Source organism: Lissotriton helveticus, chromosome 2_1 (assembly GCF_964261635.1).
Source record: "Lissotriton helveticus chromosome 2_1, aLisHel1.1, whole genome shotgun sequence".
Taxonomy (NCBI): domain Eukaryota; kingdom Metazoa; phylum Chordata; class Amphibia; order Caudata; family Salamandridae; genus Lissotriton; species Lissotriton helveticus.
In genome coordinates, this window is record NC_136059.1 from 920,117,639 (window position 1) to 920,261,817 (window position 144,179).

A 144,179-nucleotide genomic window follows, 5' to 3' on the forward strand; every position below is an offset into this window, starting at 1 on the left:
TGATTGATATCAAATATTATAAGAATACATATACATATACATTACAAAAATATGTATTCTTTTTCTTATTTAAAAAGACATTTCATATCAAATCCTTCTCTATACAATTGTAACCACAAAGACAAAATGAAGTTAAGGCCAATTGAGTGCAAACAAGAGATAAACACAAATGATTCTATGCAAACAAGAGATAAGCACAATTCAATTGCTATTTCAATAATCAGATACTAATATATAGATGTACAATTATTAGTTAACAGTTGTCACACTTGTAAGCTGAACATATCATGAAGAAAAAAACACTGGTTACTAAACATTATTGTCACCAACACGTTTCAGGTTTGAGCCTGAGGTGTTCTGACCAGTGGTATACTACAATAGAAAAAGAATTCATTTAAAAAAACATACCATGATACGACTGCTAAGGCACTAACTGAATAAACATATATAGTTTAAGTTATATTCCCAACCCCCCATATAATCGAGGTAAAGGTCAGATATTGTAGATCTATGAATGTCAGATGACCATTTCATACGTTTTCATGTTCAAATAATGAAGACCTTAAATAGAAAGAATATTCACGTCCCTTGCATCCATATAATCAGGTAAGCATCCATTTAGGATAGATGTTAGTGAGAATTCTGGGAACTCATGCACAATGATATGAGACACTAACTTAATCTCTTTTTGGCAATCTTTATAGATGAAAACACGTCCTTGTTTTTACGACGAGCCCTTGGACTGCAGTACTCTGTGTTAACAGAAGATGTAAGAACATCCAGCATATAGATATTAATTCCAGTTATAACTGAGATCTCTTAGGTAAGAAGATATGGGCACCTTGGGTATCCATGAAAAAAGAAAATAAGTCAGATATTTAACCTAGTGTTATTCTAAAGGTGGAGTGAATAGTGAGCCTGTGCGATACGATTGGCCTCACTACAATATCTGACCTTTTTTGCTAAACTAATATAGTCCTTCATTCTTACCTTAAGATAGAGACAATTACATCAGCATTTGGAATTTTTTTGTAATTAGTTCATGAGGCTCCAGGTAAATAGACGTGAGACCTATTGGACAAAATAGGGTCCTTATATAATAAGATGGAGTATGGATGTTGTAACAGTTTGTATGGGGTTTACTAGTATGAATGAGAAGTTTGCATCTTTTTGACTGGGCTGTCAACCTAATTTTTATAGATACCTCGATTATATGGTTGGGAATATAACTTAAACTATATATGTTTATTCAGTTAGTGCCTTAGCAGTCGTATCATGGTATGTTTTTTTTAATGAATTCTTTTTCTATTGTATTATATCACTGGTCAGAACACCTTGAGGAAGGCTAAAACCCGAAACACGTTGGTGACAATAATGTTTAGTAACCAGTGTTTTTCTCTCCATGATATGTTCAGTTTACAAGTGTGACAACTGTTAACTAATAATTGTACATCTATATATTAGTATCTGATAAATGAAATAGCAAATTCAGTTGTGCTTATCTCTTGTTTGCATAGAATCAGTTGTGCTTATCTCTTGTTTGCACTCAATTGGCCTTAACTTAATTTTGTCTTTGTTGTTACAATTGTATAGAAAAGGATTTGATAAGAAATGTCTTTTTAAATAAGAAAAAGAAAAAAATATTTTCGTAATGTATATGTATATGTATTCCTATAATATTTGACGTCAATCACCAGAAACAAAAAAGAGCAAAAGAAATAAAAAAAAATATATTTTTACATAAGATAAGCATGAAGTTTGTTATTGTTCACATATCTTTGGTATGACAGCTGCACAATGAAATAGCTAGCACTGTGCCTGGTGCAAATATATTTTTTCAAATAAATTGTTGTCCTTGTTAGGGTAATATCCTTATTACAGGGGGCCCCTTGTTTTTTCAGATAAATTTACCCCACCTGTTCAAGCGCTACCAATACTGGCGCTAAGGGGGCCAGACGGTTAGCAAGTATTTTAGCAAATAATGTAGTATCCACATTGAGCAATAAAAGTGAATGATAAGATCCACACTCTTCCAAAGGCTTGCCTGGTTTAGGGATGGCAATGATAATCACCACTCTCATCGTTGGTGGCATTGTGCCTGACACACACATGTAATCAAAAAGCACCGAGAGGTGCGGGCGTAATAAATCCAAAAAGGCTTTATAAAAACCGATTGTTAGGCCATCCGCTCCTGGAGCACTGGTAGCTTTCATTTCCGACAAGGCCAATATTATTTCATCCTTTTCTATAGGTCTCATGAGTAATGGTGAGAAATGGTAATTTGATTTGCTGAAGATAGTAAAGGATTTCTTCCTCTGCACTGGAAGACTGGGATGTGTATAATTCTGCGTAAAATTGTTTGAACCTATCTGCAATGGCCGCCTCTTCAAATACCATCACGTCCTCCGCTGATCGAATCTGAGTGTCTGGCGTTTTGCCACGTTTATCTTTCAGCATTTGTGCTAGTACTGAACCAGGCCTGTCCCCCTCCCCGTAGACCTGCGCTGTCGCGTATTTGCCTAGATGCTTAATTTCACTGTTGGCTGCTTCCTGATATTCTCCCAGCAAATCTTTGATCTCTCGCATTATTTTCTCATCATCACACTCCAATTGGCATTTTTCCAAGGCTCCTAGCTTCCTTCCAGATCAGTCAGCCTCTGCCGGATAAAGCGGAGAACCCCATAGTATTTGGCCATGGAACACGACAAATATGAACTTTGAAAGCCTCCCACACGGTCTGAAAACTATTTTTATTAATGGTGAAAAAAGTTTCCATAGCTTCAGCTAATTCTTCTTTAAATATAGGGTTGAACAATGAATAAGGGTGAAACCGCCAAGTGAATGGCGGAATAGTGTTCCTTGGCGTGGTGAGAACCAGCAGAAGAGGTGAGTGATCAGATAGATTGCATGGTAATATCAAACACTCCCGAGTGCACTCCATGAGTGACTAAGAGGCCAACCAATAATCTATACGCTTGTGTAAGTTATGATAAGCGGAGTAGTATGTGTAACCACCCCTGTCCTGGTATCGTGTTCGCCATACATCGCAAAGGTCCCTGCCCACCATATCACACGCCAGTGCTCTGGCCACTGCAGAGGGTCGCCTCATCGGACTCCCTGACCTATCTAAATTAGGGTTTCTGACCAGATAGAAATCCCCACCCCAAAGAAACTGTGGGTCTGGGTACCTCCTGACAGCGCCTGCAAGCATTTTGTAAACTTCCGGGCAATCATAGTAGGGGCGGGAGACATTCACTATAAGTAGGTCAAATCCCTTTCCATGACATCTAGAGATCACGAAGCGGCCGTCCCTGTCTGAATCTAATTGAACCAGTGTGTAAGCTAGGATTAACCCAGGTCAGCCGCCCTCGGGCATGTGTGGTGAAACCTGAGACATTGCTATTATCCAACAGGCCTCTACAGCGTAGTAATGCGCTATTCAGTGGGAGGTGCATCTCCTGAATTAGGGCTACATCTACGTTCTGCATATTCAGATAGTTCAACACCTTGCGTAATTTACGGTGATCATTAAGCCCCCGAACATTCCACGTGAGGGCGCTGAGGGAGTCTAGTATCTTTGGCACATTAACATCACTGGGTCCCACCATCGAGTGCATTAGAGCCCATAATGTATCCTGACCTATCTAGCAAATATTTGATAAGTACACCATGCAGAGACCAACATAAACAAACCAAAACAACAATACTGTGGCCTCGTCCCGCCCTCTCCCCGCCCATGTCAGCCTGCCCCAAACACAGCCGCAAATCATCCCCAAAGCCCCCCCAATCAACCTCCCTCCACCCGCTCAAAACAAATTTCACGCTCCCTACTGTGATGCACCCATGGGCAGTTGTTGCTCGCGTTTCCAAGGAGAACAGTAAAACATTTAACAGCCCCACCCCTGTGCTTCGTCAGCAGATAAGAATACAGCCTCACAACCCAACCAGTCAAGGCTTCAGCAAGTATATGGATCAAAACTTGGCAGCTCACCCTCCAGTTCCGGGGCCTAATACCTCAAGGATCAATGTCAATCCCCCACACATAGCCGCCCCACCCAACCTTCTCCCCAGTCAACTTTGAACTGCATTGTCCGATATCTACCCGTCTAAAGTCTGAGATGAATCTCATGTTGAACCAATAATACCCCCCTATTTTCAGTTGTGGATAGGTTGATGCAGTACGATGTAGGCAGTACTCGATCCACCCATAGGGCAACCTCCTCCCCCCTATTCTCAATCCCAAAAACCATACTTATCAGCTAGCTGCAGCACTCCATTGTCAGTCTTGTTCCTCCAGGGAGCCCCCTGCTGCTTCATCAAGCAGATGCCATTCCGAGCTGTGGCGATGTTCCTTGGACCAATCCTTTAGATCCTTCTGTAAGGACTTTGGGTCTGTAAAGATGTGAGAACGACCCTGCCTATTGACTCGAAGTTTTGCAGGGTACAACATGGTGTAATCTATGCCCAGATCTCGCAGCTGCTTTTTCATGGGGACAAACTGTTGGCGTGCTTCCTATATACGGATAGTGAAGTCCGGAAATAAGGATATCTCGGAACCTTCATAGGCTAACAATAGCTTTTCCTGCACCATCCTCAAGGCTGTGTCCCTGTTTCGGTAGTAAAGCGGTTTTGCGATGATCGGACGTGGTGGTGCCCCCAGGGGTGGGTGAGGCCCCAGGGAACGATGCGCTCTCTCCACCACAAACATAGCGGAGAAGACCCCCTCTCCCAGTAGCTTGACCAACAGTCCCTCAATAAACTGCTCCATGTTACCAGTCGGGGTGAACTCCGGAAGGCCAGTGATTCTTCTGTTACATTGATGAGAATGGGCTTCCAAGTCCTCTGTTTTATCTTGAAGTACACACAGGACTTTCCCAAGTTGCTTGTGTTCATTATCAAGCGTGGTGTGCGCTTAATCCACCTCCGTGATCCTCCGCTCTGACATGTCCAACCGTTCAGCATGTTTGTCTAAACGCTCAACCACCCTGTCAATCCTGTAGGAGAGAGCATCCATTTTCATATCAAGGGAGGTGATACCACTTTGCAAGCTTTTCTCCATGGTCAGAAGCATGCACCTAGTACATGCAGTCAAACAGTGCCCGGAACTCAGCTTGCACCCTGGGCATGCCTCGGCAAGCTGGGACTCGCAAGAGCAGCGATCACGGCAAGTCTCCCAGGTGTCAGAGGCACCCCTCACGCTTCCAACGTCACAGCAGCACATCCCTGAGCTAAGTCCGTCACTCTGCTAAACTCTAGTACGGGGATCCAAGCCCAGCAAGTCGGACGTCGCTAGGGCTCTGTATCTTCACTATAGTCACAACAGGGCAACAGGAACCCCCCGCCCCAACATATCCAACATCCCGCAAATAACACACAGACACAAGTGTTAAGATTGGGAAAAGTTGCTGCAGGTTTATTATTACATACAACATTATGTAATCACGGTGGGATATCTTACGGACGATCCAAGGGCAGGCCGCATTCCCGCCACCTGCCCGCCTGATGAGCCAATCAGCACAGTGGCAAACCACCCAACTGCTGCACCATTATGGTAATCACACTGCCAGGGGCGTATCTAGGCAAACCCCCGGTTGCACAGGCCCACAACCGCCCGAAGGACTACTGGAGCGCCGACACGGGTTCCTGGACCTCCCATGTGGTTTTAGGTTAGGCTCTGGCACCCCTATGTGCCTGCTGAAGTACAGTGTTGCACCTCTCTGCTTCCGGATCGCCCTGTACCTCCGCCTGCAACGAAAAAGGAACACATTAAAGCTCCCTCAGGAGCCCCCCCCCTAGCTGACACACTGGGTTAGAGGTAGGGAGGGAAAAGAGTGTCCCCGAAGTAGTACGCGCGATGTCCGGAGCGGCAAAGAGGCCTAAGCAATGGCGAGGGGGAGAGATATACCCCCTCTCCCTGCCTGCCGCCCCGGACGCGCGTCACCGACCCGCCCACCTCCAGCCGGGCAACGCCTGCCCTGGGGAGGAGTGGCTGACCACAGTAAGGGGCGGGGGCAGCCCTCTGAGACTAAGGGCCCGCCCTCCTGATGGCCAACGGGTGGCCTCGGGCAGGCACATAGTCACATCAGGGCAACAGGAACCCCCCGCCCCAACATATCCAACATCCCGCAAATAACACACAGACACAAGTGTTAAGATTGGGAAAAGTTGCTGCAGGTTTATTATTAGATACAACATTATGTAATCACGGTGGGATATCTTACGGGCGATCCAAGGGCAGGCCGCATTCTCACCACCTGCCCGCCTGATGAGCCAATCAGCACAGTGGCGAACCACCCAACTGCTGCACCATTATGGTAATCACACTACTCACGCCCCTTGCTGGGCGTATCTAGGTAAACCCCCGGTTGCACAGGCCCACAACCACCCGAAGGACTACTGGGGCGCCAACACGGGTTCCTGGACCTCCCATGAGGTTCTAGGTTAGGCTCTGGCACCCCTATGTGCCCGCTGAAGTACAGTGTTGCACCTCTCTGCTTCCGGATCGCCCTGTAACTCCGCCACAGCCCGGCCGGTGGCCACCGCCGCCGTCCGGGCCCCCCAACACTTCGCTTCTTAGGGAACCTGCAACCCTTGCTCTGCAGAGCTTCTCGTCAGTCCCGTAGGAACAAGACCAAAACGACAGGTGAGCGGTGGACCCTTTCCACCTCATAGGGACCTTAGATCCTGACATGAACATTACATGCCTGATGAAACCCTGGCCCCTCTGCCACTAATCTGCAGATACCCCCAGGTCCTTATTCCTTTATAACATTAGTGTAACCATCCCCGGTTCGTGCGGTCATATTACCAGGTAAATGACCAGTGATGAGGAGGGGCCCCTACTGCTGAAGGTGCTTCGTATCAAACAATAGGCGTTCCAGCACATGCCACTGAAACTAAACCACCCTTTCACACAAAGCGTCAGCAGGCTACACCCAGCTAAGTTACAACTACTGCTGTAATGCCATCCTCTGCATAACATCGAGAAAGTGTGCTTACGTTGAAAGCTTGTGCTGCTATACTCAAAAGAGCACAGGGGCATTGAAGGGATCAATGCATATTATACTATATAACTAGGGCGATGTCCCTTCATATGCTAATACAGGATTGAAAAGGTATTAACAGCAGGCATCACCTGCCCTCTTGGGTTTTAGTCTGGAAGCAGCTTAGGCCATGCTACTTCTAAGATAGCTTGTCTGTAAGGTTGACTTACGACCACCACCAAGGGATTGCTGGGACTGAAACCAAGTGCCCCCTTAAGATCCTGACCTGCATCATGACACGCCTGCTGAAACCAATGCCCCTCTGACACTAATCAGCATATACCCCCGGGTACAAATCCCACTACAGCAATAGTGTAGACTATCCCAGGTTCGTGAGGTCATACCCCTAGGTAAAAGACCAGGTGATGAGGGGGCCTCCCCTGCTGATATCGCTCCCTAATCTATAGAATAGGAGAACCAGCGCATGCCACTGAGACCCACCACACACCTTCACACAAAGCATCAGCAGACTACACCCGGTAAAGTACAACTTCTGCCGAAGCGCAGTTGCAGCAGCAACTGTAAACTGTGCTTTGTTTATGCTTGTGAAACTATACTCAAGAAAAGTACAGAGGGATATTTCAGTGCGCCATGCATAAATTTAGTATATAACTTGCGTGGGGGGCTTACATTAGATATACAGGATTGAAAAGGTAAAACAGCTGGCAGCACATGCCCCCTAGTTTAGCCTAGAAGCTGCTTAGCCCATGTTACCTCAAGGATAGCTTGTCTATAAGGTTGACTTACGACCCCCGCCATAAGGGATTTATTAAACTGAACCAAGGTGCCCCCATAATTGGCGACATCAAACCTCAGGCCAACTTCTCACCTTGGGAGGGGCACAAAGGAATCTAAAGATTACTCAGGTTCATTCACGAGGCTGTTCCAACGCAAGCCAGGGGAGCCCAACCACACTAACCTTGATCGAGAAGCCGTGTGTCTAATTCCTGATAGGAGCCCATTGTGCAAAGCCACCACCCATAATAGTGAAAGCGAGCAAAGGGGTGTTAGGATACCAGATAGATCATTCTGAGTTTTCTTAACAGCTGTTAAATCACTTCATGAGCAATTTTATATTGAGAATCTTCTAGGGACCCACTTCTTTAGGTATTATTGGCAGTCCAGGCTCAGGCTGTGGTTGCAACAGTTGCTCCACTTGTACGTGAAATGAGTGTAACACTACGGGCTGTAGACCCTACACTCTACTGAGAGGCAGCAGGTGCTCCCAAACTGATGGCTCAGCAGATGGGCTGCCAGCCAGATTCCAGAGCCTTGGATAAACAGACAGACCACAGCAGTATTATGGAAGAGCGAATTGACTATTGTTATGTGACCTTTTCTTCTCATAGGTTAAGTTAACAACAGTGCAGGTCCTGGGATTGTTCAAATAACAAGACTAACTACACCTCTTGGTTAAGTCCCCAGGAGATTGATATGCGCATGGGGTTATTATGATCCTATTAGCTTAGGGCTAGACCTAGAATTTGCTAATTATCCTAATTTTGGCACATCCTAGACGGACTTCCATACAGTCAAACCTTGCCATGACAGTACAGTCAGATAATACCCAAAAGTGAGGGCCCCTCCCAATTGAGCGCCTCAGGAGTAAGCCCAGCAGCAAATCTGTAATATGTATGATATTAAGGTGCCAATATATATTTCCACACAGCCATTAAAGAGTCACATAACGCGGCTCAGGGCTCCCCATAGCACACTTAGACGTGTAATTCTAGGGAGTGCCTGCTCTACTGTATTAGAACAGACCCAAAAGACACCAAATACATAAAAGTGACTGAAAATTAACACCTTTGGCACACTGATTCCACACTGTTGTGGTCTACGTACATTCTGTTCTGACAGTCGCTGCACTATCTTGTTTTGAGATAATGTTGGATGGAGTCCAGTAAACGCTCCAAATGGCCTTACAAATGCGAGAGAGCTGGTGTCCATTCACATACATGTCCACTGAGCGCACAACTACGCACCTCTCCTGCACCGAGCAGTCATTCAAGTCTGCTGTGCACACATGACCCATTGCTCGGCACCTCTCCTGCGGGTGACCAGCGCTCATTCACATGTACGCTGCGCACACCTCAAACAGTGTCTGTTCCATCCAACTCCTCTGCATGGCCACTCATTTACATGCCCCTCATTTACATGCCCTCCGACCACAGCATGCAGGGTTTGGTGCGTCGCACATCCCCTACAAACATGCACTCAGTCACATGTATACATATATCCTGCAGTGGACGGCTTGCTCTAGTAAAGGCCCCCTAAAGATGGGCACTCAATCCCATATATATTTTAGCCACAACCTACCGAATCTGTACGCTGGTGGCCTGAAGTACTACACATCTCCTGTACACCAGCAATCGGTTATGTGTACATATTGTCCACACTATGCAGTAGCATTTTCTTGGCTGGTGTATCGCATATGTCCTAGAACTGGATACTCGGTCACCTGTACATACTGATCACCTCATGCATAGTAGGCTTACTGTTTGTCTGGAATAACCCAAATCTCTAACATGGGCACACAGTTACACGTACACATTAGTCACCTCATACATTTCTAGCTTGCTGCTTGCCTGATGTATCACACTTCTTGCACAGGGGCACCCAGTCACACATACACATTAGCGGCCTTATGCAGAGTACACTAGCTGATGGCCTGGTGTACCGCGCACCTTAAATGCAGGTACTCAAACCCGTAAACATGCTGAGTATATCATCTTAACTTATATGCAGGTACCCAGGATATGTACCTACTGTATATATCATGCAGTGTCGGCTTGCTGCTAACCTGGTTGCCTCACACGCACTGAAGCACTTCCAATTCAGGTGTACACAATCCCCAATGGCAGAACATAGCTTGTGTAAATTGAAACGCTTCCGCTCACCTCCATTCCTAAGCAACTGTAGACATTTCTTTCTAATATTGAATTATTAGCCCAGAGGCAATGTATTGCAACTGATTCTCTGTAATGCGCTCTGACACCTATGGGCAAAGTCTGTGCTATATAAAACACTTTTGAATAGACGAAGCTACCGCTCCTGCCCCGCAGCATGATGGAAGCATTAACCATGGCTTGTATTAATTGAAAATGGTTCTTCTATGCGGCGCTCTGACACCTAGAGCAATGTTCGCGCCAGAGCTTGGTACGATTGTGTAACATGCACACACCACTCTTCTCTTGAAAGACAGCTTTGTAATCTGTGCACTTGAAAATTTCTCCTCCTGTGCCATTACTGTTCCTATTGTGAAGCGCTCTGCCGCCTACATGAACACATTGCGGGGGCAGAAGGCGCACTGGAGTTGCTACAAGTCCTACCACACTGTATCAATCGCATCCTACAGCACTGTAATAATCGCATACTGCATTACTGTATACTTAAAAGCATCTTGCCTGCTGGGTGGCATAGCCCTATACACCCGTCGACGCAGCAGGGCAGAAAGATCCCGGGAATGTTTCCCGGTCACAGGCAGAGAAAAGAGGCTGACAATTAAGGAAGACAGAAATGAAATAGTAAGCCTACAAGGGCCTCCATGGCTAACGGCAGCCAATCAGCAGGGAGGTGGAAACAACCCGATGACCTCGCTCCTGTCTCGAATATTTTATTGCGCACGTTGTAGTATTAAATACTGACCCGCACTAGACTGAACCGGGGCCGCCCTATTGGAAATAACCGAAGCTACCGGGAATCAGTAGGGCAAATGGGCATACTAACAAACTACGATCTCGCATACAAATGGCAACGTTTTCCCGCTGCAAGCGGGAGGATATTGACCGATATGCCACCCGCCAGAAAATGGATGAACGCATAAACCTATTACTTGACTGCTAACAAGAGCGCCTAGTCCATACACGTTTCTGGCGCGGGGCCCTGTCTATCTGCAGCCAGGAGACTGAACTTACGTTGCTCGGGGCTTCTGCCGGATCTAATGCAGTAACATAAAACGATGTGGACTGGCAGAGAGCCGGGGTCTGATGTACTGAGAACACCGCAAACCTATCGCACCTGAAGCTAAAGGCGCCGCAGGGAAAGTGTGACCGAATTCTACCTTGCGGCTGGAAAACTGCGTGGGAATACCCGGGGCACGGGGAGTTGGACCTGTTCAATTATGGTGACCATGTTAACGATATCTAGCGCGTTGCCTCCCTGGGGCTCGAACCCAGGTCCCATGTGAGCCAAGTCACCGCCCATCGCCATAACGTATTTGCTCAGACCGTCCGGTAGCGCATGGCGACTCAGCGCTCTAACCCCCGCCCAGCAAACTTCGCTACTCAAGGCAGGGGCCCGGCCCGCGTCGCCTCTGCGCCCTCCGGGCCTGCACGTGAACGCGGCATGCTCAGGCCCCACATGACCGGGTGGGCACTGCCCAATCACCTTACCTCCCCGTGCCTAAGCGGCCCTAGACCCCCATCTTGTCCTCGGCGGCCCAAGCCTCTGCGAAGGGGAGTAGAGCCACGGCCTGGGGACAGATAGAACTCCCTGCGCAAGAAAAACAACGCAGCCGAGCGCCCCGGACCCGGCGGTATGCACTAGTGGCTGAGGCATGCCTCCGCCCGCAACCCGGTGTTCAGACATGCACCCTCCGAGGCAGGAAAAAGTATGCGCTCAAAACAACGTAGGGCTTATCGGCCGCAAGTCACTCCCTTCCCTCCTGCCTCTCTGTACTACCTGAAGTGGAGCCTGGCCAAGTACTGAGGCCCTCCGGAATCTGCCCCCCCGTTAAGCATTCTAAGGCCAGCAATGCTGTGCAGAGCCTACCCGAAGGTGCTTCCAGGGGGAGGGGGGGTGCACGGGCGACTCCCCCACCATGACGTGTGTGCAATGGTTTATGTCGAGGACCCCTGGGGAGGGGCGGCCTTGAGGGAAGGGGGGGCGGGGGGTGAAGATAACCCAGGCCTCGGACGCGGGGAACAAGGACTTGGCACAGTTCTGTCTGAAGAAGGAATACATGAATCGTGTCCGTAGACGCTCCGAGTTAGCAGAACCATAAATAGACCCGCCACAAACTGCGGTACTGGTATGTAGCGGTCGCTAGACTTAGTATAAACATTGTACCATACAAGACATAAAAGCTCCTCATGTGCCGACACAAACTCGTCCCCCACTGGTGTTTTAGTAGATGCAACGAATAACTAACACCAGAGCAGGGTACCAAGAAACTCTTTGTCAGGAGGCCAGGAACCTCGGCGTGTGGCTGGACAGAGACCTGGCTTTTGGTCCCCAGGTTAGCCGGGTGACGGGGATGTGCTTCGGTGTCCTAAGAGCCTTAAGGAAATTCTTAGATCTGTTCCCATTTCTGCTCGAAGGACGCTGGTGCACGCCCTGGTCACCTCGCGACTTGACTATGGGAATCTGCTTTATCTGGGGGCCACGAAAAAGGTCATGGGCCGCCTTCAAGTCCTTCAAAACGCCGCGGCACGGCTTGTACTCAGGCTCCCCAGGAGATCACCCTCCATCCCTGCTCTTCAAGCCCTCCACTGGCTTCCTATGGAGAAGAGGGTCGAGTTTAAAGCCCTCTCCACATGCCATCGTATTTTGAGCGGTAAAGCCCCTGAACCGCTTCAGAATCTGGTGACCCACTACGAGCCTACTCGTAAGTTACGGTCTTCTCAGACCGGACTGTTGATGGTACCCAGGGTAAGGAAGGCCCGTATGGGAGGGAGATCTTTTAGATTTCTCGCTCCCAGATGCTGGAATGTTCTGCCTCCAGAACTACGTCTTGAACCATCTGAAACCCTGTTTAGGAAAAAGCTCAAAACTCACCTTTTCAGCAGGTAGCCTTTAATGGGAGGGAGGGCGGTCACTTCTCACTTACTACAGCGCGGGAACACGCCAGTGGCGTCACCAGGCGCTTTACAAATGCCCAAATAAATAAATAATTAAAAAGCTTCACCCCACGACGCGATCTAGCCACACACAGCCCCGGATACATACCTCACAAACAATAACTGATGTAGGCAGGAGGGGTGGTGGACCACCGGGGCGAGCGCGCAAGGAGGCAGGCCGAATCGGTCTGCAAGATAAGGAGATGCATAAATAACATAGAAGCACACAACATCGCACAAAACGTCTCACGCTGGTGCTGAGCTCCTGCGAAGGCCAGGAAAATGGATGACCAACACACGCGCCAAAATTGCTGACAAGAAAGCAAATGATGCACTTCCATGTTCGATTGAGCGCTACAATGTTATTGTTGAAAAGCCAGGTCGCAAGGAAAGCACATAACTAAACCCGCCGCAACTACAAGGCACAAGGCCGACACGTGAGAGGGGCCCGGTAAGCAAGTAGACTAGGGAATTAAAACATACACCGCTGTAGGAACAACATTGTGAAATTAAATTAAAACATCGTGACCCCAATGTACCACACCGATACTGCACAGGGAACGGGGGCGGCCCCTCGGCGTGGCTGCCGTGGTATAGATGCCGGCACATGCACCCTTGCCATGCGAGACTTTGAGCGCCACATGCCCGATGTTGAGACATAGCTTGCTCCCACTAACGGCTCCGGGCGGGGTTGCCGCAGCCCGGCCCACCGAAAGACAAGAGCACCGTTCCCCACCCTGAGACCGGACCCTGGCTGCTGCCCCATATGCATCCCCCGACGGGCCCCTGCCGGCCCACACGAACTGCAGCCCAAAGAGCGCAATAGCCAGAGAGGGGGGGGCAGACGCCACAGACTGGTGAGACCTCAAGGGAGGGGTGGCCCCACCGAAGGCCGCTCGTGACCGGGGCAGAATCGGGAACCCCACCAAGACCACTCACCCGTGTCCGCGATCCACCCCCAGGCCGCCCGGGGGGGGGCACGCAGACGCGGCATGAAGGAACGAGTACAAGACCACGTTAGGCCGGGGCCAAGGAGACAAAGGGGAGCTAGCGCACCCGGCACCGCGCTCTACCCCAAGCGGCGCCCGGGGGCGATACAGGCACTACGTGGCAGTGCCGGAAACAATAGCACCCACGATCAGCCAGTGTCTAACTCGGCCTGTGAGCAGACATTATCGCCACCATTCAGGCATCTGCACACAGGACCGGGGCTAGGACTTACCCGGCACCGACCACGCCGAGGCCCGCGACCGTCGACACAGCCCACAGGTCCGCACACTTGAGAAGGGGTACCCGCAGGGTATCCGGACGCGGTGCAGGGGGAAGGGACCGTGTCTGCACCCCCCTCCACCAAAAGGGAGGGGACGCCCTGGGCACACACTGAAACGACACGCGGCCCAAGGCAGCCGCAGGCTGGGCCCCTCGCTGTACCCCTTCAGTAGTGAGCGCGGCAAGGATAACAGACCCACAGGCCTGACCCCACATCAGCCCACCCGGCCAGTGCTAACGGCTGGAAGAAAACCGGTATGTCATATACCCCCCACCTCCACAGCAGCCCGTCGCTAAGCGGGAAGCCTAGCCCTGCTCAGACCTCCGAAGGGAGGGAGTAGGCGGAAGGGGGGTACCGCCCGTAGGCCTCAGCCCGTAGGCCACACTCACCGGAAAAGAGTAAAAGAGTGTCCCCGAAGTAGTACGCACGACGTCCGGAGCGGCAAAGAGGCCTAAGCAATGGCGAGGGGGAGAGATATACCCCCTCTCCCTGCCTGCCACCCCGGACGCGCGTCACTGACCTGCCCACCTCCAGCCGGGCAACGCCTGCCCTGGGGAGGAGTGGCTGACCACAGTAAGGGGCGGGGGCAGCCCTCTGAGACTAAGGGCCCGCCCTCCTGATGGCCACCGGGTGGCCTCGGGCAGGCACATTCCCGATCATCGGAGAACCGGAGTGCGACCCCCAGAATCCTGATGTGTTCCGGTGTGCAAGCCTCAACAGAATGATAACTAGAGAGTGCTAAGCTTTCGGATAAATGCCGGCTATTATGATGATGTCACGGAGCTGAGGGCTCAAGCGGCCATCTTGGTCGCGAGCAAGCTCCACCCCCCTAATGTATCAACACTTATGACATGTCCAGGGAAGCCCTCAGTGCCAGATACCCCTTCTAACCTGATGTCATCCTTGACATGGTTGAAAAACTGTGAGCAGAGCTTAATTAACCTAGAGCCCACTCCCGGGCTATCCCTGTTTATGTCGCAATACAGGACATACTCCTTTTCATGGCCAGTGAATCTCTCCAGAGGATCAGCCATCTTGACAGTGCTAGTATCTCATAGGTAAGCCAGACTTGAAAGCTTGTATTAGATACTGAGATGAATCAGCTGAAGAGTGCACCAGTTTATCACCATGACACAAACACTGGAGGAAAGAGAAATGGGTAGGAAGGGAATGTTATGCCTTAGTCTACTTTCAAGCTGTGGTAAGTGTCATTGACTTCGTCCATGTGGCTCTTCAGCGATCTCACTACAAAGCACACCTTTTCCACAACAAACACTGATGGCACTCCATTGATGTGCAAGCTGTCCGTAATACCAGGAGATGCTTCACTGATTACATGAGTACTCTTCCTTTCCTGGATGTAGACAATACAATTGCATCTTCTGGCAGTCGCCTCTTTGAAATTGCATGGTTTCTGGCACCTTTGGTGACATGAGGGTCATTGGCAAGTAACAACACCTCACAGTGGGGCATCATGTGCATCTCTAATATTATCAACTATCACTATAATTCAGTATACACACAAATTCTCTTACATATACTGCATGTTTTTAGGCATTATGTACATTAAACGCCCCTTTGTAAAACAAAGCCCATTTATTATTTTGCAGATGATGCTAGGTTTTCTTTTTCATCCCCTCTCCCCATACCGTATAGACATCCAACCCCACTACCCCCACATAGGCACATAAGGGAACACAAAAAAAACAAGCCATTATTAAACACACTTTTGGGATGTTTTAATTGTGATTTAAATGTCTTGACCATAAGTCTCAGAGTTTGTGTGAAAGATTCTTGTAGCCTATTGCATATTGCGCAACAACTCTATGCAACAGAGCTTATATATAGCCCTTGGCCCAGATCTACGCCCACATCCAGGTATTTGGGGTCAGGTACAGAATAGAGGTCAACGTTTTCAGGTGCAGGATCAGATAGTTAACTCACTTTTTTTTTTACAGCTAGTTTGGTTCCTATATTTACATGCAAGCTGTCTGTAATACCAGGTGCTGCTTCACGGATGTAATGTATACTCTTCCTTTCCTGGATGTGGACAATACAACTGCATCTTCTGGCAGTCACCTCGTTGAAGTTGCATGGTTGCTGGGAATTTCAGTGACATGAAGCTCATGGAAAAATACCAACTCCTCACATTGGGGCAACATGTGCATCTTTAATATTGTCAGTAATTACTTTACTGCAGTGTACACACACATTCCCTCACATATACTGGATGTTTTTAGGCATTATGTACATTGAACGCCCGTTTGTAAAACAAAACCCATTTATTCTTTTGCAGATGATGCTGGGTAATCTTTTTCATCCCCTCTCCTCATACCGTACAGACATCCAACCACACTACCCCAACATAGGGCACATAAGAGAACACGAAAAAACACAAGCCAGTAATAAACACACCTTTGGGATGTTTTAATTGTGATTTAAATGTCTTGACCATATGTCTCAGAGTTTGTGTGCAAGATTATTGTAGCCTATTGCATATTGCGCAACATCGCTGCGCAACAGAGCTTATATATAGCCTTGTTCCAGATCTACGCCCACATCCAGGTATGTGGGGTTAGGTATAGAATAGAGGTCAAAGTCTTCAGCTGCAGGATCAGATAGTTAACTCACTTTTCTTTTAACAGCTAGTTTGTTTTCTATATTTACGTGGTTGGATAGTCTTGTGTCAATGATGAGTGGGGGAATCTTACATACAATTTTAGTTCACATAAAGTCATAAACAACCTTCTTAAGCTCTATTGAAAATGAATTAATCTGTCAATTTTCTCTAATAACTTTTACAACACTTACAAACATAATCTCACATAGTACAGTCATGTTTTGGGGCAAGCATACTTCCTTACACAACCAATCCCTGTTATTACCTTAGTACTCATATTAATTGCTTTTATTTTTCCATGCAAGCAGAGTAACCCTGGGCGTAGTTCGAGTAGTCGCGCTACGCGTACCTACGCGAAGTGCACTTTGCCCTACGCAAGCTATGCAAACTGCGTAGTGCGGTAGGGAAAATGCTGTTCGCACTGATTGCACAGTGCCGGATGCTTGTCCGCACTGTTTAATCATTGCAAACGGCATCTTGCGCAGTGCAAGCAGCTGTTTTCTGCCGCTCGAGTAGATTTGTACTCGAGCAGCAGTTTTCTCAAGGTGGACTGGTAGTTTCTCATTGCGAGCGGTCGCGAGCATACGCGACCACTCGCAATGAGAATCTCTCCAGGAGGTTTAATTTGCACGCTCGCAATTGGCAACTTGATGCTGTTGATCGCGAACAAGAAAAAAGTCTCGCCGGGATGTCACTTTTCTCGCTCCTGGTCTCCTACTTGACGTTGAGGACCACGGGCCAGCAAAAAATGCCCCCTACGATACGTGTTTTTGCACTGTGCTACTTGCAATTTGTGTACCATGTAGTTGCGCATAGTCCTACACCCAGGGTTAAAGCATTGGTCATCTTGATGTATGCAGAGGTATTGCTCAATGTAAGGTATGGGGACTTCCACCCTTTGGGTTGAACCCACTGATGTCAGAGTGGAGATATCCACTCTACTCATCACAACACTGTCCTCTTCCTCTATGTTTTTCCTTGTTGCAAAACAATAAAAATGTTTTTTTTTTAAAACACTGTCCTCTTCCATCCTACTGCTCTTTGCATTAAACTAACCTTCAACATGGCTTGATGAGAAGCTCCTGATTCATCTTTCGTGAGGTGGTGATCCAAAATAATTTACCACTTTATGGGGTCAAGAACTCCAGCTGAGTAATGGAGTGTGGCCCCAGGTCTGGCATGAAATTGCAATGACCTGCAGTTCAGTGGGTGCCACACCTGGAACTGGAAGTGTTTGTGGTAAGCACTGGGAGGACCTTTATCACTGGGCATAGAACAAGGCTCAGGACATTCTGAGCTTGTCCTCAGAGCCACATTCTCCTCTGAATGGCACCACTGTATCAGAGGATCTTGAGAGCAACCTCACTGACTCTCCTTGCTCAGCTGGAAGAGTTTGAGCAGCAGAGAGATGGTAAGTGTATTATTGTAATATTCCCTTAAGTGCAAATCGAGAGTTGTGCTCTGTCATGCATTAAGCTTGAGTTTGATGGTAACATCCCATGTTGCTTTTACCCTGTGTTTATTGTGTGTTTTGAAAGTGCTGAAAGCTTACAATTCCTAACATGCATGTATCATTGTAATTTTGCTCATATTCACTAATCATCAGATCTTGACATAATTGTTTTAATGTTAAATATTTGTGATGGCTTAACAGATAAAACCAAACTTCCACATTTGGTATCCGTTACATTTCCATTTTGTCACAAATAACATATGTGATGCTAACATTGTGCACCTTTAACTTTTTTTCCAGCCACCATATATTTTTATTAAAAAATACTATCACAATTGGCCCATTCTGTATATACTTAGGCAGATATGTTCCTCAAAAAACCTACCACCATCTGGGCCTGCACCCAGCCATTCATTAAGACCTGAGGACTCCATTTGATCCACCTACAACTGCACCCCTGTGCAGGAATCATTGCATCCTCTCAGTACCCACATAGAAGAACTCCAGGAGCCGTGGAGGTTCACTTCTATTCCAGATAAACCACAGCCCTCTTGTGCACCTAACTTTGTTTCCCCAGAATAGGTGACCTTAGCTGCTCCCAAGGAGGTACTGAGGCCAATTAGAGAGTTTCAGGGAACAATCTGTTGGATATCCGGGACTTAGTTGGAGAGGTATGGATACTCCGAGAGATGGTCAATGAAAAGCTCTGAGCTCTATGTGGCCACATTATCTCCTTGATAGTAGTCTTACATTGTGTTTTACTCCCCAACCAGTCCCATCTCCTGTAGTCCCATATCACAGCTTGTTAATAATACCTGTCTCTCCCTCATACCGCTGTGTTCAATTCTTCAAGTGGGGTGTCTACATCAAAGGAGGACGTCACCATTGTTGTGGTGGAGACTGAGAGTGAAAATTGCCAGATACTTTTGCCTCCAAGCCAGGAACCTGATTCAGACACATCCTCTAACTTAGGGGAATGATTCTATTATCATTTCTGACAATGGACTCATTATCTGAACAACAGTAGACATTCAGACAATCATTTCCCCCCCTTTGGGTTGTGTACAGACTGATTCCCTTGACATTTCCTGAGGAGTTTTTATCATTTGCCTCCCTCCAAGTTACCACTTCCCCTCTTCTTCAAGAGTCCATTTTATTTACTTTTGAACCTTCCCAAGGGCAGTGTTAAGTTTCATTTAAAAAAATATGTGTACGCTGAATACTTTATGTTTCATTCTGCATAACAATGTACTTATAATTTAAACTTTAATGTCTTGCTTGCTGTTTAAAAAGTTGCAGATAAATGCATTACATCTCAGGCAAAAGGAATGTTTAGATAGTTAGAAGAGGCTTTAATTTTCACAATGAAATGTTTAAATGCATTACATTTTCAAGGTAAACTAAAAACCAAACAGACATAACACTTTCCTTTGTATCAAATTCAACGTCAAACATTTAACACAGATGAATATTAGATTATGGTTTGTAATAAAAAAAGGCCATACATTTTTAATTTAAAAGCGGTTTGACAGTGACTGTGTAATGGATTAAGTTGGTAATTTACAGAAAAAAACTGTTATGTAGGTGGGTTTCCCCTACTACTTCACCTATGCAATACTGGGGGTGAAAAAGAATGACACTGGGCTTATGTTGTCTGTGATTGAGTTGGTGATGTTACAAAATGAGGACTTAAAGGTGGTGCAGGTTGTTGTAGCAGAGGTATGATGCTGGCTAGTGATATGTCCCTTTTGTGTTTAGGAGCCTCTGCAGAATCTCTTTATGCATTGGCAGTGAAGAGTGACATTGGCATTTCTGGCTTATTACCTTCTTCATCTTCATAATCAAGGCATATGGTGTTGCACACTCTTCCCAAAAGTTTCTCAGATGTTCTTAGTGCATCTTTCCTATGTCTTGGTAACATTTCAGACCAGAATGCTAGGCATGAGGTTGCCTGTCAGTTATCAGAAGGAGTTCTTCGGGAGTCAGCTATGTCACAGAAAATGGTCCCCATTGCATAAATATTCTCTCACATATTAGACTACTGTTGGTAAAACCAATCTTGCCAAAGAGCAGCATTAGGTGATGCCAATCTCCATCCCCATCCCCACATGTATGGCCATCTGACACAGCCAGCTGGTTGACCAGCACAGAGAGGCTAAGCAACGGGTTGGTTGAGAGGGGAAATTGATGAAAGAGGGATACCTTTTCCTCAACGGTGGTGTTCCCTCCTTCACATGAATCAGAGGAGACTGAAGATGCTTCTTCATGGGAAGGGTGTGTAGGAGACTGTAAAGCTGTACCAGTTAGTTGAGTGCTGTGTGGGTGTGAGTGTTGTGTAGGTGGAACACGAATCCAAGGCTGCTTAGCTAATGCCTTGGGACAGGCAATCCTGAAAAGTAATTTAGGAGGTGCACTGCTGCTAAGCCGTGAAGTGGTCTTCTTGAACATGTTCTGTTAGGGGGCAACAATGTCTTCCTGATCTTCCTCCTCTTCTTGTTGTTGAACAGTGCCAGCTTCTGAGATTGTTGTTTAGAGGAGGATTGGAATATCTACACCTCTATCCTCCTCTTGTAGATGGTTCAACATAATCAACCTATACAATGGCCCCACTACCTGGAAGAAAATGATGTCAGCCGCTGAAGTGTATCAATTCCAGATTGAGCCACATTTTCCACACAATACTTTAGTAAACCTTGATCTGAAAATTAAGTATAAAGATAGTACATTATGAGTATAAAATACATATGAAATTAAGGGTTGCCCTATGGATGGATTTGTTATACCTCTAAACATGTTGTGGAAAACTTGCCAGCCACCAATTATGCTTTTTCAAGCTCAAACCCCTGTTTCAGGGATGGAGACTTGAGTCTACACTTGAGAGGAACTTTACACTCAGAAATGGTGAATAGCCCAAAATATTTTATATATATATATATTCACTCAAAAAACTATAAGTTTTAGTGGTGTTATAGTTAGCTGGACATTTTACTCATACAAAACCATTGAAATTGCCCCTATATAGTTAGTTGTACTAACTATATTTCGCGCACCCGCAATCCACTGCTGATGATGTCACATATTAGATCATTCATGACATGGTCAGTGACATCACTGATGACATCTCAAATGACATCACTGATGACATCACTGATGACATCATCCAGTGAATGTGGTTTGCTTCGTTATTTAAATATGCATTATATAAAGAGCAAATTGCATTGAAGAATAAGTGGATATATATAAATAAATATTTGGATGGAGGATTTAGTAGCAGTGTAATTGACTGTTTACTTGACCAATTTATAATGTCTCACTAAATATAGTGGATAGTGACTAACTGTGTGAATATCTGTATCACTTTGTCAGTTATTGTGTAAACTGATTCTACAGTTGGTTACTAGCTATGTGAAAGTCTATATTAGTTATTGATTAGTTAACTGAGTATTTGTATGGGAGTGTGAAAGTGTGTGTGGTTCGGTGGGGGGGGGGATTACTGTCCAAAGATGTGTGAATAGTTGATTCAGTAGATATATGAAGTTAAAACTACATGTTCTAACAGTTGTTTGGGTGAGTGAATATCTTTATGGGTGTGGTGATGAGCAAATATATTTCTCAATGGTACAGGTCCAACAAACTAGAAAAATAAAAGGCAGTGTATGTGTCAGTTGTTGTATATAAATAAGTATACATAAGACACAATGATTGTGTGAGTGACTGTATGGATAACTGTATACTTGTAATAATGATTTTATAATTCACTAAGTATGACTTACTATCTAAATGAATAGAAGAAGTGGTGTTTGTATAAGTGTTTTGCTAAGTAAATATGTAAGTATGATCCATTGTTTGCATAAGTGAGTAGGATGACTTCATATGTGAATAGGATGCGTGCTGTTGTTTAATGTCGATATAGATGTATAAGTATTTTTGATAGTGTTCTATTGTTCATTGACAGCAGGTATGAGTGAATCCATAGGTAGGTGATTAGATGTGTGTATACATCTATGAATCACTGAGTGGATTTTTAGATACTTGTATTGCTGTGACAATGGATTTAAATATGATACTCTGTATTTTACAAAGAATGATGAAAAATTGTAATAGTGTATGAAAAGGTGTATGTGATTGTCACGTGGATGATGTCATCAGTGATGTCATTTGAGATGTCATCAATGATGTCACTGACCATGTCATGAACGATTTAATATGTGACATCATCAGCAGTGGATTGCGGTTGCGCGAAATATAGTTAGTACAACTAACTATATAGGAGCAATTTCAATGGTTTTGTATGAGTAAAATGTCCAGCTAACTATAACACCACTAAAACTTATAGTTTTTTGAGTGAATTTCAAAGGTTTTTTAAAAGCTAATTCCTAACTATATAACTCCTGAAACCTATGGTTTTTTAAGTGAATTTCAAAGGTTTTTTAAATGCTAATTCCTAACTATATAAGGCCTGAAACCTATGGTTTTTTCAGTGAATTTGCAAGGTTTTTTAAATGCTAATTCCTAACTATATAAGGCCTGAAACCTATGGTTTTTTCAGTGAATTTCAAAGGTTTTTTAAATGCTAATTCTATTAGCGGATAACGTTTTTATATATTAAAACGTTTTTTAAATCTCAAATGCCTGCTTTGCTAACAGAGTTTTTAAGCACAGGCTCTTTTGTCTCTGGTGGCCATCTTGGGAGACTGCATATCAGAATTATTTTAATGAAATATAAGAGGATTTGAGAAGTCACTCAAAATGTGCCCTAATTTTCCTTTCTTCAGCACTAATCATAATTTCTATGGCAAAATGAACCCCCTCATTTTGTTCCTTTGCAAATTAAATGTTTTAAGTGTTAACACTTTATTCCAATCAAGATGACTTCAGGTGTGCCATACTTTTGTCATAAGTAAGACTGTTAGCGCTCTAGTTGTTCTTTAGAACACTCTGGGACATTCTGTCATTGGGCTATAGTTGGGCTACATCTGGCTGATATTTGGGCTACATTTGTTTTTTTTTTACTCTGGTGTCCATCTTTGGGCTACATTGGGCTACATTGGGCTACATTGGGCTACATTTGGGCTCTAACATATATATAGCCCAATGTAGCCCAATATATATTTTTTCAAAGTTAATTTTCGTAAAAACCACTGGAGCACATATCTTGAGACATAGCAAAGGCACATCGGGCTACCAGTCCCTACAATTTTGCCAAGTTTGGTGGAAAACCATTCAGCCGTTCGGGGTAAAAGTGAGTCCAACCGCCCTATTGAAATTAACATGGGGAAAACACGTTTTGGGACCCCCCTTTTATCTCGACCCCCGCTTGATGAATCCCCCCCAAACTTTCAGGGAAGGACCGGAGCGCCGCGAGGCAAAGTTAAGGAAAATTTCAGGAAGATTCCTCAACCGGCGCCAAAGTTATTCCCAATAGAATGTTGTGATTTCCCTATGGAAAACAATCCTAACTATATATACCTACTGGCTATCGCCAGTAGGTAATATATATACATATATATATATATATATATATATATATATATATATATATATATATATATATATATATATATATATATATATATATATATATATATATATATTACCTACTGGCGGTCGCCAGTAGGTATATATAGTTAGGATTTTTTCTCTATGGGTTTTTTGAAAATTCTATGTCTAATAACTTTGGCGTTTGTGGACGGAATTGGCTGAAATTTTCAGGAAAATGGCACATTTTGTTTCTGAGCAGCCCTTGAAAATTTGGGGGGGGTTCGTCCAGTGGGGGCCAAGAAAAAAGGGGGGTCCCAAAACGTGTTTTTAACATTGAGTTTTCCATAGGGCGGTTGGCCTCACTTTTAGCCCGAACGGCTGAATGGATTTGCACGAAACTTGGCAAAATTGTAGGGACTGGTAGCCCGATGTGCCTTTTGTAGGTCTCAATATATGTGCTCCAGTGGATTTTGAGAAATTAACGTTTAAAAAAAGATATATATCTGTAAGCGCGGACCAGGCAGCGCTCTGGTTCGCGGACTTTTCGCGCAACGGAGCTTTGTGAAGCGAAGCTGATTGGTTCTCCGGCGTCTGTCAACATTCCAAACAGTCCGTAGCGGCCGCCATCTTGTCTCTCGGTAGGATCGAGAGACAAGAGGAGGTCAAAACAAAGGGGGAAATAACTATAAGGGGGCATAGTAGATCCTCGCTGACCCCCTAGGTTTGATGTGGAGGTTTTAAAAGGGCCCCGCGGGGCAAAAAAAAAAAATAAAAATAATAATTGAACGGCTGAATGGATTTGCACGAAACTTGGCAAAATATTAGGGACTGGTAGCCCGATGTGCCTTTGCTAGGTCTCAATATATGTGCTCCAGTGGATTTTGAGAAATTAACGTTCAAAAAAAGATATATATCTGTAACAGCGCTCCGCTTCGCGTAACGGAGGTTTGCGAAGCTGATTGGTCATTCTGTCACTGGGCTATAGTTGGGCTACATCTGGCTGATATTTGGGCTACATTTGTTTTTTTGTGTGTCTGGCGGCCATCTTTGGGCTACATTGGGCTACATTGGGCTTCATTGGGCTACATTCGGCTAATTAGCAAATAGCTCATCGCAAACTAGGAATGGTAAAGAATCGCTATTTATTCCTTAAAGTTCGCTATTTAGGAAATGCAAATAACTTTGATGATACATATGGCGGTTCATCTCTAACAAGATAAGAAGCATAGGGATACATTTATGATGACTGGCGCATCACCAGGGATGTGTTAGTCATTCTGTGCCGCTGTTCCGTCACCTATGGTGTGCTGCATTTACAATGCGGCGCATCATGGGGCAAAAACAGCACAGATGCGTGATGTATCTGTGCCGTAAAGGTGGCGCATTGCTGGAGTTGTATCGCAAGTGTGATGAAGCTCCAGCAAGGGTCGGGGGTGCCCCTGTCGCAGGGTTTCTGTTCTCACACAGAACTGTGGACAGAGGATTGGAACCTCGGCGAATGCATTGCTGGAGTTGTATCGCAAGTGTGATGAAGCTCCAGCAAGGGTCGGGGGTGCCCCTGTCGCAGGGTTTCTGTTCTCACACAGAACTGTGGACAGAGGATTGGAACCTCGGCGAATTAGGGTGTCCCAAAACTCACGTTAGTAATCAAAAACTATTTAGCAAGCTAGGTACAGTGTCACATTGGATATAACAAACTCTCAATGTTTAGACAATCCAGAATATGAACTTATAGTACCTCAGGATACGTGGAACTCATGAACAGTCGGTCGTTATAGATTTCTTAGAAACCAGAACATGGAGTTAAGAAGAACAGATGTGTATTTGAAATGTTTATTTACTAATGCCGTCTTCTCAGGCGTAGTACCTTAGATAATAAAAGTACACATATTATCAGTAGCAAAATTACCAGCATAGTTACTAGTACATAAAAAGTGAATGGTGATAGTATGTTAACATGCTGTAAATGAATAAGAGTTAGCAACACTTATAAGCAGCCGCGGGCCGTGGAGGGAGTTACGGTGAGGCAGGGAGGCGGGGAGGGGGAGAAGCAGGGTGGAGAATACAAGTACACATATTATCAGTAGCAAAATTACCAGCATAGTTACTAGTACATAAAAAGCGAATGGTGACAGTATGTTAACATGCTGTAAATGAATAAGAGTTAGCAACACTTATAAGCAGCCGCGGGCCGTGGAGGGAGTTACGGTGGGGCAGGGAGGCGGGGAGGGGGAGGGGCAAGGTAGAGAGGGCTCCACCCTGCTTCTCCCCCTCCCCGCCTCCCTGCCCCATCGTAACTCCCTCCACGGCCCGCGGCTGCTTATATCTCACCCTCCCTAATACACATATTATATTATTTGCTAAGAAGGTCTCTTTGTGTTGGTTTAGGGCGTGCCCATACTTTAGTGTCTTAGATTTGAAGGAATCACATCAGCATACACCAGCTCTCTCTTCATGTGAACCGCATCAACTGTTGTGTATGTGTGTTCGGCAAAGCAATATAAAACCCGCCTCATGCCCAGAATTGGCAGAAGTTGCACTTATGTTATGAGTATGAAGTCGTGGAGATCAGACCTCATAACAATTCTGTATCGTGTTGTTCTTGAAACTTTAGCACTCGCTGTACAGATATAGTTTAACAAGTAAAGCAGATAGTAGACCAATAACATATTATTCTCATGTAAACCACGATGAACTACTAGGTGGAAAGCTAAAGCAACAACTAAGTGTCGTGTGCAGAAGTTGCAAAAAAGGAAAAATGGCGTTTAAACCGGTAATGAGCCCATGCTAACTTAACACGGTGTAAAGATATCCAGGACCTAGATGACACCTCCTCATGATCCGGAAACGAACTGAATAAGATAATAGAAGTGCCATCTCATGAGAGCAGATTGCAAGTTTATATGTGGACGGTCCGCAAGGTAAAGCATTAAAAACTAGGAAAATTCAATGCTAAAGAAAAATAAAACAGCCAAGTACTTTATCGAGTCTTAAGCCAATAGGCAAGGTAAATAATAAAAACTTGACAAATAAGTCAATGAATTGTCAATGAAATGCTAGTACTCAGCATATCAAACATGAAAAAGGTCTATGACATAACTGTGTATGCAAAATAAGCTGCAACAGCCTCCAATAGGAAGTCACCGTCTTCATCCGAAAACAGTTCAGCCATCCAATTTAAAAGCGGAAAAGAACATACGTGCTCTCCCAGCACCGGATCCTCTATCACCATCAGAGGACAGCTCGGTGGGTTTTCAAGAAAGCTCTGTTCCAAGAAAGACTGTGCTGCCGCCAGTAAATTCCAGGGACCAAGTAGTCCATGCATCAATGCCACAGCCATAATCCTTTCGCCAGGACAAACCAACTCGTGAGTAATGATAGGAGTCATCAGCTGATTAAAGTCGACGTCAGGAGAAACCGGTCCGCAGAGACACAAATCAATGGCCCAATCGAAATCACAGGTCAGGCAGTGAAATACAGGCTGGACACAGGTGAAGTAGGAGAACCGAAAAGATAATCCATATGCCGTGCTTAATATCGCCAACGGCATTGTGCCATAATATTCTAGCATGCGATTGCGGAACAGTGTCAGCAGCTGCAGGGTCGGAGGTTGCATAGGAGGGACATCCATATTTAAAAATGTAAAAAAGCACAAGAGCGTCCGCTGGTAATGCAAGTAAAAATGCCAATCCACGAACCAGAGTGCAGAAAATACAATGAAAAGAAGCAGGGATGACTCCAAAGATTTTCTCAAATGAAGTCACGAGACCACTGGTAACAACTTTAAAAAAGTGTGCCAGGGATTTTGTGGAGGATGCGTTAAAGATAGTCGGAAACATGTTGCTGAAATTGAAAGGCAAACCTGTGTACGGGTGTTCGCTATGTGAAGTACGAAAGTTTCACGGGCCGAACTCAAGGCCACCTCTCTCTGAGACAAAAGAGCTCTTATTCTTGCCATGCCGTTGAAACGTGTCCCAAGGTTGGTATTTGTGGCCAGATTGAAAACTCCCTATGTTCATGTGTGGGAGGAAATAGAACATTTCTGCAGCAAATAACCCGTTCACTTACTGTTACGATAAAAGGAATACTTTTAATTAACTCAGAACAATCTTCATTATTGAGCATCAAATAACTACCATTTTCCAACAACTTGAACGTGGGGATGATAGCAGGAACTGGCGTGCCTTGCAACACGCAAGCCATATTTGGTCGGTGTTTGTTGCATGAATCGTGTAACTGTATGTGCCTACACATTAGTGAATGATCTGGCGTCTCAGTGCATTCCTCTCCATTCAGATAAACTTCTTGATCATCTTTGAAACATCTGTATGTGTATGGAAGCGACCAGACCTCATGAAGAAAAGCACTACCTAAAGGTTCATAACGACCTATTGGTATATATTTCATACAATTTGAAAACTTATATAAAGCAAAAGGCAGCGTTATTAAACCGTGGATAAGGCATGTTGCCAAAAAACCCGCAATCCTCTGCTGATGATGTCACTGAGCATGTCATGAATGATGTAATATGTGACATCATCAGCAGTGGATTATGGGTAATGGTATCTCTAGTTTACTCCCCTATAGCTGTCTTTCTTTTAACATGAGTGTGTGTTTCCTTCCCTTATACTTACTGTTTTTGGTTCGCTTCCAGTTCGCGTACCAGCGAGCGAACTAGGAAGCGAACTAAGAGAAATAGAGGTTGGCACAGTTCCAAATATTGTACCAATTTTTTAATAACGGGGAGGTAGTTCTGAAAAGAACTTTTTTTTTTATTTTTCTGAACATTTTTTTACTGTTTTTGAATTTTTCGGAACAGTTTTATATTTTTTTGGGTTTTTCTTGGAGGGGGCAATGAAAACGATTCATTGTAAAGGGCTCAGCAGGAGCAACAAAACAAAAAAAAGAAGTATTTATTATTTTGGGCGTTTCGGACAAACTTGCATATGATAGTCAATAGCTCTGTTGATCAGAGTGATGCTTTTTTCTCCGTAGGAAATGAATCCATCGCAAAATGCGCAGGTGTGTTTTACATCACCAAATCTCATTTGTATATTTGGCACCATCTCCCTGCCCTCTGGTCCCGTTACTTCCGGTACAACAGATCTTCTGGCCATAATAGGGAGATTATCTAGGTCGTTCCGAAACTGTGCAGCACTGTAGTTGTTAGGATGCCACCTAGTCATATGGCGATGCATTGTGTAGTTTCCGAAACTGTATTTTTTGTCGGTCCCTCTGGACAGTCTATCTTCACATATAAGGCAAGTTACGTATCTTGCATTTACTTTTTTCTGACCTTTGGGAATTTTAAAAAATTGCCAAATGAAGTTTTCTTTCCGGTGAGACGTCTTGGGCTGCTCAGGCAAAAACTGCCTCTCTTCGTGCTCGTCCTCCTGTTCCTCTTCTTCTTCTTCTTGTTGAATTACAACTTGAGCAGGTGGTCCACTCTTCCTTGGATGTGGTGGAGGTGGTGGGGAAGCACCAGCTGAAGCTACTAAAGAAGCCATTGCTCAGTGATCACAAAGGGTCTTTCTCTCACAATGATGAAAGTCAGAGTGAGGAAAGAAGGAGGGATTTTCATCATTTGGGAAAAACAAGAGTTCTCAACCAATCAAAAGTGTTCATTTTAGATTATATGACCTAGTCTTACATCATTAGGAAACCAAAAGTGAAATGAACCAATGAAAAGTGTTATTACCAAGTCACATGACTTGCTGTGTTTACGTTAAGCGCTTTGCAGGGCCTCCCGGTTTGCTTCCAGAAACCTGCGCTTTGCGACTCGCTTCGCGTACCAGTTCGCTAACGTAGCACGTCATATGACGTATCACGCGACAACGTGAAACGTCATGCGGACGGGAGGCGTCACGATGTTGTTTTCTAATGCGGCACTTGCGGTAAAGAAACGTTTACCGGCTCGCGGTCTATTTCGCGGCATCAAGGTCAGCTAACGGGAAGCTTCCCGATTCGCGAAGCGGGAACGAAGAAAAAAAAATATTTAAAAAAAAAATTATTCATAAACATATAAAATATATTTTTGGATTTAAAGAAGAATACATTTTACAGCTACAGATATTAGCTGTTAAAAAACCAATGAAATTCACAGAAAAAACCATAGGTTATAGACCATATATAGTTAGGAATTAGCATTTACAAAACCTTGAAAATTCACTGAAAAAACCATAGGTTATAGACCATATATAGTTAGGAATTAGCATTTAGAAAACCTTATTTTACTCACACAAAACCATTGAAATTCCATATATAGTTAGTTGCACTAACTATATATCGTGCACCCGCAATCCACTGCTGATGATGTCACATATTACATCATTCATGACATGGTCAGTGACATCACTGATGACATCACTGATGACATCTCAAATGACATCACTGATGACAACATCCAGTGACTGTATGTTTCTGTAATGTTAAAATATGTCTTAGATATTGAAGAATGAGTGGATGTATAAGTGTCTGGATGAAGGATTTAGTAGGTGCGTGACTGACTGTATGAGTGAGTGATTAAATGTGTCTCACTGAATGCATGGGTTAGTGACTAAACTGTCTTAATTTGTGCATCATTATGTCTGTTGTGATGTAAACTGCTGCATGTGTTGATCATTAGCTATACAAGAGGCTATATGTGTTATTAATTGGTTGCCCAAGTATTTCTATGGGAGATTGAGTTTGTGTGGGGGTGGCTGGGAGGTGTGTGACTCTGTGCATAGATGTGTGAGCAGTTGATTCACTAGGTGTATGAGTTCAAGAGTGCATGTGGAAAAAGCTACATGGGCGGTTGACTGTGTGCATGAGTGTATTGATGAGTGAATGGATATCTCAATGCTACATGTCATAGTAAGTACATATGTAAAACACAGTACATGTGAGAGTTGGCATATATAAATAACTGTGCATGAGAGCCACTGAATGTGTGAGTGGCTGTATGGATCATTGTGAACTTGTATCAGGGATTGTATAAGAGAGTAAATATGTGTTAGTATATGTTTGAATAAGTAAGGTGTGTATAACTGTATAGTTGAGGAAATGGAGGTGAGATTGTTTCTTTGCATGACTGACTAGGTGTGTGAGTAACTCCATGGATGAGTGACAGTGTGTGAGTGTCTGTATACACTGAGTGTATCTAAGGTTATATTAGAGTCTGAAGAGGTTTATCGTATTAGCACAAGAATGATGTCAAATGAGATGTCATCAGTGATGTCATCAGTGATGTCATTTGAGATGTCATCAGTGATGTCATCAGTGATGTCACTGACCATGTCATGAATGATGTAATATGTGACATCATCAGCAGTGGATTGCGGGTGCGCGATATATAGTTAGTGCAACTAACTATATATGGAATTTCAATGGTTTTGTGTGAGTAAAATAAGGTTTTCTAAATGCTAATTCCTAACTATATATGGTCTATAACCTATGGTTTTTTCAGTGAATTTTCAAGGTTTTGTAAATGCTAATTCCTAACTATATATGGTCTATAACCTATGGTTTTTTCTGTGAATATATATATATATATCCAACAAAACGTTGTCACCAAATATCAAAAGACAACAAGCTGAGGCCCAAGTGCATTCAAGGTGAGGTTTTAATATGCAATATCACCCAACGCGTTTCGCAGCCGCAGCCGCTTGATAACGGCTGCGGCTGCGAAACACGTTTTGTTGGATTTATTGGGGTAAGGCAAACCCCGCTGCAGCCCGCCATCAAAAAGTGGCGCGGGCTCAATTCGCCATTTCTTCTGGAATATATATATATATTCACTAAAAAAGCATTCAATCAGCGATGTTATAGTTAGTTGGACATTTAACTCAAACGAAACCAGAGTAATTCACCAGTTATAGTTAGTTGAGCTAACTATAACTCGCGCGCCCGCAATGCCCTGCTGATGACGTCACATATTTCATCACTCATGACATGGTCAGTGACATCACTCATGCATCACTGATAACATCTCAAATGACATCACTGATGACATCATCCTTGTGATAGAGTGGCAGACCTCCTCTCACGCTAATATAACCTTTGATACACACTCAATAATAGAAACTAACATTTTCAAAACAATGGACATACCAATACCACTTACAACACACCTATTCAGTAATTTCAAGATCTACACACACATCCACTCATTCTCTAACAGTCCAATAAGTCAATCAAACATGTACTCACTCATCATATGTACTCATACACCTATACATCCTGTTACACACCGACCCTCATCCATAGAGTTACTCACCCATATAGTCACACATGCAAACAAAGTATCAAAGATCCATTTACTTGCATATACAGTTATAAACACACCTCCACACTTACTTCTACAGAAACTTACACATACTTACTCTCTTAAGCAATCACCTATAGAAACACATACTAATTTATATAGGAACTCTTCCAATCTCTCACTCTCACATATACTGACTTATATACACCAATACTCACATATACGAGTTTAAAACATACGTAGTTACTCATAAAGACACTATTGAGACAGTCATTCATTCACTAACACACCCACACACACACACACTCATCCACCCATACAGTCCTGCACACATGCTGTCTTCAACACATACAAACAGTGAGTCACTCATTCATGCATCAATGCACTATGTAATACCCCCACTGACCCATACAGACACTCATACTGATACTCAAAAAGACAACTAATACCCTATATAGACACTCATGTAGCTACTCACCAACCCATGAAGCCACTTATACAGAAAGTGAGAGACTGCATATTTAAACATTATTCACTAACCCATGTATTCACTAAGATACACTTAATCAGTCAGTTCTACAATCAATTTTACAAACAAAATCCATCCATTTAGACACATATACACCTATTTACTATTTCATCGACCTTGAGATGTGCATATATAAAACATATTTAATATTCAGAAAAACACACATTCACTGGATGATGTCATCAGTGATGTCATGTGAGATGTCATCAGTGATGTCATGATTCATGTCACTGACCATGTCATGAGTGATATAATATGTGACGTCATCAGCAGTGCATTGCGGGCGTACTAGTTATAGTTAGCTGAACTAACTAGAACGGAGGAATTTCACTGGTTTTGTACGAGTGAAATGTCCAACTAACTATAATGCCCCTGAAACCTATTTTTTTTTCAGTGAATATATATATATATATATATATACATATATATGTTTGTGGTGTGTGTATGTTACCTACTGGTGGTCACCAGTAGGTAGTTATAGTTAGGACCTAGTTATCATAGGAAAATTGCAACATTCTATTCCCAATAACTTTGAAGCCGATTGATGAATCTTCGCAAAATTTTCAAAACGTATGGCCCGCTCCGGTGCGCTCCTATCTTTTGGGGTGATTCAGCAAGCAGGGGTTGAGATAATAGGGTGTCTCAAACGTGTTTTCCCCATGCAATTTCCCATTGAAATCTTTAGCCGCGGCTACAGCCCGAACTGATGAACTGAATTACACCAAATTTGGCAAAAGGGTAGCCATTGGTTCAGAAAGAACTCTTTTTGTTAAATGGTGTAAATCTGTTCAGTAGTTCCTGAGACATTTGAAAAAGAAAAAATATGATATCTGGGTGGAGCCTAACCACACATATGTGTGATCTGATTGGCTGTCAGCACTTCATCCTGGAATTGCTGGCAGCCATCTTGGGACCAATATACATGATAGTACCCCATTGAAATGCATTGTAGTGAATCGAACATTTTGAGGGTTACCAAAAGGAGAACTATAAAGGGTGATAACAGACTTTAATTACATTAGAATTCATTTGTTGAATTTCAGGAATTGTGGTGTGTTCTAAGGTGATTTTACCCTGTGAAAAACCTTCTGCTGGGATACCATGAATCATGTTTGAGAGAAAACTATTTTCACAAGCTTGTCCCAGAGTTTTGGAAGGTGCTCCAGAAGCTAAAATGAGAGAATATTTTCTGTAAATTCACATTATTTTTTTCGGTCATGTGAGAATTAAGTCTGACATTCTCAGTAAACAGGTACATCCAAAAAAGGCAGAGACTGTCAGTTGAGTCCTTTGTGTTCTACTGCAGCTTCCCAGAGTGTTCTAAAGAACAACTAGAGCACTAACAGTCATTCTTATGACAAACCTATGCCACACCTGAAGCCATCTTGATTGAAATAAACTGGTAACTCTTAAAACATTTAATTTAAAAAGGAACAAAATGAGGGGGTTCGTTTTGTCATAGAAATTATGGTTAGTGCTGTACAAAGAAAAATTAGGACTTTTAAGTGAGATCTCAAATATCTTCCTGTTGTATTTCAGCAGGAGCAGCCTGTCAGTTGATGCCTTTGTTTTCTACTGCAGATTCCCAGAATGTTCTAAAGAACAACTAGAGAGCTAACAGTCTTACTTATGGCAAAATTATGGCACACCTGAAGCCATCTTGATTGCAATAAACTGGTAACACTTAAAAAATTTAATTTAAAAACGAACAAAATGAGAGGGCTCATTTTGCCATAGAAATTATGGTTAGTGCTGCAGAAAGAAAATGTAGGGCATGTTTTAAGTGAGATCTCAAATCCTCTTCTATTTCATTAGAAAATTCTGACATGCAGACTGAAACGATCACTTTGAGTACCGGCAGAAGACTTCCAGTTAACACCCTGGTGAGCAGTAGCTTTACTACAGTGATCTAATGAACAACTAGAGTGCTAACATTCTGAATTTATGGCAAATGTGTGACACATCTGAATGACTTCTTGATGGAATCAAAGTAAAAAACTGAAAGCATTTCCTACTGAGAAGACTTCAGTAAATGAGGAAATTAGGAAACGTCATAACAAATAAGTCTCCCAAGATGGCCACCAGAGAAATAAGAGCCCAAATGTAGCACAAATATCACCCAGATGTAGCCCACATATAGCCCAATGACAGAAGTGTGCAAAACACTTTTTATTTTTAGTTTTTCTGCAGTTTTATATAGTGCAGACTGGTCAGGTTTTGGATCGCTACATCTTACTTGGACCCTTTATTGTGAATTTTGCACAAAGTCAATGAGATTGATCTTGTGAAACATTGAACTTTACGATTCTGTCAACCTGAAGTTGCTCTGAACCGGGCTTTGTAGCACCCATTTTTACCCACTGGTTTTAAATAATTCTCACCGTATTTTATTAGGAAAGAGGATTTACTGTTTTTATGTACCCTTTTATGATCTATGTTTCTAAATCAGTTCGAATAAAGTTTAATGAATTCTATGGCAGCATGGAGGCAAGGATTATGCATATCGTTCCTCACTTCATTTGCAAAGCAGTTCAAAGAAAACATAACACAACAATCATTAAACAAAAGACGACACAATCCATGAACCATTAGGAGGGTAGTCTCCAAGGCAACTATAGTCCAATCATATCACAGTCCATCGTATATAATATTGTGACGTCCCTTCCGCTTCCTCTTTCTACACTGCTCATCAGTTAAATGTATTCCTTATATTCTTGGCCTAATTTGACGTTGCTGCTGTTTGCATGGTGGTTTCTTGTGCACGTTATTAGCATTATTGCCATGGTATTGTTTCATATTCCCTGTACAGCAGGCTCTTGCCTGAGCGCGTTCTCTCCCTCGCAGTTTCTACCGCTCTATGCGCGGTGAGATCCTGCCAGGCACATCTGGTCTGAGTTAAGCAGCTCCGTCGAGCACTCCCTCTGGTTTTTACGCGCGTTTGGGAATCCGGTCACTCCATTAGTGTCTGCTTGATTCCCGAGCAACCCTCGCCTAATCTTGACACCGCTAAGCCGTAATTTTCCCACACGACTTGCTGACAGCCTTTTCCAAGATTTTTATAGGATGGGGCAGGAGAGATATAGGCCTAAAATTAGCTGGGTTTGTTGGATCCAGAGCGGGTTTCTTAAGCAGGGGGGTTACCACTGCCTGCTTCCATACCTCTGGGACCACTCCTTCCTCCAAGGATTGGCAGCAGATCAGTCGCATCCAAGGGAATACTTCTGGTCCATACTCTTTCCAAATCCTATGAGGAAGGGGGTCTAGAGGGGACCCGGAAGATACACTTAGACCAAGGCTATTAAAAATCTCTTCAGTGAGAGGTTGAAAACACTCAATAGCTGTTTCTACCCGCGGTTCCTCCTCTACTATCTGCGATAATGCATCCTGGTTGCTGGCATTACCCAGATCAAGCCCCCCAACAACTTTGGCAATCTTTTCAGCAAAGAAGATGGCAATTTCGTCACATAGTTTTTGTGATGCAACTACCCTATTGCACGTGCAAGTGGGCTGGAGAGGTCTCTTATGATATTGAAAAGAGCTTTTGTACTGTTAGATGCGTGTAATATAGAGCTGGCATGGAAGAGAGCTTTTGACTTGGCAATGGTCCCCTTGTATTGAGCCTGCGCTAGTTTCAGCAATTTCCTATCAGGTTCTAGGTAGGATCGTCGCTACCTCCTCTCTGCCTGTAGGCAATCGTTTTGCAGCAGTTTCAGCAGAAGGTTTCCTTCTAGTCTTTATCCTTTTCATGGGGACATGCCTGTCTAGAATATTAGTAATATGATTACAATAGGTTTGGTAGTTCTTACCCACTGAGTCACCTGGAACAAAAAGCGTATGATTGGGGACAATTGGGTCTGTTTTATCTTTTGACAATTTAGCCCAATCTCTTCCCCTTTGGTAGGTCACTGGACAATTGTTATTATTCATGTAGTTGGGTATAGTAATCCTGAAATGGATTAATGAATGGTCAGTCTAGCTTTGGGGCAATATACCAATCACCTCCGTCTCGGTCTGGTTTGCGAACACAAGATCCAGCACATGTCCTCCTGAATGGGTTGGTTCCTGTATTAGCTGGTTTAGACCAAAGTTCTTACATGTATGTCGGAGGTCTCTCAGATGGCTCCCTAGAGTCCCATTATCCCATAAGTTAAAGTTTCCTAGAAACATCATTCTGGAATGGGTCAAGGCTAGGGCAGCGATGGTGTCGAGCAATGCCTGATACTGGGTGTCTAGGCCCGGAGGTCTATAGCAGACCATACTTGTTAATAACCTTCTTTTTATTTCTTGCAGAGTAAAGCCCAATAGTTCAATCCCTGCAACCTCATCAATCTGTAGGGGGCAAAGTTCAATTTCTCCTTAAATATTACCCCTACCCCCGCCTCTTCCTGAGGCACTAGGTTTATGAAATATCTTATAGCCTCCTGGGCAGGCAAAACCCAGCTCAATGGAGGAGTCAATACTAGTCCAGGTCTCTGTTATAAATAGAACATCAAGATCTATGTCTTCTAACAAACTTGACACTTCTTGATGGTGTTTTACCAAGGATCTGCTATTGATAAGGCCGCACATTAGAGCAGCACTGACCTGTGGCAGATCTATTTGATGCTCCCCCCACTCCCAGCATACCAATGCTGAGCAGTAGTTCCTTAGTATATCTTATCCTGGCATTTTTCAAATGGGCAGCATTGCTGGCGCAAGCGCGGCCGGCGTGCGGACGGGGGCAGACGGGCTTGCCTCTGGCGCGCCTGAAGCGGGCACGGGCTGCGCGCTTGCATTGCCCCTCCTAAATAGGAAGGCAATTGCAAGCCAGCCAGCCACTAGAGCGCTGACCAAGATGGAGCTAAGGTGGTGTAGTTTTCCCTGATTCCCGCTGAAATAGCGGAGTGAAGTGAGGAATATTTTTTATATTGCGGGTAAGTGACCAATCTCTTGCTTTCCCAGGAATTAAAAAAACTATTTGGTGTCAGTTTAAAAATCGAGATAGACCCCCCGTTTTATTTATTTTCCTTTATCTCGCAACAGCAGCAGCAGTTTTAAAACCATGATACGAACAATTTAGATAAAAGCTTCTCACACACAGAGCCAGCGCGTAGCGCTTCTGAAGCAAAGTCTAGGTTTTTCAAGGACTATGTGTGTGAGTAACTCTATGGATGAGTGGCGGTGTGTACCAGGATGTATTGGTGTATGAGTACATATGATGAGTGAGTACATGTATGAGTGGCTGTATTGGGACTGTTGGTGAATGAGTGGATGTGTGTGTAGATCTTGGAATTACTGAATAGGTGTGTTGTAACTGCTATTGGTATGTCCAATGTTTTGAAAATGTTAGTTTGTATTTTTGAGTGTGTGTATCCAAGGGTATATTAGGGTGAGAGGAGGTCTGTCACTCTATCACAAGGATGATGTAATCAATGATGTCATCAGTGATGTCATATGAGATGTCATCAATGATGTCATGAGTGATGTCACTGACCATGTCATGAGTGATGTATTATGTGACACTGAACTAACTATAACGGGGGAATTTCTATGGTTTTGTTCGAGTGAAATGTCCAACTAATTATAACGCCCCTGAAACCTATGGTTTGTTCAGTGTATTATATATATATATATATATATATATATTCACTGAAAAAACCATAGGTTATAGACCATATATAGTTAGGAATTAGCATTTACAAAACCTTGAAAATTCACTGAAAAAACCATAGGTTATACACCATATATAGTTAGGAATTAGCATTTAAAAAACCTTATTTTACTCACACAAAACCATTGAAATTCCATATATAGTTAGTTGTACTAACTATATATCGCGCACCCGCAATCCACTGCTGATCATGTCACATATTACATCATTCATGACATGGTCAGTGACATCACTGATGACATCACTGATGACATCTCAAATGACATCACTGATGACATCACTGATGACATCTCAAATGACATCACTGATGACATCACTGATGACAACATCCAGTGACTGTATGTTTCTGTAAAGTTAAAATATGTCTTACATATTGAAGAATGAGTGGATGTATAAGTGTCTGAACAAAGGATTTAGTAGGTGCATGACTGACTGTATGAGTGAGTGATTAAATGTGTCTCACTGAGTGCATGGGTTAGTGACTAAACTGTCTTAATTTGTGCATCATTATGTCTGTTGTTCTGTAAACTGCTGCATGTGTTGATCAGTAGCTATATGATTAACTATATGGGTCATTAATTGGTTGCCCAAGTAATTGTATGGGAGACTGAGAGTGTTTATGGGTGGCTGGGAGGTGTATGACTCTCTGCATAGATGTGTGAGCAGTTGATTCACTAGGTGTATGGGTTCAAAAGTGCATGTGGAAACATCTGTATGGGCGGTTGACTGTGTGCATGAGTGTATTGGTGAGTGAATGGATATCTCAGTGCTACATGTCAAAGTAAGTACATATGTAAAACACAGTACATGTGAGAGTTGACATATATAAATAACTGTGCATAAGAGCCAGTGAATGTGTGAGTGGCTGTATGGATCATTGTGAACTTGTATCCAGGATTGTATAAGTGAGTAAATATGTGTTAGTATATGTTTCAATAAGTAAGGTGTGTATAACTGTATAGTTGAGGAAATGGAGGTGTGATTGATTCTTTGCATGACTGACTAGGTGTGTGAGTAACTCCATGGATGAGTGACAGTCTGTGAGTGTCTGTTTTCACTGAGTGTATATAAGGTTATATTAGAGTCTGAAGAGGTTCATCGTATTATCACATGAATGATGTCATCAGTGATGTGATCAGTAATGTCAAATGAGATGTCATCAGTGATGTCATCAGTGATGTCATTTGAGATGTCATCAGTGATGTTATTTGAGATGTCATCAGTGATGTCATCAGTGATGTCATCAGTGATGTCATTTGAGATGTCATCAGTGATGTCATCAGTGATGTCATTTGAGATGTCATCAGTGATGTCATCAGTGATGTCACTGACCATGTCATGAATGATGTAATATGTGACATGATCAGCAGTGGATTGCGGGTGCGCGATATATAGTTAGTACAACTAACTATATATGGAATTTCAATGGTTTTGTGTGAGTAAAATAAGGTTTTTTAAATGCTAATTCCTAACTATATATGGTGTATAACCTATGGTTTTTTCAGTGAATTTTCAAGGTTTTGTAAATGCTAATTCCTAACTATATATGGTCTATAACCTATGGTTTTTTCAGTGAATTTCATTGGTTTTTTAAAAGCTAATATCTATAGCTGTAAAATGTATTCTTCTTTAAATCCAAAAATATATTTTATATGTTTATTAATAATTTTTTTTAAATATTTTTTTTGTTTCGCTCCCGGTCCGCGAACCGGGAAGCTTCCCGTTAGCTCAATTTAAAGCCGCGAACCGGTAAGAAATCAACATAGTGACGGTATCGCGTTGCCGCGTAATGCGTCTTATGACGTACTGCGTTAGCGCACCCGGAAGTGCCCCGGGGCGCGGACCGAGGCGCAAAACGCAGCTCCCCGGAAGCGATCCGCGGCGCGTCGCGAAAACGCGACGTATCGCGTTGCCGCGTAATGCGTCTTGTGACGTACCGCGTTAGCGCACCCGGAAGTGCACCGGGGCGCGGACCGAGGCGCGAAGCGCAGCGACCCGGAAGCTATCCGGGGCGCGGACCGGAGCGCGTAACGTAAGCATAACAGGTCATGTGACTTGTTAATAACACTTTTCATTGGTTCATTTCACTTTTGGTTTCATAATGATGTAAGGCTAGGTCAGGTGACCTAAAAATAACACTTTTCATTGGTTGAGAAGTATTGTTTTTCCCAAATGATGAAAACCCCTCCTTCTTTCCTCACTCTGACTTTCATCATTGTGAGAGGAAGACCTTTACTACTATATGAGAAATGGCTTCATTGGTAGCTTCAGCTGGTGGACCCCCACCACCACCTCCACCTCCTCATGGGAAGAGAGGACCACCTCCCCAGGTCATTACCAACACTGAGGAGGAAGATGAAGAAATGGGAGAAGAACCACAGTTCTTAGAAGAGGTGCCCCGGGTTTCCAGAAAGAAAGCCAGTTTCATCTGGCAGTTTTATTCGATCCCTCGTGGCCAAAAAAAAGTCAATGCGAGGTATGTCACCTGCCGCATATGCAAAGAACAATTATCAAGAGGGACGGACAAGAAATATAGCTACGGAAATCACACAATGCACAGGCACATGACAAGGAAGCATCCACTAAATTACAGCCGGGCGGAAATAAGGGATATGCAGGACAATCCAAGACCAACTCCTGTGGCCAGACCAAGATTACCAATTGCATTAACACCAGAAGAGGCACGGGAAACTGTGCCAAATATACAAGAAAATTTTGGCCACATGATACACTCTTGTATGCACTGTCGTGCGTTGTTAGCGTTGTTAGCGTGTGGCAACATGAGCATCAATGCTATAAACCTGGCGTATGAACACCATGATTGCCCTAACCGCCCCCAGTAATTTTTTTTTTGCTCCTGTTGAGCCCTTTTCAACGCCTGTTTTTTGTTGTTTCCCCCCCCCAAAAAAAACCAAAAAAAATATAAAATCGTTCAAAAAATACAAAAAAACCCAAAAAATAATAAAAAAAATATATATATATATAAAACAACAAAAATATAAAAAAAAAAGTTCTTTTCAGAACTACCTTCCCTTTCAAAAAAATTGCTAGAATGTTTAGCACTCTGGCAAGCTCTATTTCTTTTGGTTCGCTCCCGGGTTAGCTTCCCGGTACGCGGACCGGGAGCTAACCCAAAAAAAAAAAAAAAAAAAAAAAAGAGTAAGTATAAGGAAAGTAAACAGAGAGTGATGTTAAAAGAAAGACAGCTATAGGGAGTAAAGAAGAGATACTGTTTAATAGATCTATTTACCGAAGAAAAGACGGAAGAGGGTATAATTGTGAAAAACAAAATAGATAACGAAGTGAAAGAAAAAAAAAGAGAGTATAACATTAACAAAGAAGAATTTCTTGGAGAATGTGAGTGAATGTTCAAAATAAGATTAAAACATGAGGAATAACAGAGAGAAAAAATAGAAAACAGAAAACAAAAAATAACAGAAAAAGACTAATTGAAACAGCAAAGAAATGTAAGTAACATAGAGCCATATCATCAACATAGGCAATAAAAGTTTTGCAGCTTTTATTGGCAGAAATGTGTCGCTAAAGCTGCTTTTAGCGGCAGAAAACTGCCGCTAAAACCACTTTTGCACCAGTTTTCTGCCAATAAAAAGAGCAATAATTTTATTGGCTGTATTCATAATATGCCCCTTAGTGTGCTTCAACTACACAGAGAAAGCATTATGAACAAGTAGTGATAGAGTGATCAGTCAAAGACACTAAGAGTAATAGAGACGGAGTGAGTGAACAAGAGTGAGGAACTATGAGAAGAGAGGGACTGAGAAAAAGAGTGGAAGGAGTTGAGTAAGTAGGTAATAGAGAAAGGAATGAGGGAAGTAGCAAAGGCAGGAAACTGAGGGTTAAAGAAATGAAGCAGTGGAACTAATAGTAGGTGAATGTGATAGAAATGTAACGAAAAGAGTACAAAGCATTTACCTTATAATTGTCGTTAAATTACTCACTTTTTGTTTTTATACTTTCAATCTGTGAAAGAGAGAACAAACATTTCAAAAATATTAAAACATGTATTTAAAAATTACAAAAGACAAGGGAAAAGATTGAAGGACAAACAGTTTTTCAACAACTTTGACACTTACAGAAGCTTCTGCTTCTCCAGGCCCCCTACACAGTCCTAAAGATATACATTTTAAACTAACAGTATCTTGATGCAGATGAAGTGAGGCCTATCTTAAAACATGGTGCATCTTTTGCATTGCTGTTGTCTCAGAAAAGTGTCGCAAGACACTAAAATTTTAAATAATTGCTTCAGGATGCCAATAAGATGTGTCCTATCCAGAGGTTTGTTTGAGGTGAGGCCTACTCAGGGTTGCAGATGAAATTTCGAGTTGTTGAAGAGAATAGAGGACATAATACATGTAAAGGTCTACCAATGAAGTGAGTCATGTCCACTGCACTCTTGAACAAAGTCCAAACCTCCTATGTTTCCCTGGACAGACCTAAACTTGATCTGCACAATGTGATTCGTAATGATAGGAAACACAGGTGATGTAATTGAAATACGTGCAATTTATTTTGCTCATTTCACAATCACATCACTTGTGTTTCCTTTGCTTAGGTATCTCATTGTGCAGATGTAGTCTAGCATATGAAAGAATACGCAGAAGTGCAGCACTGCATGCAACAACTTTGACACTTACAGAAGCCTCACCTTCTCCATGCCTCCTACACAGTTCTACATATACATCATAAATGCAAACAGTACAGAATTAATTATACATGTTAAATGGTTTATTTTTGCTGTTCTCAGAATGTATCAAAATTCACTAAAAACAGTGACTTGAAGGTATTCATCATATAACAGCGGGGAAAAAAAAACACAATCAAAATGATTGTGTTTAAAAAACCCATACAACATAAGAAATCAGAATTCAGAACTCCTTAAAGTTAACTTACTTTCCATGACGTCAAAGGATGTCCTATGAACAGCTTACACTCTTTTGTGCTGTTATTACTTTCAGCCCGCCACTTTCTGAAAGAAAATCTCCATCGTTTTTAAAAACATGTTACATGCAATAAATGACTTCTTGCTCTCTACCACAAGTTTCCACAAGGCCAAATCTTGTCAGACCCATTTATAACTCTTGGATTTCTTGTAAGCCAATCCCGTCATTTGGCATTTCCGCAACTTTCAGAATTAAAATGTTGAAGATCATTTTCACAATCCTGGAATAGTAATATCTTCCCCTTCTTGCTCAGTCATGTTCTACATTTCCTATGACACTGATACTGCTTACTATGAAGCAGACTTACACTAACTCTATGACTACTACAATTATTTAATTCTCTACATCACTTTCAATCACAAAGCAATGTAAAACAGTAGACAGCGTTGCAGACTTACATTCCCTCTACTCTATGTTTTGATTGGCTGCTTCAATTAGCTTATAAAAAGAAATAGTTTTTCTGAACTCATTCAAAGTGCATTTATTTCTCCATGACGTCCAGTCTTATGGTTAGAACTTATGTCTCTGAACTACACTTATCCTCAAGGCCAAATTGTGTAGGAGACATTAGAACTTCTTGAAATTCCACAGAGCACATCCCAAGATTATTTCCCTAAAATTTTGGTTTTAAAAACACCAGGTAAGAGTTTTTAAGGTCATACGGCAATTTTTTTTTGAAAATTAAAACAGAATCGTTGCAGAATGACCAGCCATTTCTAGACTTTAAATAAGCTGTGTAATGTCCTGATGTTATTGAAGGGCCGTCATGATATATAATTGCTGCAGTTACAAAAGTCCTTCCTGATATTGACAACTGCGAAGCTACAGAATTTTTAATTAAAGTTGTCAATTTTGTTCCATCAGGCCTACATCGTTGGAACATTAAAATTACATACTGGCCATATGTTCGTATAAATAATGTGGACATCATTTCAGATTTACATTGGCTACACTCCATGTTGTGATCAGCTGCTTTTACTAGCTTATTAAAGGAGACTGATTTACTGTCTGGCAAAGTTAAATATATAAATCTTTCTGAGTCTACACTAGTAGTACTTGATACCATACAGTTCTCGCAGTCATGCTGCCATTGATAAGAAAGCCCAAACAGCTGATCTACATCTACACCTTCAGCATGCAATACATCAAGCATATACATTAAAAACTCCTGACAATCTTGCTGAATATTTTGAGAGAATTGTGTTTGGCCTGAACATCTGTCTAACAGATTTCGAATTTCAGACACACTTTCTATGTTTCTTCTATCAGTGCTACATTTCTCTAACACAGAATTTAACAAACTGCAAAATCTTTGATCAGAATTGACCACAATCTCTTCTTTTACATTTTCTAGAGAAAACAAAACATTAACCACTACATTAGCATAGCAGTTGACACCAGAACTGTTTTCAAATTGAAAACCAACAACATCTTCAACAGAATCCTTTTTGTTTCTGCTTGTAATTTTAGGTTTATCGACTTTTCGTCTTTTTGCTACAACCTCCCCAGTATTGGTCACATTTCTTCGTTTCCGGCCTACCACACGTTTCTCAAACAAAGGATACTGAGGCAAATGTGACGCATACTCTCTTCTTAACCTATTGTATTCCTTAACACAATCTAGATCCGCACAAATGTTTGTGACATCACACTCAATCAAGTACAATCCCGATAAAGTTCTAACTCGTGACAATGCCACGTATGCCATACCCTCCTTGAACACAGAACTGCCAATATTCACCAATGCACAGTCTACACTTAAACCTTGCGATTTATGGATTGTCACCGCATATGCCAAGCAAACAGGAAACTGCTTACGGCGAACATATAAGTCTTTTACAAGCAAAAATGTAGCAGAGCAACGACCAATTAGCTGTACTTCCTCAATGCCATCAAATTTAATTTTTAAAAATTCAATTCCATCTCTATTTCTGTATTTTACAAAATCAACAACATTACCCATTGATCCATTTACCAGACCTCTTTCAACATGTAAATTCCTTCTTAAAATTATACGGCAGTTCAAGCACACATTCAGAGTCTTTTCAAAACCTGCAGTTTTAGATATACTCTTCTCTAATGAATCCAATTTTGTTTTCAGATTCTCAGACAAAATAATTGTTGATCCCATATGCTCTACTCTGTCAATAGCTTCCAGTTTCACAATCTCTTGCTTTTCTAAATGCAACATTTTGTTGTTGAATTTGGCACATTCTGCAAGAGTTGGCATCAAACATATTCCAGATTTCTTATCAGTAATTTTCTGAAAAATATTCTCAGGCACAACATCTTGTTCTGGATATAAATTTGACAGTAATCGTGCATGTAAAGCTTCTTTCCCATGCTCGGTCACTTTTCCAATTCTAACATCTTGTAGAATAGTCTTGTAAACTTCATCCTTCGCCTGACGCATATTTTCATGCAGTTCAGCATAATTGAAGTTTAACCATATATTGACGTTGCCAATGCTGCCTAGGCACTTCCTGGTATCTTCATGCGTGAGCATTTTGAACACAGGTTGCCCTTTCACTGGTGTCAGCTGCAGAAGATCTCCGAAAACAATGATGTGTTTGCCACCAAATAACACATCATACTCTGTTTTGAGAACTTCTTGCATCCTCAAATGCACAAAGGCAAGCATGACATTGGAAACCATGCTTACTTCGTCAATGATAAGAAGTTTCATTTTCCTCAAGATTCTTGAAACTTCAAAACAAGCATCTCCAGATAGCTTGTGATATTGTAATTTGTTGTCATGCTCCACTGGCAGCATCAGTAAACGATGTAAAGTAATCCCTTTAATGTTATGTGCTGCCAGTCCAGTTGGAGCGGTGACAACACAAGACAGCGATGACTCTGTCCTTTCCTGCAAATAGCATGAAATTGCTTTAATGAGGAAACTTTTTCCAGTTCCCGCTTCTCCACTCACGTACAGTCGGACAGGCTTCAACGACGTACATGAGCACTCTTTCTTGTCATGACTTAATCCATGATCAATTTGCATGGTAACTTCGTCATATATTTTCCTCTGCTCAACATTGAGTTGTCTTTCCAACTCTTCTAAGTTAACCGCATCCTCCTGAGCATGTGCCATGGCTCTTTCCACTTCATTCATGGCAGTGGCAGCTTCATTTTCGATAACAGGTCCTCCTAGTGGATCCTGACTCAATGAAGCAGAACTCTGACTGTCCTGAGAACTGTCTCTGGCAATCTCGGCTGCAATCGTTGCTTCCTGCTCAATTTCCGCATTCAACATTTCTACATATTTGGGAAAAGCAGGACATTCTATGGTCTCCTTGGCGGCATTGAAAGAGTCTTCGCAACAGAGGAAATCTCCAAGCAGTTCCTCTTCTGCACGCCAAGGCTTGAAAAGTTGCAAAAGTGCTAAATAGAAAAACTCCTTTTTTTCAGGAGATTCGCCACTCAATTTTCGATGGTTTACCAAGTGGCATTTTCTTTGCTTGACCAGACATCCCTCACTTCCTATTACAGCATACACTCCTTTCTCAGTATCTTCTTTGATGTTCCTCTTGAATATGTAATTTTGAAGAACCTCATACAGACAAACATTGTCGAGGTGACTGCTTCTATTTGGATAATATGTATCCAACATGTTGGTCTTCAAAATGTCGGTACTGTTTGGCTCCTTTTCCGCCAAATACTCAATTTCCCGCACAGGTTTCAGAACTCGATTACGCGTTGCAGCAAGACCAAGACTCGCCCAAACGATACTCCTGGACTTGGCATAGAGACTTGCTGAAGACAACCGGTCAGAGCATTCGTAAGCTCCAATTTCTCGATGCGACAACATCTTCAGACTGAAACTGTACAACTTCTTGCTGAGGCTCTTTTCATGGGAAATGTCCTCCCACATATCCTTCAATTCTGTCTTCTCTTTTTTGGTGATGTAAGACGTCACATACCGAGCCACAGCCATACAGTTATCAGCCACAAACTGTATATCCATGTTAGCATTCCACATGGACAAAATCACCAGGTTGTAGTCGTTGATGTACTTGGACTCTTCGTTCCTCTTCAAATTGTATGTGTTTTTAGGTGATTTCTTCATGACATTATGTCGCAGCGAAGACATCAAACTGTTTACTCTTCCTTTAGAAATCACCGGTCGTGGAAAGCCGAAACGACATTTGGTGTAGAACTTGTCCTTGTTTCGGAATTTACGACGGCAGTACTTTCCACATCGATGGCTTTGGAAACGCAGAACTTTTTCTCTTAGGCTTTTCTTCTCCTTTGCGTTTGGAACAGCACACGTAGAATACTGTTGGATGAAACTCATCACTGAGTCTTCTGGATCCGTTCCAAATTTAGGTGCATCCTTGATCCACAGCAACATATGTATATGAGGAGCACCTCTTGCTTGGTACTCCTTTCTCCAGAAGAAATCCAACACCTCTCCAAGAGGTGGATTCTTCTTATTCATGATGAAAGACATCATAGCTTCAAATCTATGATTGAAGTACCTACATACATTGACTGGATCCAAAGAGCACAGTTCTCCGGGTGTCTTGAATTCGATGTTATCTACGTTAGCATTTGCCTCTCGTAGAAATTCAAGTAAGTCTTCCCAGCCATACTCGGCACAGCTCAGAGTGAGGAACCATGTGGGAGTACCTAAGTTCCTCAGCATACATTTTAAATCACCATGACGACGGTACCAGTACTCATTAGTACCACGCTGACACGCCATGAGATTAATCAGGTGAGAATCCAAAATACTGTCTTGGACATTGACTTTATCCATAAAGTCACTTGCCGAGATGTTTTGCATGTGTATACCACTTTTCAAGATGTGGTTCACTGCATATGACAGTCCAGACAGATCGCTTTCAAACAGGAGATGAAACAAATAGGGAATGCATTGTCGAAACCTAGCATCTCCTGCATACAATCGCAAAGTCCGGTATTCAGAAGCAGGAATTTGATGAGGTCGCTCATCATATCTTCCTCCCTGACCTGTTGGAAAAAGCTGTGGGAAACACCGAGCTTCCAAACTTTCCTCCCAAACACTAATGGGACTCCCTTTGGCTTGTTTCATTTGAAACAACTCAATAGCATTCCCCATGACTTCTTTGGAATGCAAAGGATGAACACTATAATGTTCATATATTTCTTCACTAGTAGAGGGTTCTACTTTCTCAATTTGACCAGCACACAAATCGCTATCCTCTTCCTCACTTACTTCCTCTTCTGCAACATATACATTCTTATAGTATTTATTATTTTTTTTCAAATACAATGTTGCCTTTTTAACTTTCCTAACATCTACTAAATCTTGCCATATTTTCTTATTCTTTGTCGGAACCCCATTAACTAAGATAAACAGAGGTTCCTCTTCCACTTTTTCTACTCCAATTGTGTTAATGTTTTTCTTCAAATCTAGAGGCAAATAAACAACTCTTCCCTTTAATCCTCTCTGTAAATCTGATGGAGGCAATTTCCCTGTCTTTGGCTCCATTCTTACAATAGCCTGAAAGGGATGGATACTTTGAATCAAAATAGATTCATAAGTATTTAAATCCTTCAATTCAGAAGGAATCTCAACCAATTCCAGATTATTATGAACTGCTCTAGCAGGCATCTGGTTTTGATTTAATTTGCAACAACAATAAGTACACACACGTTGATCAAATCCCAAATCAAAACAATTTTCTACCATCAAGTATGTTGCAAAATCCTTCCATTCACTATTATTTTCCCTTTCACTTTTTGCATATAAATCCACTAACTTAGTCTGATTCTTATAATAAGTGCGTCGACAACACACACAAGTGAAATTAGGCCTCTCACTTGATTTCACCTGAAACGTCGCAATTTCCCTCTGGAAATTATCTGTACTGGAAACCTGTACACTATCTTCCACATTACCCTCTTCTTCTGGGTCAATTTCAACATTCTCCTCTTTACTTCCAAAGTAACAAAACTCAATTTCTTCACATATGTTCTTCACATCTATTTCAGAACCATGCAAAAGAGCAGCGCATAATTGTTTAAGCATAATTGCTGGACTCTTAGCATAATACAACATTCTAACTAATTTCCTCACTTTATTATGATGCACTGCTAGCATCCTGAAATGATGAAAAACACTCTGGCATACTCTCCTGGAAAGACAAGCCAGTGAATGACCATGCAAACCTGTCACTTCTCTCACTCTGCAAGGATCTAATTCTTGCAACAACTTCATTTTCTGCTTCAAACTTTTCTTATTAAATGACCGTACAAAATCACAAAGCAAATTGATGGAATCCTGTCGCACACTGCAAATACTACTACACTTCCAGGTGTACACAGGACCCTTAGCACGTCTTCCTAAAACCTCATTACCTAACACCTCTTCTGCCTCTGTTGTCACAAGTTTTTCTTTTTCAACTGGACAACCATCTTTCACTTCATAAGCACGACCACTGGTGTCAACTGCATGCACCAAATCATTATCCTGGAAATAACTCTCCTCATTAAAAAATGCCTCACAGCTTGAACTATGCATCCATTCTCCAGAAAAAACTTCACAAAAATTACTACGATTAACTATTCTCTTCCATCTACTATTTCTTTTGAAACCATAAATTGCCTTGTTTAGCTTCCTAATCCTATTGATTATCAAAATAAATAACTTACGTTTAATTTCAAATGCCTGATCAATAACTTTCTCAACTTTTTTTTTTCTCTTATAAAAAAACAGTTTCTGTTGACCTTTCTTAATATTTTTTAACAAATTGCCAATTATCCTGTTGCGGAACATTCGTTTACGAATGTCCCTAAACTGTTGTTTCCTTCTACTATCATGCACAGAGTTATCTCTTGCTCTAGCAGTAGCATTTTTGATTGGCCTTTCCTTTCCATTTGATTTGCTTATCTTTTTATGGACTGAAACATTTTCTGTAGTAATATTTTTTTTACTACACATATTTCTTATGAAATATTTTGTGCTCTTACCCGGTGCTTTCTTCGTGACTTGACAAATCTTTTTGTTAGAGGACTGCTGCTTATTTTGTTTCACCTGCTGTCTTTGACGTTTTGCAGCCTTTCTCTGTCTTTCTATTGTTGGCATGGTGAAATCTTGAAATGATCTGCAGTTGAATCTGTGGTAAAATATAATAAAAAATGTTATTAACCATTATTACCAAACAGTAAATCAATAACAATGATCAAAAACTTAACACACTACTTGACATTTTAAATAGAAGATTTTTTAGTCCTTGGCAAATTTACAATACAGAAATAGCAGAAAAGAAATGACATTTATATTTATGTTACCTGTGCTATTTTATATGTGAATCTGATCTAATTTTATGAGCATATTTTAATATTTTATTGAAGACACTACAAATAACCTGTTTTTGAAGGTGTCTTTATTTTTAAATTAAACGGTTTACATTTTTACTTTTTATTAATTATACATTTTAAAAATAAATGTTCATATTTCCATAGGCTCAAGCAGGTCAGCTTCCCACCCTATGTCATATAATTCGGACAAATCTGCATCCTCATCACGCTCTTCTTCATCCTCAGGATTTAAATCATCCAATGGATCAACATCCACTGATGTTTCAATTACAAGTTCAATGATGAGGTCAAAATCAACTGATTGCAGATTGTCACTCATGTTGATGTTGTCTTTATCTTTAAAGAAAGATAACAACAATGAGATGTTGCAGAGTAAGAGACAAATCTCAGAGATTATAATAGTAAAATTGTTTAACAAGAGTAATATTTTGCAGCTATTATTTAGCCATGTCCAGCAATGCTGATCAGGTGAAGACTATGTCTAATTTTTCAGTGAACAGGACTCATCTCTTCTTAACCTTGGATAAGCCTCACCGACTCTGTGTGTCCTGCACATACTTAAATGTAAAGGGGCAGATTTATGTTAAATGGCACATCCCCAGGCATGCACCAGTTAACGTGCACCGCTGCTCTGCCACCCATGGTGTGCCGTATTTACAATCAGATAGGAGAAAACTGCGTCAAAACCCTGCGCCTGCTTTAAGCAGGCATAGGTCTTGACGCAACATTGTGGAGATGGGGCACCCCTGAGCCTTGCTTGAGCTGCATCGCACTTGCGATACAACTCCAGCAATCACTACCTTTACATCACAGATACATCACGCATCTGTGCCATTTTTGCCCCATGATGCCCGCATTGTAAATGCAGCACACCATGGGTGGCGGAACAGCGGCACAGGATGACTGACACATCCCTGGTGATGCACCAGTCATCATAAATCTATCCCTAATCTTCTTATCTTGTTACAGATGAACCGCCATATGTACCATCAAACTATTTTGCATTTCCTAAATAGCGAATTTTAAGGCATAAATAGCAATTCTTTACCATTCCTAATTTGCAATGAGCAAATTGCTAATTGCAAGTTACCCATTCATTTCCATGGGCTAGGAGCCTCATAGGAATGAAGGTTTAATTTGCGATTAGCAATTTGCTCATCACAAATTAGGAATTTTTCCAAGGGTGCAGGGGTGTCTCAAGAACACCCTGCTGCACCCCTGAAAAAGAAATTTGGGGGCATATGGCACACATACATGCCCTAAGGGCATGTGTTGGCGTCATATGGGACCTTTTGTTTTTTTGAAAAAAAGCTTTTTGAAAAGAATTCACAAATTACCACCAATTTACCACAATAGTTTCCAAATCCTTAATGTCATTTTTTACATATTTTTTGTTTGATACATTGCATTTAAGTAATCGCAAAATTTGCAAATCCTTCAGTGCAATCGCAAAATAAGGAATAGCAAATTTTGCTATTCCTTATTTTGCATCAAACTTGTTTGATACATACCATTTGTCTAATTAGCATTCGCAAAGGCCGAAATTCGCAGAATTTTGATCTTTGCAAATGCTAATTAGCTTGATACATATGGCCCCAAGTGAGGCCTGTCTTGCAACATGGTGCATCTTTTGCATCACTGCTGCATCGGTTTCATGTGGTACGTTTTTTTTACACCATGACATATCTGCCTAAAAGCATCAATTTGTAATTTTGTCGCCTCATAGCAAATCTTTTGCAGCGCCGCTGCATCATAAAAGTGACGCACAGTGGCGCAAAAGAGGCATACACCTATCATAAATCTGTCCCTAGCATTTTAAATGATTAATCCAGGATGACGATAAGGTGTGGCCTATCCAGAGGTTTGTTTAAGGTGAGGCCTACTCAGGATTGCAGATTAAAGTTACGCTTGATGAAGAATACAGAAGAGATAATACATGTAAAGGCCTACCAATGAAGTAAGTGATTTGCACTTTATTTCGCCAGTCATCATAAATGTATCCCTAAGCTTCTTATCTTGTTACAGATGAACCACCATATGTACCATCAAACTATTTTGCATTTCCTAAATAGCGAATTTTAAGGAATAAATAGCAATTCTTTACCATTCCTAATTTGCAATGAGCAATTTGCTAATTGCAAATTACCCATTCATTTCCATGGGCTAGGAGGCTCATAGGAATGAAGGTGCAATTTGCGATTAGCAATTAGCTCATCACAAAATAGGAATTTTTCCAAGGGTGCAGGGGTGTCTCAAGAACACCCTGCTGCACCCCCTAAAAAAGAAATTTGGGGGCATATGGCGCACATACATGCCCTAAGGGCATGTATGGGCGTCATATGGCACCTTTTGTTTTTTGGAAAAAAAGCTTTTTGAAAAGAATTCACAAATTACCACCAACTAGAAGTTGGTGGTAGTTTCCAAATCCTTAATGTCATTTTTTTACATATTTTTTGTTTGATACATTGCATTTAAGTAATCGCAAAATTTGCAAATCCTTCAGTGCAATCGCAAAATAAGGAATAGCAAATTTTACTATTCCTTATTTTGCATCAAACTTGTTTGATACATACCATTTGTCTAATTAGCATTCGCAAAGGCCGAAATTCGCAGAATTTTGATCTTTGCGAATGCTAATTAGCTTGATACATATGGCCCCAAGTGAGGCCTGTCTTGCAACATGGTGCATCTTTTGCATCACTGCTGCATCGGTTTCATGTGGTACGTTTTTTTTACACCAAGACATATCTGCCTAAAAGCATCAATTTGTAATTTTGTCGCCTCATAGCAAATCTTTTGCACCGCTGCTGCATCATAAAAGTGACGCACAGTGGCGCAAAAGAGGCATACACCTATCATAAATCTGTCCCTAGCATTTTAAATGATTAATCCAGGATGACGATAAGATGTGGCCTATCCAGAGGTTTGTTTAAGGTGAGGCCTACTCAGGATTGCAGATTAAAGTTACGCTTGATGAAGAATACAGAAGAGATAATACATGTAAAGGCCTACCAATGAAGTAAGTGATTTGCACTTTATTTCGCCAGTCATCATAAATGTATCCCTAAGCTTCTTATCTTGTTACAGATGAACCACCATATGTACCATCAAACTATTTTGCATTTCCTAAATAGCGAATTTTAAGGAATAAATAGCAATTCTTTACCATTCCTAATTTGCAATGAGCAATTTGCTAATTGCAAATTACCCATTCATTTCCATGGGCTAGGAGGCTCATAGGAATGAAGGTGCAATTTGCGATTAGCAATTAGCTCATCACAAAATAGGAATTTTTCCAAGGGTGCAGGGGTGTCTCAAGAACACCCTGCTGCACCCCCTGAAAAAGAAATTTGGGGGCATATGGCGCACATACATGCCCTAAGGGCATGTATGGGCGTCATATGGCACCTTTTGTTTTTTTGAAAAAAAGCTTTTTGAAAAGAATTCACAAATTACCACCAACTAGAAGTTGGCGGTAGGTTCCAAATCCTTAATGTCATTTTTTTACATATTTTTTGTTTGATACATTGCATTTAAGTAATCGCAAAATTTGCAAATCCTTCAGTGCAATCGCAAAATAAGGAATAGCAAATTTTGCTATTCCTTATTTTGCATCAAACTTGTTTGATACATACCATTTGTCTAATTAGCATTCGCAAAGGCCGAAATTTGCAGAATTTTGATCTTTGCGAATGCTAATTAGCTTGATACATATGGCCCCAAGTGAGGCCTGTCTTGCAACATGGTGCATCTTTTGCATCACTGCTGCATCGGTTTCATGTGGTACGTTTTTTTTACACCATGACATATCTGCCTAAAAGCATCAATTTGTAATTTTGTCGCCTCATAGCAAATCTTTTGCACCGCCGCTGCATCATAAAAGTGACGCACAGTGGCGCAAAAGAGGCATACACCTATCATAAATCTGTCCCTAGCATTTTAAATGATTAATCCAGGATGGCGATAAGGTGTGGCCTATCCAGAGGTTTGTTTAAGGTGAGGCCTACTCGGGATTGCAGATTAAAGTTACGCTTGATGAAGAATACAGAAGAGATAATACATGTAAAGGCCTACCAATGAAGTAAGTGATTTGCACTTTATTTCGCCAGTCATCATAAATGTATCCCAAAGCTTCTTATCTTGTTACAGATGAACCACCATATGTACCATCAAACTATTTTGCATTTCCTAAATAGCGAATTTTAAGGAATAAATAGCAATTCTTTACCATTCCTAATTTGCAATGAGCAATTTGCTAATTGCAAATTACCCATTCATTTCCATGGGCTAGGAGGCTCATAGGAATGAAGGTGCAATTTGCGATTAGCAATTAGCTCATCACAAAATAGGAATTTTTTCAAGGGTGCAGGGGTATCTCAAGAACACCCTGCTGCACCCCTGAAAAAGAAATTTGGGGGCATATGGCGCACATACATGCCCTAAGGGCATGTATGGGCGTCATATGGCACCTTTTGTTTTTTGGAAAAAAATGCTTTTTGAAAAGAATTCGCAAATTACCACAAACTAAAAGTTGGTGGTAGTTTCCAAATCCTTAATGTCATTTTTTACATATTTTTTGTTTGATACATTGCATTTAAGGAATCGCAAAATTTGCAAATCCTTCAGTGCAATCGCAAAATAAGGAATAGCAAATTTTGAATTAAGGACATTTTAAGTCATTTCCACATGTGCAGTGTTTTCAAATTATGATTTGAAAATCGTTTTTGGGGAAAAGTAATGGTTTGCAAATTTATGACAAGGACATAATGGTGTATGCTTCTCTATAAGGCATTTCAGTGTCTCTGATGTCATTTTTCCCATATTACATTATAAGACCTTTCCCCATGGAGCACATTCCTTGTAAATATGCTCCCACCTGTGCATGGTGAATTTAGATTTTGACTGTTTGAGTCACATAGCCATGTTAAAAGTGACCCAAAAAAATTGCAAACGCTTTAAAAAAACACATTCATGTGTCTTAAGGACATTTTAAGTCATTTCCCCATGGACAGTGTTTTGTAAGTGGCGCAAAAGAGGCATACACCTATCATAAATCTGTCCTTAGCATTTTAAATGATTAATTCAGGATGACGATAAGATGTGGCCTATCCAGAGGTTTGTTTAAGGTGAGGCCTACTCAGGATTGCAGATTAAAGTTACGCTTGATGAAGAATACAGAGGACATAATACATGTAAAGCTCTACCAATGAAGTAAGTGATGTCCACTTCATTGCGCCAGTCATCATAAATCTATCCCTAAGCTTCTTATCTTGTTAGACATCAACCGCCATATGTATCATATAACTATTTTGCATTTCCAAAATAGCGAATTTTAAGGAATAAATAGCGATTCTTTACCATTCCAAATTTGCGATGAGCAAATTGCTAATTGCAAATTACCCATTCATTTCCATGCGCCAGGATGCCCATATGAAAGAAGGTGCAATTTGCAATTAGCAATTAGCTCATCGCAAATTAGGAATTTTTCCAAAGGTGTAGGGGTGTCTCAATAACACCCTGCTGCACCCCTGAAAAAGAAATTTGGGGGCATATGGCGCACATAAATTTTAACAACATTCCTTTACCTCAAAAACGATTTTCAATTCATAATTTGAAAACACTGCCCACAGGGAAATTACTTAAAATGTCCTTAAGACACATGAAAGTGTTTTTTTATTGCCTTTCCAGCATGGTTGGGTCACTTTTAACATGGCTATGTAACACAAACATTTAAAATCTAAATTTGCCATGCACAGGTGGGAGCATATTTACAAGCAATTTGCGCCACAGAGAAAGGTCTTACATTAAAATGGGAAAAATAACATCAGGGACAGTCAATTGCCTTATAAAGAAGCATACACCATTATGTCCTTGTCATAAATTTAAAAACAATTCCTTTTCCCCAAAAACGATTTTCAAATCATAATTTCAAAACACTGCACATGGGAAAATTACTTAAAATGTCCTTAAGACACATAAAAGCGTTTTTTAATTGCCTTTGCAGCATGTTTGTATCACTTTTAACATGGCTATGTAACACAAACATTAAAAATCTAAATTTTCCTTGCACAGGTGGGAGCATATTTACAAGCAATTTGCGCCACATAATTCATAATTTTCTCCTTAAAGCACACTATGCTCTATCTAAATTAAAGAAATATTTTTTCACCTTAGCAAATACTTTGAGTTTGAAAACAGTCTCAGAAACACACCAATTTGTCTTCAGCAGAGCAAAAGGTATGCACTCCAGAGTCTGCAGCTATCAAAAGCACAGAAATGCTGTAATTCTTCACACATATCTCTCATGTCACCCAATCAAAACTCTTCCCTCACTTTTTTTCAAATAAAAACCCTTCCCCCCTCTGCCCTTTCTGCCTTTTCAGCATGGCAACCACCTCTTGGAAGACTTCTGGTGTTTGCAAGTTCACACAACAATGTTGCAATTGAACTCTGAACTCTCAGTGCACCTGCATATCCAGTGCATTCTTTCATTTAACGATTTTTTATTGACCATTCAAAATACATCTTTCAAATAACTCATCCGTGCACCCTAACTTTCTGTTTTCAGCAATCAAAATCCACCAATCACTGTTACTGCTTCATGAACACAGAAACTCCACAGTTTTTTTCATTTTAAACTCTCATTTTTTCAACTGCCATTTCATTGCCACACTTCATCTGACTGCAGGAGAACCTTCTCTCACCATGTTTTCTGTCTGGATTGTTGGACATAGTTATATTCACTGGGCTCAAAGGTACACTGAAAACAGGAATTTACCTAACCTCAATTTACAAGATGTGGAAATTAAGTGGTTTGGCCACAGAGGATTAAAATGTCACCAATTGATACCATTGGTGAAAACCTTTATGCATTTGCCCAAACCTGACCTGTTAATTGTGCACTGTGGAGGTAATGACTTGGGCACTTTGACTGGTGTAGGTCTGGAAATGCTTTTAAAGGACACCTTTGAGCAATTAATGGCACTTTTTCCTCAGACTGCCTTGGTATATTCAAATATATGCCAAAGACAGAAATGGAGGTGGTCAAACCAATTTTGTCCACAAATTGAGAAGTCGAGGAAGCATGTAAACAAATCTGTTTCAGCTTACATGAGAGACCATGGAATGGGCTCCCTGTACAACAATAACTTGCGTTACTACATGCAAGATATCTACAGAGGAGATGGAGTTCACTTCTCAGATGAGGGCAACAGAATTTTCACTCTGAATTTAAGAATGTGCATTGGTACCTACTTATAAGTACCTAAATGTACCATAAACCCAAAAGCTCTTCTCAGAGCTACCCTACATCTACAAAGTACGCTCCCTGGGGCGCTACCCGGTACGCGAACCGGGAGCTAACCTCGCGAAATTTTTAAAAAAAATGTTTTTTTTTCGCACATATGGGCCTCCTCAGCCACCCTCACAAAACCTAGGGGGTCAAGATAAGTCTACCGTGCCCCCTTCTACCCATTCTGAACATTATTTGCCCTCCATCTTGTATCTTAATTCGACCGAAACACAAAATGGTGGACTCCCGTTACGCTTAAGGTTCGCGAACCGGGGCGCTCAACGGTTCGCGTACCGGGTCGCTCCCTGGGAAGCGCACCATCAAAAAAGGTGGGAAAGTAGTTCACAGAAAAGCCACTTGAGACAATTTCACCAAATATAGACTAGCTCATACTACATACCAATCCCTACCATTTTCACAAATTTGATTGGAATTCCATTTAGCCATTTAGCCTGTAGACCTCTCTAAATACCGTGAGGTAAATTACTTCACAAAACACATCTGAAGTGTTGGAATTGACAACCAATTAAAATGTTACTTTCATTTTCTACTTTTTTTACCTGACATTTGATTGGTTATATACCTGAATATATATAAAGGAAGAGAAGAAAACACAGCCATTTTGACTACTACTTCTTGGTGTACATTTCAATAGGATTTTCACTAATTCCTTCAACTTCTATCTAAAGGTAAGTTTTTATTTTTAAAACTGAAGTATATTGTGCACTATAAGTTAATATGGTAAACTTTTTCTGATAGTTATATACTATCCCTCTGTAGTAGTTATAGATTTAGATAGACTTCTCTGTTATAGTTATGGATGGAGTTAGGCTTCTCTTGTATAATTATGAATTTACTTACGTTAAATCACATACACTTTTTTATATTCCTACTTCCACTCTGATACTATACACTGCCCAAAATTAATCCCAACAGTGCCCTATCTCTACTAATATATATTTTTTTAATCTAAATTTCAGGCAAAATGGAAGGCGAACAGAAAGTTGAATTTCAAATTGTCCTGCAAGAGAGCAGCCAAGAAATCAATGATGAAAATGATATTGAATTTTTCGATGAAACTTTAGACAAAGAACTACTGCAATGTGTACAAGCAGTAGATAACCTCCTTGAAAATGAGGACATTTTACACCCTCAGAGACTACAATGTATATTCAATGATAATTATGAAATTTCTGACAATGAAATGTTAGAAAGTTTAATAAATTATGAAACACAATCACAATAAAAAAAATGCTTAAAAAATAAAGAAAATAAAAAATAATCAACAAAACCAACAATCAATTAACATACAGCATTTGAAAAGTCTATCATTCATTTTTCATTGCAGTACGCTGCCCAGAACGCTTTCCGGTTCGCGGACCGGGCGCTCCCCACGCAAAAAAAACAAAAAAAAATGTTTGTTTTTTTTGCCCCGCGGGGCCCTTTTAAAACCTCCACATTAAACCTAGGGGGTCAGGGAGGATCTAGTATGCCCCCTTATGGTTATTTCCCCCTTTGTTTTGGCCTCCTCTTGTCTCTCAATCCTACCGAGAGACAAGATGGCGGCCGCTCCGGACTGTTTAGAATGTTGACAGACACCGGAGAGCCAATCAGCTTAGCTACGCGAAGTTCCGGTACGCTTAAGGTCCGCGGACCGGAGCACTGCCCAGAGCGCGCTTACAGATATATATCTTTTTTTAAACGTTAATTTCTCAAAATCCACTGGAGCACATATATTGAGACCTAGAAAAGGCACATCGGGCTACCAGTCCCTACAATTTTGCCAAGTTTCATGCAAATCCATTCAGCCGTTCGGGCTAAAAGTGAGGCCAACCGCCCTATGGAAAACTCAATGTTAAAAACACGTTTTGGGACCCCCCTTTTTTCTCGGCCCCCCTTGACGAACCCCCCCCAAATTTCCAAGGGCTGCTCAGAAACAAAATGTTCCATTTTCCAGAAAATTTCAGCCAATTCCGTCCACAAACGCCAAAGTTATTAGACATAGAATTTTCAAAAATCCCATAGGGAAAAAATCCTAACTATATATACCTACTGGCGATCGCCAGTAGGTAATAAATGTTTTGTATTATATAACTATTTCAAGGATATACGTCATGATAAGCATCAGATTCCATGTAATCAATGTGGTTTATTTATTTTACATTACTACTGCATTGTTTGACACCATTCTTGTCAACTGACTATAAAACATTGAAGGTGAGCTACAAAAGTGCATCTCATCATTACTGCCCTACTTTAATAGCATGGAGAACACCTGTCCTCTTCTAACATTGTGTTAGAAATTCCTTGCATCTTTATATAACAGATCTCTACTTGCAGCTTGTTATTGAGGCTACATTCAAATTCAGACAACTGCATAGCTCCTGAACACACTCTAGTGGGGCACGGTCATGGTCATGGTGCTTTAGTTTCATGCCAAGTGGAGGACATATGCAGCATCCTGAAAATTGTACTGCACCTATTTGTGGCAATGGGGTACTAAATCTACCCCATATGTGATCAGTCTGTGATTGTTTTAGGCACTGCACTCCTTTTTGCCTGCAAAATGTTTGTCACTGTCGATGCTCTCTTCTGTTGTGTAAAATATTGGTTCTTTCTACAAGGCTAAACTACTGTATTCTCTTGCCTGGACTATTACAGAAAATAATGTCTCTGCCCGGCTGATGATATACTGCAGCTGTACCCCGGAAGGATGATTCGCATCCTTCCATAGGCTGCTCAAGCGAAGCATTTCTTTGCTCCATGAAAGAACATTATTTTTTAAGCACACTTAATATATTTGCCAAACTGGATATCTGATGTCGACAAAATATTTCAATCATTTTTAAAATAACCTACCTATCTCAGCAGTAAATGCATAAACACTTGACCATCTGTGTGGATTCCATTTCGTGAAATTGTAATGGAAAACGTCACTGCTAAACATCAGATGACATACATGCATAGCTGGAAACGAAACACCCTCTGCTACCCAAATTGGCACTCGTGGTGGCAGGTTTACTGATGCAAAGTCAAACATAGTGACACAAAGCAGTACAAAGTCTTGAAATGGTAATTACTATTTTGGGAACTTGCCTAATCATCGCACATTTTGATGAACACATGGGTGGATCTGGGTAAGCACCCAGAATTTTCGACGCAAAGCCCGATCTACTAACTAACTCAGTCTGGGCTTTGTGTGTAAAAAAATAATGGCTCCTTGAAGCAGATGCAAAGTTGGAAAAAAAAAACTTTAAACATTCCATACTTTACAAGTGTGCTACACTGTAAGGCACATATTCAAGTGAAATGTCATAGGAGTTGTTTATGGATAGGAGTTTGTGCTTGTAGGGTGTGCAGGATGTAACTGTATGCAAGACTTCATGGACACCTTGAAGCGAAGGTTTACTTGGTGGTAGGCAGCGTGAATGTGCAGTAGCTCAGGAAATGAGAGAAGCAGCAGGCCTTTATATATGGCTGCGCTCTACTTTCTCCCTGCTTCACAATGTAGCACAGCATCCAAATGTTGCGCAAATAAAAGAATACATCTTCTCAAATGCTTAGGAACTTATTTATGAGAGTCCTGCGTCATTTTTGCACCATGTAAAGTGGTACATACATGGGGCAGGTCCCTAGATCGGATTTATGGAGCCACGCAAAGCCCCCCTGTGTAGCTATGAGTGGCTTCATAAATCTTGAGTAAGGCAACATAGTGGAAGTTGTTTAATTGCCTTACTCTGTGCTCAGGAGACAGTCCATGAGTGTTGCAGTGGGTGTTTCAAAGCAACACCCATGGATTTGGATGCTACCCCAGATTTGCAAAATCATGGGTACCTGGGGAATACTTATGCCTCCAGAGATGAGGCGTAATGAGGGGAAATAATTTTATGGTTTCTGTGCAGGAAGGGGCCCCTTGCTGCACAAAAACTATCCTGAATGCAATGTAGGAACCCTTGCACATGAGGCAGGGTTGCCTAAAACGGTGCTAGGTTGCCAAAAGGGCACCACTGCAGAGAGACAGGACAAGAATGAACTGTATTGCATAAATACGGTGGATTCCTGCCCTTTCACTTTGAGATAGGACAGCACTGTCATATGCTAAAATCCAGCAAATGAGGCTTTGTGTGTAATAACAGAGTGTGCTACTTTTAGGGGCATATATATGAGCCCATTGTGCTGCCGAAGCATCACTTTTTGTGATGCTCCGGCAGCAAATACCTTAAATTCATATCTATGAGGCCAGGCAAAGCACTTTGCTTGGTTTTGAATGGCCTCGTAGATATGGAGTAGGCAAGACAGTGCACATCTCTGTGTTGCCTTACTCTGTGCTTAGGAGGTGCTGCAAGAGCATTGTGGCAGGTGTTCCCACGCAACACCCATGGATTTTGACGCTTCCCCAGATTTACAAGAGCATGTAAAACTGGGGAAGCACTAAAACCTATGCCTCACGAGGTGAGGTATATCATCGAGAAATACCTTTTCTGCTCCTTGTTTATTTCTCTTTCCATGAGTGCTGCATTCTGCAGCATGCATAGAAAGAGGAAAACACCTCCCATGATTTCCGTTGTGCAGAAAAGGGCCCCTTCCTGCACACAAACAATCCTTCTAACAACAAAGGGCAAGGGTGCCTTTCTTGGTGCTAGGCTGCTGAATTAGCACCAATACTGGGAAGAAGTACAGGAAGGCACAGTATTTGATAAACACGGTGCATTTCTGCCCTTTCACATTAACATAAGGCTGAGCAGAAAGGTGACTTGCTGCGCTGCCCTTAATCAAAACCCCATGAATAACCACACTGAGGGACTCATTTATGAGGCCCCTTGCACCGCCGGAACCTCACTTTCTGTGACGTTACATGGTGCAGGAGCATGCTGCAAATTTGCGAGGCAGCACTAAGCCACTTTTTTGACTTAATGTTGCCTAAAAACTACTGTTTCCTTTAACACAGTTTTCTGATTTAAAGGGGTGTGCAATGGGTGTTGCGGGGGTGATCCCAGCAACATCCATTGTTTTTTTACATTGCCCCAGATTTACAAGAAATCGTAAATTTGAGGAAGGACCAAACACCTGTTTCTCCCCAACTGAGGCACAATGAGGAGAAATATCTTTATTTCTCCTTGTTTTTCCTTTTTCCATGTGTGCTGCAGAATGCAGAACAGACAGAAAAAGTAAAAAAGCCTCTTGTGATTGTTTTTGCGCAGGAAGGTCTCCCTTCCTGCACAAAAATAATCGTCCCTGAATTGCAGACACCCTTGCACCATGGTGCAAAGGTACCTGCATTGTTGCACGGCTGCCCATTGTGTGCCGGCGCAGAGGAATAGGACAGAAATGCACTTTATCTGATAGATACTGTATATTCCTGCCTTTTCTTTTGCCATAGGGCAACACAAACCTCATAAATTAGGCCCTCAGTATGCACATGCAATCTGACACATGGACTTGTATATCCATTATCTGTTACATTTGAATGCTCAGAAAATTATGATTTAAATGTTTTTTGACAACATTCTATGAGTCAAACATTTAGTAAACATATACTTGAATGAACACCCTTGTGATGCGAAAATTCAAAAATAACCTTTTCAGTCTTCTGAGTAGGGATAACCTGCTGAGGAAAAACATTTCCAGTTCTATGCATGGGTACACAGCTCTGCAAATTGTTTTTATATTTTGCCCTAGGGCAATGGCATTGATCGTCTTTGTTGTGCTTATAAGGGTGAGTTAGTAGCTCACATTTTAATTAGCTGCAGTGGCACTGGTATAAAAAAACGGCTTGCAGATGCCAACACAATGAAAAATAATTAAATATATTAATGTAATACCAAACTGGTGTTAAGGCTATCACAGTAGGAAACATTCTATAGTGAACTGCTTTCATATTGAAAGGTAGCAGGCCCGCATACCTTGGTCAATTATAAAAAACATATGCATCACATTCTGGCAGGTGTTTGCCTCATTTCTCAGCCACCAGTGAAATGTTAGGTTAATGTGAGAGCCACAGCTGCTTGTAATAGGACCCTTTGCAAACTAAGGGGGCGTAACTTATGAGAGCCCTGCATCCCTTTTGCACTACTAAAGTTGTGAATGCGTGACGCAGGGCTCTCATAAAGATTTATGAAACCACGCAAAACAAGCCACCCTGTCTGGCTTTGAGTGACCTCGATCATGAGTAAGGCAACGCAGCGCATTTCACTTGTCTGCCTTATTCTGCCCCCTGACGCATTCCATGGACGTTGCTATGGGTTTTCCCACGCAATTTGTCGCTGCCCCAGATTTACAAAGTGATGTAAACAAGGGCAAGCGTCAGATCTGTAAGCCTACTGAGGTGAGGCATAAAGAGAAGGAATATGCTTATTTCTCCTCAGTTTGTTCCTCTTTCTATGTGTGCTGCATTCGGCAGCACACTTAGAACGAGGAAAACGCCTCTTAGGGTTGTTTTTGTGCAGGAAGGTGCCCCTCCCTGCACTAAATCGTGCCTGCAAAGGTGGCACCCTTGCATCATGTTGTAAGAGTGCCTATGTTGGCGCTATGCTGCCAAAACTGCTCCAGCGCAGGCAGAAAGGACAGGGCACAGAAATAAATCTATTATTTGATAGCATTCGTGAAAATATAATATACATAATCAGAATTTTCTGTGCAAATCACAAAGAGGTGAATAGTGGAGAGTAGAATTACAATTGCTCGTCAAGTGCAAAGATTTAAAAAATCCCTATAGTGTTTTAATCGAGGAAAACCACACTACTAGACCACATTGCCCCCTTCCTTTAGAATAAGTAGTCCTTGGTTTTTTAAGCATACAACGCCTGCCGAAGCAACTTACAATGAATAATTTAAAATATATTGCACTTTAACATCTTTATACTTCAATTCTCAGCCCAATAAAAGGCTTCGCTTCTTGCAACACACGCATTACATCTGCGGGAATGGGTATAAATCAAATGAAGTTAAGTTCCACCTCGCTGCAAAGTAGTAAGTAGAGACATAGCAGCATTCAAAGTGTTTGACTTCACCCGGCTCCCAATTTCAGCAAACCTAACGCAAAATGCTTTCATTTTTAATGTCTTATGAAAGCTGTCTTGGCTCGCATACGTTAAACACTGGAAATGTTCGGATGCTTGTATTGAAACATTCAGTTCTAATGTGCACTTGTTTTCAGCAAGCACAGCACACGTTAAGTCGCTGGAACATTATTCAAACACTTAAATCAATGTTGTGTGATTCCAAGCAAACACTGCATTAAAAAAAATCTCTCAAGCATGGGAGACAATCTCTAGACTTGACAAAAACTCACTTTTCACACTTGATTAAGATTCACAGGGGCTATATGTTATGGAAGTAAATGAACCGTATATCAGAGACACAAGGGTTTTCTGCAATATCTGATTCAGCAAGTAGACTCAGTTATAAATAAATGTAATTAACACAGTTTACTCATTATAATATAGCCAGTGTAAATTTGTCTTTCAAATGTATTAAAGGATTTGTCCCGCCTTTTGCTCCAGTCCGTTCTGTATTTCTATCTTGATACGTACTTTATCTTTCTGATTTTGTGGTTCTATGAGGTTAATTAAACTACTTTCTTTCTTAAATTAAGTTATGTGCGAGGGTGCCAAGGTGATGAGCTCAAAGGATCTCGTGTTCTGGTTATCTCACATAAATGCTCCTTTAGATTCGGATCTGATCTGTAAATGTGCTAATTTGAGGTGCATGCGATAGTTCTGCTGTTGACAGAGAATATCTCAGACAGGCGCTCGGCGGATTTAAAGAAACCACAAACCCATAAATGAGCATAGTAGGCATATAGCGTGCAACCATACTTTGCCCCCTTTTGCCCACCACAAAAAGGCACCATACAAAGTGGCTGGTCTTCACTGCGTAGTCTTTATTAATTCTCAGATAACACCCTCTTTTTTTGTTAATGCATTGTCAACATTAGACCAACTGTATTAAACCAATTCAACACACATTGATAAACATTGGGTTGTGCAGTATTCGTTTGCCCCACCGGTTACAATTGTATTTCCAATTCAGGATCTCCAGAGCCACCTTGGATTCAGATTGTACCAGCAGGCCTCAACCCATCTCCATTGCTTCCCTTCCATTCCAGGAAACTACCCGTCGTCTACCCCCTAGACTCGGCCACCTAGTACTGCCACCAAAATTGCTTCTTCCAAGCACCGGCATCTCGGGTAGGGCCGGAGAGTCCAGGACCACCAGTAGGAAGGCCCCCTCTCCCGCCAGCCCAGAGTCGCATTGACTGCCCTCCCTGTTCAAGGATGAGCCAGTCCCGCCAAAAAGGAGTCCCCGCCATTTTTCTTGCCCAGACCATGCCACAGGGCGAGGAGTCAACTGGCGCTCTCGCCCTCCCCCCAATAGCTGCTTCATCTTCCAGATCTGGTGCTAAGGCCCCCAATATAATGTGGATGAATGATTCCCACCCTGCATTCCTGATCACAGGAGACTCCTGCAAATAACCATGTTGGTACTCTCCCCACTCTGTTAATGTTGGCTTATTTGTGGAGAGTGTAATCCTGCTGCAACGCTTGAGGCACCAGCTCCCAAACTGGCCCCTGTTCCTCATAGGTGACCTTTTCGCCCATTAAACTAAGCAGTGGCATCACAACCCTCCTAGAAAATTATGCAACCAGGTAACGTGTGAAATTGATCCGGACCATATCGGCTCCCTGTATGGCGATTTTTCCCACTGTACCAATACCTGACCTTTGCTTGAAATTGGTGCCGAATAAATTTAATCAGGCCTGCAGGACAGAGTACCTAGCCTATGTCACATCCCGCACCGACATGCGCCATGTAATAAGCAAGGCTGAACCATTACCCTGCAGTATAGGTTGCACTGCTTAAACCAGATAGCAATTGCCAATGAAGTGCAAGTAGTGCTGGTACTTGCTATATCCATGGTAATTCCCCACACCAAACACCAGGCTAACTGAGCATACTCTGCTCTCCAGGCCCCCCCGGCGGATTCCCCATAATGTAAAGTCAGCACAGAACCGTTAATGTGTTAGCACCCAGGGGGAAGCTTCCGCTTTCGTCACATATCCATCAAATTCTACCTACATGCGGCTATGCCCCGAGTGATTACCTTGCAACATTCCCTACACCCTCAATGGTAAGCGCTACCCTCTGTACTTTTCCTCCCTTAGGATGGTGAGCCGCACTATGGCATATTCCATGACAGGACACATAGCAACTGTTAAAGTACTTTCACACCGAACATGAACTCCTTAACCCTTGTGTGCTGGTACTGAATGTTGGCTATCTTGAAGGTTCTGCCAGTTGCCATCCGGAGATCCATGTTACCACTATGTCTGCGCAGTGCGCCTCCCACCAGCATATGGAGAAAAAAGAAAACAAGCAGTCCAGTCTTTCGTGATCTACCCATTTCGAAGGTGCACTTATAAATATATAGTAGAAAGTACATTAATATAACCCCAAGAGCAGCTCCCCGGCAAGAAAGCTGTAATTCCCGTACATTCTGAAGCTGCTCATCCCCAAGTGTGAGCTATGTAAGCACCCTCTGCATCGCCCACACCCGTGCTTCAATCACACCTCTGCAGATATTACCCTGCATGTTTGAAATGCCTTAACCCCTGCAATATTTGCACCTCCTACATTTCAGCTATTAAGTTATTTGTTTCCAGCACTGCCAGTGGTCCTAAATCTGACCGGTGGGCCTGTCAACCATCTAATATAATTGCCCCAACTGATATTGGGAGTAATCTGCCAGTCTGCCAGCTACTTAATGTAAGTGCCCCACTGGTTTTTGGAAGTAACCTGCTGACTAGGCTGCCATTTCATCTAGGTGCCCCATTTGGCATTGGGAAAGAAAACAACAGTTTAAAACCGTTACCCACATATGTATACATATCCAAACAGTTTTTGCTGAGCAAAATAAAATCTGACTGAACCTTTTAGCTCCCTCCTGGCAAACAAGGGACATGTTACTTGCTGTTTAGCTTCCAACGCTCAATTGAGAATGAAGTGGTACCAAACTCTGGATGCGCGACTTTTTTATTATTATTTTTTTATTGACTTGGCGAAGAAGCCAGTGAATGAATACCTATCAGTGCTCCACACCTAAAGAGTAAAACAGTCAAACCTATTTCTTGGCGCATCAAGTACCAGAACAGTGCCCCTTTCACAAATGCCCTACATCTTCCTATACGCTGAATCAAATTACCTATGGAGTTACACGGATTACCACGTGACTCCGCTAGCAAAGACTGACACGTGCAACATGGAAATGCACTTCTGCTGTTTGAACCCGGCCCTGTTCTTCGCCTCGAATATTTCGCACACCAAGGGGGAAGATTCGGAGAACTGCCCAGAAAGACAGTGTATTATTAATAATTACTCAGCCAGAGGTGGTTTGCCCCGGTTAAGGGGACCCATCGTGGCCCCGCAGAACATAAACCTCTCCAACCTGGATGTCAATTGCCGCGCAAGACACACCAGCAATCATTAAGCCTGGTCTGGAGGCTCAGAGAACCAATACAAATCCGGCGGGTCCACTCAGCCTTTCCTCCGTCCGAGGACGACAAAATGAGTACCCTTGAGTTGAGCCCAACAAACAGCTGCTATTCCCTGCCAAGAAGCCCATGGGTGAACATGCATTTTACTGATACACATGTTATGTGAGAACAACTCCACTAAAGATGTCTGCTTAACATGCAAACACATTCTTGTCAAATATTAACTGCACCCCCAACTCCGGTTCCAAAGGACAGTAATAAACGATCAAGCTATCACAGAATGACCTCAAAACAACTTCACTGAGACAGCTGAGGAGTGCAGAAGATTCTATAGAGCATCCGCCATCTGACGCCGTTTACCATAATTGCACTACCGAGCCTGCAGATGTGTGCATAACTATGCATCCCCAAACCTTAGCATGCTACACCATCCTTTTGGAATTTTTTCTTTTGTTCATATACCTGTAACCAGCAACCCCTTTTGCCATCATATTGACAATGTGACCCCAAAACAACAGGATTGAATACATAACTTTGGAGTTATAGTCCAAGACCTTAAACACGAGGCCACCGTGAATCATCTGAACTGACTGTTGATTAATTGTACCATCGTCTGCCACCCCATTACGACTGCCACAACAAACAGACAACCTTTCAACTCATTTACCACCGGTGGCAGTGACAAAGTATCTTGCTATCACAGAATGACCTCCCAACCAATTAATTGAGACAACTGAGAAGGGCAGCAGATCTTCTAGGGCATCTACAATCTGAAGCCACTTACCATTATTGCACTATTGAACATGCAGATATGTGCATGACTATGCATCCCCAAAACCTTAGCCCGCTACACAATTTTTCTGGGATTTTTTATGTTGTCCATACAAAATTGCCACCAGTAACCCCTTTTGAAGTAATACTGAAAATGTGAACTCAAAACAACAGGATTTGAACGCATAACCTTTGGAGTAAGAGTCAGAGACCTTAACCACGAGGCCGCAGTGACCCTGTTCATTTAATGTGAAATCGTCTGCCCCCATATTTGGGCTGCAAAACAAACCAGACACCTTTAATCTTGTTTACCACCGGTAGCACCTGTTACAAAATCTGCAGCTCTGGCCATTAAACCATATGCTCTCCACATAGTAATGTCCAATCCCTTTCAGACGCAGAGGAAATATGCAAAATCTCCTCCCCACCCCATCACATGTCATACTGCCCAGAGAGCCTACTTGACCACGCCCACAAGCCCTGTCTTTTCAGGAATCAAGCAAGCCGGGCCGAAGACGGCTGTAATGCCAGAAACCGGTCCCCGGAAGCTTGTTTCCTTCCCAGTAAAGAATTGGCTTGGTAGTTTGGTCTGCCCTGTTCCCATGATGCACTGGGCCAGGGTCAGACTAATTTGCATGTAGCCAGGTTCTGAACTGGGATGGTGCAGTGAGCTAAAAAGCGGTGATGGATCAAGCCCTGATCTTTTGACTGGGTAGGAGTGTTCTGCTTAATTCTGATACTCTGTCCATCACCACCCCCTTTTGAATCGTTTTGGCCACCACAAGTGTGGAAGGGTATGCTCAGATGTGAGTCCCTTGCTCACTGCACCATCAGGAATCAAGCAAGCCGGGCCGAAGACGGCTGTAATGCCAGAAACCGGTCCCCGGAAGTTTGTTTCCTTTCCAGTAAAGAATTGGCTTGGTAGTTTGGTCTGCCATGTTCCCATGATGCACTGGGCCAGGGTCAGACTAATTTGCATGTAGCCAGGTTCTGAACTGGGATGGTGCAGTGAGCTAAAAAACGGTGATGGATCAAGCCCTGATCTTTTGACTGGGTAGGAGTGTTCTGCTTAATTCAGATACTCTGTCCATCACCGCCCCCTTTTGAATCGTTTTGGCCACCACAAGTGTGGAAGGGTATGCTCAGATGTGAGTCCCTTGCTCACTGCACCATCAGGAATCAAGCAAGCCGGGCCGAAGACGGCTGTAATGCCAGAAACCGGTCCCCAGAAGCTTGTTTCCTTTCCAGTAAAGGATTGGCTTGGTAGTTTGGTCTGCCCTGTTCCCATGATGCACTGGGCCAGGGTCAGACTAATTTGCATATAGCCAGGTTCTGAACTGGGATGGTGCAGTGAGCTAAAAAACAGTGATGGATCAAGCCCTTATCTTTTGACTGGGTAGGAGTGTTCTGTTTAATTCAGATACTCTGTCCATCACCACCCCCTTTTGAATCGTTTTGGCCACCACAAGAGTGGAAGGGTATGCTCAGATGTGAGTCCCTTGCTCACTGCACCATCAGGAATCAAGCAAGCCGGGCCGAAGACGGCTGTAATGCCAGAAACCGGTCCCCGGAAGCTTGTTTCCTTTCCAGTAAAGAATTGGCTTGGTAGTTTGGTCTGCCCTGTTCCCATGATGCACTGGGCCAGGGTCAGACTAATTTGCATGTAGCCAGGTTTTGAACTGGGATGGTGCAGTGCGCTAAAAAACGGTGATGGATCAAGCCCTGATCTTTTGACTGGGTAGGAGTGTTCTGCTTAATTCAGATACTCTGTCCATAACCGCCCCCTTTTGAATCGTTTTGGCCACCACAAGTGTGGAAGGGTATGCTCAGATGTGAGTCCCTTGCTAACTGCACCATCAGGAATCAAGCAAGCCGGGCCGAAGATGGCTGTAATGCCAGAAACCGGTCCCCGGAAGCTTGTTTCCTTTCCAGTAAAGAATTGGCTTGGTAGTTTGGTCTGCCCTGTTCCCATGATGCACTGGGCCAGGGTCAGACTAATTTGCATGTAGCCAGGTTCTGAACTGGGATTGTGCAGTGAGCTAAAAAACGGTGATGGATCAAGCCCTGATCTTTTGACTGGGTAGGAGTGTTCTGCTTAATTCAGATACTCTGTCCATCACCACCCCCTTTTGAATCGTTTTGGCCACCACAAGTGTGGAAGGGTATGCTCAGATGTGAGTCCCTTGCTCACTGCACCATCTGGAATCAAGCAACCCGGGCCGAAGACGGCTGTAATGCCAGAAACCGGTCCCCGGAAGCTTGTTTCCTTTCCAGTAAAGAATTGGCTTGGTAGTTTGGTCTGCCCTGTTCCCATGATGCACTGGGCCAGGGTCAGACTAATTTGCATGTAGCCAGGTTCTGAACTGGGATGGTGCAGTGAGCTAAAAAACGGTGATGGATCAAGCCCTGATCTTTTGACTGGGTAGGAGTGTTCTGCTTAATTCAGATACTCTGTCCATCACCACCCCCTTTTGAACTGTCTTTTCACAAAGCGGCTAGTCTAAGTAAGCAGCCCAATGTCGTGCTCACCTAGTCACATAATCGTACCTGAACAATGTATAGAAAAACCCATGACGGCACCATTTATAAAGCAGCCCAGTAAAAGATTTGCTTTTCAACATTGACAACCGTGGCTAGTCTAAGTGAGCAGTCCAACATCATGCTCACTAGACACATAATCTTAACAGAACAATGTATAGACAGCACCATTTATAAAAACAGCCCAGTAAAAGCGTTTCCAACATTGACAACCATATTATTAGCATTATCATTTTTTCTTTATAAAACAGGAGCTCCTTGCTTTAGCCCAGCCCCGACCCAATTGCAAGCACCACTAGCTTGTTGGGAGAGGTGTGGGGCCGCGGCCAGAGTGACTGACTCCGGAATCTGGGATCACGGTTCGATCCCCGGGGCCGGCGGCACATTAGCCCAGCACCATGTGACTCTGGGCAATAGCTTGCTTAATCTTGCCGACGGCCCCCAGCGCCTATAGACCCTAACGGGTGATGGTTCGCGCTTTACAAATGTGGATTATTATTATTATTATAGGTCAGCTTCTGCCCCCAAAAAATAATATATATATATATATATATGTATATATATATATATATATATATATATATATATATATATATATATATATACTTTTCTTTCTCTTTTTTTTAAATCATTCACTATATCAGCCTGAAGACAGGCACCTCGCTGTGTGCCAAATGATCCAGGCATGCATACCAAGCCAAGGGCTGTATTTAAGCATGACTAACACTCGTCCGAGGGCGAGACCTTCGTCCTTCTTTCAGCTTCCCCATACCGCTCCTTCTTTGACATCCCTGATGCCCTGTTCACTATTCTCACTATGCTGGCTCTTCTTTCTTTTTTGCCAGCAGTTACAAATTCAGGACCCATTTCATCATTCTCCACCTACCTGTTTTATGAAGCTGTATGGGTGCCCGGAAAACCCAATCGTTAGGCAGACTTCTAATATAACCTGACATACTCCGCAGCGCTCTAACAACAGGGTAGACATTACCAAGACTTATATGCTGCCCTACGCTTTTCATACCTATTACCAAGTGGCTTTTTACCCCGAACTCAATAACAACAAGAAAGGGAGGGAAGAGGCACTCCTAACCCCCCTGTAAATCAATAAACAACAACGAAAGAGTGACTATAGAAAAACCAGGAAACTCCCTGTTAAGCAAAACAGAACAGCCAAGGACAAAAAACAATGTTTTTAAAAGAACCCTCACTCACCGACCTGGTCGGTGACATGCTTCATCATAGGGTTCCACCAGAGGGGCCTAATGCCTCCCTGGTGTGCTTCTACGCCTGGTTTACAGCAGAGCAGGAAGATGCAAGTACCTATGTGCATGAAATGAAACAAAGAATGTGAAGTTAAAAGGTGGCTGGTTCAAGCCTATCAACTAATTTATTCAGGGCTGACCAGCAACCATTAAAAAGGTGCGACGGACGTAAGCTGGTTCTATAAAGTAGCCAGTATCATCCGATTTATGTGTAAAAAATTGGTCGACATATTTCTGCTTATGTATGCAATTCGCTAAGCATTCTTAAGGACCTTCTATCAGTTCCACGACGGTATGCGCACCCTAAGGCGCACCCTAACCTGAGGAACACTTGGGGATGTACAACTCAGGGTTATACCAGTGTGGTCTTTCGTGGATTCGTAGACCATTAGAGCCTGCAATTAAAGAGTCAGAAAAACACTTGATCAACATTAATTAAGTGAAACTCATAAAACAGGCAAGTCATTAGCATGAATGTCGGTAATAACGTCCGGGCTGTAGTTATGCAAAAAGAATTCTTTCATGCATTGGTCGAACACAAATATTAGAGTATCTCGAAAGAGTAACACAAACCATTAGCACAGTGCGTTTCGTTTGGCCAGGTTTCAGAAGTGTGGAGCCTCTATTTGGCTTGCTAATACAGTAAAGTATGTATATAGCACAAAAAATGAAACATCCTGTCTGGATGTTGCAGCTCATTCTCATTAACGCTCAAAGATTAGAATGGACGACAGAACACTCTCAAAACTGCTCGTGTTTTTAGTAAAGAATCACTATGGTCCCAGGACTGGTTTATACAACTAGAACATTACCTTGATCGTAGCAACAGTTTAAAACTTTATTAATATTAAACTTACAACCTAGCGCAAAGAATTTTGTAATTTGATTAAGATGTGTGTTATGTTTACATTAAATTTGGATTACGTAAAACACATAGCGATTGTAATGACTTTCTGTTACACACACAAAAAGCGTTGTCACGTGGTTGCATGAAGTAACACGTGACGCGCTTCCTTCGGATCGGGAGTCGCTTAAACAACTAGAACGCTGCCCCGCTCATAGCAACATTTGAAAACTTTATTGATATTAAGCACACAACCTATTTCGAAGGGTTTTGAAGTTTGATAAGACTGTGTTTTAGGGTGTGCGTTATCATCACATTGTGTTTTAATTACGAGAAGCATATATTCTGATGAAATAATTAAGGGTGGGCGGCCAGCTACGCTCCGTGCACGGAGTGCACGGAGTGCCGTCTCCTACGCATTTTGCGTAGCGGGCGTAGCCAGGCGGCACTCCGCGCGCTCCGCAGACGGTGCGTAGCCGGCCGCCACCCGCCTCCCTCCCGCCCTCCCTAAATACATAAATAAAAGTATAAAAAGCTTTTAAAAACACTTACCTTGTCTGCCGCGTCCCCGAGGCTCCCTCTCGCTGTCCCTGGATTCGCGCCGCCATTTTGGATCCTAATGCGCATGCGCGGGCGGCCGCGCATGCACATTTCTCATGAGGAATGCGCATGCGCGGCCGCCCGCGCATGCGCATTAGGATCCGAATCGGTGGCGGCGCGAATCGCGGGACGGCGAGAGGGAGCCCCGGGGACGCGGCAGACAAGGTAAGTGTTTTTAAAAACTTTTTATACTTTTATTTATGTATTTAGGGAGGGCGGGAGGGAGGCGGGCGGCACGGAGTGGGGCTACGCGGAGTGCGCGGGTGGGCGTAGTTGTGTGCCCACTTCGCGTAGCTTCGCGGAGCCCCACTCCGCACACTACGCCCAGGGTTAGAAATAATCATCACTTCAGAAAATAAAGGTATTCGGATAGGGCCTATAAGACGGACCTAAATAACAATTTATCTAAAGAAAGGTTTTTTTTACGAATAAACAATAACAAAATTAATATTGCCCAAAAACCGGCCATAATTCTTTGATTGAAAACCAACCGGTTTGGTACTTTTTAGAAAAAAAGAGGGAAACCATGCCCTAAAAAGGAGCTAAGATTATTCTCTCATATTTTAACTACGTAACAATGGGTTGCTGGGAAAAATCGGACAATCATCCACTTGTAATGTGTGGTAATATTTTAAGTGGGGCGTTCGGAACATACAACCATCTCTTGTTTCAAATATTCGGAGCACACACTTAAAGAACCACAAACACTGACTACTAACTTTGGAGGCATCAGCGTTTGAGGACAGAACCCCATGGGATGTTATCATTTAGTCCCGTTTGGTGGGTGGACAGTCGATAAATCCACCTCTGTTCTTTTTCAAAAAGAGACTGCTGAGAGGCTGTTCCAGGAGGTAAGTGCTCTATCACTGTCCAATGTTTATCATTAGTAGTGTGATTCAGTGAGAGGAAATGTTTTGTCAATTTCGTACTATTTTTCTTGCAACAAATGTTGCTGCGATGTTCACAGATCTGTTGCTTGATCTTCCTCGTAGTCAGGCCCACATATCTTAAACTCTACGGGCACGTAATTAAGTAAACCACATTTGTGGAGTTGCAGTTTGTGTGGGATTTTTGTAGCCATTGCTTTCCTTGTTCCAGGTCAAGATGCTTAGATGTAGTTGTCAGATGGCAGACACTATACGATCCGCAAGGAAAATGGCCCACTACTGGTGGTAGTCCCCAAGCATTCTGAACGGTTGCTTGCTGGTCGGTAGATTCAGTCCTGGGTCGAGTATGGACCAGTGTGTCCTTTAGGCTCCAGGCCCATTTGTATGAAAAAGGGGTTTATCCCAATGATGATTATTACTCTCCAGGATCTTCCAATGTTTGCGGATTGATTTTCTTGTAGCTTGAATCAGGGGTTTCAAGAAAAAATCGCAATATTGCGATAACGGTTCCAAAAGGGAGCCCATACCTGATACCATGGGTCTTCCTGGGGGTGGCAGCCTGTTCTTATGAGTTTTCGGCAAGGTGTAGAAATATGGTATGGTGCCCTTGCTAGTCGTGAGAAACTCTGCCTTGTGTTTGGTGATGTGTCTTGGCCTTCTGCCTCATTCACTAGGGAAAAGATAGTGTCACGAAGTGCTGGTGTTGGACCACAGAGAGGCGAACATAGGTGACTTGTTCAGACAAAAGACGTCTACACTCAGTGTCATAGGCCTCGGCATCCTGCACCACTATGCCTCCGCCTTTGTCGGCAGGTTTAATTACAATGTTCTGATTGTTCTTTACGGACTCTATAGCATGGAACTCACAGGCCTTCATGTTTCAAAATACATCTACATCCTCAAAGGTTTCAATGTCATTAAAAACAGCTTGCTCAAATGCTGTAATCTCAGGAGGGATGGTATGAGGTGGAGGTACAAAAGAAGATTTGACCCAAAAAACTTGTATCACCTCGGCTGCCTTGAGTGCCATCTGTTTCTTGTTTCTCCCAAAAACTTTTTTGCTTCAATTTGCGAAAAAATTCCGCAAGTTTGCAGTGCAATTTGAAGCGATCCAGGCGTGCAGTCGGTATAAATCCCAACCCCTTCTTAAGTACTGCTTGTTCATATGGGGATAGAGTGACCGACGAAAGATTAGTCACTAAGCTTTCATGTTGCTTTAGCCTGCACGCTGTTCCCGTGCTTTGCTCCTGGTGTTGTCTCCCACTGCTTCTTCTTGATCCCAATGCACTTGATTGGTGCCTCGCCTTCGGCCCTGTCCCCGCCGACCCCTCTCTAAAAAAGGGGGCCGGTACATGTTCTGCTGAAACTGTGGGTGAGGTAGAAAGGCGGGATTCCACCCCATGATCGGGTGGAATTGTGGTGGTTGGAAAGCGTTGGGATAGTTAGCCCCCCGGATTGGGGGAATGGTGGCCAAGCTTGTTGGTACAGCGGCTGTTTCCTATTCCTGCCCCTTCCACGTTGGCGGGATCGATAACTGTTCCCACTCGAGCCGCTGGCAGTAGAATCACCATCTGAACCATCCGTGCTCTGATCATTCCTGGTGAGTGGACTATAGTCTGGACTCGTGTAAGAGTAAACCTTCGTATAAGACCATCTGGTTAGGGCTGAATTTTTGGAGCCTTTGATTGAGTGAGTGAATCTTTATACTCATTTACTTCTTTGTTCAATTCATCAAGGCGTTTTTTATAGCCCATCAGCGTGGTTCTAAAATATGTCTCTGTTAATTGAATATCAACCAAAATTGCTTCTGAGAGTCTGAGAGAAGTTTTCATGATCAGAACTAACCAGTCGCGGTTACAATGTCACGCGATCTGGGCCCATTCTTTTCTGAATTGCGCAATGTCTAAGACCCCCACGCATCTTCTTAGATCTCTATACTTGTATTCCTCAGGACTCCTCAGAACTCTACTATTAGAGTGATTGAGGCCACTCTGGAAAACAGCACATGGCAGTATACCACGCCTAAAAAGTTTGTCGTTGACTGTGCCACCCTGGCACTCAAAAATAATTTTTTGGAATATCGAGGCGTATTGTACCTTCAATCAACAGATACGTCAATGGGCAGTACTTTTGCCCCAAGTGTAGCTGGATTATATGTACATGATTTCGAATGCAGGCACATACTATCTGACCTTAATCCATATCTTCCCTATGTATTCTTCTGGCGAAGATACATAGACAACATGCTTATCATCTGGCAAGGTCCTGAGAACATCCTCCAAGATTTTTTCACTTGGATTAACACATGTTATGCCAATTTGAAATTTACACATTCTTATCATAAGAATGAAATGGTGTTTCTTGATGTAGTAATTTCTAAGGTTGGCAATGGATTTCAAACCAGAACACATCATAAGCCAACGGCCAAGAACAACCTGCTACATTTCACGAGCTACCACCCTAGTCCTTTACGGGAGAATCTCCCTTTTGGTCAGTATTTGCGACTAAGACGAAATTGCAGTGAGGTCTCAGTTTTTAAAAGCCAAGCTGATGAATTAACTAAGAAACTTCAAAATCGAGGCTATCCTGAAAGGATTCTCAAGAAAATTTGCAAAAGAGCACAAAACCAAAGTAGAGAAGCTCTCATAGAGGAGAACAACTCCAGAGTTATAGGAACCCCTCCGCTAACGTGTGTGACCACCTTTAATGCTGCGTCAAATGCTGTGAGCAAATCAATCCGCAAACATTGGAAGATCCTGGAGAGTAATAATCATCATTGGGATAAACCCCTTTTTTCATACAAACGGGCCAGGAGCCTAAAGGATACACTGGTCCATACTCGACCCGGGACTAAATCTACCGACCAGCAAGCAACCATTCTGAATGCATGGGGACTACCACCAGTGGTGGGCCGTTTTCCTTGCAGATCGTGTAGTGTCTGCCATCTGACAACTACATCTAAGCATCTTGACCTGGAACAAGGAAAGCAATGGCTACAAAAATCCCACACAAACTGCAACTCCACAGATGTGGTTTACTTAATTACTTGCCTATGCAGTTTAAGATATGTGGGCATGACTACGAGGAAGATCAAGCAACACATCTGTGAGCATCGTAGCAACATTCGTTGCATGAAAAATAGTACGAAATTGACAGAACATTTCCTCTCACTGAATCACACTACTAATGATCTACATTGGACAGTAATAGAGCAATTTCCTCCTGCAACAACCTCTCAGCGGTATCTTTTTGTAAAAGAACAGAGGTGGAGTTATCGACTGTCCACCCACCAAACTGGACTAAAGGATAATATCCCATGGGGTTCTGTCCTCCAAAATTAGTCAGCACAGCGCAACCGCGGCTGGTGACGGAGCGGTTCCGTCACCAGCATGCGGAAGCCGCGCGGCCGCCCCGCCCTCTTAGCGCTGCGGCGGAATAGCCGCCGCAGCGATGCGGTTAAAATATGAGAGCATAATCTTACCTCCTTTTTAGGGCATGGTTATCCCCTTTTTTTCCAAAAAGTAACAAACCGGTTGGTTTTCAATCAAAGAATTATGGCCGTTTTTTTGGACAATACTAATTTTGTTATTGTTTATTTATAAAAGAAACCTTTTCTTTAGATAAATGGTTATTTAGGTTCGCCATATTGGCCATATTCGAATACCTTTATTTTCTGAATTGATGATTATTTCATCAGAATATATGCTTCTCGTAAATAAAACACAATGTGATGATAACACACACCGTAAAACACAGTCTTCAAAACCCTTTGAAATAGGTTGTGTCCTTAATATCAATAAAGTTTTCAATTGTTGCTATGAGCAGGGCAGCGTTCGTTGTTTAAGCGACTCCGGTTCCGAAGGAAGCACGTCACGTGTTACTTCATGCTCCACGTGACAGCGCTTTTTGTGTGTGTAACAGAAAGCCATTACAATCACTATGTGTTTTACGTAATCCAAATTTAATGTTAACATAACACACATCTTAATCAAATTACAAAATTCTTTGAGATAGGTTGTATGTTTAATATTAATAAAGTTTTAAACTGTTGCTACGATCAAGGTAACTTTCTAGTTGTATAAACCAGTCCCGACCTGTAGGTAGCGCGCCACTTGTTGCTTCACGCAAATACGTGATCGCGCTGTTTGTATTTGTAGCAGGAAGCAACTTCCAATCGCTAATATTTGGGCCAGGGAGGACCAACGCAGGTCCATCACGGGGGCGCACTAGTTGGGAAGTAAGTACATCAACGATGGTCCTTTCCTTTTCATCTTTGTTATCGGGACTTTATTGGGCTTGTAACTCCGATGTGTCTTGCGCTCTAGATACCCGGGTGTTCGCTTCCCCTCCCTGCTGGACCCATAAAGTAATTAACTTTACGAGCCAATATAAGCCTTCTTCTCCTTAGCAATGTTTTGTTTGTTGCTCTTCATTTATTTCAGCATGTTTTACAATATGGGACCATAGTGACTCTTTACTAAAAACACGAGCAATTTTGAGAGTGTTCTGTCGTCCATTCTAATCTTTGAGTGTTAATGAGAATGAGCTGCAACATCCAGAAAGAATGTTAAATTTTTCGTGCTATACACATACTTTACTGTATTAGCAAGCCAAATAGAGGCTCCACACTTCTGAATTCTGGCCAAACGAAACACACTGTGTTAATGGTTTGTGTTACTCTTTCGAGATACTCTAATATTTGTGTTCGACCAATGCATGAAAGAATTCTTTTTGCATAACTACAGCCCGGACGTTATTACCGACATTCATGCTAATGACTTGCCTGTTTTTTGATTTGCACCTAATTAATGTTGATCAAGTGTTTTTCTGACTCTTTAACTGCAGGCTCTAATGGTCTACGAATCCACGTAAGACCACACTGGTATAACCCTGAGTTGTACATCACCAAGTATTCCTCAGGTTAGGGTGCACCTTAGGGTGCGCATACCGCCGTATAACTGATAGTAGGTCCTGAAGAATGCTTAGTGAATTGCACACATAAGCAGAAACATGTCGAGCAATTTTTTACACATAAATCGGATGATACTGGCAAATTTATAGAACCAGCTTACGTCCGTCTCACCTTTTTAATGGTTGCTGGTCAGCCCTGAATAAATTAGTTGATAGGCTTGAACCAACCACCTTTTAACTTCACATTCTTTGTTTCATTTCACGCACATAGGTACTTGCATCTTCCTGCTCCGCTGTAAACCAGGCCTAGAAGCACACCAGGAAGGCATTAGGCCCCTCTGGTGGAACCCTATGATGAACCATGTCACCGACCAGGTCGGTGAGTGAGGGTTCTTTTAAAACCATTGTTTTTTGTCCTTGACTGTTCTGTTTTGCTTAACCGAGAGTTTCCTGTTTTTTCTATAGTCACTCTTTTGTTTTTGTTTATTTATTTTTACCCCGAACTTCACCACTTTTACCAACAGGCGTGGACTGGACCAGGAATACTCCCAAAACCCTTCTGCTCCCAGCAAGTAGGTGTAATTTTACTTTTTGTAATATATAATCGGATACAATGTCAGAAGCAGCAAAATACCTGTAGGGATGCACACTATGCTAAGAACAGATTTTTCGCTTACTCGTTTTAAGCCACGCCCTTAATTTCATCTGCCACGTCCTTTGACAGACCCCCATCAGTTTTTCCATCCCACTTAAAGCCCCGTTTGTAGTCCTGAATTATACTAACAAAGGGCTCTGAGTACCAGAATGCAATAAAATAAACGTGCACTGAGTGAGCTGCTCACAAATGGATCCGGGGAACTTGAGATATCTTCATTATGTGCCAGGCAAGGTAGACAGACTATGATAGAACGCACCCTGTTTTGGAAAATGTTTTGGGATTTCTAAACGTATATAACGTGGCAGAAAAAACCCCAGATCTAAAACGGCTGGAAGCTGATTGTTAATGATGCAAGGTCAACAAATGGTAGGTTCAAGAAAAGAAAACAAAGACTACGGAATGTTAAAAAACAAATTGCAGGTTTTTTTTGTACAGCGCAAACTCGACCCGAAGGACAGGAGCGCTTTACATAAGCACCCGTCCAGTGTTTCATTTGTAAAATATTAAGTGCAGGTGCTGACATATTTCTTCGGAGGCCACATCCACTCTCCCGGCTCCGCCACCCTCAGCCACTGGCCCCACTTACTTCCTGTATGGCTCCACCCACATCCACAAGCCCCAACACATCACAGCCAGCTCCTCACTTCTTGAATTCTGCAAGAAGCTGAAGTCCTGGGTCTTCATATAGGCACCTTCCTGTTATTCCCTGCTCTGGTACCCCACTTCAGAGGAACTTTGCTGCCAGTCATGGAGGCACCACACTTGCAGACTAGGCTGATTTGTGTTAATATGCCCATCAATATTGTGTGTTTGCATGCATTTGTGCTGCCACTGTTTAAAAGTCCAACCTATTGGTTTTGCTAGTGCTAGTGCTTATTCTGTTTTGCTTGATACTAACAGAAGTCTAATTTCGAAGAGCAGGAAATGCTGTACAGCGAATACTTATAGTAGTTTAACTTCTCAAACACAAGGAATAAAAACAAATGTACGTGGAGAAGTAGAACTTGTAGGAAAACGTGCATATTTACCTTTCTAAAACAGGCCCCTTATGTGTCTTATTGATGGAATAATCCTGTTACCAATCACTGCTTTTCATTATTGAATGTCAATAACACAAATCTTTGGGTTGATATGAAAAAAATACACAATACATTTCTTTAACATCTGAAAATTTCCTTTTGAGTCCTGCTGTTTAACAAAGCAGAATCTGACATTCAAATGCACATATGCACGCGCCAACCCACTAGGACACTCACTCCTTTTGGATTCTATCACGTTGCATGGTGCAAATAAACCTTTGTATTTCAGATATGCTTGTGAACTCATTTTGTGTATGGAGACACAAGGGAAACCCTCCTCACAAGGAACCAGGGTACTTACAAGGAAACAAAAAAACTGAGGTCCTGTGGACACTCAATGATTTATACTTCAATATATATCCGCGCAATCGCAGTGAAGCGGAGGTACAAAGATGTCAGAGAGAAAAAATACATATAACACAGTGAAACAAGGCAGTTTATATAATAAATTCACATTGTTGTAGAATCCAGTGTAAAGCGTCCCAAGTGAAAGTGAAACTTACCAATATGGATTGTGACTCTTTGTGACATAAAAAGCAAGGTTTCAATATTTGTACAGAAATTACATTCAAATAATACAAAATAAATGTTAGCAGCCTCCTAGTATAGTAGTAGGAACTGAGAATTGGTTCGCTTCAAGTTGTCATTGCTGTTCCGACCCAGCTATCAATACGGGGGCTCATAAGGACCTATCACTGATGGGACACCTGGGGATGACTGACAGTGTGGTGAGCACCTGTGGGAGTGAAAGGTAATGAAGGATACTCACATGGGGCCAAGCCGGGCACCTATGGAGGGGAGGGTACTTGCAGTCAATAATATCCGGTGGTGTGCTGGTTAAAATGTGTATCCAGAAAACGGTGTTACGTGGTACTGGTTAATAGAAAGCCTTCAGTAGAATAGAGGCCTTTGGCTGAATTCAGTAAACAGGAGTCCGTTTCTAATATGGGTTCAGATATTAGATATTTGAAGGGTCGTCCAATGAAGGATTCAGTATAAATCTGCTGCGGAAAGGAATCTCGCCCGTGATATTTGAGAGAACTGCACTAGTCCATCACTGCTCAAACAATGTCGAGGTTTGGGCCTTTGTGTCTCTGTCTGCCTGTGATCATGACTGTGTGAGTTTTCTATGTCTCCTTGTGTTGTGTCTTTGTGCATGTGTTTACTTGTATCTATCTTTTTCTGTGAATATGCCCTTTGTGCCAGTTTGTATTTCTGCATCTGTCTGTATATCTAGCGATAGGTGTGTGTGCATCTATCTGTTATTTTGTCTCTGAGGGCCTCATTGCGTCTTTCAGTGTGCATCTGCTCATCTGTCTGTATTCATCAGAATGTCTATGTGGTTAACTGCGTATGTCAGTGCCTGTGTGCATATCTCTGAGTGGGTCTGCTTGTTTATATATGCATTGCCTTGTGTCCTTAAGTCTGCCTGCGTCAATCTGTATGTTTGTATGACTTGTTGTCTGTGTCTATGTATATCAGTTTGTACCTGTATGCGCGCTGTGTCTGCATGCCTGCGGGGCTAGTTGTAAGAGCCCCTGTACATCTATCGTTCTCACTGTCTTTGCATGACTGCCTTTGCGCAATGATCTTTATGTCTCTATAACTACAGTATGTACGCCTCACTAAGTATCACTGTGAATTGCTGTACTTTGGTCTGCCTGGACTGTCTTCGTGGCTATCTGTTCTGTGATTAGAAGTCTGCATATCTGTCTGTGTGCACGCACCCATCTTGTGCCAATATGTTTCCAAATGCTGGTTTGCTTTACTGAAACCAACTGTTATGCATTTAATTGCAATTAAGAAACAGTTCAGCGCATTACCAGAATTCAATGTTCACACCCGTAATCCAGCATGCCTATGTGATAAAAGAAACCAGATGTCATCGCATCTGTCATCTGGCACGTCATCTGTCACACTCCAGCATGCATCATGTCTTGCATGCAGGCATAATCGCAGCATGCGTTGTCATTGCTAGCGATGTAAAAGTCAATGTGCAGTGCTTCCACCCATACATCCATCCTTAATCCATCAACCCTTTTACCCATCCATCCATCCATCCTTCATCTTTCCACCCGTTTCACCAACCCACCCGTCCATCAATCTATCCTTCATCCATGCACCCTTTTATCCATCCATACATCCATCCTTCATCCATCTACCCTTTTACCCATCCATCCATCCAGCCTTCATCTATCCACCAGTTTCACCCATCCAGCCATCCATCGATCCATCATCCATCCACCCTGTCATGCTCCCATCCATCCATCCAGCCTTCATCCATCCAGCCTTCATCCATCCACCCTTTCATCCTTCCATCCATACATCATTCATCCATCCACCCATTTCACTCATCCATACATACATCCATCCACCCTTTCATCCATCCATCCATCATTCATCCACCCACCTTTTCACATATACATCCATCCACCTTTTCCTCCTCCCATCCATACATCCATCCTTCATCTACCCACCCTTTCATCCTTCCATCCATACATTCATCCTTCATCCATGCACCCTTTTATCCATCCATCCATCCATCCATCCATCCATCCATCATTCATCTACCCCTTTTCTGAACAAGTTTGAATTATATAACCTAATTTCTACTAATTTTGTCACACATCTGTCATCTTGCACATGCACATCTTTTGCCAATATGTTTCATCTTGCACGCACGCATCTTTTGTGCAGTACTTCCACCCATACGTCCATCCTTCATCCATCCACCCTTTTAACCTTCCATCCATCCTTCATCTATTCACCCATTTCACCCATCCACCCATTCATCCTTGATCCATGCACCCTTTTATCCATCCATACATCCATCCTTCATCCATCCACCCTTTCATGCTCCCATCCATACATCCATCGTTCATCCATCTACCCTTTCATCTTTCCATCCATACATCCATCCACCCTTTCATCCATCCTCCAGCCATCCATCATTCATCCATCCACCCATTTCCATCCACCCATCCATCCATCATTCATCCACCCACCTTTTCTCACATCCATCATTCATCCATGCACCCTTTTATCCATCCATCCATCCATCCACCCTTTTACCCATCCATCCATCCATCCATCCATCCTTCATCTATCCACCCCTTTCACTCATCCAGCCATCCATCCATTCTTCGTCCATCCACCCTGTCATGCTCCCATCCATACATCCATCCTTCATCCATCCACCCTTTCATCCTTCCATTCATACATCCATCCATCCACCCTTTCATCCATCCATCCATCATTCATCCATTCACCCATTTCACCCATCCACCCATCCATCATTCATCCACCCACCTTTTCACACATCCATCCATCCATCATTCATCCATGCACTCTTTTATCCATGCATATATCCATCCTTCATTTATCCACCCTTTCATCCTTCCATCCATACATTCAACCTTCATCCATGCACCCTTTTATCCATCCATCCATCCATCCATCCATCATTCATCCGTCCCTTTTCTGAACAAGTTTGAATGATATAATCTAATTTCTACTAATTTTGTCACGCATCTGTCATCTTGCACGTGCACATCTTTTGCCAGTATGTTTCATCTTGCATGCACGCATCTTTTGTGCAGTGCTTCCACCCTTACCGCCATCCTTCATTCATCCACCCTTTTACCCTTCCATCCATCCTTCATCTATCCACCTGTTTCACCCATCCACCCATCCATCCTTGATCCATGCACCCTTTTATCCATCCCTACATCCATCCTTCATCCATCCACCCTTTCATTCTCCCATCCATACATCCATTCTTCATCCATCCACCCTTTCACACATCCATCCATCCATCCATTATTCATCCATCCCTTTTCTGAACAAGTTTGAATTATATAACCTAATTTCTACTAATTTTGTCACGCATCTGTCATCTTGCACGCGCGCATCTTTTGCCAATATGTTTCATCTTGCACGCACACATCTTTTGCCAATATGTTTCCAAATGTTCACACCCGTATTCTTGTGCACGCATCTGTCATCTTGCAGTAATTCAGAATTCATTGTTCACACCCGTAATCTTGTGCATGCATCTGTCATCATAATCTTGTGTTGGTTTGCTTTACCGAAACCAACTGTTATGCATTTTATTCCATTTAAGAAACAGTTCATTACCAGGATTCAATGTTTACACCCTTAATCCAGCATGCCTATGTCATAAAAGAAACCAGATGTCATTGCATCTGTCATCTGGCACATCATCTGTCACAATCCAGCTATCATCATATCTTGCACTCAGGCATCATCGAAGCACCCGTTGTCATTGCTAGCGATGTAAATGTCAATACGCAGTTGCAGCATGGTTCTAAAAGCATGCGATGTAAAGCCTCCTGCGATGTTAAAGTTGCGTTGCGATGCAGCGCGTGAAAAGACCGTCGTTGTAATGGGTGTCTCCCAACCACTGCTCACCCCCTTGGTAGCTCGGCACGAGCAATCAGGCTTATCCCAGAGGCAATGTGTCAAGTGTTTGCGCAACACACACACACAGCAGCAACACACTAGGCACACCACAAAGGAAACTCCCCACAAGGTTATATAAAAAGAAGCCTTTGTATTATCATAAACACATTAGAATCATAATTACACAATATACATTGTGCCAACTGACACCAGGTAGTAATTCACAGGGCATTATATACATGACAGGGCCAATCGGGCGGCTGTCAGAACCATTGGATTACACACGTAGGGAAAATAGAAACAACCAGTAACTACTGGCAATTGGGCACTCTGCATACACACATTAGGCAGAAAATCATAGCATTACATAGAAGAGCCTCTTATGAATACATCATATTCACATCAGGCCCCTCTTAGGCATAACCATTACAATTAGTGAGAACAAACAGTAACTACTGGTAAAGGTAAACTTAGCCAAACCTATTAGGAATTAGCATTTGCAACAGTGCACCCCCGTACCCACTTTCAGAGGCAAAAGCATTAAGAATAAATTATATCATTTGTGCACCGTAATCACAGACAAGGTGCCCACAGCCCCACATGCATAAACAACAATTGATGGACAGAATGCAGAACAATGTCATACATTCACCCCAATACAGAGATCTGGGCCTAAATCCATCGTTTTTGTGCTCACCATGCCATTCCAGTTTTAACCCAGCCAAAGGGAACAGTCCAGCCCGAACTGCCAGGCCAGGTCCTCCATGGACTGGAAACAAGCATCCTAGAAATAGTTTCGGGGTTTCACCCCACTTCAGCCAGGATAACTTGACTCTAGTGGCATAGAGAACACTAGACCCACGACTGGGCATACCTGTCCCAATGGGAGTGACAAATGCAAAATCAACAGTTGATGGACAGACTGCAGAACAATGTCATACATTCACCCAAACACGGAGATATGGGCCTAAAGCCATCGGTTTTTTTTGCTCACCATGCCATTCCTGTTTGAACCCAGCCATATGCAAATCAGTTTTGATCCTGGGCCAAATGGGAACAGTCCAGCCTGAAATGCCAGGCCGGGTCATCTCTGGACTGGAAAGAGGCATCCTAGGACCAGTTTTGGGGTTTCACCCTCCTTCAGCCGGGATAGCAGGACTTTATTGGCATGGAGAGCACAGTACCCATGTCTGGGCATACCCGTCCCGCCGGGGGTGACAAATGCAAAAACAACAATTGAGTGACAGAATGCAGAACAATGTCATACATTCACCCCAGTACAGTCCCTTGACTGGAAACAAGCATCCTAGGACTGGTTTCGGGGTTTCACTCCTCTTCAGCCAGGATATCTTGACTCCAGTGGCATGGAGAGCAGGGCACCCATGTCTGGTCATACTCGTCCCACTCGGGGTGACAAATGCAAAACAACATTTGATGAACAGAATGCAAAACAATGTCATACATTCACCCTGGTACCGAGATCTGGGCCTAAATCCATTGTTTTTTTGCCCACCATGCCATTCCAGTTTGAACCCAGCCATATGCAAATCAGTCTTGACCCTGTGCCCAATCGGAACAGTCCAGCCTGGTGGCGAAGTGAGCTAAAGAAGGATGATGGATTCAACCTTGATCTGTGACTGGGATTGAGTGTCTTAAAAGTTTCAGCGCTCCGTCCGTCATCTCCTTGTGTTTGCTTTGAATGCCCTAAGTTGGCAGGGTATGCCCTGACGTGGGTCTCTTGCTCATTTTGCTACTGGATTCAAGCTAGCCTGACGGACGAAGGGTGTTAAGCAGAAACTGGTCACAGGATGTTTGTTTCCGGTTCAGGGAGAACTTGGCTCGGCAGTTCGGGCTGAACTGTTCCCATGAGGAACAGGGCCAAGACTGATTTGCATATAGCTGGTTCGAAATTGAGTTGGCGAAGTGAGCTAAAGAACGATGAAGGATTAAACCCAGATCTGTGACTGGGGGTGAGTGTCTGAAAAGTTTCAGCGCTCCGCCCATCATCTCCTTGTGTTTGCACAGCCCTACATGGCATTATGTTCCTGAGGGCCCATTAGCCTCCCGAATGGCAGTTCCAACACCTCTGCACTCTCTACCTTAACTGTGCAGTAGTTTAGTGAAAGCTCCTTCCTCCACTCAAATGCGGGGGCCTCTGTTGAGGTTCCACCCGCTCTCTCAGCCTAATTACTGCCTCAGTCAGTACTTTCTAAAGTGGGGGGCCCATCCTGGGCTCACCCGCAATGCCACTTAAGGCCCACTTGCCCCTGATACCTCAGCAAAGCGCAGCTGCCCGCCACCATGCGGCTCAGCTGGGGAGCAAATACAGGGATACCCTAGGTGCTTCCTAAACACCTTCGTGAGGTTTGCTAATGGAGCCCCGGGCGAAGAGCACAACAGCGCGCCTCGGGGACGAAGGTGCTCTGGTCCCCCTCAAAGGCACTGAGCCGCTGTCCCAGCTCTCTCCTTGACTGGCGTGTCAGTACTGACCCTGCGGCGCCACTGCATTGCCTTCCCCAAGGGAACTGGTTTGTTCAGTCCTCACGTTGGGAGCGACCCATCGTGCGCGGCCAGGAATGTGCCATTGCAGCCTCGCAATTCCAGTTGGGCCGCACCCACAACCAGGCGCAGCTTCTGTCAGGCTCGCGGCTGCAGCTTCTCCTGCCACGGCAATCACCAGTAAGGAGAGGGAGAGCGTTTCCTTCCTGAAGCTCTCCCCTCCTACATCTCCTGGACCTTCTTTCTGCTGTCCAATGGGCTTTAAACAACCCGCGGGGCTTCCCCTTCTCTCATGGGAACCCTGCCCACAGTCAGGTGCCGACTTGCCTAACTTCCAATTATGGAGGCGCACTGCTCCGGTCGTAACAGGCATACGAAGGGCGATTTCTCCTGGGCACCAAAAAATGCGGTGTAGACTCTTGCGCTCCTTCTGGTGCCATCGAGCAGCTCGGGCCACGCAGCAGAGCCCCAGCTGCACAGCCACCAACAAGATCTCTCCTCTGGTTGGGAGAGCCAGGGAGGGCCCACATGCTTAGCACCTCAACACGCTTTGGCCATCAATCCTTGTAGGACCAGAAACACTCTGTCTGTCTCTATCAGGGAAACCTGAAGCAGGGAGCTGGCAGCGCTCCTCTCGCTATGGGTCATCAGTTGCAGAGAACAGGCATCAGGTCAGCACATATGTTCCCTGGGCAGAAGAGCATTCCCTCCAGCAAGAAGCTCCCCAGGCAGAGTCCCAGTGGTGGTTCCCTGCCAGCACATCGTCCTCTCCAGTTCCAGTTCAGCTCCAGCAGCCTGACGGCTGCAGGCTCCAAGTAAGCCACCAGCAGCACACAGACATGGGGAAACAGCCTCTTTATTTATAACACATTTTTCTTTGTTCTGCCCTGGCACAGGGCTCTCGCCCGGTCCAAACCAGTTCTGGCGGGCTCTCCAACATTTCTATAGAGTGCTAACACACCTTCATTGTCAGAGAAGGTCCTGCCCCAGACACACCACATGGGGGCGGTCCCAGCATTGAACAAGGCAGGCACAGACCTATCCGGGGTCAGGGGCTACTCCTCCTACTATTCCAAATGCAGATCTGCATATTCAGCGTAGTGCTGACTCACCCAGCTCCTGTCACTCCAGAGTCAGACATGCAATACCCATCACAGGCACAAAGATACATACTGCACAGAAATGCCCACTTCTAAAAGTGGCATTTCTAAAATAGTGATCATATATCTAGGAACGCCATTGTGCAGCATTTATTACCACTATTCCAAACATACCAAACTTGACCATTCTGCTCCTCTCAGATCAGGAATTACCACTGAAACATTTATCAGGGAATCACCAATGCATTCCTATGATAGTGCATCCTCAACATAGTGAGAAACCAAAAAGGCTGTTTGTCACTACCAGGACATGCCACACAGTGAAGCCACATGCCCTACCTTTTGCCTACAATGCACCCTGCCCATAGGGCTAGTTAGGGCCTGCCATAGGGGTGACTGATATGTTGTAAAAGGGGGGTCACAGACGCACCCACGTCACAGCGGCAGTAAACTGAATGCGTAGGCCCTGCAATGGCAGAGGCCTGGGACAGGTTTGAAAGGCTACTTTGGTGGGTGGCGCAATCAGTGCTGCATGCTCACAAGTAGCATTTAATTTACTGGACCTGGGTATCTGGGATACTGCTTTACAAGGGACTGACAGGTGAATTAAATTGTCCAAACAGGTGTAGACCAATCTTACCATGTTTTACTATAGAGACACAGCATGTTTATGGCTCCCACCAGCCATAAAATTCTTGATTCCTATGAAACAATTGTTCTGAAGGAACTTAAAAACATACATATGAAACACAACCAACGAACCTCTAACTTAACCACCAAAGAAAGACAAACTTTAACAAACCTAGCTAAAAACCGAGGCATAATGTTTTGTAAAGCGGATCAAGGGGGAGCTCTTGTTGTCTTGGACACTTCTTTCTGCTACCAGAAAGTCCTCAAACATGTATCAGGCGAGTCCATATACATGAAACTACCACAGGATCCTACCCATACTTTTCAAGAAGCTCTCACAGTCATTGTTGGAAACGCAAGAGATCAAGGAATTATCACTGTTAAAGATTCAAAATATATTTTGTTACAACATCCCAGTAGCCCAAAGCTGTATATGCTACCTAAAGTGCATAAAGACCAGAAAAATCTACTTTTCAGACCAATTGTCTCTACCATTAACACCATCCATGAATCGAATGGAAAATACATTGACAAGTACCAAAGCATGACCACTTACATATGTGACACTACCGATTTTCTCAATAAAATCAGCCCTGTAGAACTGGAAGCTGAAGACTCAATCACATTATGTACCATCAATGTGTGCGGTCTGTACACCTCCATCCCACATCTTGAAGGAATAGAGGCCATTGAGTCTTTTTTGATTAATCATCCGATTGAAGATAATCTAAAGGTGTTTTTACTAGAACTACTTTACCCTACACCATAGTTACTTCCGATGGAACAACACATTTTTTCAACAACTATCGGGTACTTCAATGGGTAACTGTTCAACACCTTGCTATGCTAATCTCTATATGCACAGACTTGAATGCGATCATTTTCTATCCAATCCCGACTAGCGTAGCAAACATCATACAATACTGGAGATATATAGATTATATCTTTTTGATATGGCGGGGAGGAGCCACAAAACTCTTAAGATTTCTCAAATTTCTGAATACCATCAATGACAGAATTCATACTAATCTATGTTGGAAAAACCTAACAAAAAATTAAAGTGCGATTAAATTAACACAAAAGTAACATCAGGATCAAATCTGACAACTCACCCATTGCGGTACATTTTAACAACGAGAGACACAACATCAGTCAACTACGATTTCTGGTATTGGAAGTTGTCAACATGATGGAAGGAGAGGACAAAAAAAAGACTGTTACAGAAATAACTATTCTGCGGAAAAAACTGGAGTGTTGCCAACCTAAAGGTCTTATTGACCGTTTAGAATATAGCTGTTTTTTGTGATCTATTTTTCTGGGTACTCTTACTCCTTTTTGATGCATGCTTAAAGTTGTCGCTATGCATTTTATGTTTTATGTATGTTTCTCTGGTTACATGCACACACTATGTCACTACTCTGATGAATCTCAGGGTATCTTTGGCAATATGTAGGGCATCTACCGGTTATTCCGAGTATTCCTTCCCACTTTCCCCGACGGACACATTATCACTTTTTTCTATGTTTATTTGTTTTCACTTTTAGGTACGGATGTCTTCGGAGCTCACCGATCCAATATGGCGAGTTATTTTCCAGGTTATTTTTCTGGTTAACACGTCCTGTTTCTTTGCAATCTATGGCGCTCGCCGCAGTCTTCTTTCCATGTCTAGAGTTTCCTAAAACACTGCGCTTACTATAATCCGTTTCCGCTGTTTACTGCCTCTGGACGTGTTCATAACCCCGGTGTTCGGCACCGGAGTTCACCACCGTTACCTGCTGGTCATTTCACCCTCGAGGAAACGCCACTTGAGTACAGGTAGGCGCTTGTCTAGCGCTCCATGTTAACTTTGCTTGACGTGCTCTTTTGACTCGCGTTGCCTGTCTCTTGCCGCTTGGGTGCCTGATGCACAGCTACGATTAACTCGTCTAAAAACTTGCCGAACTGCGGCTGCCGCTGGTGTTCGTGCACAGATTTGAAATCCTACAAATTAAGGCACATCACAACAATACTTGAACTCAGGCGCTTCAGCATCCCTTACACTTGTTAGTGTTTAAAACATTAAGGGAGTTCCCCGGTATTTCCAGCTTAAGTTGCCGAACTAGCGCGGCGGCTGCCGCTGGTGTTCGTGCACAGATTTGAAATCCTACAAATTAAGGCACATTACAACAATACTTGAACTCAGGCGCTTCAGCATCCCTTACACTTGTTAGTGTTTAAAACATTAAGGGAGTTCCCCGGTATTTCCAGCTTAAGTGACAACGACTTTCCCAATCCTTGTCCTGAGGAGAACCCTTAACCTATTGAACGGGTTCGAAACGCGTCGGCGTCCTGCTCCACCCAGATACTGAACCAGCAGGGCACAATAGGAATATAACCCACAACCATGTCTACATTGATGCATAGTTTTGTGTCTTCCTAATTTGTGCACCATATGTTAAATCATCTAATGTGTATCTAGTGGTGGTGAAAACAAGTAGGCTAGTTTGTCTTCTTGTCTGTCCACTTGTTTATTTTCATTCAGGATTGGTGCCTCAACAAATGAAATTTCTCGAGGCATTATATAGTTGTCCATATTCATTGTTATCATAATTGATATATGTGTATGTTTTGACTTTATGTATTGTATATGGTTTTTTCAATGTTTTTGTGAACCTCAGTAATTGCTGTGTGAATCCTTTGATGCCAAAGTTTTTGGTAAAAATCTATTTTTCATAAAAAAACAAGTGACTAAACACAAATGGTTTGTCAGCCTAGCAATTCATTGTACTAGGTGTGCATTTGTTTCTATCAAATTACACTGCCCGGCAATTCGGTTTGTTTGTTTCATAAGAGTGGTCCAGCCGGACAGAGACAGGACCCAGCCTTTCCCCCTTTTTTTTCCCTTTTGACTCGCAGCATTTGTTCATATGTATACTTCATTTTCTATTATAGAAGTGCCACTGTGATGATTTTCCATGACAGCGATTGTTCGTACGTTGTTGACTTGAGGTAACATCCTCGGGAGTTTACTGATTTTAGGCACTTTTTTCATCGCTTTAGTTACTTTAACGCTCATGTTACCACCCAAACTCTGCTTTTATGCTCGTTTTAGCAGCCTGAACCGTTTTCTTTCTTTATTTATTCATCAACGTGTTTCTCATTGAACACACTTTATAGAATATTTTCCCGGCACCTCTCTATAAAGCCCTTGCTTCATTTCTTAAAGTGGTATGCATTTGCTTTCTCTTCACACCATTTCCATAGCTGTTATATGCTTCATTGCTCAAAACATGTAGTATACACGCGCACTGGTTCGTTTTAATAACACTATCCAGAACACGTGCATGTAACCTCTATTCTGTTAAATTTTTCGGATTTTGAAAACATGTTAATGTTTTAATGATGTTCTGGCCTGAAGGCTCCTTGCCTAGATCTTGATTATGCTCATTGTATTTGTAGGTAAATTATCCCCTGATGAAGAGTCTTACGACTCGAAATGCATTGGGACTATTTAAGGGATAAATCAACAGAATGTTGAAATTGGAGATGCTCGGTTAAGTTGAACATGTTCATTCATCAATGAGATGTATCATGAGGATGAAGTATAAGGATTAATAAATCCTGATTATTTTTGGAAAAACAGAGACAAATTTATTTGAGGAATTAGTTTAAGGTCTGTCGGACCGTTCAAAGGTGTGCAACAGGGGGACACTAAGTACCTTTACTCAGTGCTACATACATTGTGAATTCACTCCCCATTGGCCAGAGGGAGATACCTCGTTTGCACCCAAATAGTTCAAATCTTTAGTCAAACAGTTTTAATTTGAGTCACCAGTGTGCCTCACTATCATCACTTTTTGATTACTATAGAGATCACACGCACTTTACATTGAATAGCAGTGCTAAAGTGCCCAGAGTCCTTACACCACCAACACCATGTCAGAAAAAAGACTAGTAGGAAGGCAAAAAGTTCAGGAATGACCCTACAAAAAGGGCTAAGTCCAACACTCACCATTACAAGACTCGGAGATTCCGTCTTCAAGTCCTAAAAAAAAAAATAGACTATAAGGGGGCAGGATAGGGAAACCTTGAATGCTAGCTCTAGGGACCCCCTGGAACAGAAGTCGAAAAGAGATATTTTGGGACTGTCACAGTCCTGTGGAACTTCTGTGGAAGCCAGCCCTGCCCCCAGTTTACTCTTGTGTGAGTCCCACAGGATCTGCAAAAAAATGAAATGAGCATAAAGTAGGGAAGGGTCTGTGGGGAATTTTCTGGCCTTGTGGATTGAGTGTAGGGCCTCGCTGCAGGCCAGACCTTGCAAAAAACCCCAAGCCATGGACCGCAGAGGCCAAATGTGGTAGGGGTTTGGCTCAGGGCTTGCCCACAGGCCAAGCCTTGCAGCCAACTCTTCACTCCACACACCCAAAGGTCATGCAAAGCAGGTGTTTGGCAGAATGGTTGGCAGCGGATGTACTGCAATTAGATCTCACTTAACATTTCGAAAAATCATGGAAATTCACCAAAAAAACTAAGGTTAAAGTGGAGTTATACACTATTAAGATAGTAAAATGTTAACTCACATTGAAAAACACTAGAAATTCTTTGCAAAAAGCAAAAGGTTGAACAGGAGTTATGCTTCTCATAATAAAACTACCATTATAAAATAACAAAAATTCACCAGTTATACCTAACTGACATAAGTATAATATGGGAGAGTCCTTAAAGATCCATACTTCCGGTAGTTGCATCACACGCCGCCGGTGCAGTAGAAGCAATACACGTTGTTTGAGAGCGCGCGAACTCCAAGAGAATCCCGGGTAAGAGCGTTAATATCTTTAGGTTATGCCATGCGCGTAAACCGCTGGGTACTATATGTTTATTTTAAATAGAATACACAGTGCATTGATATCGAGCAGCACCCATGGAGCCTAGCTAATCCGAGTAGGAGAGGGGAAAGAGGCGGCGCATTATGGAGCATGAATTGATGTAGTATAGTCTGAAGGTGTATAGGTGACTCGTAATAAACTACTTGATGTTAAACATGTAGGAGAACAGTGTAAGCCCGAGTATTACTGAGCGATATTTTAACACGTAACGTGGACATTTTAGTATATAACGTGTGCAATAAGAACCACAATCATGACATAATTGATTAGACACGTAACTGTGTAAAACTAGATTGTCAGATTTAATTTGAATTGCTTTTTTTGATGTAAAAACGTATGTAGTAAGCTCATTATGGTGATAGATATATATGTATTTGTGTTATAGATTTCCCTGATGAAGCCCGTTGGGCGAAATGCATTGGAAATTTCATTGGATTGATAAATCATGTTTCTTGATTAAAAAATGAAGGATAAAATAAGGAATTGAAATCTCAACATATGGTTGAAACTCAAGAATATGAATAAAATATCTTGACTGGAAAACCCAAAAGAAAGAAAACATTTTTTTTCATGGTTTAAACTAATGATACACAGAACTTTATTGACAAACTTTGCGGACGACCGTCAGCACCCAGAGATCAGTGCCCTGGGAGTCACTCTCGCAAATCTTGCGGCAGTGCTATCGTGATATATCATTGAGGCTCCTGAGGGGGGAGCAATCCCAAGGAGCACGCTATACATTGAAGAATTGAAATACCCTAGCAGTGCACAATTTACAATCTTTATAAGTATAACTTGCACCGCTCTGATTCACTACTTAAGATCTTAAATTGCATCACTGATGGCATCTGAAATTTATGACGGCACAAGTTTTACTTTTGTTATCATAAGCAGGGTTCATAGGAGGAAGGCAGTTTGTTGGACGTTGCCCTCTCTGCAGGGTCACTCTCATGCTTTTTGCATTTAACACATCTGTTTACGGAAACCTGCTTTTTCTAACTTTTAGAAACTTGCGCTCTTAACCACTGCTAACCAGTGCTAAAGTGCTTGTACCCTCCCCTTTAAACATAGTAAAATTGGCTTACACTTGAATTTAGTTTACATATAAGTCCCTAGTAAAGTGGTATAATAAATTATATGGGCTAGTAAATGTGACACTTGTAGTGGGCCCACAGCATGTATAGTGGCACCCACTTACGTAGCCCTTTCAAACATGTCTTAGACCTGCTATTGCAGCCTGCCAGCAGCTTTAAACTATCAATATTACTTGCCAATATAATGCTTTGCCAAGTCAAAACCTCCTGGTTTGTTACATATAAATCACCCATAAGGTCAGACCTAAACGGCACATACAGCAGGGTGCATTTTCATCAAAATGTTTGACATATACTTTTACATTTCATGTGTCCTGTTAGTAAACAACTCACAAAAGTGTTTTTCACTATTATGAGGCCGATCTCCGATAGAATAACATTCTGTTACCATAAGACACTTAATAAGTGCTTATCTTGGATTGGGACCAGGTAGGAAATTCAAGTTTGGTGTCCCAGGAATTGTAATTTAAAATCCTCTTTAATTTTAAAGTTAGATTTTCAGTCACAATTCTGAAAATGCACCATTAGAATGTTGGCATTTTCTTGTCCTAACCATTTGTTGCCTGCTGCCTCTTTCTCGGTCAAATGACTAGGAGTAGTTGGCCTTTGTGTTTTCCTCCCAGTCAGCATCACAATAGTAGGTCTGTGTGTTGGCAAAATTTGCTTTATTTGACATGACAGGAGAACAGAGATGTCACCTACCACATTTGTACTTGAAAGGCACACACAAAGAAAGGACTTCATGCCAGCTTTTTTTGCCCCCAGAGAGACTGGGACCAGGGTAAGGCAACTGATACCAGGTATAAATATTGGACCCTCAGACCCACACTTCAGATCACTTCTGGACCTGTGGAAGACTCAGAAGATGGAGTGCTCTTCGGCAAGAAGAACTGCTCTGCTGCCCTGCTGGCCTTCTGCCTGATTAAGGAGGATTGGACCTGCACCTTTGACCCAGGACCACCAGAGTGACATCAAACATCAAGAGATAGTTGGCTAATCAGGGGTAGAAAAGGCTCCAACCATCTTGAACCCTGCACCTGGACTCTGCCTGCTGTCAGCCCTATCCCTTCAAGTGGTGACTCTCTGGTACTGGATCCTTGAAAGCAGTTTTAATGGTGCTCATCTGAACCTACACAGCAGGACAAAATCGGATGCAGCCTTCACAGCTCCTCATCAGAACTGATGCAACATGAGGCATCTCGACGCAGGACCTCTATGCTCCTCAGAACTGCGCTGCACAGTGCAACAGGCCCGGAGACTTTGCTGGATAAGACATTTTAATTGTCATGCTCATAGATTTTTCAGTCAAAACCAACAGCTTTATTTACACTCCAGCAAATTGGTATCTGACTTTGAGTGGATCTTACCGGATACAGTATGGCTGACATCGTACTCTGCTATAAATGCGAAGGAGGAATGTGTCTTCCAATCTGCTCTACCTATTTTGGGTTGCTACATATTCTACTTTTCCATCGATAAAGCCTTTATTGGCTCCATCGACTGAAAGCTTCCTCTGATAGCCTGACAGAAGCAGGGCATTACCTCACACACCATATGTAGGACAGGTGGTGTGAGGTTCCTTTTTTTCTGTCTTTCATGCCAGAAAAAACCTCTGAGAGAGGGACAGGAAAAAAACAGATAATTACAACTTTATAACCACAGAAAACACTTCCTGGGTGTGGCGGTCAATTGGATTTGTTTTTCAACAACAAACACCTACTTGGGAGTTTGCTTTTGAAAAGCAATAATTTGGAGGATAGCCATCCACCAAATCTTTTAACCGTGGAAGGGCATATTATGACTGTGGATCCTATCAAATTACTAAATGCTGCTGGTTTAGCAGTGATCTCTAAATTTGGAGAAGAGTATTCCAACAAGTTGGCACCTAAATGCCCTTCACTACCCTGATGAGCAAAGTACCATCTGCCAAACTTTAAATCTAAGTAAGAAGGTAAAGTCTTTGACTGGGATATCCTGATGGAGGTATATAACCTCCACTCCATCAGCCTGACATCACGTTTCAGCCCTGATCAACTGTGAACAGTGACTTCTGCTTGGGCCTCACTTTTTCTTAGCACTTTTTTGCCCTAAAGCTTTAACAATTTATATCTCCTGTTCCTCCTATTGGATTTTTGATCTTTTTCCGTTTCATTAAATGATTTTTCTTTTGGAAATAGTTTTTTATTATTTTTATTGTATCGTGTTTTGACTATCAATTTGTATTGGTACTTCTAAATTCTTAACACATTTCTGCAAGTTAACCCTGTCTGCCTTGTGCCATAGCTGCCAGGGACTGTGCCCAAGGCCTTTATTTAACTTGAGTGTTGGACCTGGCAAGATTCTGGACCTATTACTGGGAACCGACTCACATCCTCCCCAAGTAATAACCCATTCTTATATATTGGAATTCATTAGTAGGACGCAGACCTTGTGTTTATCAGTTACCGGTCAGTGATAGTGGTCTACATTCAAAAACGTTCCATACAAAATGGCTCTTTGATTGTAATTGACATAATTTTCTCCGTTGAGTGGAGCAGGGCAACTGCTCAGAGGAAGGCCTTTATGTGTCCCACTTTCTCCTCTGTGGCATCCGGGGCAGTGAGCTACCACTGGATGGTAGCGAAACAGAAGATGGCAGAACTCAGGTAGACCCACTGCAGATCTCTGGTGGTACTATCCTTATGTTTAGGGTGCATAGAACTAGAAGGAAGGTAAGGGATAGGAGGCAAGTGTCACCTGCAATGGGAGTAAAAGGGATTACCTGTTTTGAAAGGAGAGGACCCAAAAATTGGCATGGGTGAGTCTACTTCTGACCTATGTTTGCTGCCTGTGTTGTCAAAGAGACAGGAGCTGGGGACTTGGACCTGGGAGACTCTTGCAGGACATGACATAGTGTGTCACACTTAAGGAGGACTGTGGGTTCACCATTGAAGACCTGTAGTACTAGGTCATTGTTCAATCCTAGGGTGTCACCCCTGAGTTAGTAGAAGTGAGAGTGGAAGGACAGTCTCTGCACACTATAGGCCTCATTTAAAGTTTTGTTGGTCCGACCATCCAAACACTGCGGCCACGAGAACACAGCAGTGCTGACGGTCTTCCAACCAACATATTTTGAGTTGACTGTAGGGTCCACGGTGTGGCTGTGGTGGTCTTGCGGTGGTGGACAATGGTTTTCCCTATCTATGAATGCCTCTGTGTTAATTTTGAATGCAATTTCAAATGTACACAGATGCACGATACATGTAGAGAAATACCACCTACCCATTGGCGGAGTCTGGCCCATATGTGGCCAGTCTAAGCAATATGTACAAAGTGGACTTACCTGTATTTCGCCACAAACAATGCTGTATTCTTCAGGGTGAAAATGTTGTGAAGGAAGGGACCTAGAGAAAGGGATCCACATCAAACTCTGAAAGGTAGAACAGCAGAGGGGCGAGTAAGCACTGCAAATTCTTAGTTTCCGCGGACTCAAAGCCAGCGATCCAACAGCCACGGTCAGCTCATCGGAAAGTCAACTCATAATATGAACGGCAGTGAAACTCCTCTGCACCGCCCTACGGCAGCTGTTTTTCGCCGACCGCGACCAGGACGGTCTGCTGTATGCTGGCGGTGTTGGTGGTTCAGCTGCAGATTTGCAATAGCAATCCACCCATCTCGTAATACAGAGGTTGGACAACCAAGCTTGCACAAGTTTGATCGCAAAAGTGGGCATGGCGGTTCACGGATCTCCAAACTCGTAATAAGTCTCTAAATGTGTAGCCCCCAGTCTGAAATACAAAATTTGACAATGTGACCTTACGAGCAGGTAAGAGACACCATGCCAGCATAATGTCTGAAAGTGACACTGGATTGAAGCATCTGCCAGTGGTCGGGTTTCCTGATATTGACTGCTATAAGAGGGCTCTGTTGAATGATTGTAGTTTGGGCACAGTCGCCCCATAATTGGAAGCAGATGGCAGTAGGATAGGTGACGTCACTTTTTTGCCACAGTAATACTGTTCATACGATGGGCATTTTTGTAGGAAGGAAAGTTATATCTCTTTCCCAGAAGTGGTATGTAGATGAGGGACAGGTTCCCCATGGGTAAGGTTAATGGCTGGGGTTGAGCCTGAGAGAGTGGCAGTATTGTCAAAGCCAGACTTTGTGGTAAACTTTAAAACTGCTGAGGTTGTCCCTCCCCCTACATGGAGTCGACTTGACAGCAGAATGTGAGTCTGGAACTGGCCACGTCAATGTAGATGTCTTTTCCAAATGGGTTCTTTTCAGACAATGAGAAATGCCTAGAGAATGGCTAAGTTGCTTCTTGACATGTGGGGCAGTGTTATTAAATCTTTCTTTTTTTGTGCAGGCATCCCCATTTTTCTTTTGCTGATTGGTATTGCTGGATTTTGAGCTAGGGACTGGGGGTACTGCTAACCAGGTCCCAATGTGTGTGCTCTCACACTTGAAATATGATAAAGTGGACTATTTCTAAATTGCCACATTTTCCTCTCCTGGAAGGCCATAGTAAATTGGCACTCAAAGTAATGTCCAGGGGCCACATGTGGCCCTCCTTACCTTCACATCTGACCCCCGCTGAATAAATGCACAGAGATGCTGTTTACTTCAGAAAGCAATAAACAGTTAAAAAAATTTGCTATATAAATGAGTAGGTGTTTATTTAAATGCTAAATAAATTAAAGAAAATATAGGCAAATAAGGTATCCTGCCAAACTTAATTTAAGAACACATTCTCGCAACCAATCTGTAAAAATATGATAAAGTCTTTTTAGACCTTAGCACATCAGGATAAGTGCATTCAACAGTATTTTAATTAAAACTGAGCATTTTCAAGAATGATTGTAGAAATATTCATGCTTGATCACACCCTGACAACAATAGTGAACTAAGAGGCAAATCAGTTGCCAAATGGAACCCTGTAGGTTGTCAGGGTTGTTATTGTACACAAAAACATTATAGTTTATTAAATAAAACACAAGAAGTTTGTACAGCACATATCCTGAACTCATGTATTTCAAGGTGTTCCTATATGTCATAATGAAGAAAAAGGAGGCAAAGTGAAATTAGGCAATTGCCTAGGATCAGACAATTGGGTCAAGTGGGGAAGCCAGGATTGATTCTAGGTCTTCCGGTTTCATGTTGTGCTATTCTATGTCATTAAAAAAACAACAACACTCAAGTTACTTCCTTATTACAATTGCCTCTCCCGAGGTAGCAATAGCAAATAAAAAGATTTACCTCATGGTGTGGTAGAGAGATAGAAATTCAGATACATGATAACACAAACAAATTACTCTTCTAGAGACTAGGGGCTTAATTGGAGATCAGGTTGGAAAGAAATCCTCAAATAAATCCATGGCTTACTGACCACACCATGTCTGTGATTCACTTCCCCTACATGCACCTTAACTCCCCAACAAACCGTCACCCCCACCATGCTGCCATTAATGCAGCCTTCCAGCACACCAGAGACCGCAGTTTAATGCCCCACTGGAAATATTTGCTGGTACCCATGCCATAGTACTCTATGCAGGAAATACAGCAATGGCATGGAAATAGCTAAATGTCACCCATTAACTAATGCACCTATTGTCCCACCGACTAGGCTATCAAGGAAAACTTGTATTCAGCCCTACATGTATTGTCTGAATGCTGCAACTTTAAACCTGCAGACATAGCCCTTTCTTGAACGAAAACAACCAGACGTTTTCATTTTAGATATGCCACTCCTAAGAAGGTGTTGGGGCCCACAATGTGGAGTGCCAGGTACTTTATAGGTTGAGCATGCGAGGAATTATTGCTGACATGATCATTCAGTGTCTAGTTCTCAAAAGGAATTTTCGCTATACAAATCTGTGTTTATTTCCATAAGGAAAAGCGTCACTAGAATTACAATACTATTTAAGGAACTTTGGTTTGCAATAAGATATAGAGTCCATTCAACCATTGTTTTTATTAGTTATCATAAATCCTATTGAATGGAGAGGTTGAAATTAACATTAGACAATCCACAGCTGGGTGTGACCTGCCAATGGATAGTAAACTGTAAATTGAGGCCCTGGGATGAGGGGACTTTTGGAACTAGGACCAACTGTGGCTAGCCTTTCTCAATTTCAATTGGAGAAGGTGCTAGTCTAAGAACAGTTTGGAGAAGTTGAGGAGGAGGGGACTGCTCCTTTCCATAGGCATGCCCCTGAGCAACCAACAGTCCGGATTTGTGGGTGATATGTGATTCCTCTCTTCCTGTTGATGATTAATTTTGAGAACTGAGGGCATCATTATGATGCTCGGTGGTCAGGTCACAGACAGCTACTGCAGCTGTCAGGAGACTGCCGACAAGCATGTGGGTGGTCCATTTGTCATATTACAATGAGCCCGCAGGGCAGGTCGCAAACTCATTGGGGACATGATGTAGTGTAGATAAAGGGCTGCAGCACATGCTGACTCCCTACAGCTCATCCTACATGTCTGTGCACAGCATGTTATGCACCATGTCATGCATGTCACACGGTGCACAGAGGTGAGTGGGGGCTCTACATAGGCTAGACACCGTTTACCACCACTCGCTTGTGATTGTTGCCTTTACGATACTTTGTTATAGATGTAACGTTTAACTTGGCGCTCATCTTTCATGTTGCAAGTTCGAACTCGGTTTTCCTACCGGGATCTTTAAAATATGCCCATCTGGTCTTTATCTTTTATGTGAAGCGACGACCCGACCTACAAGAACATATCCAGTTTCAGCGAGGCCCCCTATATATGCCCGTTCAAAGCGAGTTTTAAAATCATTGAAGATAAAAGAGTTTTTAAAACGGAAAAAAAATAAAGAAAAAGACAAGACCAAATTTGAGGATAAAAGAATATCACCAATAGAAGCCTGAAAGATCACACAGAGGCCAAACACAGCCTGTGATCCTACAGCGACTGCCCTGGAACGACCTAACTGGCGCCCAGGACCCACCGATAAAGGAACGGTGTTCTATCCTTTCGCCTATATTTAGGGAAAGTGAAGTCTTTCTTGTACGGAAAACCCCTATCAAGAAGTCCTGAGGAAGGTGCCACATTACCAAGTGCAAAGCACCGAAACGCGTCGACGCATTTCTATATGAGAGAATCCACCTTTAGCCCAAACGCACTGGATGCACATATATTATTGTCACATGTGTGTTATAATATACAGGCCATTTTCTGTTAGTGGATCCAGGAATCAATTGTGGTAGAAACATCAAAGTGCCACCGTTTTAAGGGGTCTTTTTTCTTTTCTTTTTCTTATATGTGTTGTCTATAATAACCAATGTGTGTGCTCATGATATGCAATGTAATGTGAATATACTTATATGCTTTACAGTTTTTTATCATTCAATGACATCTTGTTGATTAATTTTTACTTTTCAGGGAAAGGTTCCTTTGAAATTTTAAATGTGTACATTTTTATTGTAAATTGTTGTTTTATTTTTAATAAAAAATCTAGATTGTTAACAAGTACTTTTCGTTGTGGGAATCATTATAAAATTCTCTGTTCTTCTGACGGTGACCTACAGTAACCTGTTAACTGGGGACTATAGTGCAACCGTGCGAGCATTGACACCAGTAACGTATTGATACACCCCAGGGATTTCCCTTTGACTTTTTGGCTCTACATAGGCCCCATGGCCCACGATGGATGGGAACCCTGTTTGGGGGCCCCTATGTCCCTCTTCAACAACCATTTCATGGCGGTGTTCCCACCATGAAAAGGCTGTCGGAAAGGGATATTGCATTCCTGACACAGGCACTGCTGTCATGCTAGGACGAAGCTCTGACCACCACCAAGTCGGGATCTCTGGTCCTGGCATAGGCAGCAGTCTTCTGTCCAACAGCTGTGGGTCCGATTCCTAGCATTGTAATGCGGTGGTAAGACTGAAGTGTCAACGGTCGGACCGCCACTATTGGCGTGTCAGTGACCCGACAGCCCACATCAAAATCAGGCCCTAAGCTATTTAATACATTAGTAGTAGAGGTATGATTAGTATCAACAATAAAGCATTCTTTAAATCATCCTGTAGCCCATGGTAAAAGGTGGCAGCGCACATTTTATCTATTAACACTACCTGTTTTCACTTGACTCAATAATCTGGTAAAGAAAATTATGTCTTTGAATCTTGGTCGAAGATATAGGAATCCTGTTTTGGCTGACCTAACAGAGCCTTACATTGCTCAATGAGTATATCCTACTGATGTAACAAATTGCCTTTGTTTAATATCAGAGGTGTAACCCACACAAATGCATCTTTAGTTAGTGTGTAAGCATTTTTTAGCAGCTGTGTAATAAAATGCAACCAACATTGGCCCAAAAAATATTGAATGTATTATGGATCCCTTATAAATTTCTCATGAGGATCCAAGATTGTGGTGGAGTAAATAAATATGATTTCAACAATTGAATAGGTAAGTCAGCTCATCATAAACAGTTTTAAGATCTGTTTAAATGTCTGTACACCATATGTTTTAACAGTGAATTTGGATCAGAACTCATGCATGTATGGTGAATTGTTAAACTGTCAGGATTTCTGGGTGATATCTATCAGGTTCTGATGAATATGCGCCCCACTTCTCAGATTTTAGAACTGCCTGACTCAAGGAGAAATTTCCAGATAGAACTAAACACTGAAGGGAATGGGAATGGAAAGAGAGAGAGAGAGAGAGAGAGAGAGAGAGAAACAGAGTTTGGACAAAATATTGAGTTGTAAATATCGGGAGAGTGAAATATCATAAATAAAATAGTGGGATATTAACCCCTTCCGTGCTCCCGTCAGCCGACGGGAGCACTCCCTCCCTGGTGCTGCGAATGACCATTGGCTGTCACAGCCCCACCCACTCTTTAGAACGCCCGCACCACGACGGAATTGCCGCGCGCGGTTAAGGCGTTAAAGTACCTTGATGCAAGGATATCTTTGTGATAAGTATCATTTTTTTAGGTAACATTGTTTATAAGAATATTGTTTTTTTTAATATCTTTTTCAGTAACGTGGTTGTTAAAAATATTGTTTTTTTAATAATTTTAATGCATTTTTGTTCATTTATTGATTGTATGTGGTAATATTGATTATATGATTCTTATGAATATATTTAAATACACTATGGAATTTTAAGTGATATGGAATTTTGTATTTAATTGTTAATAATAATTGATAGTGTTGTAGTGGCTGTTTGGTTGTAAGGTGATAAGAAGGAAGTTGATTAGGTAGTATTTACATACTAATGAATTAATTAATACTTTTTAATTAATTGCATTATTGATAATAATCAAGTAAATTATAGAAAACTGATTTATTTTAATTATATTATGGGTGTGGTTGCTAGGTTTCTAGGGGTATTAAATGGGATGTTATTTAAGTAATAAATAATTAATTATTAATTTAGAATTAATTGTTTAATTGTAAATTCATTATTAAAATTGTCTAATACTTATATATTTTAGTCATAGTTTAGAGGCAGGTTGCTACGTTTGTTGGTGTTATAGGGTGGGGAATTAATTCCAGTACCGGGCTGGAATTCCTGCCGCAGGCAAGGTATAAAGATTGGTCTTGTCCATTTTCCCTGCTGCTGTTTCTTACAAAATGTCCAGGTTGTCTGAGGTGCAGACATATCCGTTTGTCTATCCTTTTCTTCTTTCGTAAGAGATTTTTACACTTTGCCTGTTTGCATAGGCTCTTCCAAAGGTGATGACTCAAGGGATACTAACAGAATGTTTGGTGTCAACCCAAACTTTACTGTTCGGTCTTCTCATTCCATCTTCTTTTATTGCTGATTAATTTGGTGAAAAAGGTCAGCTAATGGACTAATAGAAGAAGGAGGATGAGCAGCAGGCAACAAAGTATCCTTCATATTATCACAGAACCCAAGCTAAAATGTAGCAGCAGATGATTGATTCATACACCGCCTTAGATTTCAGTTGACTAAATAAACTTTACCAAGTGTCCAAGAGATACAAGACCACATGGACCTCAGGGGTAGACTGTCTGTGACTGAAAACAGTAATAAAATGTTCAATGAATACATCATTTGGATGTAGTCAGGGGCTCATAGCTGTGCATCTTTAGTTAAATATACACTTATGTAAGCAGTTGTCACCTAATAAGATGAATAATGCCAAGGCTGTGCAATAAAATGCAAACCATGTTGTGCCAAAAAAGATTAAAAGTATTGTGGATTCCCATCAACCATGCAGAAAAGTTCCCACGACTTATTCTTGCAGAGGGTTGTAAGATTGTTCCTGGATCCCACACCCAATCAGAAGGAGATGAGGAGAGAAAGATAATATGTGCTTATCTTTGGTGGCAAAACTCTCTCTTGCCTTAGGTCTGGGACCACAATGATGTTATCAACCAATGCACTCTAGGAAGGAACTATCTCTATATGCAAGGAAACAGGATATGGGACTCTAATAACTGCAGTTAACATATGGAACTATGGAACTAGCTAAAATGTTAGAATGCCATAATCACTTGTAGTGGAAAGACTTTGAATGTCTGCAGTGTGGGTGAGATGACTGGTCCCGAAGATGTACACTATATGGGCAGAGTACAGGGCCTGGACTTTGGCCATGTCTCTGCAACACACACTCTGTGGCCGTTAAATCACAATTGCTAAATGACTTTGGCCATGCGCATTGAGAGTAAGCTGCAGTGCCTGGTCACTTGTCAGGCCCCGCACTCAACCCTCACAGGTGTTTGACCTCCATTATGTGCAGCCTTCAGCAATTCAAAATGGTGTCTGCTGCAGGGCCAGATGCAGTCAGTCTTCTTCAGTCCATGAAGCTTGTCAAGGTGTGGGTATGCCAGGTGGGCAGTAGCTTGATAGCACTGCCTTATACTGCACGTGCACCCTGTGGTCATGTACCAAGTGCATGATACCATCACCCCCGCAACTAGACCTCATGAGTCTTTATAGATTGACCCACAGTGGTAATGTCCTGGTTGGGTGGTACTAGCGCCTCTGTAGCTGGGCTCCTCAAGTTCATAAAACTTGCATCTGATGGTGGTGCTGAATGGGCAATACTAGAACATCTCCAGCCAGACCCCTTGAGTCTGTGAAGCTTGCACCCAGTGGTCTGCCCTGGGTGGGTGTTACTCACACCTCTGCAGCCATTCCCCTTGACCCTGTGAAGTTTGCACTTCTTTATGATGTACCGAGCAGGTGGTGCTAGAAGCTCTGCAACTGGGCATCTTGAGTGCGCCAAAGCTTGCACTCTTTGGTGGTGTACCTTGTGGGCTGCAGCTGGACCCCTTAAGTCTGTAAAGTTTTCACTTGGTGGTGTATCAGACAGGTCTTACTAGTGCCTCCACATCCGATTCCCTTGAGATCACAAAGCTTAAACTGGTTGACAATGTAAAGGGAGGGTGATACTAGCGCCGCTACAGCTTTGGCCCCCAAGTCCATGAAGCTTGCACCTGGTGGTTGAGTACTAGGTGGCTGCACTAGTGCCTCCTTAGGTTTGTGTAGCTTGCACCCCTTCGTACTATACAGGGTGGACTGAGCTAGTACCTCTGCAGACAGGCCCCTGGAGTTTATTTGTTTTGCAACCAGTGGTAGTACATTAGGCAGGTTGCAATAGTGCCCTCACAGCCGTGTCCCTTGAGTCTGTAAAGCTTTGACCCAGTGGTGGTGTACTAGCCAGTTGGTAATAGCACTTATTTGGCCAACCCCACTGTAGATGTTCTGTGAAATGTCTTTGTCCACAAGGTCTGATCTATCACCAGGCCTATCTATATTTTTTGGACCCATAGATCTGAATCTGAATCCTCAAATCCACATTTCATTCCTCACAAGGATCCTTGAATCCTGACACAGGATTGATTGATCCTGTCACAAAATATATTATTTTTATTATAAAAACGAGGGTCTCTTTAGGATCTCCTCTCCCAAATGGGTATGGGGTCAGGATGTGCTCATGTTGCCTCCCAATGTGCCCTTTCAATTTATTATTCAATCTCCCCCATAATGTTTCTAGTACCTAACCTCCTTCAGAACATCCACAAATACCCCTCCCACTCATTGCGTCCCAAATGTCCAACCCCCACCAGGACCTCCATCTCTTTCTCATTTTTTATAGTACCCCAAACAGGACAAGGTCCACAATTCCCTAGTGACTTATCTCCTATTTAGTTCTGATTGCCCAACCTAGTCAGGAATACAGACATCTCTTACTCATCAGTTTCAAATATCAACCTCTTCTTTGAGTTTTTAGAGCTCGTCTGTCCCTCAGCACCATGATACCCACAGGTTGCCAACAATTATTTTCATTTCTTCCTCTCACCGATCAAGATCCCAGTGCATTGCCTCACCATTGTCAGTTTTTCAAAGCTGTTGGGCACTTTTAGATGTTTCAGTTCAGTTTGTTCTGGCCTTCAAAGTGAAAATCCAGAGGGACTGGTCTGTCTGCCATTCCATGACGTTCCACCTTCCTAAAACTTTTTATCTTTCTCATTGATGTTCTCAATGACCCCCATACATCATAATATTTTGTTGAGTAATTTACATTTACAGCTCTCATACTTTACTTTACTTTACTTTACTTGTGGATTTATATAGCGCAACGAATCATCCCCAAAGGGATCTCTCGGCGCTTCGAGGAGGAGGTCAAACTGGGCAGATGCTTCTGAAAGAGGCACGTCTTTAAAAGTTTCTTGAACATGATGATGTCGTTACATGCTCTGATGTTCTGAGGTAGTTTGTTCCAGTGACTGGCTACCAGATAGGAAAAAGCTTTGCCACCCGTCTTTGCCTTGTGTATTCTGTGAGAGCACAGAAAGTTAGCATTACCAGATCTTAGTTGTCGCACAGGCTGATACCAACTAATTTTGTTTTTGAAATACGCTGGGCCTCTACCTTGTAGTGAGCTAAAAGCCACACAAAGCATCTTAAAAATGGCTCACTTCTTAACCGGAAGCCAGTGTAGCTGATTCAGCAAGGGAGCAGAAGGCGTCCGTGCTGGTTTGTTAAGGGAAGACGAGCTGCCATGTTCTGCACCACCTGGAGCCTTGATAGAAGATCCTCCCTTGCCCCCACCAGCAGTGAGTTACCGTAGTCCAGCCGACTCACCAGGAGTGACTGGGTGAGGATTTTTCTCGCTGATAAGGGAACCCAGGGGAAAACCTTCCTGAGCATCCTCATGGTGCCAAAACAGGTCCCGGCCACGATCTTGACCTGCTCCTCCATAGACAATTTATCGTCTATTCTTACGCCCAGGTTCTTGGCCCAGCTCCTAGGGAGGGGGGCTTCGCCCAGTTCAGAGGGCCACCATTCCGGAGACCAGATGGTTTTGGCCTTCCCAAACAGAAGAATCTCTGTTTTTGAGGAATTAAGTTGTAAAAAGATTTTCCTCATCCAGCTAGTGACGCTGGACATGCAGCTCCTGAACTTTGATTGAGTTGCCATAATGTCATCCTCAATGGGTATGATTAGTTGCGTATCATCCGCGTAAGAGATGGTCGCAAAGCCATAGCCTCTGATGATATCGGCCATACTACCTATTATGACATTAGGTAGTATTAGTAGCCAAACAGATACTGGATGTATGACGTTACAACGCATACTTTTACTCCGCAGACCATTACAACGCGACTTTTACTCCGCATACCGTTACAACGCATAGCGCCTTGGGGCGCTGGGTAGTGGTAAGTATAATTTACTATTCTAACTCCAGTCCCTGTGGACCCTAGGGAAGGTGTTGGATAGTAAATTATACTTATTACCTATCCTAGAGCGCCCCCCAGCGCAATGCGTTGTAATGGTATGCGGAGTAATGGTCGCGTTGTAATGGTAGTGCGGAGTAAAAAATGCGTTGTAACAGGTGTATACCAGGTCAATGCCTTCCTAACACCCATGGTTCTTGGTACAGATATCATCACATGCACTTAGTTAGAATCAAGTGCTGAGTAAACAGGGGAGAAGAAAACAGAACAAGAAAAACACCAGAATATGTAATGTTCTGAGTCCCATTCTGTACCCATAAATAAAAGATATTACAAAATCATGTTTCAATGGGTTTTACGGATTTTAACAAACTAGATATGTATGCAAATTTAGACTTTCCACATTAGAATTTCAACTCACCTCCTGAAGACTATTGGCCAGCTTTTTAGCAGGTCGATACTAAAGTTTCCAGGATGAAAGTGGAGAGATAAATCACAAAGCAATCCTGCTGAAAGGGAACTACCCAAAGGATTACATAAAAAGAACAAAGGTGAAATACAAGGGAGCCAGGTGTGAACTGAGGGACAGGGTGCCCACCACTATGGACAGCTGCCAGGCTAAGTCCATCTGGAATCATAGACCCCTTATGCTGATCCGATTATTGTGACCCAGAAGGGGTACCTGTTCTCCATCTTGGATAAGTATGGCTTGTATTCCCTACGGAGTAAACTACCATAATTGTGAAATGGTTAAGAGACCATTTGTTGATTACTTGGATCCTTAACCTCTTTCTTTCTGGGAGGCACAGATGCTATGTTAGCTTCCATTCCATGATATACCCCTGACACATTAGTAACCTTATGAAGTCTGGAGCACACTTTTAAGGCTTGTCTTCAGGTGAGGCTTGACACCGTCTCAAGCATTTCTTAATTTTTCTCCCAGAGGTCCTTAATACCCCCCTCTCCACATAAAGTTTACAATGGTCATTTCCAAAATAGGGGGTACAATGTAAATCAACCTAAGAGGGTCCCAGTGCCCCACACCACCAGGCAAGATTCATAATGTCTTGTTTCCCTTAGGGTATCATTTTGTTCAACAATCATGTCCTAGTGCACTATTCCCTTTAATTACACAATGCTACTGTGCATCATTAGTAACTCATGCTCCCTTGCACAGCCATGTGTGAATGCCTGCTGCAGTGTTGCTGTTGAGAAGATGAGCCACAGCATTGTTGCCTCGAAATGCTTTCTCCATCCCAACCCCCTTCCCTCTGGGATTTTCCACTGGTGAGGTGTCTCCTCTTGTAAACGGAGGCCAAGTCTCTGGAGGATTTGGAAACTAGCATCGCCGGCCCATTGGAATCATCTGGGATCCAGGTAGGTGGCTTATGACAGAAGGCAAACACACACGAAAGATTCCTTTCGGGCGGCACCATGACCAATCAAGACCAAATATTTATGGATGATCTAACACATGCCTTATGACCTCAACGATGCTAACTATCTTTCTGAGTTAATGCAGCAGTTGAACTAGATCGGAAAAGGTTAAAAGCAGAAAATGCAACAAGGGTACTAAACCCAAGGATAGTCACCCAGTTTTGGCCCAGCCTGTGTTTGGAGAACCAAATCAAAGCCACATTGCTGCGGGGAGCTTACCTGCCGGATGCCTTCCTGTTCCTGGGGCCCTGACGCTGTAGGTCTCGCCGCTGCCGCGTTTCCACTCCTCGTGGCTGGTGGCGGCTGGAGACTACAGCTCCCAGAGGGCAGTGCGACCACTTCCGGCCACTTCCTGCCGCTGCGCGCCTGGAGGCGCTACTTAAACTGGACGCTCCCTCGGTGGAGCGGGGAAATCAAAGCCACTTTGCTGCGGGGAGCTTACCTGCCGGACACCTTCCTGTTCCTGGGGCCCTGACGCTGTAGGTCTCGCCGCTGCCGCGTTTCCACTCCTCGTGGCTGGTGGCGGCTGGAGACTACAGCTCCCAGAGGGCAGTGCGACCACTTCCGGCCACTTCCTGCCGCTGCGCGCCTGGAGGCGCTACTTAAACTGGACGCTCCCTCCGTGTTGCGGGACGTGCGCGGGCGTCGCCGGGCTAAGCCCGGGCAAAGGGCGGGCCCTCTGAGGCCCTCAGAGGTCACCAGTGGTCGGGCGGGCCACATCTCTTACGCCCCTTCTTTAAGGTGAGACTATTCTTGGCTAGTTGGCTGTAACCATGGCCAAACGAAATGTTGTTAGCAAAATTATAAACACAGCCACTCAGGACGTTGAAAACTCTGCATCCTTAATTACGTCCTTTGAGGCATTAATAGACACTGCATTCAACAAGATTGTTGAAACAGAGAGGAGGTTCTCAATGGGTTCGCCTACCATTAACTTACCAGTTGTAACTGGAAATCTAAGAGGTAACACGCACATCTTTCCTGAAGTAACTGTGGAGAAACAACAATCTGCTGTTGTAAATGTGCCAACTGTTCTTGAGGATGAAAACACTATCACCTACACATTCTCAAATGTAGTCCCGGACCCTACCCCTCTATCAACAACCACTGAACTCACTGAGAACACAGGAGCTAAGCGCAAAAGAGGCCCAGTAAAATCATCATATAATAAAAGGAAGCAGCCCCCTAGGACCGTCAACCAACCAACACCGCAAAGCATGTGGAATAAGGGGAAGAAACAAAAACAACATACAGTTCCCGAGCAGGTTCAACCCCATTTGGATGATGTCGTTGTCATAAATAACGATGGTCTAAATTTAATGACTACTTCCACTCAGACGGATTTTTCCACTGTAAATAGTTCATACTCTAAATCTGAGGGAAATCTCATCGAGACCATTGCGGATACAATTTTTAAGCAACTCGAAGGTCAAATGATCAAACAATTTAATTTCATTTTTAAGAGACTGGATAGACTGGAAAATTTAATTAAAAATGATGATGCCAAAAGAAAAGGGACAGTGTCACTGGATAAATTAAGAGGTGAACGCCTGCTAAAAGACCTGGAATCTACCACCCGTGCACTCACTAGCAGTAATTACACAACAAATGGCAACCCACCGACAGAAAATAGGGTTAAGGTATCAGAAGCTGTGAATGGTCTGCCAACAACTGTGCCACCTGCGGCGACCACCAGAATAAGGGAAAGTGACCCCCCTGATCCTTTAAGTAAACCTTCACTGCCCACTACTGTCAGTAGTGCACCTAAGAACACCCTTAAACGTAATCCCGCTATAGGTACAACAACGCAGAATGCCCCTTCAAACCCAAGCCAGCGCTACAACAAGACCTTACATGAAGACACCAGGCCTCTTAAACATCAAGGCCCTGCCTTACATCTACCACCTGAGGCGTGTCCTTACGTTTTAGTTCTGGCTGGGATTCCACCTCTTATGGAAGGGCAAGGAGAGTCGTGGGTGCAATTGCACAATAAATGCATCGACTGGCTAACCAAGCACAAGGAGGTTGGCTATGATGTTTCCAATGAGATTATATCCACACGCCGTGTAACATGGGTTGGTCCTCTTTTTAAAAACATTAATGGGGACTGTATCATAATCAATTTCAGGTATCCTGGTACTGTGAATTCTTTGTTAAATAAGAACTTTGTCCATCAAGGCCCATCTACTCTGGTGACTCCCTTACCGCTAAATTATTTTTATCGCCCCCCCACACAGAATGATGCAGCCTCCACCTGTGTTTCCATTACATAACAGGTTTTCACCACTTCACGATTTGGGTACACTGGATTGACTGTCTCCTACTATTGAAGTACCTCTCTCAATGTGTCCAGCTTCTGACTGTACAGTGGAAACATCCTCTGAGGCACCCCCATTAACAACTGAAATGTTCCCATCTGAAACACCATGTGAACTACAGGGACAAACTACAACAGTACTTTCTCTAGTAACTGACCAGGTCCCTTGCTCGAGGCCCGATAATAACTTGTCAATACTCAGCTGGAACATTGCTGGCCTGAAGGGCAAGATGGAAATTACATCTTGGATGGATTGGGTCTCTTCCCACGACGTACTAATGTTCCAAGAAACCTGGTGTACCGATGACCTGCTACTCGAGGGGTACTGTTGCCATAACATGACTGTCTCGGCCCCCCCCTTAGGTCGCCCCAGCGGGGGCCTTTCCATCTGGGTTAAAATATCTGCAGAAGTAAAAACTGACTTACTTCAAACTAATAGCCGAAGCTTTATGGCATTGGCATACATCAATAGGATAAGGCTATGTTTGATCAATTTTTATAACAATGATTTCTTGTCCCAACCAAATTGTAATTGTATTCTTTTATTTGAGTTTATTGATGAAATTATGGATGGACAGAAACATGGGAAATTCGATGGCATTTGTATAGGAGGGGATTTTAATGCACATTTACACTTTAGAAATCCTCCCTGCAGAAGAGGTATAGAATTATCAAACTTCCTTGCAGGTAGAGAACTTGTAAATTGCATGGAGCATGCCGGTATGGAAATCAGCACTGCCCCGTTTCCCACTTTTATTGGTCATGGTAGTGGCACTACGATTGATTATGTATTTGTCTCATCTACCGTCGCCAATGTATTAATGAATGCTGAGGTTGTGAGTAAAGTATATAGTGACCATCTCCCTATTGTAATTCACATACTACTTCCGAGGGGCAAATGCCCACAAACTGAAATAGGCGCAAGGAACTTGGAAGTTTCAACTGACAAACTGAGGGTAGCCTGGAGGGGCGTGAACAACAGGGAAATTTTGGCAAAAGTCATTAAAAAACACCCAGCCCTGATTGACATCTGCCTCACCAGCGATGACCATGGGGGCAACATTATCAGTTCATTTAGTGAACTCTGCTCTGTAATAAAAAGTGAGATCTCCAGACCTACTTTGAGGACATCTGAGGTAACACCTAGATGGTTCGATGCCCCTTGCTCTAAAGCAAATAGAAAGTTAAGGGCCGCTTTAAAAACTGAACCCAGAAATATTCCTCAAATAAGGTTACTCAGAGCAGAGTATAAATCCACCCTACGAAATAGAACCAATGAACTGGTTAAGACTCATTGGGATTCTTTGGCACGCTCGGCCGACTTGAAGGACACTACCGGGTTCTGGAGGGAGGTAAAGAATTTAAGATCAATAGGGTCGAATTTAACGGCAATTAATTGTAACATCACTGGACCCACATGGGTTGAACATTTTGCCAAAATTTACGCCACACCTGACAACCCTGCTTTAACCTCCCCCCCGTTAAGCCCCCTTAACATCTCCGTGTCTGAGGTCGAGGATGCCATAGTTGAAAGTGCAGGAAATAAAGCGCCCGGCCCCGATGGGCTCTCAATCGATCAGTTAAAGTGTGAACTTAACTTTTGGGCCCCATTGCTATGTAATGTTTTTAATAACTTAACGAATGAACAAATACCAGAAACATGGTCTTGCAGCACCATCGTGCCCATTTTTAAAAAAGGTGACAGGCTGGATCCGGGGTGTTACCATCCTATATCGTTAATCGATAATACCTTAAAAGTTCTGGGAAGGGTTATTTTTGAAAGGATTAAATCCTGGGCGGAGGAGAGTAAGATTCTACACCCCAGCCAGCTGGGTTTTCGCAGTAATGTTGGCACGGTGGAACAATGTCTGAACTTGAGTCTGATTATGGCAAAATACAATACTGCTAAAAAAACTCCTTTATATTTTGGTTTTATGGACTTAAGTTCTGCCTTTGATTTCGTTAATCGTTCTCGTTTATGGTCCATCCTTTTAAATTATGGTTTGGATGATTATTTGGTGAACTTTTTTGCTTTTTTACATAGCGACCTAAGAGCTCGTGTGCGTATTAATCAATCTGGCGAAGTCTCGAACGATATCAGCATTGGCAGGGGGGTCAGACAGGGATGTGTGCTGGCCCCCCTCCTTTTTATTCTTTACATCAATAATTTGAGCTCCTCTTTGAGTATCTTAACAAAAGATGTACCCTATGTAAATGGAGTCCCTATACCTACCCTCCTTTACGCTGATGATGCGGTCCTAATGGGCCGCACACCAATGGCACTCCGTATCTTGATCTCTGGCTTTGTCCATTTCATGGCAGACCTAGGTTTGACCACTAATTTTAAAAAATCGTTTATTATGAGCTGTGGCCCTAAAAAACATAAAATTGCTGAGATTAAATCAGGGTCAAATGTCTTGAAAAGTACTTGTACTTTTCCCTACCTGGGGTTGCTATTTTCAAGCTCTGGTTCGTGGCAACCACATGTTGCTTATGCCAGGAACAAGTTGGGTAAAGCTATAAATTGTGTCACTTCTTTGCGACAACCCTTCAGCGCTGATGTGATCACACCACTAGTAAAAATTTATCAAACCCAATGCATCCCAACTGGTACTTATGGCGCCGAGGTTTGGGGTTACACAAATTGTATCCATCTCCAAACCGAAGAAAACAGGTTTTGTCGGAAGGTGTTGGGAGGGGTCATTTGTTCCCCTCAATATATATGTCACAATGAATTAAACATCTCATATATAGAAGACTTTGTAAAATCAAGACCAGCACTCTTCTGGCTAAAATTATGGATTAACCCGGCTGCCACCTTGACCCGTGATATAATTTTGGACTGCCTTAAATGTGACAGGGCACACCACATACCCTGCTTAAAAGCCTTAAAAGATTGCCTTGACAGCGTAGGACATGGTCATTTGTTTACCTCACCTACTTTGATAAATCGTTCCCACAAGACTATTATTCAAAGGGCACTGTATCATGTGTATAGAGAAGAGCGGGAAAGGAAAAATCTGTCAAAGTGTACTGTTATAAAATATATGGGCTATTCTGATTCGCAAATCAAACATCCAGGCCCTCCATCCAGATATCTACGTTTACACCTTGGCAGATGGAACAGAAGCTTGCTGTTTCGCTTTCGTGATGGGAGCATAGTAAATCTGTTAAATGTTCCTTTGGGTTACAATAAACATCTAGAAACACTGTATTGCCCATGTAACCAAAATATGAAACAGAGCCTTTTGCACTTTTTGTTTTTCTGCGGTTTTTATAAAAAATTCTCTGCTCATTATTTGATGTCTTACTGTAGAAAAGATAAGTTGACTTGCTTTAGAAAAGCATTGAGAACCTTTTTATCATTGGAATCTGATGAAGTAATATTCAGAGTGAGCGGTTTTCTTAAAGCTGCCGTTCGTTCACGAGCCACTTTATATATTTGATGTATAACATCTGCACACTATATTTTATGCACTTTATAAATGCGCTCTGTGTATATTGGGTTTTATTCGCTTCTTTGCACATGACTGACGAGGATTAATTAAATGTTGCTGCTATTTCCTTCATCCATCTTTTTATCTCTGTTTGTTAGAAAACAGTTTTTAATTGTGTAAAATGTTGTTGTTTTTAAAATAGGAAGGACATTCTGTGTGTTTATGTAAAATAAGATTGATTGGTTTATGCCTTTTTCTTTCCAGCTGTCATATTATCATTGTACTGTATTGTTTTTACAATTGCATTTGTATGCACTTTTATGGATGTTTTTTATTCCGAATAAAGATCATTTGACTTGACTCGAGAACCATTTCTGAGATTGACGTTTACAACTACTGGTCAGAATCTGCATGTATCTGTCTCTACACCCAGTCCTGTGCCATTAGCAGCTCCAGAACGCTTTCATTGCGACAGTACTGAATTTGCAGCCTTGATGAGTCAATGGCGATTTCATTTCCTATGCAAATCTCAGGTGCTCCAAAATGACACTGCTAAAGTAGCATTTGTAATATCTTATTGGGAGGTTTATTCACTAACGGGGCAATTCCTTTAATAGAAACAAACAATCACTTTATTTACAACTATTCTGTTTTTAAGGGTGTCATGACTTTATTATTTGCTAAACTTGTTTTTATGCAAGCAAGTGACAGTGAGTTATTAAATCTATGACAAGGTTATAAGGACTTGCTGATTCATAACACTACTTTCAATTGACTGGTGGCGGAAACGCGCTGGCAGGAAGAGAAAAGATCATCCTTATTCTATTGAGGGTTAGGAGATGACCTTAAAGATTCCCTCTTGCACATCGTTGATCTGCCAGACGATTGTTCAGAATTTATTGATCTTGTGGTTAGCCTAGATAACCAATTGGGCTATGAAATGGTGGCCGATCTCACAGTGACACCAGAGTAATTATTCTCAAAACTGAGAAGGAGTCAGACTTTAAGACTCTTGATATCCAACCTATGCAGATAAGAGGTATAAGGGGTCCACTATCTAATGAGGAAATGGAACGTTGACACAGATTAAGCCTATGTCTTTACTGTGGCAAAGCTGGTATTTTAATAGGTAATGTTCTGCAAATCCATAAAAAGACTAAGGCTGTGGCTAGTATAGAGGTGAATCAAGAACAGAATAAACTAAAGCTCTCGACCAGAAGGGAGATGCTCTCATCAACAGAAGCTGTACAGATCTCACAATATCTGACCAATGTAGGAACACAAATTCCACAGCATTTGAGTGTCCAAGTCACACTAATCCTATCCCCATAGCAGAGGCACATAATAGCCATGATTATTGACTCAGGGGCCACAGGCAATTTCTTTGATCTGACCCTAGCTGCCAAGCTTGGGCTCACAACCTTCACAAAGAACAACCTGAGCCTGTGTGAGCAGTAGATGGTTTAGAGTTTGTTTTCAGACAGAGGCTCTAACCTTAGTGTGTGATAATGGGCATACAGAATTACTTGTCTTTGATTTAATAGAAACTCCCACTTTGGGGTCATTTTGGGAGTACCTTGGCTAGAACACCATAATCCAAATATCGATTGGGTACATGTAGCATACACTGCACTGTTACCTTGTACTCACCATTTTGCATTACTTTCTGCTACCAAGAGGATCCAGAGATAGGAATACATCTGAATTGTCCTATTATGACTATCTGAACGATAACCCATACAATGTACGGTTCACCATGAACTTTAATAAAAATGAAATTGACTTCCTGAATGTTACGTTCTTCATAGAGAACAACAATATACACAGTCGTACACTTAGAAAAACGACTGCCTGTAATAGCACCATGCATTTTCAAAGTTCGCATCCCCAACATGTAATTGACAATATCCCTTATGGGGAAATGGTTCGGATGCGACAAAACTGCAGCACTGAAGATACTTTTCTAAGTACCATCAGGGAAACTAAGGAACGATTCGTGCAGAGAGGTTATCCTGTTGAAACACTCAATAGGGCAAATGAAAGGGTATTGAAGGTTAAAAGAAAAGCCACTCTAACTTCAAACCCATACAAGAAATTCCAGAAAGCCCAATTGCCTTTACGACACAATTCACTGATGAAAGCAGTAGGGTCTATAATACTCTTAGGAAACACTGGCAACTACTTACAGATATACCAAGTCTACAGAATACCTTGACTTCAAAACCTAAGGTGACATTCAGACCTGGACAAAATCTTAGGAACATGTTATGTGCCAGTTATGTTACGACTGAGAAAAAATCATGCTGGTTGACTCCCATGATCAAAGGATTTCATACATGCAGAGGATGCAACATGTGTCGAATAGGTAGAGACAAAGCCAAAGATTTCTGCTTCAACACCAGACGCAGATACCAGATTGATCACTTAATGAACTGCAACACCAAATATGCGATATATATTCTGGGCTGCCCCTGTGATAAAATCTATGTAGGCAGCACAAAAAGAGCCTTGAAATTAAGAATACAAGAGCATGTAAGAGCACGACGGAATGGGGATCTTAAGTATCCCCTGACGTTTCACTTGAAGGAAAAACACACATTGGATGAGGACCTTGGGTTTATGGGAACAAATCATGTACCTATCCATCCAACGGGTGGTAACAGGGAACTCACATTAAGAAAGAAGGAAGCCGGGTGGATATGTAAACTACGGGGTGTCGAACTAGATTAAAATAATGACGATGAAAAGCATTATTTCTTATCATGACCGTGTCAATTTAGACATGTTTACCTGGACACCAGCTCCCATTTAACAATTCTGTCTTAATCTGGCTCCAGTACTGAGATTGTTGGAATTTAAGTTAGAAGAGCTGGGATAATCTCTGTAGAAAATGATCCATCTGCTATAAAATGAATCTGAGAATGTTTTGTTGCTGCCCTCATTTCCCATGAGTTGGGTCTATCATTATCCATTATATCCTATTTTCTGCTATGACTACTATATTAATACTGGTACTTCCCTTATGTCTACAATTTTGGGATGTTAGCTGTTTAAATACGATTTTTCTTTGCCTATACTGTTTGTCTAGGTTACCGTTCTCGACCCGTAGTGGTCCAAATGTCCTTAAAGTATGACTTTTTCTGTACCTGTCTAATTGTCTTTATAATACGACTTTGTCTATGCCTGCACAATAATATTTGTCCTTTCCAATTTAGTACAAAACTAATACTGTTATTTCCTATTCAATTGATACTTATAAAGACGGGCCTAGTTGTGTATATAATTAAAATACTTTATGTTACATACACTGTTCTTTTCACTCTTGTCTCCTTCTCTTGTTGCTGTTTCCTTCCCGTTCTCCTTTTTCCACCATTCTCATGCCTTTCGTCTCGAGGATTATTTTTTCTATAATAACAGCATTCGGGGCCTCATATCACCCCCAGATACTTAAAATATCTCCTGCTTTTCTCTTCTATCACTTTTGACACACTTTACTACCGTTTCTTTACCCGCTCCCTCTGGCTAGACGAGTATCGAAACGGGTTTACCGTTTGTGTTCGGACGTACTTATAAACCATCATTCATCTACCCATGTCGGGGAACTGTTGAGATACTGAGTATTGGAACAGACTTACTGTTGGTGGTTCTAGGTACTTAGAAACCACTCTTATCTAGCACTGATTTAGGAATTGTTGAGATACAGGCAGGAAGAAAGGGGCATTCCACATTAATCGGCTTCTTTACACCAACATTGTGGATATCATCTTCCATGACCAGCTAATTGCATTTGACTATCTGTCAAAACATGGGGAGTGTGCATCCTTTATTAGTTCATACATCGTACATTAGATGTAGATTTTCCCTTCAGACACTCTAAGATGGCCGCGTTTGCTCCTTCTGAATTCACGTGACCTATTTTGCTGAGACCCCGGTATAGTTACTTACGGCTTTTTGGATATTGTTCGTGTATTTGCGTTAGTCGATTATTATCACTTCACCTTTTTCTCGTACTTTTTCTCAATCTCTGACATTAATTCCTTACATTTTTTTCTGAACGGCCGCAGTCCATACACTTGGCTGAAACCATTATTTACAAGTTTGACACTCTAATGTGGCCTCCACTTTTCTGACAAAGCCATGTGACCTATGGAATCACAGGTGTGTTACATTTTTGGGACACAGGCGGGATATTTAAACTTCGGCTATTCGCTGCCTAATTCTGTTGCTGGACGGACCACAGTACTCTTGGCATCCGTGGTTGACCGCGTTCCGGGCCGTGACTATTGCATTACGGTAAGCGCTGACAATGGTGTTTATTCCTGTTGCTGATTGGTAGCTGTGGGCGCTGTGACCTTTTCTTTTACATTTGTCAATCACCTTATATTTATTATGATTGTACACTATCTCCGTGTGTACGGTTATTGGGATGACTGGGCCAGATAATACGAGAGGGGAGTTAGACCTGCTCCTTTTAAATTGTAACTTGACATCACTTCTATTCCTCCTACATTTATGGCTGTTTCTTTTGTTGTAATGTGATATGCGATTTGGGGATAATTCCCCTACCCGGTCTTACTTACTGATGTCGGGTTTACTCTACCCCTTTTTTACTTAACAGAGCCTGGTGGTTATGCCTGATGGGGAATTCCCTCTCTACAGATAAGGTGACTCAAGGATATTATTTTCTCTAGGTAAGATGTAGCGGGCTAAACAGTGTATAGATTTCCTGATCATTTTAGCTAGTTTCTTGGGCATCTCCGATTAGAGGCACTGGGATTAAAAATCGATTGTATTATTATTGTTTTTTCTTTTGCATTAGAGTCATTATACGCGGTCCTCTTTGGTTTCCGGTGTTGTTATCACTGGTTCTACCTACCAGATTACTTTGCATTTGCCCTTTGATTTTTGGTTTGTAACGTAAGTAAAGATCGTGGGGTGACCCTCTTGCCTGCTTAGTTGACTTTCAACACTGGCCTATACTATTATACATATGCATGACTGTATCATTATATTTTTTATAGATTGGGATCATTATCACCCCAGACCCCATGTGAAGCAACATTCCAGCAATTATTCTCAAAGGGCCTATCTGCCTAAGAGGTCTATTCAGTACGAATCCTCCATTTGAGAACACTGGACTTCACATGTAAGGATACATCATCGGGGGCATGAACTATAGCACCACCAGCATTCCCTGATTCACCACATACAAGTCTAACTTGGGTATCTGTCCTCCCATCTCTATAGATTTACATTGAGGACTCCAGTTCGAGGTATAGCGTGCCCTTACCGCAATCTTTGCCATCTATACAGACATGACGTGCTACTTATAAATCGGTAGGTCTATTTTATTTGGTCTATTATGATTGTTCTATTAAGTGCTGTGATTGGCAGCCTCCCTTCCTTCAATTTATAATATGTCATGAGTGATTGAGGATCAGTTTAGTAGCTTCCTAGGATTCCATTCCCATACCATTACCACATGTGACGTCTGTCACGTTCTCTGTCAGCAGTACTTCTGTTTGGGAAATACAGATCATACTCAGTTCCTCTCGCCACTACCTACACTCTTCTCCACTTCCCCCCCTTTTTGTTAATTTTATTACTTATCTATTTCAGTGCATACTTTCTGCCCTCATACTTAATTTGTGAGAGACAAAAATGTAATGTTAATGGTCTAATCCAGTTGAATTTATGGAATAGCATAGGAATTAGACCCTTTGGCCCTTGACTTCTTAAGTATATAGCTCCTGTATGTGCTTATTGTTGAATTATATCATCTAAGTAAATTTTTAAACACATTTTGTAGACAGTTAAATAGATTTGTCATATGTGTTTTTATCTGTATGTTTGTCACAATGCTTTGTACTGTGGTGGACATTCTTTTAAATGTATGTGTATATGTTTGTATTTAAACAGCCCTGAAGAAGTCCCAAGTTGGGACGAAACGCATCGGCTGTACTGTTTTTTCTACTACACAACGAAATAAAGAAATCAAAACTGAGGAGCCTTTCTCATGTTATCATTTGGATTTGAATTTGTTCTATTGTTGGCATTTTGTGGTGCACCTGTGATTTTGTTTATACATCTAAATTGTCCGTTGGTCCAAGGACCAGAAAACCCTAAACTACCCAAATAAGACCGGGACTTTCAAGATGACTTTTACCCTGTGAAAGTCACTTAACTGCCCCCACACAGAGCCTTTGATTGCCTCAGAGATCTCCTTCCGGGAACAACTCTTCCCTGAAGTAGAGTTTACATGTTGACAGAACCTGAAACTCAATATGTATGCCAATATCTACATTTAACTACTAGAGATATGAGTATACTATGTAATGCTCTGGCAGCATTTCAATATTTCATTAACAAGGTCTTAACTAAGAGAATTTTCAGATGTTTGTGCAATCGTCTGCATAGACGACATTCTGATTTACTCAAATTCAGAACAAGAACATGTACAGCATGTACGCACCATCTTTCTGCGCCTTAGGGAAACTGCTCTCTTTGCTAAATTAGACAAATGTTGCTTCCATGTACAGTTAGTAGAGTTTGTGTGGTATCACTTTTCTTTGACAGACATTAATATGGACCCCATAAAAGTAGAAGCCATTACCAATTGGCCAACTCCAAAACATTGTTGTAAATAAATGGAAGAGGAAAAGAAAAATATTCCCTTGGACTGACTACAAAACTGTGAACCACATTCAACCACATATCATGCAAAATTCTTTCTTAAAAGTACACTTTTGACAACCCCACATATAATTATAAAAATACACAAATTTATATAAAAATCACATACATTTATTTAATGGACATTAACATAGACCAATAATTCAATTCCTAAATCGAACAGCAAAACACTGTCCGCAAATCATAAAAACATTTCACATAACAAATTCATCAACATCATAAAGAGACAATGACAGGTGACATATTAAAAATCATCAGTAAACTGTTAATTCGATTGAATCTATATTGTAGTCATGTCATATGGAACATCCTTTGACTCAATAGTTCCTCGAATTTAACACCCCAGAAGGGTTGACGAGTTTCGGTGTGCAAACAACCATAGCACAACCTCTGTCTGCTTTCTTTGCTGGACGATTGCGAGACTCCGCCCTCGAAGTGATGACAGACGCCAAACGCCGGTGGTGCAGGGGGTTGTGCAGGGAGCTGTGGTGCTCTCCGGTGTTTCCTGCGCTCCCCCGCGTGTCCCCTGTGCTCCGGGAGCCGCGAATCGTGAGCTGTGCCAGGTCGGGGACTGAGACGCGGAGCCGGTATCGGCAGGCATCGGCAGGCATCAGATACAGGCTTCAGACCCGCACCTGACCCGCCCAGGCTCACCTGGGCTGCTGAGCTCTCCTTTGGACACGTTGAGACTCTGAGACGCAGGACGTGAGACGCGGCTCTCCCTCGGAGCAGGTTGTAGCGTCCACCATCCGGTGTGCGGATCCCGTGGCAGACCCTGCAGTTGGGCGGTGTTGTATGGTGAGGTTCAGCCCATTCCTGATCGGAAGCCTGAGGGTAAGGAAAAATCTGGGGCCAGGGGTCAAGGGAGTGGGGGCTTAGAAGCCTGCACACTTCGCCCTCCCGCTCCCCCTCTCCCTCCCCCCTCACCCGCCTCACCCGCCTACATTCCTGGCCGCATTCCTGGCTGCATCCTCACCTGGCCGCATCCTCACCTGGTGTAGAGTCGTCAAGGGCTTGGAATAGGAGCGGGAGTCAATCGACAATCCACGGCGGCAGCATAAGGCATCACAGGGCTTCATAAAGACATTTTTTGCACACGCGAGCGCAGCTGCCTATAGAGGCGGCCGCCGAGTAAGAGCCTGGGGGGTGGCCGGAAGGCAGCTCAACTAGGTTGAGCTGACCTGTGGTCCTCCACACGTGCACCGCTCACAAACAGCAGTGACTTCCTGTCCCATTAGTGCGCCAGCCGGCCTTAGATCTTAGATCAACCGGTTAACCTGCAGCTACAAGACAGCCACCACCTAGAAAATACCTGCTGCTATTCATGCGAGTCATCAACTTCCAGTGACCAGCTGCTATCAACCACATCTGTGATTAAACCTGTGATTAAGCCTGGAAACCACAGCCAACTGACCAGCTGGGCTCCAGTAGGACCCAACAGGGGGCGCAGTTACATCATCGGCACAAAACTACAATTACAACTATAACTCTTGTTAGGGTCACTCAAAAGCATAAACAAATAATGATTAAACTGAGAGGCGACAAACGACCAGAACAATGAGATCAGGTAGAGTCAGGCTTCAACTAAAGCCTAAATCGAATGACAAGCATAAAGCACGGAAAAGGAAACTTGGGAATCTAGAACCAACGTCCCCATTACAACTAAATAACTCTCAGGCCATCAATCCATTCAACCACAATAAAAACACCCATGAGGATCCAATGGTGTCTGTTATTGAAACACTACTTTCAAATCAAAACCCAACTTCAATTCCAACTTCAATCCAGACGACAAATAAAAATGACCAGGCAAATACTCCCCTGAGATCACTCCGCCCAACTTTGGCCCCCCAGCACTCAAACAGGTCTACACAAATTGTATCATCTTCAGTATCAAAGACCTCACCAACAACCCCGGACAATCTTATAACCATTGACGGCCTCCCAGCAAAGAAAAGGGTATGTACTTTTCAACCCAAGATTTACACAACATTTTTCTTCCTTAAAGACCCAGGGACAGCTATCTACTCTAAGACAGGGAACATTCGAGGCCTTCAAACTCCGCTCCTACAAGGCGAACCTCTCTGTAGCCACACGGTGACAAGCCATGATGTCCCACCCCAACCAGCCAACGTCTTCTTTCCATCCAGGAACAGGGCTGCCGCGGGTATACACATACCAACGTCACCTGATCTAAGAAAAACCACAGCTTCCACCATTCTAGCGTACCATGATCCTGCCACCTTCAACCCCTCGGGAATGGAATCGGGAATGGAATCTGACAGCAAAACTTCCTTGAGAGATTGGAGCTCATCAATGAATGCCGAACTGCTCGAACCAGCAATCCATCGTTATTTGGTCAAGCAGAGCGAGACCCAAAGCAGAAATCTCAGTCCACTGTCCCACGGACGCAAAAACGCGTCATTGGTAATCGAGGCCATGATACATAGAGAGGAGGCAAGAGTTGACGCGCCCAATCTCCAACCTGTCAGCAGCTCTCCAATCGCAGCGAAGGTTACTTGAGACCTATGCACACCCTCTCCAACGGATGTCAAAGGTCAAGGATGTGGGCCACCTCTCCCCCACCCGTCGGGAACTCTCCTGACTCTGACTGAAACACTCCACCCGATCCTGAGCAGCATCAGTGAACAAATAACTTCAAACACTAGGCCAGAAGTACCAACGGCATCTCAACGCCGCACTTTATTGCCGTTCAACGATTCCCAACCCACAAACAACTCCATCAACGATGGCATGTCCTCAATAGCAGTCCAGGAGTGGGAGGAATTAGTTGCCACATACAACGTCAACTCTCCCGAAGGGAAACCGACTACCGCCGCCTCGCCTAAAATAGAAGGGCACACCAGCTTAGGCAAACCAGCCCTCGATACTCCATGGATAACAATCCTAAATACCCTGCAATACTTGGCTACCGCTCTGGACTTCCAGTCACAAAAAATGGATCTACAACTCTCCGTTTTAAAATCAATGGCTGACTCCATTGCTGGGATTGACTGGAAAATCTCGGAACTGAACGGCCTCATAAGGCGGGGCCAAGAGGCTGTCCTTGCAACTCAACCATCTCTGTCAAAACTGGCACTTCATGACCCTCTTCTAGATAAACTCTCATCTCTCCCATCGATGCTAGGGGACTTGATAAGTGACTTAAAATCAACAGCCCTCCGAACCTTAAAGTTACAAACCCCAGACCCAATCCCAGCAACTCCATCGATGCCAACATGGTCAGGGACCAAGCCGCCGGGCGACCTGAACCCTGCTGCCATCTTATCCACAGTTCAAGCATTAGCCCCCAGATCACTTGAATCAGAGTCAATGACACTCCAATGCTAAGTCTTGGAGAAAGAACAAAAGGAAAGGTAGGAATCGGACATTACCAGGCGCAATATATAACATAGAAGAACATTCGATATCCTCTTCCTCAGCAGCCGCTGATACCGGGAGTCTGCCAACCAATGACCAGCCTTTCCCCCTGCACAAGGTTGCACGCAGCATCCCTTCAGTGTCTCCCTCACTGAGTGCAAAATCAGGACACAAACCTACAAGGAAATTGACACCTAAAAAATACAAACAGAAACCGTTACAATTTAAAACAATACAACTAGACCATGACACTGCTACCATAAAATCCAAACCAGCCGAAGAGGTCTTAATAACAGGCTATGTGGACACCCTCACGGCCACCGGCATAGAGACATCCCAACAGTCTAAAACAAAATCAAACAGCACATCGGGGTCTGCGAAGTTAGACAATGTCCAAAGTGGGCTCTCCCCTACCCCGATACAGCACCCCCAAATTCCTTCCCTGAACGAGGGCAACTGGAGAACAAGAGTCCGGCAATTGTCTCAGCAACAACGAAGCATTCGGGTACCCCGACCTCAATCTTTTTTATCCCTGAATATAGATCCAGAGGCTGGGCCGACATTCTGAACAGGGGCAACATACTAAAACTCATGCACTCACTAACAAACCTCGTAAATATCAGCACCACTGACCTCCTACAAGTAGGGTTTCAGTCCAACACTGCCCCCCAATCCCCAGACATAACAAAGACCACTTGGAACTCTTCGGAGATAGCGCACAAAATAATGAATGAAGAAGCAACGTTCCAGCAATGGGGGATTGCCCTGAAGCTCGAAAAGCAACCGCACTACCCTACTCCTCTTCTACCCCCTACTTGGCCACAGTCTCAAAAAAACACCAGCTCAATACTAAAGGGAGCAAGGAGTAGTTCACCCGGGATTCTCCTCGGAAACACAAAAAGCCCCCGACCTAGATAAAATAATAACCAAGGCAGTAAACTCTTGTTTACAACCGACCTCAATTGGAAGTCGTTTCAGCGCACAATCAACACCACGACTGCAGACAACTGACAAAAAGATAAAATTCCCCCCAATCCCTCAGCAAGGCGCAGGGATATAAGAATTTGTTCCTGGAATATCAATGGTCTTCAAAGCAAAAAGACCAACCCTGAATTTCTACAATATCTAGTCAAGTTTGACCTCCCACTACTGCAACAAACCTGGGAAGACAAGGCATTTGACCACCAGGGGTTCACGTCTTGCTTTATTCCGGCAAACAAAAATTAAATCTTTGGACGCAGATCAGGAGGGTTGACGGTCCTCGCCTCTATATCAATAATAGGCAAAAGCGAGGCAATGGATTTTCATATATCCCCCCCAAGTGCCATCCAGGTGGTAAAGCTCTCACTTGGGCTGATAATGCAGACCCAGGAAGGCATTATAATCAACACATACATTCACCCTAAACAGAAACATAAGGCAATAGAAGAGCTTGCGAAAGTTCTAGAAAAAATAAGGGAAACAAGAGTGTCCGATCTACTCATCCTGGCTGGTGACTTCAACACGCTTCTCATCAGCAAAGATCAAGATAGCGACCTCATTCAAGAACTGAACACAGTGTGGGGCGTGCCGCCACAAGCCGCCCTAAAAATAATAACCGAACGAAGCCCGCGAAGAAATTCCTTTATCAGCTGGAACAACTCAACCTAAGGGCCTTAAACGGCCGCTACGTTGAAGACGATCCCCCAGTAGCCACTTTCCATACTAACTCACAAACCTCGCACCTCGACTACATGTTCGTATCTCTGAATATGTTTTGCTGGGTTTCTTCATTCAAAATAGAAGCGAGCGACCTCAGTGATCACTTGCCTCTAGTGGCTCAAATAAGATCCAACTCGACACTGGAAATTAAGCACCTCACTGGCCCAGACACAGAAGTCAGTTCAAATTTAAAGCGACTGCGGTGTAACCCCGGTAACATTGATTCCATGAGCCTCACGGCAAAAACTCTCTTTTCCCAAAAACTCTCTTTTCCCAAGACTCTCTCTTCAACCAAACTGTCAGACATCTGGCAAAACTTCATCGATGCCATGATGGCGAAAATTAGATGTACGGTGTCTAAAAACTCTGGCCAAGCAAAGGGGACTTCAGTTTGGAAACATTTATCTCCAGACATGAAATTACAAAAACGAATAATAAACCAAACCCTGAGACTTATGAGAAAGAACTAGGCAAACCACAGCTTGCAAGCAGCTCTGCGGAAAGCGAAAAAACAGCTTAAGCAATTGAAATGGGAAAGCCAAAAGCAAAGAAATGAGGATCTTTGGGCAAAACTTGTCCACGAGGGGAAGCAAAAAAACAGCTCCAGGTTCTGGCAAATGGTAAAAAGGTTACAGAACCCTGACCATTTAGGGCTAAACTCACATATATCAGAGGAAGTATGGACAAAATACCTATTATCACACTTCAACGAAGATGACACCATATGTGACATGGTAATAATGCCTCCTGGCACAAAAACCTCAAGGCCTGTAAGCAAGGAACAACTCAATCATCACATGGTTGTAAGCATACAAGAAACATGGGAGTGTGAAGGAATAAGGCCAATGAAACCTGACCATCTTAATAAAGAAGAAAGACCTGCAAAGGATGTCGAGCAAGGGTCAATGAAAACTACCCCAGCAGACATCAGACGGAAAATAACAAAAGGGAGACCCAATGGAGCGCCAGGGCCGAATGGAATACCATCTATGCTGTAGAAATCAGATGCAGATTTCTGGAGTGCATCTCTGGCACCAATATTCAACAATGCAAGTTTAACTCTGACGCTTCCTGATTCATGGCATGGGTCCGTCATAAGTCCGATTTACAAACATGGGAACAAGAGTCATCCAAATAGTTACCGTCTTATTGCTTTGCTTGACGTAGAGGCAAAATACTTTGCAGGTCTTATTCTGGAGGAATTATCATCATGGGTCTCCGAAAATACCATCATCCCTCTTAACCAAACGGGCTTCTGTAAAGGCCAAGGGACCACAACAAACATCATGGCTCTGTCCCTCCTGATGGGTGCATCAAAAGCAACTAAATCACGCTTGTTCCTTACGTTCATCGACTATACTGCCGCCTTCGATCATGTGGACCGTAATAAACTTTGGCAGAAATTATACAACTGGGGTATTCCGAAGCGCCTCCTAGACGTCCTAACAATGCTCCATACCAACACCTGGATCAAAATCAAGCTTGGGGCAGGCACACACCTCTCAAGACCAATTAGGACGACAAAAGGACTAAAACTGGGCTGCCTACTAGCGCCCATTTTATTTAATCTTTTCCTAGCGGATCTGCCTGCAGAACTCGATAAATGCCGAAATCACGCACCCAAGTTAGGGAAAATGACCCTTTCAAATTTGCTATACGCGGACGACCTGGTGCTGATAAGCCGCACTCAAATAGGCCTTCAGCACCTCTTGAATGCAACTTACGCCTTTTCAACAAAGAACGCCCTCCAAATAAATCTTCACAAGTCAAAGTCCATGACGGTTAATTACAGTAAAAAAAGGAATCTTTGTTGGTACCTGAATGGAGAAAAACTTGACAGGGTAGCCTCATACAAATATCTGGGTGTCCTCTTGGACTCAAACAACAACTCTAGGCCTCAACTCCACTCCATCCGAGGGAAAGTCACAATGACTTATCTAGCACTAAAATCATTAAAGGCAAAACTCCCCGATCTTACACTTAAACTATTCCTTGAAATCCTGCGTGCGAAACTACAGCCAACGCTCACGTATGGGAGTGAATCACTTCACGGGAAGGACGCCGTACTGCTGGACACAGTCATAGCTAACTCTTATAGGGCTTTTTTAACCTTCCCTCATACGTTTCCCCTGCCCAGATTCGTTTGGAATTCGGCATTGTCAAACAAACCTTAGAAAGGCGGAGCGCGTACGTAGCAAGCTGGCGCAAGATCCGTAATGCAGAGGCCGACTCCCTAAATGCCAACGTATGGGATGAGTTACTACGGCACCGCACCTCGTTGCCTAGAGCTGACCTTTTAGAATCAATTGAAGTCCTAGGTTTGTCCTCGCCTGGGAAACGTCCATAGATCTCCAATGTTTTAAAAAATTGGCTAAAAAATCGGCACGCATTATTTCAGTGATTGAAGATAAGAAAGACCTAGCAAACAGAGCGCATGGATGGACAACCCTAGGGGATTATGGTAAAATACAGCCACAAGCATATCTTAACATCGGGATGAAAATTCAAGCCAAAGAAAAGCTTCTAAAATTACGCCTCGGTGTAATCCTGATACTGCCGCACCTGCCCCCTTGGGAGAGAACACCTGCCTCGCAACAGTGTCTCCTATGCAAGTCCGGTAAAGATGACATTGTTCAAGTGATTTGTATATGCCCTAGACTGAGGGACTTGAGGCGCAACTTTCTGCTTCCATCCTTCAAGTCATATGCTGTTCGAACCTGTAGGCATGCAGTCAAACTATGCTTTACCTCTAGTGACACAAAATTCAACTGCCAGGTCGTGAAGTTTTTTCACTCCATAAGAAAAAGACTTGATATCATTTGAAATTCTTCATTAGCACCTGAGGACAACCTTGATCTGACTATTGCGAACTTTGACCTTTTTAATCTTAAATACAAAGTGGTTTTAAATGTCTTTATCTATGTTTCATATTTTTGTAAAGATTTTAATTAATCGTGTACAAATAAATATTACCTTACCTTACCCATAGCACCACCTTCATCAGGACTTTTCGTGATAATTGTCTCTTTATAAGGAATAGCACAATATCATGTGTGCCTGTGTTGGAAAATGAATAAAATACATATGTCAAATGTTATATAAACAATGTATCTCCCTCACCCTAAAAGTCATAAACAAAAACATATCACTGTATCATATTACAACAATATTTCCTAAAATATTAAAACATTACACAAGACCATGCATCATATTTATAATTACAGTAGGGTTCTCGGTATGAGGTTCTATGTAACACCACTCATTCCATATCCTTAAATCAAATATAGTACATCATAAAAACAGTTAACCAATGAGGGTAGAGGTTTGGAAAATCTGCACCTATTTTCATGGTCTGAATATGTTTTATCCATTATATCATAAGACCACTGGCCAACTAAATCTTCTATGTGTTTATAAATACAAACATCTGGTTTTAAATTAGATAACCAACCAAGTATACATACACATACCTTAAAAAATGGATATTAAAGGCAGAGCTTAATGTCTGTTAAATTTTAACTTGAGGCTCTTCTAGAATATGCTTAGGGTGTTCTAAATGAAAACTATAGACATGATGAGCCAAAGCCTGCATACTATAGACAATCTTTAATAAAATACTGCAATACATAGGGTTACCACACGTGAATTAGTGTGAATACGTATTGACTGCTGTGTCACCTTACATTAGGGAAAGGGCCGTGCTGGACCACATCAGAGCCTATCTTTAAAAGGGGTACCCTATGTGGAAATGAGAAAAAGGTATACATGAAAAAGGGAATCCTGTGAGCCCTTCAGGACAACTGGCTGAATATTATGATATTAGAATTAAACTAAAGGCAACAAAGGGGCAGCAAATCCTCAGTCTTATAGTGCCTACCCATACGTTTTTCTTGTTAAAGACACCCTTGATAGGTTGCTTATTTCCAAAGATTAAGATCAGTGATGTAGTTCACTTGTTCTTTGGGTTTGTAAAGTCCTTAACCAAAAAAATTATATTTGCGTCGTTGAACAAGGGTGTTGTCAGACCTAATATATACATCTTAAGTGCAACAGTCTATTTGCTACATTTCTACTCTTGTGGTATATTAAATTAATAAACATACCTTCACATCATTTAGTGTAAGAAAAGGACATCTTCGTTTTCAAATTTGATATTGTCCTTCGTGATATCTTCTAAACCCCGTTTCAAACGATATCTGAGGAAATATATATTACATTTAGAAAACCAGGCCTAAACTACATACTCATGTTTAGCCTATTACTGGTGTGAAATCTCGATCACGGCTCCATAGTCTTTACTCATTTAAGAGTCCAGACAACCGGGAGCAGCCGCGTGTACTCTCAACTAACTAAAGAAAAGTTCCCGGTTTCCCCTGGCTCATCCCTGGTATTTGCTTTCATCCAACGCCGCTCCTCAATCAGGGAATTACTAATGTCTCAGTGGGAAGCTGTTTAAATACGCTTTCTAACAAGTTCACAAGTTTCACCTGTGAAGCATTCGCATCACGTATTGATGTCATTAAAGCGAGCCTGTCAAACATAAACACGTCAGATGTCGACGTCTTGGCTCATAATCATAAATATAGAGGAAATATTGTGCGTTTTAGCATATGAATTTGAACTTAAACTGCCCTAAAAATAAAACTAATCTAATAGGTGCTTACATTAAAACAAACCATATGTTTTGTCAATGGTTTTACTAAAATTACAAAAATATAAAAAAAGGGCATTAAAAATAAATAAACGGGCAACTTCTCAAGTAGCGGTATCTCTCAGGTGTCCATCAATAATAACTCCATCTCACCAATGGCTTTACTATGTTTATAACGATTCAAAACAGACCTAAATGAAAATTAATGAAAATGAATGAAAATGAATGGAGCATCACTATCTCGAGTACGAGTGAGAGTCCCCTATGCGATGATTCAATGGTATGCCGGCTGGTACGACATGCATATAATCAATGCACATAGGGTGCTGTCCCCAAAAATCATGATCTTCCTATTAAACAGAGCAATGTTTAGATATGGAGAGCAATTTAATAATGTTAACCAGTCTTCTTTGGACACGGTCTAAAAGATTGTGATCTTCCTATTATATATAGCAATACTTAAATACAGAGAGTAATTTGTTGACTTTAACCAGTCCTCTTGGGACACGGTAAAAAATCCTAATTCATTAATTTTAACAAGTCCTCTTCGGAATTGAATCCTGTCCTGATGGTATCCAGGATGAATATATAGCATGCTCTCGATTTTTTCATTTAACAGTAATATCACCACCCCTTTTGCTGCCTATGATTTGTTCAATGATAAACCACTTGAAATCTGTGCATGTATGGCCAGCCTTCAAAAAATGCCTTGCCAATGGGGCGTTATCTTTTTTATTTCTTATAGCTGACTTGTGTTCTGATATGTGTATCCTTAATTTGCGCCCCATCTCTCCTACATAGCCCAAATGACATGGGCAAATGAGGAGATAGACTACGTTTTTGCTCTTACAATTATTTAATTCCTTAGCCCATAAATTGTCTTTTTTGTACACTACATTTTTTCCTTCCAAACATTGGTCACAGATTATGCAACCCCCACATTTATGGTTGCCTTTTGCTCTCGTGCCTTCTTGCCACACTTGTTTTTCTATACGTGTGAATAAGTTCTTCCCTTAGATTATTGTTGCGCTTAAACGCGAAGATGGGACGATCTATAATAATCTCTTCATTATCATTCAGAATTCCCCAATTGGAATTAATGATGTTCTTTATCTTGTTGCTTATGCTCCAAAATTGACTCACAAAAACTATTTTATCTGTCTTTTCTTTATTATGTTTCTTTGTATAGGAATTACTGATCATACTGTCTCGATCATAAAACCTGGCACGTTTAAAAGAGTGGTTCAGTTACTTGGGGTAGCCTCTATCTTTTAATTTTAATTTCAGATTGTCTGAATGTTTATAAAAGTCAGTCAATGTGGAACAGTTCCTTCGAAGACAAAGGAATTGTCCAAAAGGTATATTGTCTTTTTGAGGTTTAGGATGGTAGCTGGTATAGTGTAATAATGTATTCTTATCGGTGGGTTTGGTATAAAATTCCACCTCTAATTTACATTCTACATCCTTAATCTGTAAATCCAAGAATCTCACGGAGCATCTACTGTGGTGGACAGTGAATTTTAAATTGATACCCCCCAAATTGAGCCATAATAAAAACTCATTTAAAATGTCTGCAGATCCATTCCAAATTAACAAAATGTCATCAATGAACCTTTGCCAGTTCGTCACATTTTCATAAAAGGGGGCAGCCTCGTTGAAGACATGTCGGTCTTCAAATTGGCCAACGTTTAAACAGGCCAGACTGGGGGCACATGTGACCCCCATACGGGTCCGCTTAAGTTGAATGAACAGGTCCTCCTTGAAAAGGAACATATTCTCTTTCAATACTAATTTAGTGCATTATAAAATAAACTCGGCATTGGCCCCTCTACACACAGAATCATCCCCCAGGATTTCTTGAACAACTGCTATAGTGTCATTCTCGGGGATATTGGTGTAGAGGGCTTCAATATCAAGGGTGACTAGTATTTGAGAATGTTTAATAAAAAATAAGTCCCTCAATGATATTGATCATATGGGCAGAGGTACTACCGGTCTTAAAAAGCTGTCGATATATTTACTTAGCGGTTCCAAAGGTGAACTGATGCAACTAACAATAGGTCTAAACGGGGGGTCGTTCTGGCATTTGTGGATCTTTGGTAGGTCATAAATGGCTGGTATCATATCCTTATTTGAGTTAAAAATGTATATTCACTCTCCGTGATAAGTTTATTTTCTTTCGCTGAGGATAAAAGATCAATCACTTTGGTTTTCAGTCTTAACCAGCATCTCATAGGGACATAAGCAAGTTCAAAATCCTCTGTTCATAGTCTGGGGAGTCAAAGATGACAACCCCACCACCTTTGTCTGCAGGTTTGATAGTAATCTGTACATCATTTTTAAGTGATGTCATGGCTTCCCTGTGAGATTTGCTCATATTTTTGTTTATGGGTGGGGGGTTGTCCCAGATGTTACGTATTTTGGACTCAACTGTTTGTTCAAAAACTTCAATGTTCTTAAACCAGTGTTACTACTATCATTGGGACAACCTCTAGTTTCAAAGAGACGTTTCGGTATTATTTTTCGAAAGAATGATTTCAGATCTTTTTCTTACATAAATTTATTAACGTAAGTCGTGGGTGTAAAACTAAAACCTTTTTCTAAGACTTCTAATTCTGATTTATTAAGAGTTCTTTTAGAAAGATTAATAATCGGGAATTTATTTAGCGCCAGTATCTCTGGTTCGTGGTCTGGAGGAATTCCTCTTGAGGAGGATTTCTCACATATTGATCTCTTCCGTAGCTCCTGTTTGTTCTTATGCCCCTTCTGGGGCATTGATCTAAAAAAGAGGAAGTAGAGGTACTTGGCCCATATTCCTGATTCTGGCGATTACCACCATGTTCAGGTCTAGTCGTGCCCTCATCTTCACTACTAGAACAAGATGTTTCTGAGAACGTAATACGTTGTCTGCTGCCTCTTGAATAAACTGGTTTATCAGACCTGATACGTTTTTTCTTAAGGTTAAGGATTTTCCCAATTTGTCATTATTTCCTGAGAGTATGGTTACTTTGTTACCAGTTTTAGTCCTCATATTTATAATCTTATTAAATTATTCTTCGCTGATCCCAAACGTTTTGATTAGGTCCATAATGCCAGAAGGTCAAATATAACTCTTAAGACTAACAGAGGTAAATATATCCTCACAATGAGGTTTTAACAAAAAAAAACTATCCTCCCCAGCCCAATAAATGTCTTCAGATACTTGGCTTTGCCAATTTTTATAGTTGTTTTATCCCACACTTTTCAGAGATAGTGACACCCCAACACAGCTGCTAAAAAAGGGTCAATCACTTGCATGGTCTCCAGATGCCAATCAGGCTTTGCAACTTTTAAAAACTAAATTCACCACTTCACCCATTCTTCAGCATCCCAATCCAGCGCAGCCCTATTATATCAAAACAATGCTTCGCAGGTAGCTGTAGGAGCAACTTTATCTCAAAAGAATCAAAGAACTGGCCACATTCATCCCATTGCCTTTTATTCCAAAAGACTTCCACCAGCAGAGCAAAACTATATATTGGCTCAAAGAGAACTTCTGGCAATAAAACTGATATTTACTCAACGGAGGAGGGGGTGCAAAACATACAGTCACAATATTCTCATATCATAAAAATGTACAATTTTTTAGATCCTTTAGGGCTCTCACTCCGTCTAATGAGATGGCTGCATTTCTTTAGTGGGTTATATTTTATCATCAACTATCACACAGGGACCACGCAGTTAAAATCTGATGTTCTTTCTAGACTGGGAAATGCTTATCATCCCATTCCACAGCAAAGTCCCCTACTATCATTCCACCGGCAAAAGATAGTCAGTGAGCGTGATATGTTTATGGTGGCCTTACATTAACAATATAAATGCTATAGGCCAAAGAATGGATCAAACCACCTAACCATACTATCACAGACAATCTGTTCCTTCACAGTCAGAAATTATACATCCCTACTCTAGATTTAAGACGTCAGTCAATAGAATCATGACACGGCATTAGTAGGGCACCCAGGTATAATGAAAACCCTAAGTAATTGTCAAAGATCCTTCTGGCGGAACAACATGCGGAAGGATATACAAGAATACATATCTGGTTGTTCAACTTGTGCAGGAAACAAGAGCACTCACCCTGTGCCTGCAGGCTTACTACAGCCTCTGGCTATACCCCCTGTTCGTTAGCACACCATTAGTCTGGACGTTATTACTGACCTTCCAGCATCAAATACTTTCACTACCATTTTAGCAGTTGTTGAGATGTTATCAAAAATATCATATTTCATCCCCCTCAAAAGCTACCCACTGCCGCAGAATTTAGTCAAATATTCATTGATCATATTGTAAGACAGCCTTGTCTATCGACTAAAATAATCTTAGATCCCGGAGTTCAGTTCCAATCTAAATTTTGGAGCACTCTAGGTGATAAGTTAGGAACAGAGGTAGCCTTGTCATTGGCCTTCCACCCACATACCGATGGGCAGACTGAATCGGTCAACCAATCCCTAGAAACTACACTAAGATGCTTACTATCCACGTACACAGGACAATGGGATCAGACCTTACCTGTAGATGAATTCACTTCTAATTACAGCTTCCACTCAGCCACAAAATTACACACCCTTTTTCTTCATGCCAGGACAACATCCTCAGTCCCTTCCCATTGTTATATCAGGACTGTGTACTACTCTACCTTCAGTCACAGAAAGATTATACCTACACGAGATTAAAAAACATGCTAGGACAAGTTTTGGCAAAAGTCAAATTGGTCATGAAGGCACAAACTGACAAGCATTGAACCCCTGCACCTATATACAAGAAAGGAGGGTAAGGTTGTCAATATTACACTTACAAATAGAAGGCCCAAGGAAACTGCGACCATAGTTTATAGGTCCTTATGACATTAGTAAGATAATTAATCCAGTCACCGTCAATCTAAGGCTACCCCCTGAATACACGGTCTACCTAGTGTTTCACATTTCACGATCAAGCCATACCACCCCGCCACAAGATAGAATATCCCACCCCCACCCGTTCTGATTAATGGCCAACAAGAGTACGAAGTTCATCGTATCCTGAACTCTAAACGATCTCAGGAAAAACTATATTACCTGATAGACTGGAAGGGTTATGACCCTTCAGAGCGTTCCTGGGAACCAACGTCGTTGTTGCATGCCCCCCTTCTGGTGAGACAGTTTCATGCCCTCTATTCCACCAAACCACGACCTGGATCCCTGCCACAACTCACCTCTCTTGACAATCACAGTATACTGGCATGACTTTTATCATTACTCCCAAAACTTATGAATGAATAAACTTCTTGTACCCTGAGTTTTGACCATATTACATGCTTTTGGAAAAAGCTAGATGCAGCTGGTGGATCTCCGGTTTGTTTGAAAAGACTTAATAGCTTTTACAAATGTTTTACCATGCATATGCAAGGTCAGGTTTCAGGCGCCACGGAAACATCCAGAAAATCCAACAAAATGAGCATCAAGCAACCGGCATGGATGACCTCAAAGTGAACCTTCTGGAAGACAGCCCTCATCATATTAATCCTCTGCATCTGTTCCTTGCTCCAAGCAATTACAATGAAACCTTTGTGAACATTCTAAAACACCTTCTAGAAGACAGCCTCATCAAATTAATTATCTGCACCTGTTCCTTGGTCTAAGCAATGAGAATTTAACCTTTGTGAACATTCTAAAATACATTCTAGAAGACAGCTTCATCAAATTAATTTTCTGCTTGCACATGTACCTCGTTGCAAATAATCAGAATGTGACCATTATGAACGTTCTAAAGCAGTCTTATTTAAACATTTGAAAACCGTCCACACTCCACCCTTCGCTTAGCCTCTTTGCTTGCCACTTACCTGTTTCCCGGCTTCCAGCACTCTGTCTTGCCAGTTTCCCTGATCCTCCCACTTCGAACTCACCACAAAGAATGTCCTGAATCAGTCTCACACCTAGATGGAAAAAGAACAGGAATAAAAGGAGAGATGCATTAACAGACTTGATTTTACTACGTGCTGAGCTCAGTCGCAACATCGTGAGGCAAGCAAAGGTAACTAGTATTTTTGTTCAACTTGTACATACTGTTTGTAGGGCTCTGCTAGAGAGGACTTGTGTGGAGTTAACCCCATACAAATTTGTTTGTAGGTTTGATGCTGAAATCATACTCACTACAGTTACGAACATTTTGATAAAGAAGCCTCTATGGACGATCTAAATGAAAACAAAACAACAGCAAAACTAAAGGTTGGTTGAGATTTGAAAAGCTTTCATAATGTGATACCTTAAGAGATAGAGTTAATACTAGACTAAAGTCTTAATATTTGTTATTTATAGGTACCATATATGCCGGTACCATTCATAAGACTGGTGTGAATGCCTGCTGCAGTGTTGCTGTTTTGAGTAGACGAGCCTGAGCATCTTTGACGCTAGATGCTCTTTCCATCCCAACCCCCTTCCCCCTGTGATTTGCCACCGGAGCAGTGTCTCCTCCTGTAAACTGAGGGCAAGTCTAGGGAAAATTCGGGAGCTAGCGTCGCTGCCCCATTGAAATCATCTGGGATCCAGGTATCTGGTTTATGATAGTGTGCTTCCCTGATATTTACTACTAATACATATTCCCATGTGTGTGAGCAGATCTGCATTGTGCCGAGATCTCCACATATACCTGTAAGCAGGATGGTTTTTGTGCAGGAAGGCACACTTTCCTGCAAAGAACAAACCCCTGAGACATTTAACTCGTTCTATGTGTGCCATTTTCTGCTTTCTATGTGTGCTACAGAATGCAGCGCACATAGAAAGAGGAAAACACAAAGATATTTCTCCTCATCATGCCTCCTCCAGGATGTATAGCATTTTGACACATTCCTAGGTCTACCAGTCATGGTAAATCTGAGAATTCACCAAAATCCATGTATGCATGGAACACCCATGCACCACTCATGGAATACGTCCCTGGAACAGAGTAACGTAACACAGCGATTTGTGCAGCATTGTGTTGCTCTGGATTTATCAAGCCACTCAGGACCTGGCAAGGGATGCTTGCACGGCTTGATACATCTAACTTATGAGTTGTGTCACTCTTGTGCCACATTGTGTAGCACTAGGACAACACAGCTCATTGATAAACGTGGCCCCAAACCTATCCCACAGCTAAATGGTGCAGCCAGGTTTGTGGTTTGAACGTCTGTCCTAAACAGAGCTAAATTATCTAAATATAGGCTTCATCAGCTTAGTAAAACTAGTAGTCAGGTGTACGTTGTGCGCATACAACATTATACATTAACTACACATATTGTGTAAATGGTTCTCTGTTGCTAATATTCCACGTTTTGTTGGCGTGGTCATAGACAATAGCAGATAATTCGGTAATTTCGGTGATCGTCATTGCACCCACAAATCCCCCGACCCACAACAAATGCATGACTGATGGTTTGACAATACAGTCAAAAAGATATCAAATAAACACTCGTTTTAAAATAAATAAATGCATGCACTGCACTTTGGCAGAGAGATCATTTATGATCTTGGATATTGTTTTCAAAGCCAAAGGAAGAATAAAATAATCAAAATTCTGAACGTGTGAAAAACGAAAACATCACTACTGTGGGCCAATCAAAATGCAAGGATACGCTTAGTTCATAGCATTGAATACTTTCTGTATTCTTTGTCTTCTAAGGCAATTACACGAAGATATAACAGTCTATGAGTGAATCAAGCAACAGTGACATGAATATCATGAAGTATGCATGGGCAGCAAAAATTTAACCGATATGTGCAGTGTCTGAGCCCCTAGAACATTGAATCCTGGCCACTCCATCTGTTCTTAATGAAGTATTCGATGCTGATCTGTCATCATATCACGGTGGCTATAACTAAAAACTAAGGGTACTTTTCGTGTATTTCACAGTGCCGATTTACTTTAGCTGAAAGTACTGACTGTACTGATAAGTTCAGTTCGGAAGGATAAAGAAATCTTAAAACGCCCTGTTGGCTGTTTTCTTAAATCAATTTTATCTCAATTTTCGCACTTGAATAATTACCAGACAACAATCCAATTAAAGCCTTAATCCTATTTGCGATAAAAAATGTCAACTGGGACCTGCTTACATTTTCTGACTAGCATTAAAATGATTAACAATTTATTAAATTCCGCTTTGCAAGAAACAATCCCCTTAACATTTTCTCTGACTTGGAACTTTTCAGACAATTTAGCTCTACACTCTACATGCGTTTTATTCTTTGGAGACCTATTTCCTGAAGGATGTCTCTTATGTCCTCCATTGGAAAAAAATAACACCTTTTAATCTGCTAGGAACCTAGCAGTGTTCACAGCAGAAGAAAACACGACGATATGAGAAGGTGTAATGCACAATCACCAAACCCAATTAAAACTGATTACTTTCTGCATTAGTTTCAGTTATTATAGCTTGTAATTAGCACAGATGGTAGAGGCTGGAACTGGTCTGTGTAAGCTGAGCTGGTAACACTAGCAGTGTCTCCGACACAGACAACGGCAGGTTGAGCTCTCAAAGGACTTGAACGTTTGAAAACAAACCACTGCGCATTTCAAAGTAGCAGCAGGGGGCAATGCAGAAGGAGGTGCAGTCACTAGAATTCACTACATTTCCCAGTGTATCTTTTAAACTAAGGCAAACTGTCCCTCGGTCTGTTTGTCAGACAGGCCAATTTCAAGGAACAATCAAAACTTTAAGAAGTAGCTGAAACCCTAATCCAGTAAAACAAGACAATGCCAACTAGCTCCAGAGACATATAATGAATTCCAGTGCTAGGCAACCAAAAAAGAAAGGCACAATAAAAAGTAAATTCGAATTATATTTAGATGCACAGTTCTACATATCATAGCAATTTCAAGGTTGTAAGTCCCACAAATAAAGTGGCTGAACACTCCTAAATACACCTATAAAACAACATCATGGAAGATGTTTGGGCATCCTATGAGGTAAAATTACTAATTGTTAGGAGTGGTAGGTGACAATGGGACACTAACACTGTGGCATTGTAATCCAATGTGTTTTCTGTCTCCAGACCCTGTGCTTCAGCCAGTGAATGACTTTCATTTGGTACATCCTGCCGACTGTCTAAGGGCCTCATTTAAAGTCACCTCAGTAATTTAATTCGGAGATGTATTGGACGTTACTGGCCCCAACGTGATTACATGTTTTGGTGTGGAGATTTTAGAAATAGCAGAATTCTTCAGAAACACCCAGGGAAATCGTGCTGGAATTATTGCAGAAACACCCGATCTCGCATATTATTGATGAACAAAGAATACATATTTCTACCTTGGGGATGTATCGATGATGTTATCCATAAGGTGGCCTGGGGGAGACGAATGGACCGAAATTACTCATAATTCTGTTATAAGTTGGAATAGTTCTTTTTACACATCATTTTCTTTTTTTGACTCCCCTCCCCAAACAGTTAAAATTGCATGTTACTAGAGATGTTTGCCCGATTTTACAGCCAGGAGATTGTTCAACATTTGCCTAGTGGTTTCATTATGCTTGAAGGCAGATGAAAGAAAGATAACTGATATGGCAGGGCTTAATTAGTAAAACATTTTTACTGCCAAGACCCTAACCAGGGGCTACTGCAACTTGCACCTCCCATTGTCCCTGCCAATGTTACCATGAGGATACTAGCACCACTAATAACATCACTCTCCTACCAGTTTGACAATCCAGACTGTTCCAAGCCCTACAAGCTATAAGAATATCGTGGGCGGCAGATTTTAGTCATTTAATTGAATATTGAAATAGTAAACATCATTAGTTCTGGTGTTGACAATTAATTGGTGCACAGCACTAAAAGCTACGTGCTCAAATTAAGCACTGGGTATGTCAAATATATACACACTGTTCCAAAAGTTAAGAAATAACTAGAAACTGTCATCATAGTTAAATAATAAAAAGATGAGCTAATTAGAAGTCTGGTTACATCATCAAGCTTTATAGTTTCTGTAAGGGTCGGCCAACATGAGCACATGTTTTTAGAGCGTTTTCAAATCATTATGTTTTATTTGTTACATAATATTGGAATAGATTTTATATTATACAAAATACATTATTTACCTACCTACCCAACTAATGTGTGGCATCCGTAATAATGCAACTGCTGTGCATCTGCAGTGCTGTGCATGTGGTGACAATGAGCATTAGTACTTTGGGGTCTTATTTTCTTCATAGAATTTGCTCCTGTTCTCACTGTTCTCCAAATGCTGCATTTTTTTACCTGAGTATTCAGGTGGAGATGAGTGGTGTGCATTGGCATCTTTTCTAAAATAGCAAAGGAAAGCCATGTTATAACAGCGTCTGCTGCCCACATAGAATCTGGGGAATCTGGTACGAGCCCCCGCCTTGGTACAACATCTTGCAATTTAGAGCAAATCACTTTCCTCCCTTGACCAGATTTACTTGGCTTTTCTTTGCTCAAGGTGATGCAGGGTAACTTAAAGACTTATTTGAGATTTTCAAAGCCATGCAAGGTGTGATTTGTGTGATTTGCATGGCTTTGTCGA